Below are 143,252 nucleotides of genomic sequence, written 5' to 3'. Positions count from 1 at the left end.
GGTACACTCGTCCCAGCAAAGCACATTCTTGGCCGAGGCTTAGTACCAATCACGTGGCAGATCAGGGACTCTGCCAGGGTCCTCGGGACAGGCTGGAACTGAGCAGGTCACTTCTGCTGCAGAGAGAACTGTCAGTGTTTGGGGAGATTTCTCCTGAGCACTGAGCGCCTCTCTCTCCAACAATTCATCCCTTTCCAGGGTCCAGGGATTCCCATTAGCAAATGTGACCTGAATCATGCATTTGCAACCTTCATTCACTTCATTTATTTATTTACGTATTTAATCTTATTTTTTTAGAGGGAGTTTTCACCCTAGTTGCTCAGGCTGGAGTGCAATGCCGCAGTCTCGGCTCACTGCAACCTCTGCCCCCTTGGTTCAAGCTATTCTCCTGCCTGATCCTCCCAAGTAGCTGGGATTACAGGTATGAACTACCACACCCAGCTAATTTTTTGTATTTAATAGAGATGGGGTTCCACCGTGTTGGTCAGGCTGGTCTCGATCTCCTGACCTCAGGTGGTCAACCTGCCTCAGCCTCCCAAAGTATTGGGATTACACATGTGAGCCACCGTGCCCGGCCCAGTTCCTCTATTTTACAATAGCTGTCAATCACTTGGGTAGTTCAACTAAACAGGCATTTTCCCCCTTAAGTAGAGTGGCAAAGGAAATATTAATGTGAATAAAACTCTGTTTTCTCATTATGTTTTTCATCCCAGGTTACATGTTTCTATAATATTCTTAATGAGAAGATGAAATTTATAAATATTTGCAAAACAGACCAGGCATGGTGGCTCACGCCTGTAATCCCAATACTTTGGGAGGCTGAGGCAGGAGTGTCAGTTAAGCCCAGGAGTTTAAGACCAGCCTGGGCAACATAGTGAGATTTTGTCTCCACAAAACATCATAAAATTAGCCGGGTGTGATAGTGTGCACCTGTGCTCCTATCTGCTCGGGAGGCTGAGGTGGGAGAACTTTTTGAGCCTCAAAGGCGGAGGCTACCATGTGCCATTATTGTGCCACTTCACTCCAGCCTGAGCAACAGAGTGTGACCCTGTCTCAAATTTAAAAATTTCATAACAACAATAAAAATGCAGTGTTATCAGCATTGAGACATCTGAGAGGGACTTTTTCAAGCATATGAGTGTTGTTTGGAACCTGGAATTCATTTTCCCCCAGAGAAGCAAAATTATAAATGGTAGTTAGGTTCAAAGACACAGAAGTATTTTATCCATTATGCTTCTGAAGGACTATATTTGAATTACCTAAAATCAAAATAGCAAAACCAGCTCAAAATTCAATGTAACAAAATATGAGAATCTAAGTAAGTACCTGAACAAAAAGTACCCAAGTTTCCAAGATTGAAGTTTGTCATGGTTCATTCTAGTGCTTCAGTTTCAGTTTTAGAACAGCCACAAAAATGCCTTGCAACTCTCAGAACAGGAGCAAAATTCCAATTCTATACATGTGAGGCCCTATTTCACAAATGCTAAGTAAAATTCATTAGTGAGACAGTGTGAAAATTTAAAACTTTAAAAAGATTTGCATATGTTTTATGTACTATTTGGGAACAGTTTACTTTGTATGACCTTTTTTCTGATTATAAGAGCAAAACATACTCATTACTAAAACTTTTTGATATTTACATCCACCACAGGCATGTAACAATTTGAAACACATTTGTGGTTGAAAAACATCCCGGCTTTAGATACTAACAGTGAGTCTCTGCAGTGCTCTTGTCTGAAACTGCCCCCCCACCCCGTTCCCCCACCCTGCTGTGCTCTCACAGGGGTTCTACCAGGGCCAGCTGCGAGCACTGGCATTTTCACTGCCTTGATCAAGGGGGTTCACTGGATTTGAAGCCTTGGACAGCGCCTATGCACAGCAGTGTTTATTGATGGAAATGCTCCTGGCAGCCGGCCAGTGGAGTGGGACTGGAGCAAGCATCTGCTGCCTTGGGCTGCATGTGTGTGCAGGGCAGACCACGGAGAACCCAGCTATCCACACATCCCCCATTCCCGGCATGCTCAGAGGAGACAGGAAAGGGCCCAACAAAAAGCGAACATCAGAGCAGACTTGAAAATGGAAGAAACTTAAATGCAACGTTTGTGTTTCACAAGACATCATTACCTGCCACACACTGGAAGAAAATATTTGCAAATCATATCTATCGCAAAGGACTTACCGCCAGAATATATATTTTATTTTATATTATATTTATTGAGACAGAGTCTCACTCTGTCACCCAGGCTGGAGTGCAGTGGCACGATCTCAGCTCACCGCAACCTCTGTCTCCCGGGATCAAGTGATTCTCCTGCCTCAGCCTCCTGAGTAGCTGGGATTACAGGCACGCACCACCATGCCTGGCTGATTTTTATATTTTTAGTAGAGGCAGGGTTTCATTATGTTGGCCAGGCTGCTCTCAAACTCCTGACCTCATGATCCACCTGCCTCAGCCTCCCAAAGTGCTGGGATTACAGGCATGAGCCACTGCACCCGGGCTTATTTTATTTTTTCAACAAGTTTTATTTTAAATGCCACGGTCCATGTGTAGGATGTACAGATTTTTTACATAGGCAAAGGTGTGCCATGATGATTTGCTGCACGGATCAACCCATCACCTAGTTGTTAAGGCCAACATCCATTAGCTATTCTTTCTGGTGCTCTCCCTCCCACCAGCCCTCAGTGTGTGTTGCTTCCCACCACGTGTCCATGTGTTCTCATCATTCAGCTCCTCTTATAAGGGAGAACATGTGGTATTTGTTTTTCTGTTCCTGCATTGGTTTGCTGAGGGGGAAAGAACAGAATACATATTTTTAAAACCCATGAAACTCAACAATAAAAAGATTAAAAACTCATAGCCAGGGATGGTGGCACGTGCCTGTGCTCCCAACTACTGGGGAGGCTGAGGCGAAAAGATCGCCTGAGCACAGGAGTTTGAGACTGCAGTGAGATGTGATTGCGTCACTGTATTCCTTCCTGGGCAACTGAGCAAGACCCCACCTTTTGATAAATGAATAAATAACCAAAACCCAATTGAAAACATGGGCGAAAGATCTGAATAGACATTTCACCAAAGAAAATATATACATGGTTAATAAGCCCATGAAAGAATGCTCAACATGTCAGGCCAGGCACACAGGCACTTTAAGAAGCCAAGGTGGGAGGAGTGCTTCAGCCCAGGAATTCTGTTCCAGCCCCGGCAACATAGCAATACCCCATCTCTACAAAAAAAAAAAAAAAAAAAAATCCAAAACATTAGCCGGGCGTGGTGGTGTGCACCTGCAGACCCAGCTACTCAGAAAGCTGAGGTGGGAGGCTCACTTGAATTTGGGAGATCAAGGCTGCAGTGAGCCATGGAGCGCCACTGTCCTCCAGCCTGGGCGGCAAAGCAAGACTTTGGGGCGGGGGGAGGGGGAAGATACCCAACACCTTTAATCAATAAAGAATGCAAATTAAAATTAAAACACAATGAATAAAACAAAAAGAGGAAAAAATGGAATTAAAAAACATTTAAATTGAAAAAAAAAAAAAAACAGTGCCCATAGGGATGGCTTTAATTTAAAAAACAAAAAAAGATGAACAATACCGAGTATACTGAGGACGTGAAGAGGAAGCTGGAACCCTAATACACTGCTGCTGGGAGTGTAAAGCAGCACAGCCACTTCGAAAAATGGGCATTTCTTAAAACGTTAAACACAAGCTTGCCATATGACTCAGCAATTCCACTCCTAGAACTCTGCCTGTGAAAAACAACAACGCAAGTCCAAATAACAACCTGTATGTCAAAACCGGAAACAATCCAAATGTCTGTCAACCGGTGAATGGGTAAGATAAGTTATGGCCCACGGACGATTCAAGAACAAAAAGCAAAGGACAATTGATTCATGTTACAGCTTGGATAAAGCTCAGAAACACTGTGCTAGCTCAAAAAAGCCAGACACAGAGGCTACATGTTGAATTATTCCAATTTTATAAAAGTCAAAAAATTTACAGAGACAAAACACCAGCGGTTTCTTAAGGCGGGGGGAGGAGAGTGCGGGTGGTTAGCTGCAAATGGACGTGAAAGAATCTTTGGAGATTGTGGGACTATTCTCAAAACAAATTATGATAACAGTTGCACAAACCCGTAAATATAGTAGAAGTTGATATACTGTACACTAGCAATGAGGAAATTCTATGTAAATTATACCTCGATAAAACTTTTTATGGCTGAGTGTCGTGGCCCATGCCTGCAATCCCAGCACTTTGGATGCCAAGGTGGGAAGACCAGTTAAGGCCAGGAGTTTGAGACCAGCCTGAGCAACATAGTAAACTCCTGTATCTACCAAAAAAAATTAGCCAAGTATGGTGGCCTGCGCCTGTAGTTCCAGCTACTCGGGAGACTGAAGCAGGAGGATTCCTCAAACCAAGGAGGTCAAGCTGCAGTGAGCCGTGATTGTGCCACACTGCGCTCCAGCGTGAGTGACAGAGTGAGACCCTGTCTCAATTTTTTTTTTTTTCAGTGATGAAGTCTCACTCTGTCACCCAGGCTGTAGTGCAATGGTGCAATCTCGACTCACTGCAATCTCCACCTCCCGAGTTCAAGCGATTCTCCTGCCTCAGCCTCCTGAGTAGCTGGGACTAACAGGCGCATATCACCACATCCAGCTAATTTATTTGTATTTTTAGTAGAGACGGTTTCACCATGTTGGCCAGGCTAGTCAAACTCCTAGCCTTAAGTGATCCACCTGCCTTGACCTCCCAAAGTGCTGGGTCAATTTTTTTTTTTTTTTTTTAAGTAAAACAACAGAATAAAACAGTTAGTGGATCCCTTGCTTATCTTGCCCTGGGCCAATAGAGTATTTTCTGACCTTTATTCTTAAGTCATATTAAAAAGCATCAGACCTACTTGGTAAAACTCTGACTTAAATGACTCCTTCAGATTTCCATCCCATGAGCTTGAGAAGCAGATACCTAGTGAGTAAATCCTCCTGAACATGATAGTCCTCATGACAGAAACCCAGAGAGCCAAAAGTCTAAGGCAAGAATTATCACCAGCTGCCTCATGTCCCATTGCTCATTTGACAGTGTTACCACGCTGTTCCCTTACGTACCAAGACAGCGTGGAGCCTGTCCTCTGACAGATGGCAAGGCAGCAGGGAGGACAAGGTGCTCTAGGAGACCTGCAAAGGTCAGGAGATGGGGTCCCGGACTCTTTCGCTGCCTGTTGCCAGCTGGTCGGGGAGCCCTGAAGATGCTGTGCCCAAGTTCAGCATTCGTGACATTCTTTTTTCATAAAAGGCATAATGAAACTTACCTGGTCTTAAATCAAAGCTTTTGGCAAAATATTACGTTTCCTGTCCCTACCATTTACTTTTATGGTTACATGGCCAATTAAGAGATAGATAATTCTACCTGATGGATAAACCAGGAGGAGAAGTGTAAGTTTCTTGCCTGGAGCAAAATTTCACAAAGGAAGTTCACTTCAAGCCACAGCTTTCTAAAGCACAGCCTAGCCCGTTGCCCTCTTTCCCTTTCCTGAGCACCTAAGTCTCGTTCAGGCTTCATGCAGTTAGTCCTTTTCTTGGTGTTACAGATCGGCAAGTCTGAGTTCTGGGCACAGTTTTGCTAGCCCGGCAAAATCCAGTCCTCATTGCCCCAGGAGAGGCCATGACGACACCCTTGAGGACTTGGCCCTTTCTGCTTTTTGTGTTCCACACCTGCTTTCTCGTAAGCTGTCCAAACCTGTCCTCCTGAGGACGGAACGGACTTCCCTACAGGGTGAAAAACCATCTTCCCAATCTGCAAATGTGGCTGCACGTGGCAGTACCAATCACTTCTCACCCTCATTTGCTTTATGAGTGTTCATTTAGGAATCCATTATTTTTTGTCCAATACCATGCATTGTTAGATATATAGTGAACACCAAGTTTCTCTTCAAAGAATCAGTATGTCGGTATGTTTAGCTCTCTTATTCTTTCATTCTGTACTTTAAAGTTTAGCTTCCTTGTAGTGTCAGTAACCAACCTTTTCCACCAGTTCTAATCAGTAGTTCACATCTGTTCCCCTCATCCCCTGCCCCATCCTGAGTCATCCTGGTCACCTTCTCTGGTCACCTGCTCTGGTCACCTGCTTTGACCCCGGCTTACCTGCTCTAACCTGCCCATAACTGTCCTTCCCGCCAAACTACCCACCCTGCCTCTCCGGCTCATACCCCTACTCCCTTTGAAAAAGCCAGTCGGAATTAGACTAGACTGTGCGGTCTAACTCTAGCCAATAGGGGAACAACACAGCAGTAGGGGCCACCTCCATCAGGCATAAGGACCCCTTCCTTTCCTTGTCCAGCTGTGCACTCGCCATTGTTCCAACTGTGAGACACACCCTTCTACAGAAATAAATTGCCTTGCAGCAGAAGTTTATATTGGAGTGCTACTTCTTTTGTGGCATCGAAAACTCTACTTACAACAGCACCCATCAGTAATGAGTCCTCAGCAATGGCCTCCCAATCTCCTCTTTCCAAATCTGCCATCACAGTCTCTTCCCAGCACCACAGCCACTATCGTGGGACCGCCCAGACAGCCATCAGGCCAATCTTCTTAGACACTTGTTTTTCATATCTCTCTCTCTCTCTCTCTCTCTCTCTCGCTTATAAATCTTCTGTGATTCCCCATCACAAATAGAATAAAGCTAAAATATCTCTACTTGCCATTCCTGAGTTTAGCCAGCTCTATGTGTATAAAACTCTTTCTCCATTGCAATTCTCTTGTCTTAATAAATTGGTTCTATCTGGGCATCAGGCAAAATAATCCGCTGAGCAGTTACAAAAGAACAAGAATAACTTCAAAAGCACTTTGCTCTAGGGGAGGGACGGCGAGGGCTGGGGAGTTGGGGAGGGATAACGTGGGAAGAAATGCCAGATATAGGTGATGGGGAGGGAGGCAGCACACCACATTGCCATGTATGTACCTAGGCAACAATCCTGCATGTTCTTCACATGTACCCCAGAACCTAAAATGCAATTTATATATATATATTTTTTTTTTTTTAAAGCACTTTGCAATTACCCCATCCAACTTCCTCATTTTACTCACTTCAAGATTCAGACAAAGATCCAGACACATTCAAAGACCTGGTGGGGGTAAGGAGTGACGATAATTCTGCTGCATTCCGAAAACCACACCATTCAAACAGGTCAATTCCTGGCGTTCAGAGAACCATTTACGTTGCTGATGAATTCATTACTTGTGCCACAATACTTTCCTACCCATTGCTTGGCTGAAAAGAAAAAAAAAAAGTCTCAAAGCCCCCAAGTCCCCATTTTAACTTTTCCCCATATAGTAAAGCTGAAATGCAATAACAAACTCGCTTTCCATTTTTGTCGTTCACATAGCAACTTATTTCATTGCTCCAAAACTAAAGTTTTGAAAAAAATGTCACATCAACATCTAATTTTGTTACCTCTCTCTCCAGCCAGTCTGTAAGTCTTACAAGATGTTTGCTCACCCTTCCATCTCCAGCGGTTAGTGTAGTGTTTGCCTGGCACTGGCGCAAAGCACAGTCCTTGAGTGAATGAATGGATGGATCTTAGATACACAGTCTTCTCACAGCAGTATATGCTCATTCACTCTCAAAAGACTAACTTAGCGAATGGCACTGATTAAAGTGGAATGTAAAATCGATCCTAGTTATTCTGAGAAGCCGTACAGTGCCAGCCCCAGGAAAAACTGAAAAAAAAAATTTTTTTTTTTTTTTGAGGCAAGGTCTGGCTCTGTGGCCCGGGCTGGAGTGCAGTGGTATGTTCTTGGCTCACAGCAACCTGCATATCCTGGGCTCAAGCCATCCTCCCACCTCAGCCTTCCTAGTTGCTAGGACTACAGGTGCACACCACCATATTGGGCTCATTTTTGTATTCTTTTGTAGAGATGGGGTTTCGGCATGTCCCCTAGGCTGGTCTTAAACTTCTGAGCTCAAGCGATCCTCCTACCTCAGCCTCCCAAAGTGCTGGGATTATAGGCATGGGCCACCGCACCCAGCCAGAAACTGAATTTTTGAAGTGTCATTTCCTAGGCCTTTTCTTTCAATCCCATTTTCTCCCCATTTTCAATATTTCCTCTGTCCTGACCATATAATATTGTGGAACTATTTTCCCCTATAATTTTCATATTGGTATAAAAGTAGTGAGAAGAACAAAACACAGACTGAAAGATATTTTCATCTCATTTTATGGTAAGCTTAATAGACTTAAAACAGTTAGTTTTGAACTTCACTATGCGTCAGAATCACCCAGAACTCTCATTCAGATGCAGATTTTAGAGGCCCAGAGATTCTCATTCAATAGATCTGAGTACAGGACCACAAATCAACGTTTTAAATAAGCTCCCAGTGAACAGCACATCATGAATCACTACTTTAAGACATTTATAGACAATCAACCACATTTTGCCAGATTGTGTAATCATTTTCTGCTCAGTATTTTTCCAGTCTGCTTTAGGCTGGAGTAAATCTGTGAAAAATTCATACTCAATATACTGTTAGGAATTTAATGCCTTAACATTGGAGAACATTTGCATTTTAAAGAGAATGCCCAAAGACAGCAAACGTTTAACTCAAAGCAATGAAACTCCAAGAGTTGATTTTGAGTTTCAACCATCATCATTAAAAATTTGGGCAATGGGTTGAGGAGTGGGGGAGTACAAAGACACCCTCTTTAATACGCAAATGTACTCTTGTACGATTTAAATAAAGGAGGCTGTCTCATCGGAGGAGTTATCTGTTTTCTTAGGTTTGTTTACACCTTGCTGTTTCAAATGTAGGATATTAATCTATCATGGTTTAGACTACGAGTGAGAATAAATTATATTGTTAATTTCAATTCACTTTTATTAGCACCTCTGCTCCAAGATGTGTGACCCTGCACACGTTTTATCTCCCAGAGTCTCCTTTGTTAAAGGAGAATGACTACAGCTCCTTCCTTCGGTTGATGTGAGGATTAAGTGAGTTGCTTATGCACTATTCCTAGCAGCATACTTGCTATGTGGGAAGTACCCACTAATTGTGGCTAATTGACACTGTGATAGGGGCTGGGCACAGAAACTTGCAGAGACAAAATTCCTGCCTTTAGGGAGGTATGCACAGGGAGCCAGGGGAGGTAGGGGAGGGGCACATACCAGGATTGGAACAAAGGATGCCTCCTGGAAATGACATCTGAGGGGTTTTGATGGATGGATAGAAGCTTCAGGGAGGAGGATGCAGGGTCTGTGGAAGAAAATTCTGATAAAAGCAACAGCTTGTACAAAGTGATGAGTAAAAGCTTGGCTTGTTTAAGAGAACTGCAAAAGCAGTTTAGTATGGATGAAATATAATTAATGGGAAGCAGGCAGGGATGGCCTCAGGGGCCTGTGACCTGTGCAGACACACAGGGCCCCTTGTGTACAAAGACTCTGTGCTTTTTATTTTGTTTTTTGTTTGTTTGTTTTTATTTTTTAATTCTTTGTTTCTATTTTTTCGTCTCCCTCATTCCTTGGCTGTAGACCCTGTGCTTTTAAAATGTTCTGTTGTTACCATCTTGAAGTTACTCATTTTTGAGCAAGAGGCCTTGAATTTTCGTTGTGCCATGGGCCCTTCCAATTATGGAGCTGGTCCCGAGGGCAGATGTGATAATACCCTTCATAAGAAAATGTGTAAGCCTAGGATTACTGGCAAGTTACTCATAGACACGGAAATATGGGTATTTATAGGAGAGGAATTCATGTAAAAATTAATGTCAGTCAAAGAAAAAAAGCCTTGACGAGCTCCTTCTCCAGCTGAGGGACTGTATTACAGAAGCTTCTGTTCCTGGGTCCTCAAGGGGTGTAGTTTCAAAGGCAGGAGTTTCCTGGCTCCACACCTCCATCCAGGAACCAGAGAGGTTTCAAATGTAAAGTTCTCCCAGGCTTCCCACCAGATGAGGCTCCTTTGTCCCTCGAAACCCCCGAAAGCTCCGGGAGGAGGGGGCTCTGTAGCTCAGAGTTGTGGACCAAGCAGCTGATCCGGTATCAGAGTTAAAGATCATTCAGAGGACGCTTGAAAGAACTCCTCCCACAGGAGAACGATTTATAATCCTTTGGATGTATACCCAGTAATGGGATTGCTGGGTCAAATGGAATTTCTATTTTTAGGTCCTTGAGGAATCGCCACACTGTCTTCCGTAATGGTTGAACTAATTTACACTCCCACCAACAGTGTAGAAGTGTTCCTATTTCTCCACATCCTCTCCAGCATCTGTTGTCTCCGGATTTTTTAATGATCGCCATTCTAACTGGCATGAGATGGTATCTCAATGTAGTTTTGATTTGCATTTCTTTGTTTACCAGTGATGATGAGCATTTTTTCATATGTTTGTTGGCCTCCTGTATGTCTTCTTTTGTAAAGTGTCTGTTCATATCCTTTGCCCACTTTTGAATGGACTTGTTTGTTTTTTTCTTGTAAACCTGTTTTAGTTCTTTGTAAATTCTGGATATCAGCCCTTCGTCAGACGGGTAAACTGCAAAAATTTTTTCCCATTCTGTTGGTTGCCGATTCACTCTAATGACTGTTTCTTTTGCCGTGCAGAAGCTGTGGAGTTTGATTAGGTCCCGTTTGTCTATTTTGGCTTTTGTTGCCAATGCTTTTGGTGTTTTGGTCATGAAGTCCTTGCCTACGCCTATGTCCTGAATGGTTTTGCCTAGATTTTCTTCTAGGGTTTTTATGGTGTTAGGTCTTATGTTTAAGTCTTTAATCCATCTGGAGTTAATTTTAGTGTAAGGTGTCAGGAAGGGGTCCAGTTTCTGCTTTCTGCACATGGCTAGCCAGTTTTCCCAACACCACTTATTAAACGGTACTCCTTTCCCCATTGCTTGTTTTCGTCCGGTTTGTCAAAGATCAGATGGTTGTGGGTATGTTGTGTTGCCTCTGAGGCCTCTGTTCTGTTCCATTGGTCTGTATCTCTGTTTTGGTACCAGTACCATGCTGTTTTGATTACTGTAGCCTTGTAGTATAGTTTGAAGTCCGGTCGTGTGATGCCTCCTGCTTTGTTCTTTTTGCTTAGAATTGACTTGGCTATGCGGGCTCTCTTTTGGTTCCATATGAAGTGTAAGGTGTTTTTTTCCAGTTCTGTGAAGCTTGATGGGAATAGCATTGAATCTGTAAATTACTTTGGGCAGTATGGCCATTTTCATGATACTGATTCTTCCTAACCATGAACACGGAATGAAGTACATGTGCACATGAATGTTCATTGCAGCACTGTTTACAATAGCAAAGACCTGGAACCAACCCAAATGCCCATCAATGATAGACTGGACAGGGCAAATGTGGCACATATACACCATGGAATACTATGCAGCTATAAAAAACGATGAGTTTGTGTCCTTTGTAGGGACACGGATGAACCTGGAAACCATCATTCTCAGCAAACTGACCCAAGAGCAGAAAATCAAACACCGCATGTTCTTATTCATAGGCGGGTGTTGAACAATGAGAACACATGGACACAGGGAGGGGATCACTACACACTGGGGTCCGTTGGGGGGAAACAGGGGAGGGACAGTGGGGGATGGGGAGTTGGGGAGCGATAGCATGGGGAGAAATGCCAGATAGAGGTGATGGGGAAGAAGGCAGCAACACATACTGCCACGTGTGTACCTATGCAACAATCTTGCATGTTCTTCACATGTACCCCAAAACCTAAAATGCAATAAAATTTTAAAAAAAAGAAGAAGAAAACAAAACAAAACAAAACAAAACAAAACAAAACAAAACAAAACAAAACACAAAAGAAATAAAGAACTCCTCTCACTGGATGAGAACATGAATGGGGAGGGAATAACTCAAGGGCTAAAACTCCAGCTGCTCCTACCTACAGGGATTCCTTCTCTGCCTCCCCTCCAACCACAGCGTGGAAGCCGCCTTTCTTTCTCTTTCTATCTAACCCCTTTTCGGCAAAACTCTTTGGGCCCACAAATGGCAAACTCACCACACCCCTTTCCCATTCTTCAGGGTTAGCAAGGCCAAGAACCTCGGGTCTCTTGGAGTTGGATGTGCTCCCCTAGTTACACAACCTTTAGAATTCCAGAAGCAATAGTTTTTGCTTCACTTAGATTTTTAAAGTCATCCATATGAGCATACATGAACCATATCACACATCAGCTGTCAGTGAGGAATTTCTTTTATTGTAGCTAAGAAAGTGCGTGATGTTTTACTCTTCTGGTGATGATTCCCCTCTGAAAGTCACTTATGTATCCTCCCCTGCCAGAATTAATAATTGCTTCTAGAATGTTCTTAGGGTATCTTTATAAAGATATCTTTCATAATTTTCAGAAAAATTTCTATAAATGAAATTGCTAGAACAAACAGGAAATACGTTTTTCATTTCGATAGATATTTTTAAATTGTCCTTTGAAGAGTAATGGCAATTTACATTCTTCCTAACAAACGTATGAGATGTCAGACTTGAAATACTTTTGCCAATACAATGTAATACCTGAAATTTTTCTTTGGTAACTTGATAGATAGGTTTAGTATTGTATTATTTAATTGCATTTCTGTTATTTAAAAAGAGATCAAGTATCTTTTCATACACATATTTCGAAACCATCTGAATTATTATTATTATTTTTTTTTTTTTCTTTTTGAGACGGAGTTTCGCTCTTGCTACCCAGGCTGGAGTGCAGTGGCGCGATCTTGGCTCACCGCAACCTCCGACTCCTGGGTTCAGGCAATTCTCCTGCCTCAGCCTCCTGAGTAGCTGGGATTACAGGCACACGCCACCATGCCCAGCTAATTTTTTGTATTTTTAGTAGAGACGGGGTTTCACCATGTTGACCAGGCTGGTCTCGATCTCTTGACCTTGTGATCCACCCGCCTCGGCCTCCCAAAGTGCCGGGATTACAGGCGTGAGCCACCACGCCCGGCATTATTATTATTATTTTAAGGCAGAGTCTCCCTCTGTCGCCCGGGCTGGAGTGCAGTTGCCCAGTCTTGGCTCACTGCAACCTTCACTTCACTGGCTCAAGCAATCCTCCCTGGCCTCTGCCTCCCAAAGAGCTGGAACTACAGGTGCATGCCACCACGTCCAAATAACTTTTGTATTTTTTGTAGAGACAGGGTCTTGCCATGTTGCCCATGCTGGCCTCGAACTCTTGAGCTCAAGTGATCCTCCTACCTTGGCCTCCCAAAGTGCTGGCATTACAGGCATGAGCCATGGCACTCAGACGATTTGAATTATTTGTGTGAACTGCTTGTCCATGTTCTTTGTTGACCCTCCTGTTTGTAACTGGTCTTTTGAATTGATTTGTAAGAATACTTTATATATATTAAAGATGGTAGACCTTGTCCTTCGTATATTTACCAGCTTGTCATTTCCATTTTTCCAGGAAGAAAATCTTAATCTGTATGTAGACAAATTTACCAATCATTTCTTTGAAAGATTCTGAGATACTTCATTTTTAGAAAACCCTTTGTATTCTGAACATAGGCATTCTCCTGAATTTTCTTTTTGAATTTTTACAGTTTCAATTGAAAAATATATTTTTAACATCTTGAAACACTTGGAACTTGCTTTGGTGTGATGTGTGAGTTAAGGAAACAAGTTTTTTCCCAATCGTCTCAACACCCAATTATTCAAAAACAAATTTTCCCTGCTGATTCAAATTGCCACCTTTATTATAATTTAAATTCTCATCTATTTTGGGTCTCATTTTTGGTCCTCTGTTTTGTTTTGATTTGCCTACCCATGAGGCTGATGTGAAACCAGTTTAGTACTTATGGCTTTTACAATGTTTGTTTGTTTGTTTTATGACAGAATCTCACTCTGTCACCCAGGCCAGAGTGTAGTGGCATGATCATAGCTCACTGTGTCTTCAAACTCCTGGTCACAAGTGATCCTCCCACCTCAGCCTTTGGAGTAGCTGGGACTACAGGAGCATACCACCACACCCAGCTAATTTGTTTATTTTTTGTAGCGATGGAGTCTCACTATGTTACCCAGGCTGGTCTCAGACTCCTGGACCCAAGCCTTGGCCTCCCAAAGTGCTGGGATTACAGATGTGAGCCACCATGCTTGGCCTGTAATCTACTTTGATATCTGATGGGGCTGACCCTTTCTCATTACTCTTGTTTTTCAAAAACTTTCCGAGTGTTACCTGTTTACTTTTCCATTTGAACTTTATAATCATCTTGTTAGGTTTCTCCCAAAATCTGTTGGTGACATGATCAGATCTGAATTTCAAAAAGATCATTCTGGCTACAGTGTGAAGAAAAGAGTACACGTAGGAAGACCAGCAAGATATGCAGAGAGTCACCAGAGATGAGGGGACCGTGGGCCAGGATCATGGCAGTGGAGATGGAAAGAAAGCAAGATCAAGTGATACGGAGGAATACGAATTGGCAGGACTTGGTGATGAATGTGATTTAGCAGTTCAGGAAAATGTAGGTGTTTTTCTAGTCTTGCTTAGAGCCGTCCTAGACTTCAGTCCAGTGCCAGAAAAACCCCAGTCCACATCAATCCAAGGTTATAGGTTTAGTTTTACAGTTGCCCAGAAAAATAAGGGTTCTTTTGGGAAAGGACCCGGGGCTCTTCTGTAGAGAGATTTCACAGGTTCAGACAAGATACCCCAAACTGAATTGCCCTGTGTGAGAAATACCAGACCAGCTTCTAGAGCATTTGATAGGCTGAAGGGATGTCCTGACGACCCCAAGCCTCATTCTAAATGGCAATGGTGTATTCTGAGATATTCTGTCACATCACATTTGGGGCAGGGAGCTACAGTTTGGTGAAGAGAAAAGTAAAAAAGTCTGATACTGCAAAAGTTTTCCTTTCTTCAGTTCCTCAAAAAGTTAAGCAGAATTAGCATACGATCCAACAATTCCACTGCTAGGTATATACCCTAAAGAACTGAAAGCAGGGACTCAAACAGATCCTTACATCCTAATGTTCATGGAAGCATTATTCACAATATCCAAAAGGCAGAAACAGCCCAAGTGACCTTCAACAGATGACAGAGAAACAAGATTTGATACGTATATACGATGGATTCTTTAGCCTTAAAACCTAATGACACTCTGGTTGAGGCTACAGCATAAATCCTCCTAGAAAACATTATGCTGAGAGAAACAAGCCAGACACGAAAGGACAGATACTGTTTGACTTCACTTCTATGAGGCACCTAGTGTAGTCAAATTTACAGAGACAGAAAGTAGAACGGTGGTTCCCAGGGACTGCAGAGGGGAAGAGGGAGTTATGGTTTAATGGGAATGGATAGTGGTGATGGTTGTACAACCTTGTGAACTTAATGCCACTGAATTATACACTTGAAAATGGTTAAAATGGGCTGGGTGCAGTCGCTCACGCCTGGAATCCCAGCACTTTGGGAGGCCAAGGCGGGCAGATCACTTGAGGTCAGGAGTTTGACCTGACCTCTACTAAAAATACAAAATTAGTAGGGTGTGGTGCTGGGTACTTATAATCCTAGCTACTTGGGAGGTTGAGGCAGATGAATCGCTTGAACGTGGGAGGCAGAGGTTGCAGTGAGCCAAGATTGTGCCACAGTACTCTAGCCTAGGTGACAGAGCGAGACCCCCATCTCAAAAAAAAAAAAAAAAAGAAAAAGAAAGAAAATTGTTAAAACGGTAAATCTTATGTTACATATATTTTACTACAATAAAAAATTTAAGTTTCTTCTTTCCTAGGAAAGAACTGGTCTTGGGAGAAGCACCTCCTCTTATCACTGGGACAAATTATGATCATGTGACTGTTTATAAATCATTTGTCTGCAGCCTAGGTATCACAGAGTAGGCAATGTGCTCTCTCACACAAAATGATGCAAAATATTTTGGGAAACAAACTGTAAAGCCTGCATCTCCGGAAATCCCCTCCCAACGTGGCTAACCACAAAGGGAGGAAACGTAACAGGGCGAAACCAAAAGTTTGCAGTCAAAACTTAGAGTCCTTGTCATTTCATTCTGGACTAGACAGGTGCAGTGCAAATGTGCATTCAGGAATGATGGGATCAGAGCATTTCAGCTATCTTTGCTTTAGTCTTTGCTCCATATTCTAGGAATAGTCTTATCCCCCAAATGTCTTTTGAAGCAAATAAGTTTGAAGCATTTGGTTAAACAAAAACTATTTAATACAATTGTCAAACCACCTGAATATGAAATTAACAGAATTAGAATCCATTGAAAATATAGGAAGACAGCTAGGGACAAAATTGAGTTATTATCAGTCAATGTGGTGTTACAAATGAACACGGAGGCTGTCTAGCTGTCCATACTACTTCCATGACCCTACCCAAAAATTTTCCAGAGGACAGCTTTAGTGATCTGTCGAAAATATGGGAACATACACATGCATACATGCATGAACAATCTATAGAATGAATAGTAACATGGTATCCAAAAAAAGGAAAGCAAAATTGATTAATATCATGCTCATTGGTGGCTATCAATTACTTATAGTGATAAAGTTCTTTGGCCAAGTTCCACATAAAAAACAAATTTTTCTAAACACATAGTCAACATAGGATTAAAGAACATGCATCTACTCAGGTGTTGGCTTTATGGTACGAAATGAAGGGTAGGAATGAAGGGAAATGTGTCTCAAGGGAGGAAGGCAACAGTCCTTTCAAGAGTCATCGTTGGCCAGGCACAGGGGCTCATGCCTGTTATCCTAGTACTTTGGGAGGCAGAGGTGTACAGATCACCTGAAGTTAGGAGTTTGAGACTAACCTGGCCAACATGACCAAACTCCATCTTTACAAAAATACAAAAATTAGCCAGGCATGGTAGCACATGCCTGTAATCCCAGCTGTGAAGAAGGCTGAAGCAGGAGAATCAAACCTCCCAGGAGGTTTAGGAGGCTTGAGCCCAGGAGGCAGAGGTTGCAGTGAGCCAAGATTGTGCCACTGCACTCCAGTTTCTAAGGTCCTAATGATTATTTTTTCTAATTCTGTGAAAAATGGCATTCACAATTTTTTTTTTTTTTTTTTTTGACATGGAGTCTGGCTCTGTCACAAGGCTGGAGTGTAGTGGCTCCATCTCGGCTCACTGCAGTCTCCACCTACCGGGTTCAAGCTATTCTCCTGCCTCCACTTCCTGAATAGCTGGGATTACAGGTGTGCACCACCACACCCAGCTAATTTTTGTATTTTTAGTACAGACGGGGTTTCACCATGTTGGCCAAGATGGTCTCGATCTCTTGACCTCATGATCTGCCCACCTTGGCCTCTCAAAGTGCTGGGATTACAGGAGTGAGCCACACTGCACCCGGCCGGCATTGGTAATTTAATAGGGATTGTGTAATTTAATAGGGATCTATAGATTGACCTAGAAAGTACAGTCATTTTAATGATGTTCATTGTTCCAGTTCATAAGCATGAGATGCCATTTGTTTATGCCATCTATAATTTATTTCATCAATGTTTTGTAGTTCTCCTTATAGAGATCTTTCACCTCCCTGGTTAAATATGTTCCTAGGTAATTAAGAAAAATTGTAGCTATTGTAAATGGGATTGCCATCTTGATTTGGTCCTCAGCTAGATCATTATTGATGTATAGAAATGCTACAAATTTCTACATTAATTTTGTATCCTGAAACTTTCCTGAATTCATTTATCAAATCTAAGAGTTTTTTGGTGGAATCTTTGGGGTTTTCGAAATACAAGATCATATCAAGCAAACAGTGTAATTTAACTTCTTCTTTTCCAATTTTGATGCTTTTCATTTTTTTCTCTTGCCTGATTGCTCTGGTGAAAACGTTCCATACCATGTTGAATAAGAGTGGTAAAAGTGTTCTTCTTCTAGCTCTTAGAGGGAATGCCTTCAACTATGATGTTGGCTGTGGGTTTGTTGTATATGGCCCACATTCTGTTGAGGCACATTCTTTCTATGCCTAGTTTGTTGAGGATTTTTACCATGCATGAAGGGATGCCAGATGTTATCAAGTGTTTTTTCTGTGTCTATTGAGATGATCAGTTTTTGTACTTAATTCTGTTTATGTGATGTATCATGTTTATTGATTTGCATATGGTAACTATTCCTTGCATGCCTGGGATAAATCCCACCTGATTATGGTGCATTCTATTTTTGATGTGCTACTGGATTCAACAGCCTACATTTTGTTGAGGATTTTTGATGTCTATGTTCATCAAAGGTATTGATTTGTGGTTTTGGGTTGTTGTTGTGTCCTTGTCTGGATTAGGTATCAGGGTGATACTCCTCCTGGATTTTTTGGAATAGTTTCCAGAGGATCAGAATTAGTTCTTTGTATGTTTGATAGAATGTGGCCATAAATCCATCTGGTCCTAGACTTTTCTTTTCCTTGGAGAATTTTTTTTATTACTAATTCAATTTTGCTGCCCATTATTGGTCCATCCATGTATTAGTCCATTTTCATGCTGTTGATAAAGACTTTCCCAAGACTGGGCAATTTCCAAATGAAAGAGATTTAATGGACTCACAGTTCCATGTAGCTGGGGAGACCTCACAATCATGGTGGAAGGTGAAAGGCACGTCTCACATGGCAGCAGACAAGAGAAGAGAACCTATGCAGGGAAACTCCCCTTTATAAAACCATCAGATATCATGAGACTTGGTTCACTATCACAAGAACAGCATGGGGAAGACCTGCCCCCATGATTTGATTACCTCCCACTCGGTCCTTCCCACAACACACAGGAATTGTGGAAGCTACAATCCAAGATGAGTTTTGGGTGGAGACACAGCCAAACTATATCAATCCAGGTATTCTATTTCTTCCTGGTTCAATCTTGGCAGGTTATTTGTTTCCAGGAATTTATCCATTTTCTCTAGATTTTATAGTTGGTGAGTGTATAGCTGCTCAGAAGTCTCTAATGATCTTTTGTGTTTCTGTGGTTTCAGCTGTAATGTCTTCTTTTTAATTTCTGATTGTGTTTATTTGGATCTTCTCTCTTCTATGTTAGTCTAGCTGGTGGTTTATCATTTTTGTTTATCTTCTCAAGGAACCACTTTTCATTTCAACCATGCTTTGTATTTTTAAATCTCTATTTCACTTAGTTCTGCTCTGATCTTTGCTATTTCTTTTCTGCTAACTTTGGGGTTTGGTTTGTTCCTGTTTTTCTGGTCCTTTGAGGCATAACATTAGATTGTTAGTTTGTGATCTTTCTGCTTTTTTGGTGTTACTTCTCACCTAGCACTGCTTTTGCTGTATCCCACATGTTTTGGTATGATGTGTTTTCATTTTTATTCTTTTCAAATCGTTTTAACTTCTGTCTTCATTTATTCACTGACCCAGCAATTGTTCAGGAGCATGTTGTTTAATTTATATAGATTCCAAAGTTCCTCTTGATATTGATTTCTAGCTTTATTCTACTGTAGTCTGAGAAAATATTTGATATAATTTTGATTTTTAAAAATTTGTTAAGACTTGCTTTGTGGCCTAACATGTGGTTTATCTTGGAGAACATCCCATGCGCTGATGAAAAGAACGTACATTGTAGTTGTATGTGGTTTTTGGGCAGAACATTCCGTAAATGTCTATTAAGTCCATTTGGCCGAAAGTCCAATTTAAGTCCAATATTTCTTTGTTAATTTTCTGTCTCTCTATGAGTTGTCTAGTGCTGTCAGTGGGGTGTTGAAGTCTGCTGCTGTTATTGTATTGCTGTCTATATTTCTTTAGGTCTAGTAATATTTGTTTTGTGACTTTAGGTTCTCTGATGTTGGGTACATATATATTTTGAATTATTATATCCTCTTGCTGAATTGATCCCTTGATTATTATATAATGGCCTTCATTTTTTAAATTATATTACTGTTTTTGGTTTAAAATCTGTTTTATCTGATAAAAGCATAGCTATTCCTGCTCACTTTTGGTTTCCATTTGCTTGGAATCTCGTTTTCCACCTCTTTACTTTTAGTCTATGTGTTTTTATGGTTGAGGTGAGTTTTTTGGAGGCAGCATATAGTTGGATCACGATTTTTAAATCCATTCTGCCAAACTGTACCTTTTAAGTGGCACATTTATTCCCTTTACATTCAAGGTTAATATTAATATTTGAAGCTTTGTTCCTGTCATATTGCTGATTGTTTTCAAATTGTTTTTTTTTTATAAATTCTTTGTTTCTTTTCTTTTCTCTGTCTTTGTGGTTTGATGAAATTCTGTTGTGTTGCTATTTGATATCTTTCTTTCCTCCTTTGTGTGACTGTTTTATATGACCTGTGAATTTATATTTCTGTATGTTTTCATAATGGTGAATAGTAATCTTTCATTTCCATGTTTAAGACTCCTTTGAGCATTTCCTGTACAGCTGATCTAGTGGTGACAAATTCCCTCAGCATCTCCTTGTCTGGGAAGAAGTTTATTTCTCCTTGATTTATGAAGTAAGCTTCTGGCAGGACACAAAATTCTTGACTGACAGCCTCTGCTTACGTTTAATATTTTTCTGTGGTTGCTGATTGTTCAGATGTTTTCATTACAAAGTCATTTTAATGCCACTTTAATGGGTTGTTAATCCCTTTGGGGCCTTATACAAGCAAGAGCCAGCACAAAGGATTGATTTAGGTCTTGTCCTGGGAGTTACCTAGAGAAGCAACAAAACCTCAGTTGAGTAAGCCATAAATAATCTGAAGTTCTTAAGGGCTGAAGAAGAAGGAAATGGTCATCCAAAATAGAGCTGTATTTGCCCCAGCTAGGGAAATTAGGAATGAGAGATACCCAGTGATGAGGGTTGGGTCTTTGAAGAAGAGTCTATTAATATGGCCACCAGAGAGCTCTAAATATCTGCCAGGTTTCTAGAGCCCACTGTTAGCTCAACGTAACAGTACCAGTCAGGTAGGCATTCCTTGTACCCGACACCTCTTCTCCCTCCCTGCAGTTCATGTTTGCAGCATCAGAAACCACACTTGGCAAACTGCAGAAGAAAAGGTTAAAGCACTAGGTGGAATCATATGGAAATGATCTACCTCCTCCTTTCCTCAGTGTAGGCTTCTCATCTGAGCTTGGGAGAGGAGGAGAAGTCTCCTCGATTTGATTATGTGATGATTACCTAGGATTGAACATTTTAATTATAAGACTAATTACCTTTTTATTACATATGAATAAATGGAAAAGTCGTATTGCCCCAAATTTAATCAAAGGTGAGACAAAGACTAATTCGACAGAATACATTTAAAGCCATGGTGGGAATTAAAAGTAAAATTGCATTATAATTAGACCCTCCAAGTCCTGCCTGTTCAACTTAAGGTTCCTCACACTACTGAGGTGAGAGAGAAAAGTAGTTGGTGAATTTCAATTGGAAAAGTATAGCCATGGGAAGGAACCTAGGAGTCTCATCTCTCCTCTGCCCAATGTCTCAAAGACCTCAAGAATTATTTTCAGAGAAGTATTAGAATGCAAATAAAACCACCATTCTACTTTTGACTAGAAATCCTCTGGTGGTTGCCTGAGATGGGGAGGTATTGTTTAATGGGTATAGAGTTTCAGTTGGGGAAGGTGAAAAAGTTCTGAAGGTGAATGGTGGTGATGGTTTCACAACAATGTGAATTTACTTAACATCACTAAACTATACGTTAAAATATGGTTAAAATGGTAAATTTTATGTAATGTGTGTTTCATCACAATAAGAAATAGCATAGGATAATTGTATATCCACCGGGAAAATAAAATAATAATCCTTACTTCTAAAACTAAAACAAAACCCTGATGGATCCTTTGCCAGTTAAAGCATCTCCAGAAAGATGACAAGCAGTTAGACACTGTATCCAGAGGGACAATTTGGCTTAGGCAGAAAGGGGAGGCTTGTTGGCTCACCCAGCTGAACTGCAGGAAGGGCAGGTATGAGCTGGACCTCAGGAACGACCACACCTGGGACTGGAAAGCCACCCGCTCTTTCTCTGTCTCTTGTTCTGCCTCTCTCAGTGTACCAGCCACTCTTTGTCACCACAGACTGGCTTCCTCTGCACAGCCTCGGGGATATGGCCACCAAACTGCTCAGACTCATACCTCACAAGTTTGCCACCTGAGCAAAACCAAGATCTTCCATCTGGTTGAAGGTCAGATGTTTCAGGGCTGAACTTGAGGAACATACCTACCTTGAGTCAATTACTGAGTTAGGGAAGGAGATCAGTCAAAAACTAGAGGATCCCATTAAACCACATTGTGGGAAGCAGTATTTCTGAGAACAGAGTGCTACTCCACTCTAGGCAGACAAAACAGTAGCCAACATCCATCTGCACAGTCCTTCCCTTCTCTGGAACAGATCACAAACAGCGCTGGGAAGACCTCAGCAGCATTGTTGGACCATCTGCGTGCCCCCTTCTGCCCTCATTACTTGGACATCCTGGCTCCCTGGATTTCTCAGCTAATGCTGGGTTGGCAGAAATGAGGGGGAGGGGGACAGTAGAATCCTGCCCTAAATTGCAGCCAGTTATCTGAGGCCATTTTTTCCCTGTCAATGCTATGTGCCCAGAGGGTTGGACTCTTCCCTATTCTGTCATGTTTCATTCAGACAATTTCTAGAACAACATTGGCCAGTATAGATGATTCCCATCATCTTATCTCTACTACCTAGCTCCAAAGATTCCCCACCCCACCTCCCCCGACCTTGTACTTTTCTGTCTCAGTGATATTAGTCTTAAAAACCCAGGTCCGCCGGGCGCGGTGGCTCACGCCCGTAATCCCAGCACTTTGGGAGGCTGAGGCGGGTGGATCACGAGGTCAAGAGATTGAGACCATCCTGGTCAACATGGTGAAACCCCGTCTCTACTAAAAATACAAAAAATTAGCTGGGCATGGTGGCACATGCCTGTAATCCCAGCTACTCAGGAGGCTGAGGCAGGAGAATTGCCTGAACCCAGGAGGCGGAGGTTGCGGTGAGCTGAGATCGCGCCATTGCACTCCAGAATGGGTAACAAGAGCGAAACTCCATCTCAAAAATAAAACAAAAAACCCAGGTCCTAAACCAGACCATGCTGTGCTCCTCTTTGGAGTGGATCTTGGATTATCAAATAATCAAATGATGGCTCAGATCAGCCCTGTTTCCCCATGTCCCTGCTCAGTGCCAGCTCTGTCTTCATCCCCTCCCAGGCTTGGCTCCCCTTCTGCTGAGATGTACCCTGGCCTGTTGCTTATAAAGGAATGTAAGAAAGGGACCTACATTTGTGAAAATAGTGTGCTCCACTCTTCAAAGCTTTAGGAAGATAAATTTAGACATAAAACAGGAAGTATTCTCTGTGTTGCTAAGAGTGATCTAAGAGAAGTTATTGCCTCAAGATATTTTGAAGCTGTAGTATGAGGAAGCAGTTCTCCAACCACCCCCGCCCCCCGACCCCATGTGGATCAGGATCAGCCGGAGGGTGTTTTAAACCACATATTTTTGGGCCCACCTGGCAGTTTCTGATTCAGGGAATCAGGGAATCAGAGGTGGGGCCTAAGAATTTGCATTTTTTTAACTTTTTTTTTTTTTTTTTTTGAGACGGAGTCTTGCTCTGTTGCCTGGGCTGGAGTACAATGGCAAGATCTTGGCTCACTACAACCTCCGCCTCCCTGGTTCAAGCAATTCTCCTGCCTCAGCCTCCTGAGTAGCTGGAATTACAGGTGCATGCTGCCACACCCAGCTAAATTTTTATATTTTTGGTAGAGATGGGGTTTCAGCATGTTGGCCAGGCTGGTCTCCAACCCCCTGACCTCAAGTGATCCACCCACCTCAGCCTTCCAAAGTACTGGGATTACAGGTGTGAGCCACTGCACCCAGCCAGAATTTGCATTTTATAAAAGTCCCTGATGATGCTGATAGAGGACCACACTTTGAGAACCACTGTGGTGGAGGTTTAGGAAGAGACAGAGAAAAGTCTCAGACTTCAAGGCTGTCTGATGCTGATGGTCTTGGCCTAGCTCAGCTAAGGTGCTCTTCAGGGCTGACATTCTGTGATTGTTAAACAGGTGACTAAATATCTACCTGTGTCAGGCTACTCTTATTATCATTAAACAATTCTTGACTGTTTATTAAAATATCATAAGAGTTTCCAGGAGCTTCGGACTTCTGATCTATATACAGCAAAACTTCATTACACATAACTTACTAAGTCACTGAGTGAAAAGCTTGAATTACAGCATAGTTTAACTAAATGTCCTTTCAACTAGGCATTTGACAATAATTTCAACTAGCCTCCTACAAAAATGTTTCACAGCAAAGCTTTCGCTGATGTTGCTTTGCAAAATGAATTTAATGAATAATTATCATGTAAGGGTTATCATTTCGCTTACATGTAACTATCTTGGATATGATTTAAACTGTCGAGTCAACTGAACATGTACCTTCCTCTCCCCCTTCCTCCAACAAATAAATCTTACTTGTATTTTTATACTGTGTCCATTCTTCTGAAATAGCTATGTGTATTCTCAACATCTAATTTTAGACATACAAGTAATATGTTACAATTTTCAACTGCCAGTTATTTAAATGCTGCCCCTGTCCCTGACACAAATAAATCTTATTTACATATTATTTGCTTCGTAAGTATTTCACCATCCTGCAGTCACCGTGATCATCGTCCCCAGCTAATCTTTGATCTGTGATAATTGTCCACAGTTAGTCTTTGATCATATGTTCTTCTGTCTGGAGGAACGAATGCCCTTCCAACTCTGTCCAGCCTTCAGGGTACAATTGAGGCCCCTTCTTTTCTCTTAGGCGTTCTTCAGCCACTGTAACTTTCTTGACCTTCTCCCTTATCCAAAGTCCCTTACCGCTTAGAACCTCAGGAGTAAAGGGACCTCAGAGAACATCCAGGCCACCACAATGCCCTCTGATTAAATGTGTCTAGAGTGTGCCACACCAAGGAACTCCCACACTCTGAATGAACAGCCCAGCAATCAGGAGCTTTGAATCAATTCTTGGCACCTAACACTTTGCGAAGAGTCTGCTAAACTCCCTCTATCAGGAATTCCAGAAGACTGAGAACAGGTCATCCTTGGAGGCATGGAATATAGTATTTAACCACCTTTCTACCTGAGTGTGCGTACCTGCAAAGGGTAATGTCAACATTAACCAGGAATGATCATGGTTTTCACATTTAAAATAATAATAATAAAGTACACAATTTATTATGCAGGAAGATTCATGCCTTTATAATCAGCCTTCACAAAATTCCTTACTCTCTGCACCCACCATTCCTAGTCCTAGAAAATTATTTCTCTTTGCCCCTGGCTCATCCCTAGGCCCTTTGACAAAAGTCTCTGGAAAACTACTGAACTACATACATCAACAATACAGAAGTCCTAACATCCAAAACCTTGCTTGTTAGTTTTTTGTTTGTATAATTTATCTCCCTAACTAGATCATAGGCTTCTAGAAAACATGAGTTCTGTTTTACATTCTGCCCTTAGGCAGCTGTACCTGAACGGAGTTAGGATCCAGAAGCCCAAGTCTCCTTGTCAATGTCTGCTGGGTCCCCCAGAACACATGTAAATGGAAGAGGGACAGAGTACACAGAAGACACTGCTGGAAAGTGTGCTCTCTCTACGACTGGCTGAGTCATCCGCTGAAATATTTATAATGGACTTCTACTTCGATGAAATGGGTTGGACTAACGAGGAAGCACCCTTACCCCAAGGCTCAGAGCAGAGCTGGCCTCATCACCTGTCTCCACACATCCTGTCTTCTAGGTGCCACCCTGATCCCTCGCTGCCTTTCAGCTGCAGGTCTAAATCCCCACCCCACCCCTCGTCTAGTTGGCTTCAGTACCAAGGACCTAGGGCTGGAGTAGGATTTTCACAAATAAGGCGGCAAGAATGTAATGCAACCTAATAAGCAGACTGAGAAAGCATCTATACAGAAAAACAGACATATAAATACCAAGGCAGATAAGAGTGAGAAAAGACAAAAAAAAAAAAAAAATGCTGAAGTTGGTCAGAATTCATCGGGGAATGATGCATGTCTACCACCTCCATGGTCCTTTAAAGGTAAACAGGCTTATTTTTCATGCACCAGCCTATGGTCTCATCACTGGGACACTCTCAACAGCCCCATCTTTTTATAACTCTGGCTGGACAGGTCAGCCCTGAACTGCTCCTGGACAGGGAGAGGAACTCAAATGGGGGTTGGGGATGGAGTAGAGGAGCAGGGGAGCAGTGCCTATGTTAGAAACTGGTAGGAAGGCCGAGCGCAGTGGCTTACCCCTGTAATTCCAGCACTTTGGGAGACTGAGGTGGGTGGCTCAGCTAAGGTCACGAGTTCGAGACCAGCCTGATCCATATGGTGAAACCCCATCTGTACTAAAAATACAAAAATTAGCCAGGCAGGGTGGCATGTACCTATAGTCCCCAGCTACTCAGGAGGCTGAGGCAAGAGAATTGCTTGAACCTGGGAGACGGAGTTTGCAGTGAGTCAAGATCGTGCCACTGTGCTTCAGCCTGGGTGATAGAGCAAAACTCCCATTTCAGAAAAAAAAAAAAAAGAAGAAGAAGAAGCAGTAGCTGGTAGGAGCTGGGTGCCTGGAAGAATAAAGAGCCTTTCTCCCTTAGGAGTGAGCCTAACAGATCATCTTCACTCCCCTTCTCCTGGGCCCTCTACTGGTCTTTGCTTCTCTCATTTTTTGTATTCTGACTGTATATACATACATGACAATACATAGAGAATGTGGCCCCTTGACTCTCACCAGAAGCCCCTCCCCCACCATGCCTCTGATTTCTTCAATGATATATGTTAAGTACTTTTTCTCCAAAGGTGAAATGATCCTGGTCTTTCTCAAGAGCGATGATTTTGAGCCTTAACCACATTTTAGAATCAGCTGAGGAATCCAAAAAAAAAAAAAAAAAAAAAATCTCAGTGACCAGGCAGCACCTCCACACCAATTAAGTAAGAATCTTGGGTATAAGACCCAGACATGAGTGTAATTTTTTACTTGTTTATTTTTATGGGTACATAGCAAGTATCTATATTTACGGGACACACGAGCTATTTGGATATAGGCAGGCAATGTACAATCATCACACCAGAGGAAATGGGGTGTCCATCACATGCGTTTCTCATGTCTTTGTATTACAAATATTCCAAGTATGCTTTTAGTTATTTTTAAGTGTACAATGAATGCTTTTTTTACTTTAGCCACAGATCTGGGTATATTTTAAAACTCCCCAATTGATTCTAATGTGCAGTCAAGGCTGAGCCAGCTCCCCTGGAGACGGCCCATCCCTTCTCAAGCCTGGCCGTACATCAGATTCATCTGAGGAACTTTTAAAACCACTGTTGCCTGTGCCCCACCCAGACCAATTAAAATCACTGTCTCTGGGGACTGCAGCCACCTATCAGTCTGATTTCATGTGTGTGGTAAACTATACATAACATAAAATTTACCTTTGAACTATTTTTGAGTGTGCAAATCAGTGGCCTGAAGTCCATTCACAGTGTGTGCAGTCATGACCACCAGCCAGCCCCAGAACTTCATCATCTCAAACAGAAACTCTGTATCCATTAACTAATACCCCCCCATTCCCTTCTCCCACTAGCCCTGCCAATCACTATTCTACTTCCTGTCTCTATGAATTTGACCATGCGAAGTACCTCATGTAAGTGAAGTTGGACAATATTTGTCCTTTTGTGCCTTATTTCACTTAGCACAATATTTTCTAGGTTTATCCATGCTGAACATGTCTGAGAATATCATTCCTTTTTTATGGGCCAGACATAAATGCTCATGCCTGTAATCCCAGGTGTGGAAGGAATCATATGCTTTTGGGAGATCGAGGTGGGAGGATGGTTTGAGCACAGGAGGGATTCGAGACTAGCCTGGGCAACAAAGAGAGACCCCCATCTCCAAAAATAAAAAAGAGGCTGGGCTCATGCCTGTAATCCCAGCACTTTGGAAGGCTAAAGTGGGCAGATCACTTGAGGCCACGAGTTTGAGACCAGCCTGGCCAACACGGCAAAACCCCATCTCTACTAAAAAATGCAAAAATCATCTGAGTGTGGTGGTCCATTTACTCCAGTTACTCCAAAGGCTGAGGCATGAGAATTGCTTGAATCCAGGAGGCAGAGGTTGCAATCAGTCAAGGTGGCGCCACTGCACACCAGCCTGGGAGACAGAGTAAGACCCTGTCTCAAAACAAAAACAAAACAAAAAATAAAAACAACAAATAGACACTTTTTATTTAATTTTTATTTTTTATTTATTTATTTATTTTTGAGACGGAGTTTTGCTCCTCTTGCCCAGGCTTGAGTGTAATGGCACGATCTCAACTCACTGCAACCTCCGCCTCATGGGTTCAAGCAATTCTCCTGCCTCAGCCTCCTGAGTAGCTGGGACTACAGGCATCTGCCACCGCAACTGGCTAATTTTGTACTTTCAGTAGAGGTGGGGTTTTTCCTTGTTGCTCAAGCTGGTTTCAAACTCCTGACCTTCAGTGATCCACCCTCCTCTGTCTCTCAAAGTGCTGGGATTAAAGGCGTCAGCCACTATGCCCAGAGGAGACACTTATTTTTAAAAAAAGAAAAAAAAGAATGTCATTCCTTTTCATGGCTGAATATTATTCCATTGCAAGGATATACTACTTTTTAAAAAGAAGTTTCAACTCTTTGGGGTATGTACCTAGCAGGGGTATTGTTAGATCATATGGTAATTCTATGCTTAGCTTTTTGAGGAATTCTCTTTCCCTTGTGTAACTCTTAGGCGGGGCTGAGGGAGAGGAAGAAACACTGATACGACCAGCATTCCTCTTAAAACCTAAGAGTGTACTGATTGGTAGTTGGTAAACATGATTGAATGAATTTCTTCATAAATTACATGATAGCCCCAATGCATTTGTTATTGTCACACATTTAAAAACTATTGTGTGGATTAACGCAGTTTATAACCCTATTGAAAATCCCACTTTCCATTAGACATAACATCCCAATTTAAGTTTCTACCCGCAGTTGGAAGATGCCCTGTGATAGTTTAAGTATCAGAGTTTCTAAATGATTTGCTTTGTAGATAATAAATTGGGCCTGATTCAAGACTTGTTCTATCACAGTGCCATCTTTATAATAATGCCTGTTGTTATTCCTCTTGTAATACTAATGCTCAGCTACCTTCTCTTGAATAGGAAGGAGAAGCTGGCTGTATCTATAGGAGCAAGTACATATAAATGTCCTCCATCTCATAAAGCATGGCTAAACTATCCTTTTTTTATCAAGCCCCCAAATTTCTACCTGAAAATTAACTGCAAGCATGCTTTACTACATGATAATATACGCTTCCTATCCAAGCGGTGACTGCTTCAAGATGTCAACCACCTTTTTCAAGGCACTATCACCTTTTCTGCAAATTGGACAGTTTCTTCAGAATTTACAACTTCTGTTTCAATGTAGAAGCCAGGTGGGATGCTCCTTGTAGAAACAAGGATGGGTAGAGAGAGACAGAAATACAGGCAGTCCCCCTATAAAGGTTCTTCAATCCCATACCTCAGTGTATACAAATCTGTAAAAATGTACACATGCATAAACACGTATCAAATACAGAAATCCCACCATGAATTTTAGGAGGAAAAAAAGAAAGAAAAATTTGACAACCAGTCTGAGCAATAGTGAAAACCACTGTTCTCTCAAATAATTGATCAACCTCTGCCCTTTTTCTTGTTGCTGTACCAGTTTTTCAAAATGTGTCTGAAGTTTTACAACCATTTCTGGATGTGGAGAGAAATGATAGTGGTTTGCGGCATCAGCTGGGATAGGTCAGCGGGTAGGAAGAGCAGAGGAGAGTCAGTGCTGCCTGGACAGTTGACTGAACTGGAAGAGACGTGGCAGCACCTGTGAATTTGGAGATCTGCTAGGTACATTCTAAGACAGCACTTTCTAAAGGAAAATCCACAGGACACTAGTTCTGGGACACACTTAGCAAAAACAGGCCCAGTACGTAAGTTTGAAGACACTCTATATACCGGTGAAGCCACAACATTTTGCAGTTTATTAAAGGCTCTGGGACATACAGAATAGAAGCCTGAAAACGTTAACATAGGGTTTATTTTTTCTTCTTCTTCTTCTTCTTTTTTTTTATAAAGATGGTGTTTCACCATGTTGGTCAGGCTGGTCTTGAACTCCCGACCTCAGGTGATCCGCCCGCTTCGGCCTCCAAAGTGCTTGGATTACAGGCATGAGCCACCATGCCTGGCCTAACACAGAGTTTACCAAATTAGTTTTGCCATGGAGCTCTTTTTTAAAATAATGCATTAATAATGTGTTTCAAGGAACTGGTGTACCCCAGGACATAACTTGGGGAATTTTCCCCTGGAACAACTGGATACTCTTGCAACCATTGTTCATATATTCCTGGACCTTCAAACCCTATTATAATTATTATTACTATTTTGAACAGAGTTTGGCTCTTGTTGTCCAGGATGGAGTGTAATGGCGCCATCTCATCTCAGGTCACTGTAACCTCTGCCTCCCAGGTTCAAGCGATTCTCCTGCCTCAGCCTCCCCTGGGGTTACAAGCACTATACTTGGCTAATTTTTTGGCATTTTTAGTAGAGACAGAGTTTTATCATGTTGGCCAGGCTGGACTGAACTCCTGGCCTCAAGTGATCCATCCGCCTCGGCCTTCCAAAGTGCTAGGATTACAGACATGAGCCACAGTGCCCAGCCCTTCAAACTCTGTCCTAGTGTCCCAAGCCCTCATTCAACCACAGATTCTCACAACTCTCATTTCCTTTTATTAGCCACTTTTCTTTCCAAAACAATGTGTATCCCATCCCTTAAATGCCACCTGTTAAAATCCACCTCCCGCACCTTTGACCCTTCAAATTTCCTCCACTTGGAACATATCCATCACTTCCTTCAAGATCCAGCCCTAAACTCTGACTATAGGAAGGCTTTTCTGAAGAAGTCCACTTACATGGAATGTTCAGCTATTTAAATTCTGCTTTGTTTAATCCTGGTTTATCACAGAGAAGCTGCTGATGATTGACACAGTTACGTGAATTTTCTCTTGGGAATAATTTGTCATCTCTGCTTTTCACTCTTACTCATTTAACAACAAGGCTAAATCTTTCAATACCATTACCCTCTCTACTGCACGTTTACTATATGCCATACACCAGAAATGTTTGTTTCATTTCCTCCTGACTAAAGCAAGTAGAATGTAGAATAACACATTTGTAAATTGGTCAAGGCGGGTGGATCACTGAGGTGAGGAGTTCAAGACCAGCCTGACCAACATGGTGAAACCCTGTTTCTACTAAAAATACAAAAAATAGCCAGGCATGGTAGCTGTAGTCCCAGCTACTCAGAAGCCTGAGGCAGGAGAATCACTTAAACTTAGGATGCGGAGATTGCAGTGAGCCAAGATTGCACCATTGCACTCCAGCCTGGGCAAGAAGAGCAAAACTTCATTTCAAAAAAAAAAAAGTTTAAACATTTTTTCAAGCATTGTGATTCATACAACTGGGTACGACCACAGACTAGTGAAAAATAATCCCAAGTATTTGTTCAGTGTGTCCCTCCTCTCCATGCCCAGTGTTGTGGCTCTTGGCAGAGGCCCTTTTTCCCATCTACATTATTAGAATACTTCTTGGACTTCCATCTTTCCCCTCCCTACATTGCTGCCTGAGAGATGTTTCAAAAACCCAAAAGTAAAGTCACTGTCCTACTTAAAATACTTCAATTACTCTCCATCACTTAAAGCAGAGTTTCTCAAACTGTAAACATTCAACAGCTTTAAGGGTTTTGACATATCCACATACCACCTGTACTTTTGAGTATTTAATACAATTTTTTTTTTTTTTTGAGATGGAGTTTCGCTCTTTGTTACCCAGGCTGAGTGCAATGGCATGATCTCGGCTCACCGCAACCTCCGCCTCCTGGGTTCAGGCAATTCTCCTGCCTCAGCCTCCTGAGTAGCTGGGATTACAGGCACGCGCCACCATGCCCAGCTAATTTTTTTTTATTTTTAGTAGAGACGGGGTTTCACCATGTTGACCAGGATGGTCTCGATCTCTTGACCTCGTGATCCACCCGCCTCGGCCTCCCAAAGTGCTGGGATTACAGGCTTGAGCCACCGCGCCCGGCCCTACACTTTCTTAAAATCAAATTTTAACAAGTAAATTTAACATAGTCCTAATCAATACTATTGATTGAAATGGCAGTTTTGACTGGCAGCTATTTTTCTTTTCTGAATTAACGTATAACCACTAAGATAAAAATGTTCATTCATGTATGACTTAAGAGCATCTTGTATAACACCAGTGGGGCATAGATGGCTCTGTGGTAGACATGTATCTACAGAATAAAATCTCAGAATTTTGGCATGACATTATCTGGTCTTCACTGCCTTTCACAACTTGGTCTCTGTCCCCTTCCCATCAGTATCCACAGCAATCCTGAAGCAACTGCAGTTCTCCAACCTTGCTGTGATGTTTCTGGCTCTGTGCTTTTACAGGATGGTATTCTTTCTACCCTGTTTCCCAAGCCATCTCCTCTCATCTTTTCACATGGACCGAAGGACTCTCCCCTGGATCTGTATACTTCTTGCTATCCACAGAGCACTCACTACTTCCATCCTTGTCGTAAGCAGACATTGGGTTTGGTCAACATTATATTCTGCAAACTCTAAGGGAAAACTGCTCAAGACTGAACTGTGGTGTGGGAGTCCTGACTAGCTCACCTGCCTGGGTTGTCTTCGTCTTTGTCTCATGACTATGCTATTTTACAACTCTGAGATAGGAGTGAACTTGTGGAAAACTGATAGTGATGCAAGCGAATCTTGTTTATAATTAAATAAATTCTGTCAGGTATAGATTCAATTGAATTCCCTCTGCCACTGTGGAGGAAGCCAGTTTTGCCTCTAGGAAGCAACTTCATTTCTTTTTTTTTTTTTCTTTCTTTCTTTTTAAGACGGAGTTTTGCTCTTATCGCCCAGGCTGGAGTACAATGCCAATCTTGGCTCACTGCAACCTCCGCCTCCTGGGTTCAAGCAATTCTCCTGCCTCAGCCTCCTGAGTAGCTGGGACTACAGGCACACGCTGCCAAGTCTAGCTAATTTTTTGTATTTTTAGTAGAGACAAGGTTTCACCATGTCGGCCAGGCTGGTCTTGAACTCCTGACCTCAGGTATCCACCCACCTCAACCTCCCAAAGTGCTGGGATTACAGGTATGAGCCACTGCGCCTGGCCCAGCAACTTCATTTCAATGGGCTGACATATTAATCTGGTCTTGGATTCTCCTCTGAATTAATTGTAACACCTTTCTGATTCCCTCGTTAGTTAATGAGTTAAAATCTCTGATACGTGTTCATTGTATATTTGTTGCATCATGATTTAAACTTTCTTTTAGAAACTATTCTTTTTTTTTTTTTTTTTTGAGACGGAGTTTCGCTCTTGTTACCCAGGCTGGAGTGCAATGGCACGATCTCGGCTCACCGCAACCTCCGCCTCCTGGGTTCCGGCAATTCTCCTGCCTCAGCCTCCTGAGTAGCTGGGATTACAGGCATGTGCCACCATGCCCAGCTAATTTTTTTTGTATTCTAGTAGAGACGGGGTTTCACCATGTTGACCAGGATGGTCTCGATCTCTTGACCTCGTGATCCACCCGCCTCGGCCTCCCAAAGTGCTGGGATTACAGGCTTGAGCCACCGCACCCGGCCTAGAAACTATTCTTAAGGCTGGGTGTGGTGGCTCATGCCTGTAATCCCAGCACTTTGGGATGCCGAGGTGGGTGAATCACCTGAGGTCAAGAGTTCAAGACCAGCCTGGGCAACATGGTGAAACCCCATCTGTACTAAAAATACAAAAAGCTAGCTGGGCGTGGTGGTGCACACCTGTAATCCCAGGTACTCAGGAGGCTGAGGCAGGAGAATCACTTGAACCCAGGAGGCGGAGTTTGCTGTGAGCTGAGATCCACACCATTGCACTCCAGCCAGGGCAAAAAGGATGAAACTCTGTCTCAAAATAAATAAATTAATCAAATAAAAACTATTCTTTTTTTTTTTTTTTTTGAGACGGAGTTTTCGCTCTTGTTACCCAGGCTGGAGTGCAATGGCGTGATCTCGGCTCACCGCAACCTCCGCCTCCTGGGTTCAGGCAATTCTCCTGCCTCAGCCTCCTGAGTAGCTGGGATTACAGGCACGTGCCACCATGCCCAGCTAATTTTTTTTATTTTTAGTAGAGACGGGGTTTCACCATGTTGACCAGGATGGTCTCGATCTCTCGACCTCGTGATCCACCCACCTCGGCCTCCCAAAGTGCTGGGATTACAGGCTTGAGCCACCGCGCCCGGCCTAATAAAAACTATTCTTTAACAGTATGTATTTGATACAGAGCCTGGTGCCCCATGAATAGGTGTTAATGACAGAATGAATGATTGAGTGAATGAATAAATTTAGATAAGTAGGTGTAGTCTTTCCACGGTCAGCATCAAGTATTTAGGTCTAGATGATTCATCATGAAGGAAGGGTGTGGAATACTAGTATGACGCTTAGCTACTATTGCAAAGTTGATATCAAAATGAGAGAACTTCCCTAATCCTTTGGAAGACGGTGGCAAGAATCGGCTGCAGGGGATGTGCTGAGCCTGTGTCTGTGGGTCACCTGAGTGGCCCTACAGAGGCTGAGTCAGAAAGGTCACAAAGCGGGCTGAGCATGGAATGAGGGATGGGAGACAATGAATGTCGTTGAAGCCACATAACTCCTCCTTCCTTTCCTCCATGGTACACAGATCCAGGGACCAACAGATTTTCTCCTGCACTGGGTCTTTCAAACCCTGTCCAACTGTGAAATAATGTATCATTCTGACATTTTCTTTTTTTAGTTGGGGTATCATCTTCAGTTAAATTGTATCAAGGAAAAAATCCTATGAGTCAGTTTCCAGATCTATGAGTATTTTGAAGATTACATCAGTGGAGTTCCATATATTGAAACCACAAGCTTGTCTGGATTTACAAACATCTATCTCACTTCGGACTAATGAAGAGCTCTCAAGGCCATTATCTATAGACGTGCATGAACTTTTAAGGAACATTTAAAAGCCAGACCTTTACCCCCAAGTTTTATCCTATCTTTCAAACTTAATAGTTGATATAGAAAAGGAAGCTGAATTACTATTTATGTTGTTCCCAAAATTGATGTAGCAATTTGAAGACTACTAATATGCAATGCACATACTTTTTCCTGACACTATATAGTACTATTAGGTACTATATTATTTTCCACTTTTTACAGGTGTGGAAACTGAAGCTCAGAGAGGTTAAGTAACTCCCTAAGGCTCACAACTAGTAAGGGGCAGCAAGTTTCCAATTCAGAACTAACTTTATTTTATTTATTTATTTATTTATTTATTTTGAGACGGAGTTTCGCTCTTGTTACCCAGGCTGGAGTGCAATGGCGCGATCTCGGCTCACCGCAACCTCCGCCTCCTGGGTTCAGGCAATTCTCCTGCCTCAGCCTCCTGAGTAGCTGGGATTACAGGCACGCGCCACCATGCCCAGCTAATTTTTTTTTTATTTTTAGTAGAGACGGGGTTTCACCATGTTGACCAGGATGGTCTCGATCTCTTGACCTCGTGATCCACCCGCCTCGGCCTCCCAAAGTGCTGGGATTACAGGCTTGAGCCACCGCGCCCGGCCAGAACTAACTTTAAAGGTCACATTCTACTATACCATTATGCCCGTAAGAGAACCAGAGGAGTGAAATGATGTAATGGAACTATTGACATTTGGTTGAGGGGAGAAAAAGACCAGTCAAAAAATGCAATGTCAGTTTGGGTAGAGGATGGAGGGTGGTGGGTAGAGTGATTGGATACATTATAAAATTGCTAGGTGGAAAAAAAGGTAGGGTAAAATGAGGGAGCTGGTCACTTGGGAAGTGGCAGGGCAGGGCAGGAGGCGGGTGTTTACAACTGGAGGTCAAAACAGTGCCCAGCTGAGCTATACTGGCTAAGAGTAAATAACACTGGCACCCATTTAATTCATAGCCACACATGAGAAGGCGCATAAGCAACAATTTACGTGTTTGTGCTTTTCTAAGAAGTCTAAATTTAGAAGACATCTGTTGAATTGAAATTAAAAGGTAGGATTCCAGTAAAGACTAGAAGATTTGATTTCCATAACTGGCACATGCAGGTAATAGAGCCTCAGAAAATATTCGATCAATGATTGAGGACAAAACAGGAAGGCGCCTGAAGTGACTGGGAAAGGCTTACCAAGTCAAACCGAGTATGAGACGGCACTTGTACGTGTAAGGGTAACAGTATTTATTGAGTATCTACCAGGTACCAGTGACCAACTTAAGTGCTTCACATACATCAACTCCTTTAATTCTAGTAACAACTCTATATAAACTGTAATTTCAGTCCCACGTTAACAGATGAAGCGGAGAAATTATTCAAGCTCATAACACTTGAATCCAGCAGATTTTTCCGGGTCCAAAGGTCATGCTCGTAGCCACTGCACTGCAGTCTGAATTCGGAATTTATGCGAGAGTGAAGTTTAATGACTGCTTGTGCTGGAATGTGGTGAAGACTGAAAGACGCAAATAACTCACCAACATGTATAAGAATTTAGGTACCCAGGCCGGGGGCAGTGGCTCACACCTGTAATCTCAGCACTTTGGGAGGCCGAGGCAGGTGGATCACGAGGTCAGGAGTTCAAGACCAACCTGGCCAAGATGGGGAAACCCCCTCTTTACTAAAAATATAAAAATTAGGTGTGGTGGTGGGTACCTGTAATCCCAGCTACTCAGGAGGCTGAGGCAGAAAACTGCTTGAACCCGGGAGGCGGAGGTTGCAGTGAGCCGAGATGGTGCCATTGCACTCCAGCCTGGGCAACAGAGCGAGACCCGGTCTCACAACAACAACAACAACAACAACAACAACAACAGAATTTAGGTATCTAAATTATTGCCCAGAAAATCCTGCTGCCTTGGGTGATGAAAAGCTAATGGCAACAGAAATTGGGCCAGGAAGCCTTGAATAGGGGGCTACCTGGCTGGTCACATTTCATAAGTTCCTTCCTTTTTGTCCCAAACTAACCTACAGTTTTCAAAGGCGTAACAGCCTTGGAGGTTGCTAAGATTGGCAGAGAGAGCTCAGGTGTCGTCCATTCCGGATCATTCCTGGGAAGGGCATCCTCAACAGGGTTGCCTGCTTTGATGACGAAGATTGCGGGCAGCAGTCTAACTCGGTGTAAACCAGGTGATTCCTGACGAAAACAATGATTTCCAAGATCTGATTAGCCTTAAATACATCACAGCTCAGTTTGCAAAGTGGTAATTTTTTTAAAGTCTAGGCAAAGATTTTGGCCAAGTCCAACTCAAGTATCAGGATCTCCAGCACTACTTCCCTCTAGCAATGCCAGACACATCCAACCCTGAAACGAGGAAGCGTCGGCCTGAGGTTGCCCACTGCAGGATGCTGGTGAGTCGCGGGACAGGGAAGTCCCGGAGTCAGGGGAGAGCGGCCGCCGGAGCCTGTGGGCGGGGCCCGCGACGTACAACCGCTCGCCCCGCTCGCTGGCAAGAGCACGCGGGCCGCCTCCCACGGTCTCGGGAAGCCCAGACGCCACAGGCTTCCTCGCCGTAGAGGAGCTGCCGGGGCGTAGTTCCTCCACCGCTTCCTCCTCCAGCTGCACCCACCCGTCCCTTCCTGTTCGCCAGGACCGCCCCACCTCCCGGGTTCGAAGCGCGCGCCACGGCCAGCCCGGGGCCGCGGGGGAAGGCGAGAGAGGCTCGCGGCCGCACGCACGCGCGCAGTGGGCGGCTCGCCCCGCCCCTCTGGGCCAGGCCCCGCCCCCCGGTGCCCGCCCCCTCTGCGCGGCTGGCGCGGCAGGCCGGCCCGGCTACCCCAGGCAAACCTGTCTCGTTGGGGCGGGGAGCGGAGCTTCCTCCTCGAGGGCCGTGCTGCGCCGCCAGATTTGTTCTTCCGCCCCAGCCTCCGCGATTCGGAGGCGAGCGGAAGGTGCCCCAGGGTCGAGGCCCGTGACGGGGCGGGCGGGAGCCGCGGCAGTCCGGGGTGGCCGGCGTGGGCCATGTCGCTGCCGGGAGACCCGCTGCAGGCCCCGCCGCCCCCGGCCACCCCCGCGGGGCCGCCGCTCCCACCTCCGGCCGGCGCGACCCTCAACCGCCTCCGGGAGCCGCTGCTGCGGAGGCTCAGCGAGCGCCTGGACCGGGCGCCCGAGGGCCGGGGCTGGAGGCGGCTGGCGGAGCTGGCGGGGAGTCGCGGGCGCCTTCGCCTCAGGTGAGCTTCGGGCCGCGGCTGGCCGGGCGCGCGGGCGGAGCGAGAGGGGCTCGGGCGGGGTGGCGGGGGCGCCGTCGGCGGGGCTGAGCGCGGCGCGGGCCGGCGGCGGGAGTGAGCGGAGGTGTTGGGGGGCTTGGGTCACTGAGATGGAGCGGAACCCAGCAGCGCCCCGGAACGCCTGGGGTTCGAGAGCGGGGCCCGGGGCTCCGGAGGGCGGAGGCAGAAGTGGCCCAGCGCCTGCCTCGCTCCCTGTTCCCACCCCCGCCCCGGGTGAAAGGGAGAAGTCGAAGTCGACCCGGGAGGCCAGTGAGAGAAGGAAAGCCGTCAGGAGACCCTTGGGACGGGGCAGTCCTCCAGAGGACTTAGAATGCAGTAGAAAGGGATGTGGACTCAGCCCTGGGAGACCTGAGGAAGGAGGTTGGGAAGAAGCGCAGGCGAGGAGGTGATGAGAGCGGAGGGTGGGGTGCAGGAATTCGTGACCATTTTGCAAGGTATCGGGAAAGACCAGCGCCGAACTCATCATCTCCCTCCATCAAACCAGGTTACCACGTTCTCTTCCTGACTTCACCATGAACATGAAACTCGAAGTAAAACTATTTTCCTTGTCAGGTGTGGAATGGCAGTTAGGGTTCCTGAAGTTTTTGGTCTCGAGACTCCTTTACCCTCTGAAGAATTATTGAGGACCCCCAGAGAGCTCTTATGTGGGTTAGAGATATTACATACATGTAAAATATACGGATATTTACCATCTTTGAAATTAAAGCTAAGACATTTTAAAAATATCAATTTATTTGAAAAGAGTAACCCATTACAGGATAACAGAAATAATACTTTTGTGGAAAAACAAATTTTCCGAAACCAAAAAATTAATTAGAAAAGTGGCATTGTTTTTCATTTGAAAGATCTCTTTAATGTCTTGACTTAATCACAGAGCTGGATTCTTTTATGTACTTCTGCATTCGGCCTGGTGCACTATTACAGGTCCCAGGACACTGGAAACTCCAGTGTTCACTCCTGAAAGAATGAATGAAAAAGCTAAAACAGTCTTACTATGATTATGAAAAATTGTTTTGACCCTGTGGACCCCCGCCAAAAGGTCTCAGGAACTGCATTAGGGATTCCCATTACTATCTACCATTGTTTTAATTTTGGCCTGCCTTTGAACCCCTTAGCAGCTTTTAAACTTCTCAAACGACTAAGATTTGTCTTATAATTATTTGTACACATCTTTATAAATGCCTTAAGAGCAGAAACGGTCTGTTAATATTCTGTGATGCCCAGAAGTTAGTAAATATTTGATGAGAGGGAAGTCATTCATTCAAAATTGTATTAAGTGCCTGTTATTTGCTAAAATCTAGATTTTAGCTCATGGATAAGACCAAGAGGATGAGAAGGAAACTTTTTTTAGTTTAAATGCGTATTCTGTTTAAGAAAATCTAGATTGCTAGATTTTAGCAAATAATAAGCACTTAATACAATTTTGAATGAATGACTTCCCTCTCATCAAATAATTTTAGAAGATAAACTAACAAATATTCAGTTCCTGTTCCTAAGGGTTTATCTAGCAATGGACTATTATTTGGGGACATTTACAGTAACACATTAAATGCTATGTTGGGTATGAATGATAATGGATTTTTATCATTTATTGAGAACATAGTATGTACCATAAAATGTACTAAACGTTTATATGCCTCTTCTTTATTCCTCTTATTTTTGTATTATCTTCTGCTAACTGCCCAGCCCCCAACCCCACAGAGTCTTGCTCTGTTGCCCAGGCTGAAGTGCAGTGGCTTGATCTTGGTTCACTGCAACCTCCGCCTCCCAGGTTCAAGCAATTCTCCTGCCTCAGCCTCCTGAGTAGCTGGGATTACAGGTGTGTGCCACCACTCCCTGCTAATCTTTTTGTATATTTAGTAGAGGCGGGGTTTCGCCATGTTAGCCAGGGTGGTCTTAAACTCCTGACCTCAGGTGATCCACCTGCCTAAGCCTCCAAAAGTGCTGGGATTACAGGTGTGAGCCATGGTGCCCAGCCACATTCTTTTCTTTCTTTCTCTCTCTCTTTTTTTTTTTTTTAAATAGAGACGGGGTTTCGCCATGTTGGCCAGACTGGTCTCAAACTCCTGACCTTAGGTGATCTGTCCGCCTTGGCCTCCCAAAGTGCTGGGATTACAGGCGTGAGCCACTGCACCTGGGCAACACATTATTTTCTTAGACCCTCCCGACAACTCTGAGTTTCAGAGTTTGGGATTGAGGTAAAGGGTAATAGTGACTTGGGATTATTGCTCATGTGAGGAGTAATGATGTAACATTTAGCAGAGAGGTGGCCTAATTTTTTTCTCTTCTATCTAGGAAAAACATGTTGGGCTTTTGGCTATGGGAAAAAAAAAATCCAAAATACTGTTATGCTAGGCCCATAAATTTCTGAATTTCTGGACCTACCACAATGTAAAAAGTTGTCTTTGGGGGCAGTTCTCCAGAGTATTATTACGGTGTTAATACTCTAGTATTACTAAGTACTCTAGTTAGGGAAGGTTCTGGGCTTTTTGAAGAAAGCCGAGTATCCTACATGACGATGCAGGAGAGAGAAGAAAGTCAGTGAGACCCTGCCAGGGAGGAAGCATGGCTGCTGGAATCGAAAAGCAGTGGATACCTGATGTTGGGTATTGTGTTTTCCTCACCTGACTTCAGTCTGTTTTTTGTTAAAGGCTGTAGAATGGTCTTAGCTTTGTTTCGGGAACTAAAGGAAAGATTTGAGGCCACTTTTCTGTGGAGTCACACAGAGACAAGGACAGTTGCCGAGCCAGAGCTGGCAAGCACCTAGGCATGCAGTTGTGGAATCTGAGAATCTGGAGTGGGAAGTCTGATGAGAGGCAGATGAGTTTCACCCATCTTTCAGTATGGTAAAGGTTTTTTGAGGAGGTTGGTTGGGGTGAGAAGGGTTGGAGAATTTGAGAACATTAAGCTCATCCCTATTGAGCTCATAAGAATTAAACTGACTTTTTTTAATTAGCAGCACTGGGAACTTGGAGGCTGGACAGTGAAGCAGGTCAGCTGGGATGCTTACTCTATTTAAGACCAAAAAAATAGTTATTTTAAAGTGATTTCATACTGGTGGGAGAAGATCTGTGATACTAAAAGTCCTGAAGGTATTTTTTTCTCTAGTGCCAAAGAAGGGAATTGTGTGAGTGTCTAGTCCACGTGGCTGAGAGGTGCTTTTTTCAGTCACTGGATCTGCAGCCTAAAATCTCAAAAAAAGGTTGCCCATTCTGTTTCTTTTTCTTCTCTTCACTTTTTTTATTTTTCCTGACACATTACATCTTCCCTCAAACTAGGTGAAAATTTAATACAAGCAAGTAAACCACAAGCAAAAGAGTATTGAAACTGTCTACAAGGAATTGGGAATAATTGTAAATGTTTTCATTGCTGATGACTCAGAGTAAATCCTTGTTTATAGTTCAGTTTCCCGCAACCATGTACATTTGGGAACACACTATAGTCAAACCCAGCCCTAATTCCATCAAGACTGACCTGGACACCCTTTGCTGTTAACGTAGATAGGCACAGACTCTGAGGGTCTTGCCCAAGCTATGTAAATTCTTTGGTGGCATGGAACATCTGAGCCCTAAGGATGACACACCTTACAAGAGGCTCTAAATGCTGCCTAAAATTCTGTTAAGTATGGAGCTTAGAAATGGGGCTGGACTGAGGAAAAACAGTCATTGCATACCTGCTGAGTAGAAGGTGTACTTTTAGTTGCAGAAATCCTGCTCTTATGCAGTTTTTTATAGGAATGAGAATGTGTAAGAGGCTCTAACAAAAGGTTTCCTTCCAGCCTGGGAAACATACTGAGACCCTGTTTGTACAAAAAATAAAAAAATTAGTCAGGCATAGTGGCACACGCTTTTAGTCCCAGCTACTCTGTAGAATGAGGCAGGAGGATTGCTTGAGCTCAGGAGTTTGAGACTGCAGTGAGCTGCAAGCGTGCCACTGTGCTCCAGCCTGGTCGACAGAGTGAGACCTTGTCTCTGAAACAAACTAAAAAGGTTTCCTTCTCACCCTCTTAGTCTTATCCTTCAGTCCCATGGCTTTACATTTATTTAGGTTGATTACTCCCAATTTCTATCTCTAGCCCATTTCTCTGCTTTGAACTCCCAGATTCATGTATGTAACCACCTGTTTGCCATCTTCTCTTGAATGACTTGAGACATCTTAAATATAGTATGTCCAAAATTTAACACGTCTTCCCTTATAAACCTCTTTCTTTCACAGTTTTACTGCACCCTCTGGTTGTTCAGGCCAAAAACTTCTAAGTCATCAGGCATGGTGGCTCATGCCTGTAATCCCAGCACTCTGGGAGGCCAAGGCGGGCGGATCACCTGAGGTCAGGAGTTCGAGACCAGCCTGACCAATCTGGTCAGGAGAAACCTTGTCTCTACTTAAAAAATACAAAAAATTAGCTGGGCGTAGTGGTGCATGCCTGTAATCCCAGCTACTCCGGAGGCCAAGGAAGGAGAATCGTTTGAACCCAGAAGGTGAAGGTTGCGGTGAGCTGGGATCATGCCATTGTACTCCAGCCTGGGCAACAAGAGCGAAACTTCATCTCAAAAACAAAAACAAAAACAAAAACTTCGAAGTCATTCCTGACTCCACTTTTACACACACATCATTTTTGTCAGCACCTCCTGCCTGCTGTACCTTCACTATATATATAGGTAGAACCAGCCTTCACTGCTGGCACACTGGGCCAAGCCACGTTGTCTCTCAGCTGGATTATTCCAGCTGAGAAGTTAAGTAGCCACTTAACTTCTCCCTCCTTCACTTTGCTCCCATCCCATATATTGTCTGTTTTCAATATAGCAATAAGAATTATTCTTTTAAAGCATCACATCAGGTCTTATTCCTCCTCTGCTCAAAACTCTCCTATTGTGGCCAGGCGTGTGGCCTCATACCTGTAATCCCGGCACTTTGGGAGGCTAGTGTGGGAGAATTACTTAAGCCTAGGACTTCAAAGCCAACCTGGGCAACTTAGTGAGACTCCCTTAAAAAAAAAAAAAAAATACCACCTCTCCTATTGCTTTTCCATCTCAGAGTAAAAACACCATTAGCTACCAGTTCACTCTTCATCCTGATACCTTCTTACCTCCAAAGCAAGAAAGCCACATGTGCTCTCTTGCTTTTCTTTGGACACAGTAGTCCTTGTACTTGCTGCCTACTCAGGCTGAGATGGTCTCCACAGGTAACCATGTGACTTACTCCTTTACTTTGTCAAGTGTTTGCTTGAAAGTCACCTCACTGAGCTCTTCTTTGATCATAATATTTAAAATTACCCCCTATATCTGCTCAATGTTAACCTGTCCACCTGCATTACCTTAGTTTTCTCCAAAACACTTATGACTATTGGCTGGATGGATACACACACACATAACTCAGTGTATATTTAAATTTATCTCTATATGTCTCTAGAGTGAAAGATCCAGGAAGAGACAGAATTTTGTTTGGTTTGCTGCTGTATCTTCAACACCTAGAAAAAAACAGTGGCCTATTTTAGGTGATTGATAAACAGATCAAATTAATGAATAAAGATTCCAGATAGCAAATGTACCAGGAGGAGAAGCAGAAGAACCTAAAAGCAGCATTATGGTTTGTCCCCTAAAGTGTGGATATGTTCTATTTGATTATATATTTTTTAAAGTGAAGATAAAAGTAGAAATTTTTTTTAAAGCAAAGTACATTTGTTTCAGTAGTAAAGCAGTTTTTAAATTAAATCAAAAATTCTAAATTAGGACTTGCAGAAACCACTTCAAAGCACACTCTTACAGGAATGTAACTTAAAAAGGAAAGAAAGAAAAGTTAGGTACGTATAAGTATCATCTCAGCTGAAAGCCAGTACCCTTGCGGAAAATCAGTAAAACAAAAGGAGATACAGCTTTTTCTTTTTCTCCTATGCCTCTTGTAATGGAAGAGAAGTCATCTGTAGTTTAATTTGATCTTTGCTCTTTTAGGGGAAAGGAAAGCCAAGTGTTTTTAATTTTCTCTTTATCAATATAAACATTAATTAAAGTACCACTTGGTTCCATTTGATGCGATGGCCTCTTAATTTCATGTATCGGATCCTGGTAAACTTCTGAATCATAAAATGTTATTTAGCATACAGCATTTTTATTTTTACAAATCTCATTATTTACAAAACTAGTAATCCTTATATATTGTTGAATACAAGTTCCTTCACTTGGGTATTTCGGAAGCTAGTAAAATTTTACAAAATGAGAGCACTGATAGGCAACTTTTTATGTTTTCTGTCATCATAGTCACTATTGTTTCTGAAAAGAAAGGACACATGAACACTTAAAAATAGAAAAGATAATTTTAGAATAAAAGATAGTTTTATTGTCCTTATTTTTATCATTTTACCCTGGACCTCAGCTTGTGCTGCCGCACTGGTCTACGGTCCAGAATTTGGGACTGGTTGAGCTATGATATGATTCATATTTAATAAGGATAGCATATTGAATATAATAAAACTGAACTAGGATGCTTAGAAAAGAATACCCACTAAATACAGTGATCACAGGAGGCTTTAGAGGACATTTTCAGGTTACCAAAGTAATAGTTACTCAAAAAAATGTTTAAGGAAAAGCTAAAATTGTTCCAGAAGTAAGCATAGTTAAGAAATTAACTTTAATATTCTTTTCATATTTCCCACATTCTTACTGCATAGTAAGAGCTAACCTTTATTGAATATCTGTTACCTGCCCAGCACCGTGTTAAGTACTTCTTACATGGACTGGCTATTTAATTCTAACAACCCTACGAGGTAGATAACATTACTAATGAAGTTAATTTGATTGGATACATATTTTTCCATATGAAATAATCCGCATTATCACTGAATTACAAATCTTGGATGACAGTATAAATGTTATGATAGCATCTTAAGACTGCTTAAAATGAATGAGGATTAGTATTTCAAGCAATAAAATAGCTTGCTAACGTGGATTCTGCCGCACCCCTGGCACTGTTATGTTTGACCCCTTGCACCTGTTCAGGCTTTCGGCCTTGACAGTGATGATTGAAATTCATTCAGTAATCATTTATGAATAATTAATATGGACAAGACAGAATTTTAGATACTGAGGGATTTTATGTAATATTTTATTTAATATGATAGGGTTTCTGTTTTCAAGGAGTTTACTATAATCTAGTTGGATAAAGAAGCTTTTCTTCGTGCCCATAAAGAAAAGCTGACAGTTTTAAGGTGAGATTATGTCAGATAAAACATGAAACAGGTCTGCACATGACTGCTTAAGTCCCAAATCCAGGCTGCTACCTGTTTTATATAGCCCATGATCTAGACTGATTTTTGTATCCTACAAGTTGTGAAACAAAAGCAACAAAGAAGAATGTGTGATAGAAACTTTGTGGCCCAGAATATCTAAAATATATACTTGCTGGCCATTTAGAAAAACAGTTTGCCAACCTTTGGTCTATAAAATAAGTCTAGTTAGGAGACTGTGTCTATAAAGTATGTTTGGTGGACTGGTGTGGTCTAGGACCTTATAGAGAAGCTAGAGTTTGTATGGGACTGTAATTCTAATTGGCAGGAAAAGGAGCAGGATCTGCAAAGATAGGTGAGGTGTGAATTCTGCAGTATATCATGCAGATTATCTAAACACTTTGGTTGGCTGTTGTTGGTTATGTTTCTTTGGGAAAGTTTTTGCGCCGTTGATTGCTTGGTTTTACTTTATTCTTTTGTCTCCTCTTAAATGTTTCATACTTGTATTTTCCCCTTCTATAAAGTGATTACAATTCATATGATTGTTCCATTCTTCATGGCCTTCTGTGATCTGATCCTAACCTTCCTTTCTAATCTTGTATACCACTACTGCACACAATAACATGGAAAAGGAAATTGTATATGTATGTTAAATACTGGTATTTTAAAAAGAATAGTTTCAACAAAAGGACAATAAGACATTCTTTAAAGCAGGGGTTAGCAAACTATTTTCATAAAGGGCCAAATGGTGAATATTTTTGGCTCTGCAGCCAGCTGTTCAGCTCTGCTCTTGTATCAGGAGAACAGCCGTAGACGTTTGTAAATATGTAAATGAATGAGTGTAGCTGTGCTCCAATAAAACTTTATAAAAATCAGGTAGCTGAAAACATTTGGCCCACAGGCCATGGTCCCTGCAATAGGACATTTCTAGGTGCTTAGAAGTACTTTGTTTTTTTTCTTCTTTTTTTTTTTTTTAAGACAGAGTCTCACTCTGTTGCCCAGCCTGGGGTGCAGTGGTATGATCTCGGCTGACTGCAGCCTCCACTTCCTGGGTTCAAGTGATTCTCGTGCCTCCTGAGTAGCTGGGATTATAGGCGTGCACCAGCACACACAGCTAACTTTTGTGTTTTTAGTAGAGAAGGGGTTTCACCATGTTTGCCAGGCTGGTCTCAAACTCCTGGCCTCAAGAGATCCTCTCACCTCAGCCTCCCAAAGTGCTGGGATTACAGATGTGAGCCACCGTGCCCATCCTAATTAGTTTGAATATTAATATTACTAGTTTTCTTTATAAATATACTTTTTAAAAATCATTGAAAGAGCCAGGAGTGGTGGCCTCAGCACTTTGGGAGGCAGAGGCGGGAGTATCGCTTGAGCCCAGGCGTTTGAGACCAGCCTGGCCAACATGGAAACACCCCATCTCTATTTTTTAAAAAAATTATCGAAAAATAAATGCACATAAAAAAATCAACAGTACAAAAGGGTTTATAGTGTAAAGTACAGCCATGAGCTGTACTCCCTTAGTTACCCTCTGTAAGGCAATGACAGTTGCCAGTTTCTTAGATATCTTTTTCAAAATTTAGTCTGCATATATGAGAACACACACAGATGATCTTGGTAATAACAAACACTTTTCTGTATCTTCCTTTTTTATATGAATACACACATAGACATACTACCTTGTTAATACAAATAGTAGTGTATTATATACAGTTTTTTATGTTAATTCCTTCATTTTTCAGTATGTCTTGAGGACCTATGCCTTTACCTCAGCCTCAGTTTTTTAATTAATTAACCATTTCATTTGATGTACATACCGTAATTTATTTAAATGGATATTTTAAGTATTTTTCAATTGCTAACCTCGTAACATTGATTGTTCTATGTAGTGTCATCTTCTAGACATTAGCCTCTCTTCCTTTCAATTCAGAGTACTACTAACACATTTTATGAGCATGCATGTGCTATGATTTAAGATATTTTGGCTCCCTAATGGAATGAATGCATATTCCTTTCACTCAGGAGGCAACAGAGTCTACCCTACTACGGCTTCATTTGGGGTCATTTTGTATTTCAGCGCTTTTGAAGAATGAGTAAGGACATTTTTCTGGCCTTCCTATTCCCCATTCCCAATTAAAGGCCAAAAACCTTCATCAGTATCAAGGCTCAGTTTCTCTCACATCCTGTTTCTGCGTTTCTCATTCTCCTGATTTAATAATCATGGGAGCTGAGTGGGAGAAGAGAATAAAGAATTCCCCATGATGAAGGAAGAAGAAAGGACACTCGGATTCATTCTGTGAATAATTTCTCACCACCCACCCACTCACTTGTGATTTATTCCGTGCAGCACCACCGTGGTCCAGATATATAGCAGGTGTATCATGTGGAAGAAAGCTGTTGACGTGAGTTCTTTCTGTTGCTTTCAGTTGCCTAGACCTGGAGCAGTGTTCTCTTAAGGTACTGGAGCCTGAAGGAAGCCCCAGCCTGTGTCTGCTGAAGTTAATGGGTGAAAAAGGTTGCACAGTCACAGAACTGAGTGAATTCCTGCAGGCTATGGCACACACTGATGTTCTTCAGCTGCTCAGCCCCCCAGGTAGGTTTTGTTCTTAGGAATATTCTCCTGGAGTTCATGGAGTCAGACTTAGAAGAAAATACCTCTTTTGAACAGGTGAATTGTGTTAAGTATTTTTGGAAAATGTAAAGATGTAGTGCCTTGTTTGCTTTCCCAGGTTGAGACTAAAGAACACATAAAAAGCAAATGCAATGCATGAATATTGATTGGATTGTGGTTGAAGAAACCGGCCACATGAGACATTTTTGAGATAGTTGCAAAAATTTGCATGTAATTACATATTTGATATATTAAGTAATTATCATATGATAATGATATTGTAGTTCTCTAGGAGAATGTCCCTTTTTAAAAAAGAAGATGTGTTTTAAAGTGTTTAGGGAGAAGATTCCTATAACATACTTCGGAATAGTGCAGCCAAAAAAATGAACATTTATTTATTCCTATGTACGTATATAGATGAGATAAAGCAAGTATGACAGATATTTATTGTTTAAGTTTTTTTTGTTGCTATGAGGCTTTTGAATGTTGATTAACTCAACCTTATGAGTTTTTCCTGAATTACCAATATTGGGTGAGGCTTTGCACTTCCCACAGCAGGTGAAAGTTAGGAAACAGCCCCTCTCTTCCACTCAGTTCCTCTCCTCTCAGCTGCAGATAGAGTTGGGCTACAGCAGTGATGGGAGGCAGGAGGGACATGCCATCGAAGTTGCCTCATTGTGGCAGCACTGCAGGCCTCCTTCCTTACCCGGGAGTCTAGTACTGCAGACCTCCTTCCTTACCTTGGAGTCTAGTACTGCAGGCCTCCTTCCTTACCCGGGGGTCTAGTACTGCAGGCCTCCTTCCTTACCCAGGGTTCTAGTACTGCAGGCCTCCTTCCTTACCCAGGGGGGTCTAGTGCTGCAGGCCTCCTTCCTTACCCGGGGGTCTAGTACTGCAGGCCTCCTTCCTTACCCGGGGGTCTAGTACTGCAGACCTCCTTCCTTACCCAGGGTTCTAGTACTGCAGGCCTCCTTCCTTACCTGGGGGGGTCTAGTGCTGCAGGCCTCCTTCCTTACCCGGGGGGGGTCTAGTACTGCAGGCCTCCTTCCTTACCTGGGGGGGTCTAGTGCTGCAGGCCTCCTTCCTTACCCGGGGGTCTAGTACTGCAGGCCTCCTTCCTTACCCAGGGGTCTAGTACTGCAGGCCTCCTTCCTTACCTGGGAGTCTAGTACTGCAGGCCTCCGTCCTTACCCAGGGGTCTAGTACTGCAGGCCTCCTTCCTTACCCAGGGGGGTCTAGTACTGCAGGCCTCCTTCCTTACCCAGGGGGGTCTAGTGCTGCAGGCCTCCTTCCTTACCTGGGGGTGGTCTAGTGCTGCAGGCCTCCTTCCTTACCCGGGGGGGTCTAGTGCTACAGGCCTCCTTCCTTACCCGGGGGGGGGTCTAGTGCTGCAGGCCTCCTTCCTTACCTGGGGGGGTCTAGTACTGCAGGCCTCCTTCCTTACCCGGGGGTCTAGTACTGCAGGCCTCCTTCCTTACCCGGGGGTCTAGTACTGCAGGCCTCCTTCCTTACCCAGGGGTCCAGCACTGAGGGCCTCCTTCCTTACCTGGGGATCCAGCACTGCAGGCCTCCTTCCTTACACGGGGGTCCAGTGGGCCATTATATGTTCCACTGGAAGCAAAGAAGCTGGTCAAGCTTAGAAGGGCAGTGGACAAAGGGCCTGATGTGCTCTATTTTACCTGGTTTTGATTTATACCATTTCATTATATAACCAGCTTGCTTATGATACATTTTTAAGTTAACCGAGGAACTTAAAACTATATGAGATCTTATTTTTTACTGTTAGTTCTGGGATAGGGAATTAGGAACAGATGGTATAGTGGTGTGCTGTCAGTTACATGTACCAGAAACTCCAATTCAGATAGGCATGATGAAGAGAATATATTTCTTCTAACTGAAAAGCTTAGAGCAGGTTTGGCTTCAAGAAAAACAAGGAACAACCTGTTCCCAAGGAGTTGGTTGGTTTTTGTCTTTGCTCTTCCTTTCTTGGCACTGGTGTCCTTCCACGACTGACTCTCCACATGGCTCAAGATGCCTTCTTGCTGTTTCTGGGCTCCTTCATCCTTGTCCCAGCAGAACCCAGAGGGTTCACTGTAGTTAACTAGCTTCAGTCACATGCCTGTCTCTAAACTTGTCACTGTGCTAAGAAGAGGGAATGTACCAACTTGCCTGGCTTAAAGCCAGGAGTGGAGTTGGGTTGAGTTAGCTTTCCTGGAACCACATTGCTCACCAAACAAAATTGGAACTATTAGAAGGAAGAAGGAAGCAGCAAATACTGGAGAAGTAACCAGAAAGTTTACTACAAATGGAAAGGGCCCTGGATTACAAATGAGGAGACTTAGGCTCCCAATCATCCCCTGCTTTGCAAGGCCCGCTGTAGATGGTGAAATAGGCCTCTGATAAATGCCCTGTGGATCTGATACACACTGTATTGGATGCTTGCCTTCTGTTCCCCAGTGCCTCTTTGAACCAGCAGGGCTTGGGTGGGAATAACTAGCTGCTCATGCCACCCTCCCAAATGCAACTGTTGACTGGCACCAAACAGTAAACTTTCTTTTTTAAACCTGGCCCATTACCAGTAGAAACAGTAGACTTCTAAAGTGGTATTTATTAATTTTTATAGTGCTGGTGCCTGAAGTAGCACCCAGGAGTTGTGACAGTTGAAATTTGCTAGTCTAGGTTCCATACTGGTAAAGTCTATGTTCTCATACTTAATAAAGTCGTATACTTAGTAAAGTCTACTTTGCTTACTTTACTAAGTTCTCATACTTTATGGAATACCAGGGACTCTGAAAGCTTAGGAAACCTTTCTGGGACGTAAATATAACATGTGTTTCATTCTCTTTTTCAATAATTATGCTTAATTACTCTCACTGTTAGTTGCCAAGTCTATAAAATGAATATAAGTATTCTGTACCTCAAAGAGGTATAGGAGCTACATGAAATAATGCGGTGTTGAATTTCATCTATACAAAGACAGGGGCCTCATATCTCTTTATGATTTGTGATGTGATCACTAGCCTGAGATGTAGGGTTTCAGATTTTTAAGTTTCCTGTATGTGAAACCGGGCTTGATTGAAATTGAGTCATATATTTATTTAGATGTTAACAATTTGCCTGAATTTTTAAAAAAACACAGTATTTTTATTTTTGATAAGCCAGCAGCTAATAAACTGCCACCCTAATAAACATCAGTAATCTTCCTTTGGAAAATTTATTTTTGTTCGTGTTTTCCTCCAAATAGGATTAGCGCTTTTCTATCAATGTTTCCCAGGGCAGATTATCCTGATATTTGGCTTACAGGCTTTTTCAAGATTATTTTACAGGACTTTTTTGCATTTGAGGACAGAATAAGAAAAGGAAAGCAGTTTGTTTTTTTCTTTTTGTTTTTAATTTTCTCTTCAGTCCATTTGTGAGCTGTAGAGAAATACTTGTTTGATTTTACTTTTTAAATTTTTTGTGAGAAAGGGTCTTGCTCTGTCTCCCAGGCTGGAGTGCAGTGATGCGATCTTAGCCCACTGCAACCTCTGCCTCCCAAGGCTCAAGCGATCCTCCTGCCTCAGCCTCCGAGTAGCTGGGACTACAAGCACGCACCACTATACCCAGCTAATCTTTGTATTTTTGGTAGATGTGGGGTTTTGCTATGTTGCCCAGGCTGGTCTCAAACTCCTGGGCTCAAGTGATTCAACCGCCCTGGCCTCCCAAAGTGCTGGGATTACAGGTGTGAGCTACCAGCCTGTTTCTGTGTTACTATTTGTGCACTGTTTCTGTGAAGTTTTATGTCGTGTTAGCCATATAATGTTCTTAGGAATCATTTGTTGCTTGAATGTTACTTATTGATTTAAGAGGAAATATTCTGGGATCTAGTAAAGCTCAGTAATTTTAGGAAGAAGTAATTTGTTAGCTTACTATGTGCATCTAATACAAATAATCTAAGCTTACTCTGTAGATAGTAGAATAAATATAAGAATTATAAAGAAGAATTTAAATATTTTAATAGATATTGAGAATAAAAACTATTGTAATTATTCTAATGTTTTCTCTTTTTTTGCATTAATACTATTTTGTAGGAGCACATTACTTCTTATTCCACAGAAAGTCTAATGATTTTTCTCTGTTCTTACAGAGAAGTCTGGTTTGGGTTATGCCGTGAGCCTCTGAACTGGCCTTTTGGGTCTAAGTGCAGGGAGAAGGTGATACTTTAGATTTGTTTTGATTAAAGGAGTAACTGTAGTCCTACGTTGCCGTATTCTGTTCCAGGTGATGGTGGAACAACAATCAGAGGTAGATCTAAGAGGTAACTGTCATGTGATGTGGAGTTTCTCTGTCTTTTGAGAAACTGACCAAGTTTCTTTTCTGGATTTGTTTTGGTGCCCAGAAATAGCTAGGGCAGTGTCCATCCATCTCTAACTAGAACGGTTTCCATGATGAGGATACAGCTTCAACAGTCACTCAGCATGAAGTCTGAGTGTAAACTCACTCTGGAATTATAATTTAATATGTATTTTCTGAAGGAGCCTCAGAGGATCAAGGTTTACTCTCTGTTGCTGTCTTGTTGAGCATTTCCACAGCACGTGGATTGGCCAACTTGCCCCTCAGTCCAGTCTTACTTGAATTATATGATAGAGAAGTCATTTCTAGTTTTTGTGTGTGGATGGTGTTCATCCAATTTTCCAGCACTAATAAATTGTTTTCCTACTTTTACTCCTTTATTAATCTTAGTGGGAATTGGAGAAGGGGTTTAAATGAATATGTTGAAATGGTTTTGAACCAAAGGCCTGTAATGATTGTTTTTTAGATCTTTATTTATTTTTAAGTTTCAAAGACTCTAATTCCAAAGCAACCAATATTGACATCCGTATTATGGGCAAATGTAGATAGATATGTAAATCAAGGACGCTTTTGTCTCTTTTGGTGTTGTGTGTTTGCTTTTTGAATCTCACTCTGTCACCCAGGCTTTAGTGCAGTGGCGCGATCTCGGCTCACTGCACCCTCCTGGGTTCAAGAGATTCTCCTGCCTCAGCCTCCTGAGTAGCTGGGATTACAGGAACCACTACCACACCCAGCTGATTTTTGTATTTTCAGTAGAGACGAGGTTTCTCCATGTTGGCCAGGCTGGTCTTGAACACCTGACCCCAGGTAATCTGCCCACCTCAACCTCCCAAAGTGCTGGGATTGTAGGCATGAGCCATAGCACCCAGCCTATTTATTTCTTTTGTTTTAAATGAAAACATTGTGAATGTAGAATTACAGGGTTCGTCAGTCCTAGTTACATATGTCATGAAATGGTTGCCTGGGGAATTGATGCCCTTAACCTGAGGGCAGAGACTGAACAATAGGAGCTGTTTAGAGAGAACTAGCATTCTTTATGTGGGTTTCATGAGGATGAATCCCAGGTTTCTTTCCAGCTGCAGTGTTGCAATGTTGCTGTTTCAGTCTGTATGAAAGGTGCCTCACTGAGGGTACCTATGAGATGTCTGTGGCAGGGTCATGTGCTGTCTCTTCAGTAGCATCTTTTCCATTTGCCTCTACTCCTTTTTTATTTCATATCATTTTTTCTCAGATCCGTTATAACATACACATTGTTATGTTTCGGCTATTAATTTTTATCACTTTTTTTAATCTCTAAAGTAAGTGCAAAGATTGTTGAATATTCTTTAGTTTCTAAAATACCTTTACTTCACATTTTGTCTTCATAATTCTGTGAAGCGACAGAACAGTACTATTGTGAACATGTAGATTTTAATCAGCAAACATTTACATGGAAAATGAGATTTCCAGAAGTTATCAATTGGCCAAAGTTACAGTTATTGACAAAGGAAGGATTAAAAACCAGGTCTGCCAATCCTGACTTGAACTCAATGCCATTTCCATAATGCTAGGAAATTTCTGAATTAAGAAACTTAGTTCTGGATTATTATTACCTCCGTTGCCTCTTTGACCCAGGGACTTACATTTTTTTCTTTTTGCCAACTTAGAAAGTACTCAAAGACTGTATCTTATTTATAAGGGACTTTTCTTATTTCATGAACATCAGGAAGTCGGCAATTATTACTAAAAGAAAAATATCAAGAAGTGAAAAGAGAAAAAGATATGGATGGGCATGAGGATAAGGAAGGAGTAGAGGGAGAGAACGGGCAGAAGGAATGTCTTTCTGGGTGTGGAGTGTTGAGGGGAATCTCAGGCAATGTGACAGAATAAGGGATGTGATGTGGGAAACTAGATTTAGCTACAGTCGACACAAATGTCAGTTGACACGTGAGAGAAACATGTGGACATACTTTGTATAATGCTGTAGGAGGGACACACACGGACCTACTTTGGTTATATATTCGGGGAGATCGTTAGAGGAAGAAGAATGATATTTATTCAGGCACACTGTATGGTGTGTAGGTACTTTGCTGTGATGGCATAGAAGATTGCAGAGTAAATTCAAGGACAAGTTTTAGATGGAAGTTGATGAAAATCGTTTTTTGTTTCATGGCCTCTGAAAGTAGATGCACTTCACTGTAGGGAGTAGATCTGTTTCTGGAAAAAGTATTTATTGATAAATGACATCAACGTTTGAATGCATTGTGAGAGAGAATAACTTCAAGGGGAGCTATGATGTGTCCTTTCGTCAAAAATCATCCTAATTTATCTTTCTTGTAATTCCAGCAAGGTTTTAAATTTTTGTTTTATTGCTTAATGGCATGTACTTGTTTATCTGCATGTGTGTATGTGTTGAAAGCATGATCCTTAGTTCCATTGTACCTAGTCACATTCTCCCAGGCTTACAGGAAATCAAGTAACCTCTCTGACTTCTTTGTAGATGTTATCTGAAAAATATGCTTGTTTGCCAGGAAGCTGTGTTCGCTGTTTAAAATAGAACTTTCATTTGTATGCCTTCGTACATCCTACATAGCACTATACCATATTCTTTTTTTTACCTTTGTTCAGCACCTTCTCACTATGGGTGCTGCATTGGGGTGGCTAAGGCTTGACCATGGATCCCTGTCACACAAGGCTTTGTGGGAGGAAGGAAATTTGTGTGGTTAAAACATGGGAGGTATTGCAACTCATTTTCTTTACTACTCACCAGGGGTGGTTTCCAAATCACATTTTGCCTTTCAATTCTCAGTCTTTGAAGCAATAAATTGTATGTATATTTTATACACACATACACTCACACAGACACACACACTTGCTTATTGAGGACTAGACTTCTAAAGTTGTTGGTGCAGGACAGGCTTATAAACTGTGAATTTAAATGTACATTAAAAGTCACTTTGTCTTGGCTGGGCACGGTGGCTCACACCTGTAATCCCAACACTTTGGGAGGTTGAGGCAGGAGGATTCCTTAAGGCCAGGAGTTCTGGGCAACATATGAGGTCAACCTGGGCAACATAGTGAGACCTGTCTCTACAAAATATAAAAATAATACTAATTTTAAAAATCACTTAGTCTTATTTCCCACACAAAGGAAGGACAACTTTTAGAACCTGGCCATTTGACCCCTTTCCAGTAGTCACCTACTTCTTTGTAAGATACTCTAGAGGAAAAACTCTTTCCATCATTCTTGTCTTTTATATCCTTGTATAATGGCAGAGAATACTTGTTATGGCATATTTATGAGTAGTGTTCTGGTGAGGGATTGCTCTTTGTGTGATACGCTTTCTCAGTGAGATAGGCTCACAGTGGCAGAGGGCAGGATTACCACAGGAGACGGGTTGAGAATCACCGAGAGGCTGGGTGTGGTGGCTCACTCCTATAATCCCAGTGCTTTGGGAGGCTGAGGTGGGATGGATTGCTTGAACCCAGGAGTTCAAGACCAGCCTGGACAACGTGGCGAAACCCAGTCTCTGCAAAAAATGCAAAAATTAGCTGGGTATGGTGGTGTGTGCTTATAGTCCCAGCTGCTGGGGGGTTGAGGTGAGGATGGCTTGAGCCCAGGAGATTGAAGCTGCAGTGAGCCCTGATCATGCCACTGCACTCCAGCCTGGGTGACAGAGCAAGACCCCATCTCAAAAAAAAAACAAAGAATCACTGAGAAAGCAAAACATAAGGGTGTTAAAGCCAAGAAAATAAAATATTAGTCTCGGAGAGTTTCATTTACCCCAGGTAATTTGGGATACCTTCTACAAATTATGTACCTTTTCTTCGTTGTAAAATAGATCTAATTAATACCTACCTTGGGTGGTTATTTCAGAGGTTAGTGATAAAAATGCCTGGTGCATTTAAAGCAGTCAGTAACTTGCTGCTGTAATAATTTCTATTATTATTATATATATTCATTCAACAAACACATGTTGAACACCCACTAACGCCCACTGCACTGCCATATGCTGGAGACAATTCTAAGTGCCGAATGAACTGGTGACTGAGACCATCAGGGTCCTTGTTCTCATGGAGTTTCTATTTTAGTGCCTAAGATAGACAGTAAGAAACAGGGATTTCAGAGAATGAAGGACACTGAACTAGATGAATATAATAGGTAACTAGGGGGTGGGAGGAGACCAGTTTGGAGACATTTCCCAGAGAAGCTAGCGATATTTTAGTAAGAAACCTGGATGATGAGAAAAGAAAGAATCTGCCATGAAACAGTAGAACAGTGGAAGCCAGTGGGGTGGCAGTGGGGGGTGGTGGCAGAGTGGAGCCTGAGGGGAGAACCCAGCAGAGGACTGGTGAGTGGAAGGGCAGAAAAGAGCTTGACTCATGAAAGGAAGGAGGCCCAGTACAGCTGGAGCTTGGTGAGCTGGAGAGCGGGAGGGATGGAAGGAAGGGAGCAGTTCATGGAGGGCTCTGTAGCCATGGTAAGGAGTTTGGATTTTTATTCTAAGTACGGGCACACTTTGTTTTATTATGCTTCACTGTGCTGCCCTTTGCGGATACTTCATTTTTTACAGATCAAAAGCTTGTAGCAACCCCATGTCTAGCAAGTCTGTCGGTGCCATTTTTCCAACAGCATGTGCTTACTTCATATCTCTGTGTCATGCTTTGGTAATTCTTACAATCAAACTTTTTCATATATTTGTCATGTGATCTGTCATCGGTGATCTTTGATGTTACTCTTGTGATTGTTGGTATGTGGTAGTTGGCGGCATCCAGGTGGTGGTCTTAAGAAGACCAAATCTGTATGGTGTTGGCACTGAGGCCCATTAGGCAAGTGCTGCCTGGCTCCATACAGCTCAGCCTTTGGGGCCTTGGGGCTTTGGGCCCCAAGATATGGAGCCTGTGAGTGGGACATGCGCTCTATATGGAAGCCAGAGCCTGCTCCCCTGGATAGAGTGTATGAGATCCCTGGACTGGAGCCTGTTACCTCTGTGGGAAAGATATACTTCATGCCTGGGATACCACCGCCGATCTTCCTGCCCTGAGACCATGGCTAGAAACCCCCAAAGTTCTGCTCACCCCCTTTTCATGGCCCCAGCACCCTGGCTAGAAGCACCCAAAGTTCTAAGGCTCAGGCCCCATTCATGAGCAGCCACTGTAGAGATCAGGCCTGCTACGTCTCTCACCAGTGTTGCCACCTTCTCAGGGGTGTAAAGCAGGCCAAGTTAATAGAATGCCTTCCTGAAAAAGTACTTAGCCTTGTTCTGATACAAGGAACCACACAGAGAACCAAGATGAGCGTCTTCTGAATTTGATCTCTCATGCCTGTCTCTGGCATTGTACTGAGGACATCCCCAGGAGAGAGGCCTGATGTCCAGTCATTGTGGACAGTCTGATACAGTTGTGTGAGTCTCAGATTCTCAGGCATCCTTCTCTGGCCAGGCAGATTTGTGCCCAAAATTCCACATTATCCACCACCTGGAACTGAGTCTCTTCGAAGCAGGGTCATGGTTCTAGTGGAGCCCATCCTGAGTGCAAGCAATTCTCTTCCCCCCACCCCATCTCCTCCAGAGAGGAGGTTGAAGCTACTAAAAATCATGTTCTTGAGACCTTCTATCCCATATCCCCCACTGCTGACCTTCAGGAATGTAATGTTTATGAGGTCAAAGATGACACAGATTTCTGGGAGGGCTATCCTTACCCCATCTCCATATCCTGCACTTCCTGGAAAGAGACAATTTACAACCACACAGCCTTCAACAGATGAGCTGTGGGCAAAGATGATCCTGTTTGCTTTTGGCATTGCCCTGGCTCAGGCCCAGCTCCTCTATGGGAGCAACACCAAGATCTCAGAGCAGCCCATGGTTGTGTGGACTATAGGCACAGACAGACATGTGTTCCATTTCCTGTTGTTACAGCAGAACACCACAGACCTGGCCTCTAACAAGTGTGGCAAGAGTTTGGTCTGGGTGGAATCTTACCAGCTCCTCTCTCTGCATTTTTGGTGTCTCCAAGTCATCAAAAAGAAGGTAGGGCTGGGTACGGTGACTCATGCCTGTAATCCCAGCACTTTGGGAGGCCAAGGTGGGTGGATCACGAGGTCAGGAGAAACTTGGCTAACACAGTGAAACCCTGTCTCTACTGAAAAAATAAAAAAAATTAGCCAGGTATGGTGGCACGTGCCTATAATCCCAGCTACTCAGGAGGCTGAGGCAGGAGAATCACTTGAACCCAGGAGACAGAGGTTTCAGTGAGCCGAGATCATGCCACTGCACTCCAGCCTGGGCGACAGAGCAAGACTGTCTCAAAAAAGAAAAACCAGGATGGCTGTTTAATGTGTTGGGCTGACTGGTTTTCAGTGGAGACATCTAGGAAGTTTTTAGCTCTGTATTTGCATGGTGCCATGTGAGCTGAGGACCAGTCTGAGGCCTGAAACCCCACTTTCCCTTCTCCCACTGAAGAGGGCCTGGGGTTCCCCTGGAGGCTCAGTGCTCATCTGGCCTGGTGGTCTCACTCACAATAAAGAGCCCTTGCATTGCAAAGGAAAAAAAACCTATTATAATTGTTTTGGAGTGCCACAAATTATGCCCATATAAGAAGGCAAGCTTAATTGATAAATGTCATGTGTACTCCGACTGCTCCACTGATTAGCCATTCCTCCCTCCCCGCCCCCGTCTCTGTCTCTGTCTCTGTCTTCCCCCACCTCTCCCTCCCTTTTTCCCTTCCTCTGCCCCCTTTTCCCTCCCTCTTTGCACCTCCCTATTCCCTGAGACACAACAGTTTTGAAATTAGGCTGATTAATAACCCTACATTGGTCTCTGACTGTTTAAGTGAAAGAACAGTGAGACACAACAGTGTTGAAATTCGGCTGATTAATAACCCTACAATGGTCTCTGAGTGTTCAAGTGAAAGGAAGAGTCACGTGTCTCTCACTTTAAATCAAAAGCTAGAATTGATTATACTTAATGAGGAAGGCATATCAAAAGCTGAGACAGGCTGAAAGCTAGGCCTCTTGTGCCAGTTAACCAAGTTGCAAATGCAAAAGAAAAGTTCTTGAAGATAATTAAAAATGCTACTTCAGTGAACACACGAATGATAAGAAGGCAAAAACAGCCAGATTACTGAAATGCAGAAAGTTGTAGTCATCTGGATAGATCAAACCAGCCACAGCATGCCCCTAAGGCAAAGCCTAATCCAGGGTGCGGCCCTAACTCTCCTTATTTCTATAAAGGCTGAGAGAGGTAAGGAAACTGCAAAAAGTTGGTTCATGAAGTTAAGGAAACCATAACATAAAAGTGCAAAGTGAAGCAGCAAGTACTGGTGGAGAAGCTGCCGCAAGTCTGCCCGAAGATCTAGCCAATGCCAGGCATGGTGGCTCACGTCCATAATCCCTGCACTCTGGGAGACCAAGGCAGGAGAATTGCTTGAGCTCAGGAGTTTGATACCAGCCTGGGAAACATGGTGAAACCCCGTCTTTACAAAAAATTAGCCAGGCATGGTGGCACCTGCCTGTGGTCCCAGCCACTCGGGAGGCTGAAGTGAGAAAATCGCCTAAGTCTGAGAAGCAGGGGTTGCAGTAAGCCGAGATCATGCCACTGCACTCCAGCCTGGGTGACAGAGTGAGACTTTGTTTCCAAACAAAAAACAAAAAAAGATATAGCTATGATCATGAAAGAAAATGGCTATAATAAACAGATTTTTCAATGTAGATGAAACAGCCTTCTACTGGAAGAAGGTGCCCTCTAGATTTTTGATAGCTAGAGAGAAGTCAGTGCCTGGCTGACTCCCTTGTTAGGGGCTAATGCAGCTGACAACTTTAGGTTGAAGCCAGTGCTCATTTACCATTCTGAAAATCCTAGGGCCTTATGAATGATGCTAAAAACTGCAAAGTTTTTGTCCTGAGTAGCCGGATGGATGGTGGTAAGCTGTAAGCCTGGTTTACCATCTTTAACATGGGCAAACTGTAGGGGACTGGCAGAGAAATAGATTTTGCATCAGAAGGGATTTGGGCCATACAAAGTTTGTGGTGGCTGTAGGACATCCTAATTTAAAGCCAGGGTAGCCAAAAGTATATTTTTAAGATTTATTACTTGTTCCCTTTTGTCATTGTTAACAATTTTTTTTTTTCCTATTACATCAAAAGCTGGGAAATCAGGATCTTTCTATTTTGAAGTTGTGATGTAAAACTGTCCTGGCAGATAAATGGTAAATGTGGGGATGTTAAAATTCCGTGTTATGAATTTGCCGGCTTCAACAAGAGTGCTTATCCCATTTTCCAACTTTCCTACCAACATGTGTCACAGATTTCAGAAAAATTCTGAACTTCATCCATCCTGTACTAAGTTGGCCTTGACATAAAGGATTAGTAAATATGAATGTTCTCCTTTGGCAAGAGTTTAAAATTCTCAGAGGCTCTACTATATTTACTAAAGATTTTCTAGGATTTCTTGAGATCCTCAAATGTGCTAGGTATATAATAAATATGTACTCATTTTTGATTTTGGTTTTATTTCGTATCTTTCTGCTGTGTCTTTCATGAACATTATTTTTTTCCTAGAAAGTTTAGTACCTTTGATCTATTAAGATTACTGTTATTTACTCTGCTTCCTTTTTACTTGTAATCTTGTTTTGTTTCTTTGCGTTGGTGGGTGGTAGAAGAAAAAGATACTGTTATGAGGTGACATTCAGTATAAACAAGGAAAGGAAAAGTAGGTGCAGGAAATTAAGCTTTTTAAGTTTTAATTATCTTTTCTTTTCCTAAAAGCCAGCTAACCTAGTTTTATGTATTACAACTTTTGCAAATGTAAGCTTTTCTATCTTTGGTTTCTTTTATGTCAGTTATCTATTGCTGCATAGGTAAATTACATCCAAGTCAGAAGTGAAAACAACTATTTATTATCTCACACAGTTTCTGAGGATAGCAGTCCAGGAGTGGCCTAGCTGGGAAGTCCTGGCTGAGGGTCTCTCATGAGGCAGCAGTCAGACTGTCAGCCAGGTCTGCAGTAATCTGAAGGTTTGCCCAGGGTTGGAGGATCCTCTTCTCAGATGGCTTGCTCACATGTGTTGTCAAGAGACCTCATTTCCTCACTGGCTGTGGTGGGAGGTCTGTTTCTTTCCATAGTGATATGATTTGGCTGTGTCCCCACCCAAATCTCATCTTGAATTCTGATGTGTTATGGGAGGACCCAGTGAGAGGTAATTGAATCATGGGGGCAGGTGTTTCCCCTGTTGTTCTTGTAATAGGGAATAAGTCTCATGAGATCTGATGGTTTTATAACGGGAAATTTCCTTGCACAAGCTCTCTTCTCCTGTCTGCTGCCATGTGAAACATGCCTTTCACCTTCCACCATGATTGTGAGTCCTCCCTAGTCGCGTGGAACTGTAAGTCTACTAAACCTCTTTCTTTTGTAAACTGCCCAGTCATGGGTATGTCTTTATCAGCAGCATGAAAATAAACTAATACACTTACCACTTGGACCTCTCTGCAGGGCTACCTGAATGGCCTCCTGGGGTGAGTGAGTGAGAGGAGAGGCAAGAGAAGGAGTGGGGGTGTTCCGTTATTGACTCTAGGATTTTCTTCCAAATTCCTGTCAAAAGTCTTGCAAGCTTTGGTGTTGGCAGTTTTTCCTCAAAGGAGAGATGTTTGTGTCACAGGTATATCAAATATGTATCCCAGTGCTCTGTGTCCTTCTCTTCCAAAATCATTTTCACTTCAGTGCTAAATAAGAATGCAGTCATTTGAAGACATTTTCAATGGTGTTGTCTTTGTCCATTGTATGCTGGTGTGATAGAGTACCACAGATTGGGAAATTTTTTAAAAACACACATCTGTTTCTCACAGTTCTGGAGCCTGGGAAGTCCATTATCAAAGAACCAGCTTCTGATGAAGGCTTTCTTCTTTCAGTGTCCTCACATGGTAGAAAAGAGAGAGAACCCACTCCTGCAAACCCTCTTTCTACAACAGCATTAATTCATTCACGAGAGTAGAGCCTCCCTCTAGGCCCTACCTCCCAACATTGTTACATTGGGCATTCAGTTTCCAGCACATGAATTTGGGGGCACACATTCAGACCACAGCAGGCATTGCAACCTAACACTTGTAATACTAACAGTGCATGTAACTTGATTGATGTGGCAGCCATATGAGCATTTATGACCAGGTATTTCCATGAGCTGACACTGAGAACTACCCTTCGACTGTTGCCTGACAGGCATCTGTTATAAGGTGCATCCTGATTTCAGAAGTGTTAGAATGCAGGAAAAATGCTTCTAAACACTGAAGAAATGTGGTAAATAATTTTCTCCCCCACCCAATCATGGGGGAAGTACAATAGATCAAAGTCTTCTGCAAGTAAGTTTCTTGCCTCTGATTTTACAAAGCCTGCAACTCACAAACTATAAATCTGATTGAAAAGGAGATGTGCCTGAGTGATTTGTGACAAAGATAAAAATGCAGGTTATTTGTAAAATGTTTCAGTTTTCGGTTTCAGATGTATAAACAAGGAAAATCCCTCTTTTGTGACTTCAATTTTTTTTCTTTTTTTCTTTTTTTTTTAGGAATAAAGATTACTGTAAACCCAGAGTCAAAGGCAGTCTTGGCTGGACAGTTTGTGAAACTGTGTTGCCGGGCAACTGGACATCCTTTTGTACAATATCAGTGGTTCAAAATGAATAAAGAGGTAATTTTTAAAAATATGTCTTTTAATTCTTCTGTTATAAGGAGGGAGAATGACAGAGAATTAATTAACATTGTTGTCCTAAATGTAGTTTTAACAGTTTGGTAAAAGAGTCTGATAGACATTGCTAGGTTATTACTGAAATATTCAGTAATCATTAGTTTGGTAAAACAGTTCCAGAATTGTCTCATTAAAACATTGTAAACAATAATGAAATCAGTTCTTCACTCTAAAAGTTGTGGAAAATAGAGATTACTTAGGTCAACAGTGTTAGCAAGTGTGAAACATCACCAGTACTTTCTTGTATATACAAAACTCTTTACAACAGATTATGTTCCATCCAAAAACCTTTAAAAGATTTTCAAGGTTATATGGAAAATTAATGTGCTTTTTTTTTTTTTTTTAAATTCCACATCACTGTTTTATTGATATCAGAAGATTTAGGACCTTGTGGTAGATCCTGAAGTAAAATTCGGGTTGGCAGAATGGGCCGTTTATTCCTTTTGTGGAGTGTCTGGATCCCTGCAGCACCCGACAAATAATTTAAAATAATATCTTAGAATTCTCTTTTCTTCAGAGTTCCTTGAGCCATCCTGCACTGGGGATTTCTCAGTGGGCAGGATGCCCACATTGTGTCCCACTTCTGTGGGCTTTTCTCTTCCATTCCCTCATCCCTCTCTGCCCTCCTCCCATCTCCACACTACCTTCAAAGTCCATACTCTTTCACTCTGGTAGTCACAGTAATTCAGCTTTCTTCCATACTTGATGCCATATCTCCCTTTGCAAATCTGAAACTAAATAAAAACTGTTCTGAGAATGACTTTTCCTTTCATTGCATTGCCTCATACTGTAGGAGAATTCTGTGGTCTTATAGTCATCTGTTACACAGATGTAAGACTGAGCAACTGTGGAATATAGTAAAAAGATTGCTTGTAGCTTTGGTGCTAGATAGGTCTGTGTTGGAACCCTGACAACCATTATTAGCCATGTGAATTCCTGTCATCAGAGCCTGTGAGAATAAGGGAGAGACGATGTTTTACATGCTTATGCTCTTGAAAGATGGTAACTAAAGGTATTTTTTTGCTCATATTTTCTCAATTGCAAAAGTTACTTTCATTTTAATAAATGCCGTTTGAGGAGAAATAATGGGAAAAACCTGCTACATTAAGTATATCATTTGTAAAATATGTCCTGATTGGAGAAAGGTAGAAATGTAGGGGATGGAAAATGCATCTTAGATTTGAAGAGCTGTGATGGATCTTAAAACTCTTAGCCGGTGCCTCAAGCCTGTAATCCCAGCACTTTGGGAGGCCGAGGCGGGTGGATCACGAGGTCGAAAGATCGAGACCATCCTGGTCAACATGGTGAAACCCCGTCTCTACTAAAAATACAAAAAAAAAACTAGCTGGGCGTGGTGGTGCATGCCTGTAATCCCAGCTACTTAGGAGGCTGAGGCAGGAGAATTGCCTGAGCCCAGGAGGCGGAGGTTGCGGTGAGCCGAGATCGCGCCATTGCACTCCAGCCTGGGTAACAAGAGTGAAACTCCGTCTCAAAAAAAAAAAAAAAAAAAAAAAAAACTCTTAGCAAGTCAAGTTTTGTCAAACCACTCTTATGATCCTATGTGTATTGTAGATGTTACTTAACAAGTGCTTGTTGAGCATCTGTTTTGTGCCAGGCCATGTTCTAGGCATGATGATACAGCAGCGACCATAAGGTCTCTGCCCTCAAAGAGCTTTCATGCCAGTGGGGACAGAGCAAGTACTGTCAATTCCTGTGAGTTAAGAGCTATGAGGAAATTCAACAGGGCAGCCACATAGTATGAGAAGCTACTAAAGGTTTTAAGCAAGGGAAGTAACATGTTTTTAAAACATGAACTTGCTGCTTGAAGAAAGCAGAGAACAGCAAGATGACCAGTTGTCTAATGCCTGTGCTTGACTGGAAGTAGCAGTAGTGTGGACTAGGACAGAGCAGAGGAGGTGGATCACAGTGTGTAATTCAGTGTGCGTTTTAGAGATAGTCAACCATGCTAACAGATTAGATGTAGAGCATGGAGAGAAGAAAGAGAAATCAAGGATGACCCCTACGCTTTCCACATGAGCCATCTGAGAGACGTTATATACTGAGGGGTTGAAGATTGAAGAGGAATAGATTTAGGGGGAAAAATCAAAAGTGTGGCTTTAGGCGCGTTACATTTCAGATGCCTAGTACACATCCAAATGAATCAGCTAGGCCATTTGAATATCTGGGGAGACAACATTGAGATTTATGTAGTGGAGGAGGTACCAGTGAAGAGACTAAGAAGAGTCTGCGAGAGAGATGGGAAGCTAGCCAAGAGAGGATGGTATAAAAGTCTAACAAAGTATTGCAAGTAAAAATGGATGGCCAGCTTCTTCAGTCCTGCTGAGAAGAGTATAGGATCAAGAGAGGTTTCTTAGGCTTTTTGGTTTATTTAAGATAGAAAGTACTAGAGCATGCTTTTTAGTTTGATACAGTAAAACACACAGTAAAAGGGAGAAATAGATGCTAAAGCAAAGAGAGAGAAAATTTCAGAAGCGAGGCCAGAGAGGGTGGGATTGTTGCGAAGGGAATAACTTTTCCTCTACTTTCTTAGGTTCAGTGCCTGGGGCATGCAGATTAACTGACAGAAGACAGATTAACAGAGAAAAAGTTTATTTGTGTGCATGCAAGAGCCTACAGAAGGAGTAGCTTGCTAACTGGTTAAGTTATATGCCTAATTTAGTGGGGAAAGGCAGGGACCCTATGAGAAGAATGAATGGGTTTCTTCAAGAAAGACAAAGGTGAGAAGAACAAGGGGAGATAGCAAAGTTTGTGGTAATGTTTGTTCATGCAGGCACCAGTGGTGTCTCCTCTTCATCATGATCATAAAGTCCCCCAAGAGGGAATTTATGGCAGCCTCATTTCCCAGAGCTTTCTTTCTTGGGTCAGGTAAAGGAAGCCTGAGGAGACTTCTTTCTGCATCTGTTGAATCCCAGATGTCTTCAGTTTAATATACTCTTCATACCAACTCTGGAATTCTGCTTGGGTCCCCACACATCTTTAGCCCAAGTAGCCTTTGTTAAGAAGATGCATCTTCATTTTAACAGGAGGGAACAGAGCAATTATAAATAGGTACAGACATGGATAGGTTTGTGATTTGTTGGCAGGAAAAGGAGATAACTTCTATCTGAAGTCAGTGCCTGAGAGACGTAGGATTACAGGAGGTTTGAGGAGAGAGTGTACATCAGTAGTCTAGAAGGAAAGCACACTTAGGACAATACAGTAGGATTGTCAGGCAGTCCTAAGAGCAGCCTATAGTCCCAGTTGTCACATCTTCAGCAAGTACTCTTGCTTTGGTGTAGGTACTGAGAGGGGAGAGAGTAGAGTTCAGTTACTTGGGGTTTGGAGAGGGAGGGGTGAGCAAAGTACAGATCGAATATCCCTTATCTGAAAAGCTTGGGACCGGAAGTGTTTCAGATTTTGGATTTTTTTGGGTGCTGAAATATTTGCACTGTATACTTAAAAGTTCAGCATCCCAATCTGACATGTTCCAGTGAGCATGATGGAGGTTCTCAAAGAGTTTTGAATTTGGGAGTTATTTCAGATTTTAAATCCTCAGATTGATCTGTTCTTTGCAAGGAAGTTGTTGTAATGAGGCACTTGAATAAGCCCTTGGCAATGTGCTGAAGTTGGATGTAGCTGATAAACTGCTGCGAGCAATAAAGGCAGTAATAAAAAGAAACCTTAGTATTGGAGGTGGGGCCTGTGGATGGTAGTCCTCTCTTTTACTGTCTCATTGATATGCTTTCCATAGTCCTTCTCTGTCTAGACCTTGAAAGAGATTGGATGTTTTTTGGTTGAGGAGTCATCCTCTTACAGAATTTGGCAGATCAGAAGATGGGTTCTCAAGGTAAAATAACTTACCCGTGTCCTCCCAGCTAATGTGGTCAGAGCTGAAAGCAATAGCCAGGCCTAATTCTCTGTGTTTTCTATAAGCCCCTGTGGTGTTTATATGTTTTACAAACATACAAACTGCTAAACTCATTAATGTTACAGTTTTAGATTCTTTCAGTACTGCTAAACTCATAAGTGTTGCAGTTTTATATTCTTTCAGTACTTAATGATACTTTCAGTACTCAAATGATGACTTAAATGACAGATCAGGTAGTTTTCTGTTAGTGAGCCTTTGGAATATGTTTGGGGGCCAGCTTAACTCTCTAGTTAATGGATTTGTAGAAGACTGGATTTATAATACTTCAGTCCTAAGTAACTCAAAGTGTTACTCTTTTTAACTCAGAAGTATTTTAGAACTTGGGGGGAAGAGTTACACTTGCAAAGCTCCACACTGAGTTCACAGATTCTGTACAGTGTATTTTACAAAGAGTGTTTTTGATGAATCATCCACTGCTATTGTCTTATTGATTCTTTCACAGATTCCGGATGGAAATACATCAGAACTTATTTTTAATGCAGTGCATGTAAAAGATGCGGGCTTTTATGTCTGTCGAGTTAATAACAATTTCACCTTTGAATTCAGCCAGTGGTCACAGTTGGATGTTTGTGATGTCCCAGAAAGCTTCCAGAGTAAGTAATGAAAGAAGCTGAATGTTGGGATGGGGATTACCCTTATTTATTTTTATTTTATTTATTTTATTTTAAATGTTTATCTTTAAATAATTTCAAAGTATCAAAAATAGTAGCAAAATTTCACATATGTACTTCATCCAGTATAATGTAAACCATTGTTAAGATTTGATCCATGTGCGTTTCTTTCTTTGTTTTTTTTTTTTTTAAATTTAATTTTTGGGTTTTTGAGACAGAGTCTCACTTTGTTGCCCAGGCTGGAGTGCAGTGGTGCCATCTGATCTCAGCTCACTGCAGCCTTCACCTCATGGGTTCAAGCAATTCTTCTGCCTCAGCCTCCTGAGTAGCTGAGATTACAGGCACATGCTATCACATCGGCTAATTTTTGTGTTTTTGGTAGAGGCAGGGTTTCACCATGTTGGCCAGGCTGGTCTCGAACTCCTGACCTCAGGTGATCCGCCTGCCTTGGCCTCTCAAATTGCTGGGATTACAGGTGTAAGCCAACATACCCAGCCTGCTTTAATTATCTTTATCTGTGTGTGTGCACGCATGCACGCGTGCGCACACACACACATACATATACATGTATACGTGTGTGCGCAGATCCCTTACGATGGCAGACAGACCTTAAATCTGGTTCCTACCACTGACTTCTTCAAGTTTGCCTTTCTTCATGGTCCATTACTCTGCCCTCACACGCAGCACCTGTACTCAACTTAGTTTCTTCCTGCTGCTTCCATTGTCTCGAAAATGCCTTTCATATTTACACTCCACATCTTTGCATCAGTTCTTCCTTCCATCTTGAATACCTATTCTGCCTGGCATATTCTTATGATTCTTTCAAGCCTCAGCTCCCTCTGCTCTCTTGGCATTCTGATTTTACCTCTATTACAGAACTCGTTACATTGCTTTTAAAATTATTTCTTTGCCTAGCTGTCTGAGCAGTACAGGGGTAAGGAATTCCCTTTTCTCTTTCTAGTTCTAAGAACAAAGCCTGGCAGGTAGTAGTCCCTCATCAGTTATGCAATTCAGTGCCACCATCACGAGGCACAGCCTCGGGCTTAGGTGTTACAACTATTTTAAACTAAGCATAAAAGAGGGCCCTTGACCCCAGATTATTTACGCAACTATCAGGAAAGATTATCTGCTGCAATAAGACTTCCTTGCTACCACCTCTTTTCCCTAAAAGTTAATCTTTTGAATATAATTCCATATTATAGTTGGTTATGTTATCAGGCTTGTCTCCCTATTTGACTAAACTCCTGAAGGGAAAGTCTGGGTCTTACTAATCTTTCATAAAACCAAACACTTAATAACCAATAGCACTCAGTTGATGTTTGTTGACAAAATGAAGAACCAGGGTGAATTCTGTTTAACAAAGCAGAGATGGAAATATTTCCATTAAAAACTTTTAATATTTTTACATTTAAGGCACAAATTCAAAGCTATCTAAAAATCTTTGAAGGATTATTGATATCTAAAAATTTTCCTTATTTAAGAAACAGAGTGTGGGTCTGCATGGTAGCTCACACCTGTAATCCCAGTACTTTGGGAGGCTGGGACCCTAGTGAATCACTTGAGGCCAGGGGTTCAAGACCACCGTGGGCAACATGGCAAAACCTCAGTTCTACAAAAAAATGCAAAAAAATTAGTTGGGCCTGATGGTGCACACATGTAGTCCCAGCTACTCAGGAGGCCGAGGTGCGAGGATCACTCAAGCCCGGGAGGCAGAGGTTGCAGTGAGCTGAGATCACACCAGTACACTCCAGCCTGGGTGACATAGCAAGACCCTGTCTTCAAAAAAAAAAAAAGAAAAGAAAAAGAAACCGATTGTTAAACTAACATCATGGAAAAGTGCTGTTTTCTGAAGTTACTCTTACTCATGAATACTAAATATGATCATTATAAAAAGTAGATCAGTAGATAAACACCTAAATTTGAGACCTGATAGTTTTGAATTCTGTATTTAGGATGTGAATCAAGAAGAGGTCAGTTGTTATGGATTTGAATGTTGTGGTCTTCAGTTTTGTAGAAGAAAAAACTCATGTAGTAGTCTTGCTGCTCACTTTTCAATTCTTTTCCATAATGTATATTTTTCTCCCAAACTATGGTATTGCTCCTTAAAAAATTATGTTGTAGGAAAAAAAAAAAAAAAACCTCTAGAGTTAATGTCAGCACTAAAGGCCATGTAGTGTGTCATTTACTGCAAAGAAACTTGCACGTCTACTTTGCGACACACTGTGCTCCATCTTTTTAGTTCAATGGCTAGTATTAAGACAAAAAACCAGTCTACTCTAAAGAGTAGTTGTCAGATATTATTTTGTTTATGCAGTGCACAATCAAGAACCATGTTCTTTGTTTTTATTTGCAGACAAAAAGAATAGGGAGGGAAACAGACTTTTTGTTAAAAGAGTTAAAATGCTGTTACCATTCTTCTCTCTTTAACCTCTCCTTAACTCAACGTTATGGTTGTTGAGAAATAAAAATATCACCATTTTCAAGAAAGAATACCTCATGCACCTCTGTATTAGCCCATTCTCACACTGCCGTAAAGATACTACCTGAGACTGGGTAATTTATAAACATAAGAGGCTTAATTGACTCACATTTCAGCATGGCTGGGGAGGCCTCAAGAAACTTACAGTCACCGTGGACGGTGAAAGGGAAGCAAGGCACATCCTACATGGTGGCAGGAGGGAGAGAGAGCAAGCAGGGGAAATGCCAGACACTTAAATTAACCAGATCTCTTGAGAACTCACTATCAGAACAGCACAGGGGAAACTGTCCCCATGATCCAGTCACTTCCCACCAGGTCCCTCCCCCAATATGTGGGTATTACAGTTCAAGATGAAATTTGGGTGGGGACTCAGCCAACCCGTATCAACCTCTCTCAATTTTATTTAATTTTTTATCCCATTTTTATTGAGTATGTACAGTACAATGTACAGGTCCTAAGTGTACAGTTCAGTGAGTTTTAACATATATATAAAACATGGGTATATGTATCCATTTAACATATATATAGTTACTGACCAGTCTAGATATTTTATATCCAGCTTCTTCCATTCAGCATAACCTTTTTAAGATTTACTCATGTTCAGTGTATCATTAGACAGTCCTGTCTTTTTGCTGAGTAATGTTCCATTGTATGAATTGACTAGTTTGTTTATTCATTCTGTTTACTCATGTCGTTCAGTGTATCATTAGGCAGTCCTGTGTTTTTGCTGAATGATATTCCATTGTATGAATTGACTAGTTTGTTTATTCATTCTGCTATTGATAGACATTTAGTTTGTGTCCAGTTTTGGAATATTATGAAAAAAGCTGCAGTGAACATTCTCATACAAGGTCTTTTCTGGACATATGTTTTATTTCTTTTGGATAGTTACATGGAAGTGGAATTGTTGCGTCATAGAGTAGATATGTGTTGTTGTTTTTTTTTAACTGCCAAAATTTCCAAAGTAGTTTACCATTTTGCATTACCACCAACAGGGTATGAGAATTCAGGTTACTCGCTGCTTATCTTGGCTGACCTCAGTTGTTAGATCTTATTGATGAATTGACCTTTTGATCATTATGAAATAAATGCTTCTTTATCTCTGGTAATCCTCTTTGTTTTGGGGTTTACTTTGTATGATACTAATATAGCCATGGAAAGTTCTTTTTTGTTTTGTTTTGAGAGGGGGATCTTACTCTGTCACCCAGGTTGGAGTGCAGTGGCACAGTCATGGCTCACTGCAACCTCTGCCTCTTAGGCCCAAGTAATCCTCCTACCTTAGCGTTCCAAGTAACTGGGACCACACACATGCACACCACACCTGGCTAGTTTTTTGTATTTTTGGTAGAAACTGGGTTTCTTCATGTTGCCCAGGCTGGTCTCGACCTTCTGAGTTCAAGCACTCTGCCCGCCTCGGCCTCCCGAAGTGCTGGGACTACTGACATGAGCTACCGTGCATGGCCAGCACCGTGGTAGCTTTTTTGAGCTTTTTTGTATAGTATATGTTTTTCATTCTTTTAATTTGGAATGTCTTTGTTTAAAGTTTTATTTCAGATAACAGAATATAGATAAGTGTTGCTTTTTGCTCTAGTCTAGAAAAAAGTCTCTTTTAAGGTGTTTAGACCATTTGCATGTAATATGATTATGTTTCAGTCTGACATCTTGGTGTTTATTTTTGGTCAGTCTCATTTGTTCCCTTTTGATCCTCCTTTCCTGCCCTCTTTTGGATGAAAGAGTATTTTAAAATATTTTTTAAATATTGTATTTTTTAATATTTTTAAAATATTTTAAAATTTTTAATATTTTATCTTTTATTGACTTTATTGTCTTAATGTGATTTTTTGTGGCTGCTTTAGAGATTACAGTATACCTCTTTAACTTATAGTAAACCTTCAAAACATATTCTACCTTAAAATATAAAAACCTGTATAGTGTGCTTTCATTGTGCCCTCCCATTGTATATTTGTCATATTTTACTTCTACATTTACTTTTAAGCAATCTTATAAGGATACATATGTGTGTGTAATTTTTAAAGGTTTTGTCTAAAATATTCACTGACATAGTTACCTGCTGTGGTGCTCTTCAGTCTTTCCTTCTGACATAGGTTGCTGTCAAGTAAAATTTCCCTTCTGGCTGAAGAATTCCTTTTAACACTTTTTATAGTTCAGATCTACTGTTTGTAATAATTTATAAAAATTATTTGTGAAATAATTCGTAGACATATTATCTCAGCATTTGAATTCTTTATCTCTCATTGTCTTCATTTTTGAAGGATATCGTTGCTTATAGGATTTTAGAGCTGTGTTGGTTGGTTTGTTTTCACCACTTTAAAGATGCCATTTCATTGTCTTTTGGCCTCCATTGTTTATCATGGAAATTTGTTTATCCCTTTTGTGATTGTTCCCTTGAATTCTTCCTGCTTGGAGTTTTCTGATTCTTAGACCTGTAAGTTGATATCTTTCATCAATTTTGAATCAATTTTAGCCATAATCTTCAAATATTTTTCTTCTACTTTACTTTCTTTTTGGGTCTTTATGTATATGTTAGACTATTTGATATAGTCCCACAGATCTTGTAAGCTCTGTCCCTTTTTTTTCTTTCCTTTATCTCTTTATTTCCAGTTGGATTTCTTTTAACCTGTTTTTAAGGTTACTGATTCTTTTCTCTGGTGTGACCTGTCTGCTGGAGAGTTTATCAAATGCACTGAAGAGTAAAAATCTTGATATTTTTAATCTCTGTTATTTCCATTTGGCTTTTTTTTTTTTTTTTCCTTGCTGCTGAAATTAAAGTTGATCGCCATCTTCTGTGCAAGTTGATTAACTGCTTTTCTCACCAGGTCCTTTTAGATGTTTATCTTCGAGTTAATATGAGTCTCTCTGATTATTCCAGAATGTAGGCCAGCTCTTTTCTTTTTTTCTTTTTTTTTTTTTTTTACAAGTAAACATGCTTTATTTTAGAAATGTGAGACTGTTTAAACATTAGAAATTTTTTTAAATTATATTTTAAGTTCTGGGGTACATGTGCAGAATGTGCAGTTTGTTACATAGGTATACATGTGGCATAGTGGTTTGCTGCACCCACCAACCCACCATCTACATTAGATACTTCTTCTAATGCTATCCCTTCCCTAGCCCCCCACTCCCAGCCACCCACCAATGGGGTTACATTTTCTTTCTTCTTCATAAGTCTCATAATTATTTATTCAATGCTGAACATTGAGTATAAAAGAAAAATAGGATTAACATACTATATGTTAACATATAACATAGAGATTGAAATTAATATTTTTATGGCCAGGAACTAGACATACCCCTTGTGATGGCTACTACAGCGGGCATATTAGTCCATCCAATTTGTAGTTGTTAGATCTGGGCATTAGATATATTCAGTTTACTGCTGATGGAATTGAGGGTAGAATGAGGATTTCCCTTTGGCAGGACTGAGATTGGCATATCAAGAAGACTTTAGAAACCCCTATTTTACAACTCTAGTGCCAAACTATAAGAGATCTCACTCTACATCCAGACTCTCAGCTTATAGGACCACTGAGGCATTTTTGTTTTCTAACACCACCTGTCTTTCTTTTGTGTCTCGGGTTGGGGTGGGCGGGGCAAGGGGGTGTCTGAGACCCCCTGCCTAGCTGCCCTGCCCCTAGCCAACCTTGAAAAGCAATGGCACTGCATTCACTGAGGGCCTCCTGGGCCTCCAAGAGTTTCCCTCAGGCCTCTGTTGTGCCCTCAGCCTTAAACAGGCCCTGTGGCCCTCATTTCACAAGTGATCTTTTAGCTCTCCTCTCCTCCTTAGCCTTCTGCAAGAGCATTAGAGAAAGACCCAAGAGAGGGAGTTGGTGAGTGAGGCAGAACCTCTTTGCAGCTGGGGTTCCTTGAGGATCTAATTGATCATGCCTGCTAGGGTGACTGCCCATCTGGTTTGCCCAGGACTTTCTAGTCTTAGCACTTTTAAGTGCTGCATTCTGGGAAACCTTTCTATCCTAGGCAAACTGAGACCACTGGTTACCCTAATGCCCCCTCACACTCTGCCTTTAAAAATTTGTAAAACATTCAGCTGGTTTACCCTTCCTTGTCAACTCAGTTCTAAAGACATTAGGTGGGGCCAAACATGGTAGACATTTGAATGGGGTGGGAAGGACTGGAATGACCCAGGGCAGGATATTAAAGCCCTGGTAAGATGTCCGTGTGGGAGTAGAGCAGTGTGCAGAAATAATCCTGATGATTAAGAGAGCAGTGTATATCTTTCTAGACTGTTTCTGTGCATGTAATAATATATTTATAAATGGAATCATATTCAACGAATATTACTGATCACCTGTAATGTGTTAAACACTGAGTTTCATAATGGAGACTTGTTATTGCATAAAATTGACAAGCTTTTTGCCTTCAAGGATTTTAAAGAGTAATAAATGAGTGTTAAGTAAATGATTTCTAATATCTGCCTGGGGTAAAAATGTTAGTAATAACCCACCCATATTTATTCAGTGTGGGTAACAAAACTTAATTCAGTATGCCAAGGAACAGAACATAGAGCTTTCCATGTTGAATGCCAGTATCACTCAAGATGTTAATAAGTTGTTTGCCTCCATCGAAAAGATTCTGCAGCCAAACACATTTGGAAGACACTTGAACTATATTCCTCTCCTTGAGTCACAATGCATACTAACACTTTGAAAGCCTTGGGAAGTCCTGCAATCAAGAAATGTGTTTAACCTGGTTTAACTCAGAATTTTCTCAATTTATTTGTCCACAGCATTCTTTTGTCCACAAAATATCTCTTAATATTTCTATGAGCGCTGTAGTTTTTTGAAACATAGTTTGGGAAATGTTATTAAAGATTGTAACAAATGAAAGGGGAACTTGACACATCTATTTTTTTAATTACAGGAAATTTTTTTATTTTTATTTTTAACCTAGAGATTTTATTTTTTCTTTTAATTTAAGGAAGTGTTGATGGCGTCTCTGAATCCAAGTTGCAAATCTGTGTTGAACCAACTTCCCAAAAGCTGATGCCAGGCAGCACATTGGTTTTACAGTGTGTCGCTGTTGGAAGCCCTATTCCTCACTACCAGTGGTTCAAAAATGAATTACCACTAACACATGAGACCAAAAAGCTATACATGGTAGGAAGCTGATTTGGGGGGCATTTGGGGGAGTTAACATGTATAACAAATGGTACAATTGAAATATATGGTGAACATTAAAACTCATATCCTTTCAAATGTTTTAATGTTTTCAATATTTTTATTTAAAGTCCCTTATGATTTCATATTAATTAGCTCATATCTGCTGAAGTGCTAGACTTTGACTCGGGCTTATATGTAAAACGTCAAATAGTATTGCATGGAACTCAGCACTGTTGAAATCATTGCATCATTTACTTGCTGGTATTTAACCTGGTGAATGGAGCTAACGTAACAATGTCTGAAGTCTTCTGAGATGTTATGTTTTGAAGGGTATTTTTAAAACACAAAATGACTTTCTCCAAGCTATTAAAACTGAAGAGGAAGTATTTACATGTTCTAATATTGATACAGGTGCCTTATGTGGATTTGGAACACCAAGGAACCTACTGGTGTCATGTATATAATGATCGAGAGAGTCAAGATAGCAAGAAGGTAGACATCATCATAGGTAAGAAGTATTCCTTGATGTTCTGACAAGTGGACTATAAGTTATATAAACTGCAACATTTAAGCAAAGAAAATTCTACTTTTTACCCCGTACTATTTATTGATGTGTTAAGTATTAGAAGTTATGTTGCTTATATTGAAATTTGAAAGAATACATACTAAAATCATAATCTAGGTTTACAGAAAGCAAAAAGAACCAGGAAAAGAAAAGCTATTTTATTTAGATCATTTTAGTTAAAGTTTACTTTAAACATTATGATAGGCCGGGCGCGGTGGCTCAAGCCTGTAATCCCAGCACTTTGGGAGGCCGAGGCGGGTGGATCCCGAGGTCGAGAGATAGAGACCATCCTGGTCAACATGGTGAAACCCCGTCTCTACTAAAAATACAAAAAAAATTAGCTGGGCGTGGTGGCGCTTGCCTGTAATCCCAGCTACTCAGGAGGCTGAGGCAGGAGAATTGCTTGAACCCAGGAGGTGGAGGTTGCGGTGAGCCGAGATCGCGCCATTGCACTCCAGCCTGGGTAACAAGAGCAAAACTCCGTCTCAAAAAAAAAAAAAAAAAATTCTAAACATTATGATAAATATGTATTCTTTAAAGCTTTAGCTACAAAAAACTTGATTCAGTGGAAAAAGATGTTTGGCCAGTGGCTCACACCTTTAATCCAATTACTTTTGGAGGCCAAAGGTGGGTGGTTCAGTTGAGCCCAGGAGTTTGAGATGAGCCTGGGCAACATAGTGAGACCCCATCTCTAATATAAATAAATTAGCTAGGCATAATGGCATACACCTGGTCTTAGCTACTTGGGAGGCTAAGGTGGGCAGATTGCTTCAGGCTAGGAAGTAGAATTAGAAATAATAATAAAATAAAAATATTTTTAATAAAACATTTTTAAAAACAAACATTACACAGCTATAAAGGAAAGAAAGATGATTAATCAGCAGTCCCCATTATTAACGGCATAATTTGGGAATTTGTTCCATTTCAGCTTAATATATTTGTAGTTATTGTTCACAGTAGGAGGTATTGATGCATGTGTTGGTTTGCCAACATAGCTCTATGATATTAATCTCTATTTGCTTGATGACTGCCCTTCTTAAGATCATGAATTACAATATATTCAAATTTGTTTTTTCTGAAACAAGGAAGAACAAATGAGGCAGTGGAGTGCACTGAAGGTAGTGTAATTCTTTGGTTTGAAACCAGATCTCCTGCATGCTAGTTACTCTTGGGATTGGTGGAGTGCTCTTAGCTTACTGAGTGCAGTGATGGAAAAAATACAAGCTGTAAGAATGATTTTGATTGAAGAATATTGTATTTTAATCTTCGAAGTTTTATAAATGGACAGACATGATTAAATGACACACTGTTACAATAACTAATCTTCAGTTGACTTTCTATTAATATTACATATAAGAACAAAGTTCCTGCATTGTGTCTTTTGCACTAGTGAACATTAGCAATTAATTGTTAATGTTAATTTTTACCTACATAAAATTTTTAAAAAGATAGGTGGCTATATGATCATGGATATGTTTTAGATTATTTTTTCTGTCCTTTAGCCATGATTAGATGCTCTCAAATGAAATTTAGTTTTTATAAAAGTTTGAAGAGAGATTCATTGTTTAACATATGTTTTAGCAAATATTAAATATTCTATTTCAATATAAAATTAATCAGGATTTTTTTGAAGCTACAAGACTGTAGATTAACCTACCATGTCACCTTTACCAAAATATGTAAAGAGAACTAAAAATCTATTTGAACATAAACTTTTCATTTGTTTTAATTAGCCAAAGCATTGTACTTCAATTGTAATGAGTAAATATTAAAACTTGGATCATCTTTCCTTAGTGTGATGTCAACATTGTTTTGCAAAATTAGGTTTGTGGATGGCAAAGTATTTTTTTCAATTTCTGCCTCTTTGTTTTGTAACTTTAGGCTCCACTTGGGTAAAGTAAGGAAATAATGTTAAATTTTATGTTTTCTGATTTTCCTGTCCTTCGTGTGTCTATGGTATCACTTTGGAATACTATAATTACTGTTTTCATTCTAATAAATAGTTGCGAACAAGAATTCTCTCTTGTAAGGGAGTTCTAATCCCATGATCTGTTAACCCGGTTTGAGGGAAAGAAGCCATGTGAAGAAATCCTAATTAAACTCCTCTCTTCCTCTCTTAATCCTTTTTGCCTAATTGCATGGTTTTTAAAACTTCCTAACATTGGAAACCTTTAAGAATAAATATAAGCTAGCACTGCTGTTTGGCTCCAGGGTGATGCATGTGAATTATCACCTTGCTGTGCTGCTTCTATACCTGCAGTATTCTCTATAATTTTTGCAGTAGCAAGCATACTATTAAATAATAATTTTCAAATAACTATTTAGAACACGTAGAGATGAAAATCAAGTTATGACATTTCTCCAAAAGTCTCAGATGAAAAAATTAGATGCAGATTTTCTATCAAAGTCCACAAAGTTGAGAATTGCATATGAACCATATCCTTTATTTTATATATATGTACATATATATATATATTTATTTATTTATTCTACCTATAGAGCATTAGAGCATAGGTGTCCTCTATTTGAGTTTATGTATTTTGTTAAAGATACTTGATCAGTCATAAAAAAGGAATGAAATTAGTCATTTGCAGCAACATGGATGGAACAGTCATTGTGTTAGGTGAAATAAACCAGACACAGAAAGACAAATATATGTTCTCACTTATATATAAGAGCTTAAAAAGTTGATCTCATGGAGGTAGAGAATAGATTGAGTCTGGTAAGGGGCTTGGGGGCAGATGAAGAGAGTTTGGTTAATAGGTACAGACCTGTAGTTAGAAGGAATAAGTTCTAGTGTTTGATAGCACAGTAAGGTGACTATAGTTAACAATTTACCATGTCTTTCACAATAGCTAGAAGTGAAATGTTCCCCACACAAAGAAGTAAGTGTCTTGAGAGGATGGATATCCTAAATACCCTGATTTGATCATTATACATTTTATGCATGTGTCAAAATATCATATGTATCCCATAAATATGTACAATTATGTATGAAAGAAAAAGATACTTAGGATGAGGGTTGGGGATTGAATAGGTGGATTTTTTGAGGTGGGGACACTGGAACTATTCTGTATGATTAGTGATTAATACATATATACAAATTTTAAACAATCATTTAGGAGGTCAGAGGAGGGAGGACTCAAGATGGAATACAGACTGTGAGAAAAGAACCTGACTGAATTGCAAATGTATGATGCAACCTCACTGAAGAGGGGTGAAAGTACGGTGCTGCTGACCTAAGTAACTAACTGGGAATAAGTTGAGTCTAATACTGAAAGCAAAAGAAATTACACATAATCCATCTGCTGATTCAGACCTTCAATTGATTTTATGTCACATACAAGAATAAAGTTTATACATAAAAAAAATGTATGAATAGTATAACATTTCTAATTTATTGTTAATGTTAATTTTTTTTATCTTCATAAAACTTGAAAGAAATAGATGGCTGTGTCATTGCTTATTTTACCTATCTGTTGGCCATGATAAGATGTCCCATGGGAGTACAGGTTAATTCTGAAACCACTGTTTCTCCCAAAAACACCTTATACCTTGAGAAACTGTGAGTCTAACCATGAGAAAAACATCAGATAAATCTGTCGAGTGACATTCTGCAAAATACCTAACAATTACTCCTCAAAACTGTCAATGTCATCACAGACAAGGAACACCTGAGGAAGTGTCACAACCAAGAAGATGCAAGCCTCAGGAGACACAAGCAAATGTAATGTGATACCCCGAATGGAGTCTTTGAGCAAAAAAAGACCATTCATAATGGTTCACTGGTTTTGACAAATACGCTATTCTAGCATAAGAAGTGACAAATACACCATGCTAACATAAGATGTTAATAGAGAAACCAGATGTGGGGTATATAGGAACTCTCTCTACACTACCTCCACAGTAGTTCTGTAAACCTTAAAATGTTCTAAAATTAAAAGTTTACTTAAAAAAAGATCATTTGAGATTACTATTTTTATTTGCCTGGAATATCTAAAACTATGAATAAATTATGAAAGAGCCTAGTTTTTGTCACTTCATGAAAATAATGATAGCTTAGGAGTTCTAAATGATAAGCACAGCAATAATTAATATTATTTGCTATTCAGTATTTGCATGGCTTCTTCATTTAATTTGAAAAGTTGTAAATTGATAAAACATTATAACATGATTCACTGGCTCAAAACTACTTTGATTAGTCTTAGGCAGGCATCCCCAAACTACAGCTCGAGGGCCACATGCGGCCCCCTGAGGCCATTTATCCAGCCCCCCACCGCTGCACTTCAGGAAGGGGCACCTCTTTCATTGGTGGTCAGTGAGAGGAGCACAGTATGTGGCAGCCCTCCAATGGTCTGAGGGACAGTGAACTGGCCCCCTGTGTAAAAAGTTTGGGGACGCCTGGTCTTAGGCATTTAGATTACTTAATCTATTTTCTCTTATTTTGTTTTAGATGAATTAAATAATCTTGGTCATCCTGGTGAGTAATACAAACATAAAACTTAAATAGTTTTAGATTTTTAAGTTGTTGAATATGGTAAAGATACCATAGGTAGTCTTTTGCTATAGTAATACTACTAACTTTTTTCTCTTTGTTGAAATGATAGAATTTAAGGTTGGAATTAACTACTTACATGAAGTACAATTTCATACAGGTGATAACATTAAAAATACTTTATAAAAACTAAGAGTAGAAAAGAAGTCTTTGAAGTAACATAAAACCTCAAGGTATTTTTCGTCATTTTGTATTTCTGCTTGTATCGTAACAAGGAAGTTAATGGGGGAAGTACATGATCTTTAATCTGAAAGCAGGAAGCAGTGTTTGACAAAGTGATGGGGTAACATTTCTGAACTGATCAGACCCCTGGGACCTTTTTCTCAGTTCCTCAGTCACAGAGCGTATCTGAGCTAGTTGGGTGGGTGCCAATATCTGAAGTAAGAAGTATGTTTGTGGGGATCGTTGACAAGTACAGGTGGGTTGATCAGTAACCATTTCTTAATGAGTGACAATTGGCAAGAGTATGCATAACTCTGTAAGCTAATGTTAATCAGAACACATTTCTGAACACGTTAAGCCTTCAACTGAGATAAAAGGCCTATCAACAGTGAGAACTACATGAAGACACGGGATATCAACATAGTGTAGGCTTTCTGAAAGACAGTGATGAAACCTGCGGATAGATCGAAAATAAAACCTTTCAGGAGTAGACTAAGAAGGTGGTTATGTCATTTAATATTTGTAGAAAGTCCTATTACTTCTCTACTTAGTTCTCATTATTTGAGCATCATTACTAGTTTACTTAGTGTCGTACTCATACTGCATTAGCAAACATCTATTATTGTGAATGCCATTGGGCTGTACTGACTGTATGTAAGCAAATTAGACACAGCAGAAAGTCCCCATTACCTGTGTGTCGTTCTCCTTGTGGTATCCTCAAATTCAAACAAAGCGTCACTGAGACCTGCTTCAAGTAGGTCTTGAACTGTCAAAAAGCATCCTAGTAGTTGTTTCTCTTGGTCTGGATAGAATCCCCTTTCCTAAGTTAGTCTATTAATTCTTGCTGTTCTTTAATGAACATTATGAAAAGTTATTTCAGAAAAACTTTTGTAAATAGCCACCACTAAGATTCTAAAATTTGCATGGCCCTTTCTTTGATTTTCTCCTTATTTCCCACAATTCAAGAAGGATCAAAAATTTAGGTTTAAAAGAAGAATGTTGTAGAGGGAAAGCTTTTAACAGGCTTCAGTGGCATTTATTTTACCGAAAGTACAAAGTTATCTCTCAACAGTAGTGGACACACAACTGATGATACATCTTTCCCTACATGGTGCTCTAGGTTGGGGGAGGGATCTTATTTTATGTATAGTAGATGGTGAAAGCGTAGAATTCAGAATAAGACTTCCTAAGTTAGTATCCAGGTTTGCTACTTACTAGCTTAATAACTTTGGCCAAGTGACTTTATTATCTCTCTGCCTTAATTTCCCTATATATGTGTAATGGGGTTAATAATAGTATGCACCTCATAGGGTAGAATGAGGTTACATTAGATCTGTTACATATAAAGCATGTATAACAGTGCCAGCTAAGGCATCAGGAAATGGTAACTACTGCTACATCTTATTGTGAACACCACCATCAATTTTTTCCATTCAAGAGTGTTTTTATTAAAAATTTGAAGGTTAGAAACTACATTCTGTAAATGCGGCTACTGATGTTATATACTTTTCACATATCTTTAACTCTGGAAATATTTATGCCATGGACAATAGCATCTTACATGTTTTGCTTTTTTATTTTTGCATAGATAATAAAGAGCAAACAACTGACCAGCCTTTGGGTGAGTAGAGCTTTAAAATGCATGATCATAGTATAATTATTATGTTTAACTCCAGAAGGAGGAATTTAAGACATTTTCATTTGACTTTTTAAACAAATATTCAAATAACATTGGGACCAAATGTTTTATTTTTTGTATCTGTAAAAGGTTTAGAAGAGAAGGCTTTAAAATGATTACAAATTCAGTTTCTAGGGTCAAGTCAACTTCTACGGAGTGGTTTGTGTGTTTCTCACAACATGCAAACATGCGTACAAAAAGAAACCTGTACATGCCACGTGGTTAGCATAGAGGAAGAAGTGGTTGGTGCTATTTCTTGATGAGAGAGAGAAATCACAAGTGCTGCAGTAGCTTTAGAATTTGCTTCCCTATCTTCTCCAAAGGGAAGAGAAAAGAATTTAGAATAAAATGTAAATGAACAGTTGCATTTAAGGAATGCCTGAGACAAGAAAATGTAAGGGAGAAAACTTTAGCGATGAAAGTTTAACAGATTAACGTTTAAAGATGATAAAAATAGCTAACATCTTGATGCTGGCAGAAGCCAGATAAAATATGTCTAATGTTTGTCCATTGGATTCAGCTACTGAAGAAGTGATTGTTGGCTTTGAGTGAAGTGTTGAAAGTGCCGAATATGTGTCAGTACGGAGTTATGCTGGGAATTTAAACATGGATACAATGTATAAAATCCTGGAAAAAGAATGATTTAGAATTGAGTAAATGAAGACAGTACATGTTAATTTGTTGGAAAGAAAAGGTGATTTGAAATTAATTAGATAGGGCATATATTCAAAGTGTTTTAGTAGGAGGGGAAAACGTGAGGATATTTACGTCTGAAAAAGAAGTGTCTGTTGAGACTGTAGGTTAGAGTGATCCATCAAAAGAGGACAATTTATAGAGCAAGTTCCTGGAAGAGATGGTAGGGATTTGGGCCAAGGTTGTCCAAAACAACTTCCAAAAACAAGAGAAGTTGTCTTTAATCAGAATGTTGAAACCTCTTTTGAGATTAGAAAGAGATTGGTGAACAAGTAGATTTATTGGAAAGTTGAAGACATTTTTAGTCTGGCTTTTGTTTCTAGGTAATTAGGCATAGTAATATGCTTTAAAGAGTGAGGAAAGAGTAAAGTAAGGCTTAATATAGAACTTATGCCAGGGAAGAGGCTTAGAAGCTGAAGAAAATGGAAGCAAGTTGACCAGTCAACCTTGATCTACAAGTGAATGTGTATTGAGAGAGTCCAACTGAGACTTTTAAAAATTAAGAATTTATAGGCCGGGCGTGGTGGCTCAAGCCTGTAATCCCAGCACTTTGGGAGGCCGAGGCAGGTGGATCACGAGGTCGAGAGATCGAGACCATCCTGGTCAACATGGTGAAACCCCGTCTCTACTAAAAGTGCAAAAAATTAGCTGGGCATGGTGGCACATGCCTGTAATCCCAGCTACTCAGGAGGCTGAGGCAGGAGAATTGCCTGAACCCAGGAGGTGGAGGTTGCGGTGAGCCGAGATCGCGCCATTGCACTCCAGCCTGGGTAACAAGAGCGAAACTCCGTCTCAAAAAAAAAAAAAAAGAATTTATAATGATTTAGATAAGTTTGTGTGTTTTTTGTTTTGTTTTGTTTTTAGCAGAATTCAGCTTTAAAATAGAGAAGATGGGCTGGGCGTACTGGTACACGCCTGTAATCCCAGCTACTTGGGAGGCTGAGACATGAGAATCACTTGAACCCAGGAGGCAAAGGTTGCAGTGAGCCAAGATCATGCCACTGCACTCCAGCCTATGTGACAGAGTGAGACTTTGTCTCAAAAAAAAAAAAAAAAAAAAAAAAAGGCCTTGAAAAAGTTAATAAGCTGGGAGAAAATGAAGGAGTCAGGAGATTTGTAAAGTTCACCAAGTTAGAAGAGTAGTAGAATGAGTAGTAGAGGGCAAATCTGTTAAAAGCATAGGAAATTGCTAGGATTACAGAAAGGAAATATATTATTTTAGTTTTCAGAGGTGGAGCAGCTTAGGTTGATGTAAAGTCCAAGCCATGCTCATGGAATCAGGAGGCAGTGAAGGTGAAGGTGCTTGATGTTGATGAGGACAAGGGACTGTGAATTACCACCTTAAAAAAACCTGCTATGAGGTCCAGGTGCAGTGGCTCACACCTGCAATCCCAATGCTTTGGGAGGCCGAGGTGGGTGGATCACCTGAGGTGAGGAGTTTGAGACAAGCCTGGCCAATATGGTGAAACCCCAACTCTACTAAAAATAGGAAAAAAAAAATTAGCCAGGTGTGGTGGCACACACCTGTAGTCCCAGATACTCCTGAGGCTAAGGCAGAGGAATTGCTTAAACCCGGGAGGCAGCAGTTCTAGTGAGCAGAGATCACACCACTGCACTCCAGCTTGGGCAACAGAGCAAGACTCTGTCTCCAAAAAAAAAAAAACTTTTAAGTTTTATTCATAGTGGTAAGTTTTCATGTATTCCAGTGTCATGATCTTTTCTTTACATCTCCAGACCTCACTAAGAAATACCTACTAAAATAGTGTTCTGAACAAAGGCATAGCCATCATATTCTGTAGTGAGGAGCATACATATGTCTTAGGTACACAAAATGACAAGATTCAAATGTGACTGGATTAGTTGTTGAAGATGGTTTAATCACAAGTATGCATTTAGTAGTAATACTAATAAACTAAGTGTTTTCACCTAGAGAAATGTATAATTTAACCCTGGGATGTAGATATCTTTCCTCATTTTTAGTAGATGAAAATTTAAAACTCTGTTTAATAAAATTTGCTCAGGATCTTATAATTTAGTAGTTGAGACAGGATTGAAACCCAGCTGTCTCTCACTCCATAGCCTTTGTTAGCTCCATTATGCCAGGTATTCTTTCTCAAACACGTCCCAATTGAAATAACAAGATAAATGGAATATCAGGTCAACTTCTGTCATTGAAGTCCACCAAACATTTATCTAATGTTTCATCTGTGCTTTATGACAGGCATTTCCCACCCCCAGCTGTGGACCACTACGGGGCCATGGCCTGTTAGGACTAAGACACACAGCAGGAGGCGAGTGAGCAAGCATTACCACCTGAGCTCTGCCTCCTGTCAGATCAGCAGCTGATTCTCACAGGAGCGTGAACCCTGTTGTGCACTCTTCAGGAGAATCTAACTAATGCCTGATGATCTGAGATGGAACAATTTCATCTCAAAAGCACCCCTCCCCTGACACCGTTCATGGAAAAATTGTCTTCCACAGAACTGGTCCCTGGTGTGCCAGAAAGGTTGCGGACCGCTGCTTACTGACGTAAGAGAACCAGCCTTGGTTTGTGAATTCAAGGCCTTGGGATACTAATAGGAGATGGACATTAAATGAATAATATAGTACATGATATATGCCTGGTAGAAATATGTAAAGAATCTATAAATTGTTCATAGAAGATGGTGATGAGATTAGTCTAGCAGAGTCAGTTTACCTAAGAGGCAGAGCGAAGGTGAGGATTTTCAGGGATGAGTTGGGAGATCTCAAGGGGATAAAATGAAAATGTGTGTTTAAGGCAGTTAAGATGAGTGTTCATTCAGAAATGAAGGAGGTGGGAAAAAGGGAGAAGACGTGGTGAGGATGGAGGCATGAAATAGATGGTGCGGGTGAGGAGCAAATAGTTCAGAATTGCTGGAAGGTAGAAAATAGGGAAGGAGCGGCTGGAGGCTATACTGTTAATGTAGTTATCTATTGCTGAATAACATTGCAAAATTTACTAGCTTAAGAACAGCATCGGTTTTATTATCTCTCTTGGTTCTGTGGGTTGGACTGGGTTTAGCAGATGGTGGTTCTGCCGGTCTTTCTTGAGGTCTCTTACACAGTTGCAGTCAGATGTGGCTGAGACTGCAGCATTCAAGATGGCTTCGCTAACGTCCCTGGCGCCTTAGTGGGGATTGGTGAAAGACTGTGAAGACTATGAAAAATTGCTCTCGCGCGCGCGCTCTCTCTCTCTCTCATTCTCTCTCCCCATCTCTCTCTCTCTCTCTCTCTCTCTCTCTCTCTCTCTCTGTCCCTCTCCTTGTCTTTCTCTCTGTCCTCCCCTCCCCTCCCACCCCACAAACTTCTTTCTCTTCCTTTCTCTCTCCCTCTTTCCCTAGGTTCCTTCTCCCTTCCTGAGTGGTCTCTCCATGTAGCTGCTTTCTCTATGCCGTGGCTGGATCTCCAGAGTGGAAACTGTCAGAGATTCTTAAGGTTTAGACCCTGAACTGGCAGAGTGTCACACATCGTATGTTGCTCAAAGAAAGTCACAATACAGCCCACATTCACAGGTGGGGGTGACTGTACTACACAAGGGCAAGGATACTGTGGTTTGTTGGGGGCCACCTGTAACCACAGCTGGAAAGGTCGGCATGGAGTAGGATGTGAATGGCCTTGGATGCCCAGCTACACCAGCATTCTAACCCCCAGCCACTGCTTCCCTGGTCCTCTACCTTCCAGCAATACCCAGTTGCCTGTTCCTCACCCACACCAGCAGACTGGGACTTGATTTTGTAGGACATGGAGAGTCACTAAGAGATTCAATACATGTGATTTTTAAACACATACTTAATAGCCTTTACCACATGACAGGTCCTTTTCTAGGTGCTTCTAAATATTAACTCATTTTAGATAAGTAGCATAATAATTAGAATTACTAGACACGGGATTAATGATATAACACTGTTTTTGAAGAATATATTAATCTTTGGAAGATGTTGAGGATCATGAGTTAAAATGTCTTTCTGAAGTGGCTTCATTACTCTTTTGCTTAATCCACTGGCATTTTTCTTTCATTTTTTCAACAAATGATTTTGTTCAAGAAGTTGTAGGTGGTTCTTACAGTAAATGTTTTTCTACAAAAAATCTTTCATTTATGTTATCACTTGATAACCATTACAAATTGCTTTATATTTGCTGTCTTGAAGCTTTTATTTCTCACTTTTACCTCCTCAAATTTAAGTGTTATTGTTTGTTTCTGTGTCGTGTCTTTGAAGTCTGATTTTTCCTCTGCCTTTCTACTGCTTCTCGATCTTACATCTACCCCAGTTCACCCATCACCCAGGAACTGTTTATCAAGTAGATTGGACAGGTAAGACTGACTTAATCACCATCTTTTTCACTGTTAAAGTCAAGGAAATGCTCTAAGACATCTTAGGAACTAGCTATTAAAAATTATCATTGGAGAAAAATTTTAGAAGTGTTATAGACAGTTATGTATACATGTATTTTAAGACCTGTAGTTCACAAACTCTTGAACCCTTCCATTCTGTAAACTATACCAAGTGTTCTTTCCCATATAGATAACAAAACCAGTGAATAAAGATTTTTTTTTTAATTTTTAATTTTTTTTTTTTGAGACAGAGTTTCACTCTTGTTACCCAGGCTGGAGTGCAATGGCGTGATGTCGGCTCACCGCAGCCTCCGCCTCCTGGGTTCAGGCAATTCTCCTGCCTCAGCCTCCTGAGTAGCTGGGATTACAGGCACGCGCCACCATGCCCAGCTAATTTTTTGTATTTTTAGTAGAGATGGGGTTTCACCATGCGGACCAGGATGGTCTCGATCTCTTGACCTCGTGATCCACCCACCTCGGCCTCCCAAAGTACTGGGATTATAGGCTTGAGCCACCGCGCCCAGCTGAATAAAGATTTGATAGCAGCAAAAACATCCCCTGATGCTTAGTTTGGCAGTTAATTTTATTTTCCTAAAGACCCAGTGATTTCTTCTTATTATATACTTATAGTTGTTTTCTACCAATAAGAATCTATGATGTGTATAATTAATGGAAAAATGGAATGATTTACAAGCATTTTACCATCTCAGTAACTTTGGTAACCTCTTGCTGTAAACCTGTGATTTGAGCTATAATGATGTAAACCAGAGACAATGCGTTTTCTCATTTCCCCTTCAGAAGATTGATCTGAGTCTGTCACTCTGTTGAGGTTGTGTCTGGATTCTAATAGCGCTGATGGACCCACGAAAAATGTGCTATGAACAGTCTTGCTATAGTGGGTACTTCAGTGTAAGAATACGATTTTATTTTTATTTTTATTTATTTATTTTTTTTTTTTTGAGATGGAGTTTCGCTCTTGTTACCCAGGCTGGAGTGCAATGGCGCGATCTCGGCTCACCACAACCTCCACCTCCTGGGTTCAGGCAATTCTCCTACCTCAGCCTCCTGAGTAGCTGGGATTACAGGCACGCACCACCATTCCCAGCTAATTTTTTGTATTTTTAGTAGAGACGGGGTTTCACCATGTTGACCAGGATGGTCTCGATCTCTTGACCTCGTGATCCACCCGCCTTGGCCTCCCAAAGTGCTGGGATTACAGGCTTGTACCACCGCGCCCGGCCCACGATTTTATTTTAAAAGAAACTTTAGAAAAGAAATACAAGTGATGTTAAGTTTTACGCTGCCTCCTGTTGAAATCCATGCTGAGTATTCTCAGCTTTTCCATTGAATTAAAAATGTGGCTTAAGTATCATTTCACTTTTATGTATAGTCATAAGACTGGGCAGTTTGCTAGAAATTTCTGAATATGTACATATAGAATAAAGATGACATGATGTAAAATTATTGAGGCTTTTAACAAAGTAGAGTTTTTTGTCCTTTCAGAGAGTCACGTTCTTCAAAGTTGATGCTGGTTTTTAACACTAGATTTAAGTGTTCTATAGAAAGAAAAGAAATTACAACAGAGAGATATTTGGTGAAGTAATCATCTCAATGATAGGAAACATCTGAAATTATATATTGTATATATCAAGTCAGCAATGTGATTATTCATGCCAGTTTCAAATTCATAAGAGTAGTGTTCATAATAACTTACAATAAAACTACTTAGCAGCACTTTGTGGCAGGGGTTGGCCTGCATCACAGCGGGTGGCAGGCAGCTCTTCAGTCAGTTGGCTGGTGCTGCAGGTACTCTCGTCACCCTGTCTCTCTGCTCCCCGGCATTCCCATCACTGCTGCCTACCACGACAGGTGCTACACATGCCTCACTGTCAGCCCTCCAGAAAAAAAGCCATCCTGGGCTCTTACTGTCATTGATGGTCTTGAGGTTTGGGGGGGTGTGTGTTTTTTAATATTTTAATTGTTTTTCCTCTCTTTCATACCAGTGGATTTTGAGTTTTTAACCATTGACCCCATTCTAGACTATCAAAGAAAGGTAAAGTGTTGAAGACCTCATAAGCACTAAGCTATGTCCAGCCTTCCACACTGTTTTAGATGGGCTACATACCTGGTTAAGCTAGCTGCTCCTTTTTAAGGCATAAGTGTAGATCTTTATTTCCTCTTACGAACAGAAACATTGTTTCTATCAGAATACATTATCTTTGAGCAAAGTCTCAGTGCATTAAGTTCAAAAAAATGAACTTTTAAGGTACTTACACACAAAATCTTCACATACCCCTGAAATAGCCTCATCTGAGTCAAATGGGGAGTATTTTTAAAAGGAGACAGTAATATATCCACATGGCGACTGCAGAAACCAAGAATACAGTACATGCCAAGTCCTCTCTCTCTTTGGTTATTTCCCCTCATTCACTCTGATGTGAATTCTTCCTGTCCCTTTTCTAGTTATTTATCTGGTTTTTAGCCTCTTTCATTCTCAGTAAAACAGAACCTAATTTGATGGAAACCCAATTTCAAATACTCCTTAAGTTTTCTCAAAAATTTCAGTTTGATGTTTTTAGCCTCTTTGTTCCTCAGAGAATATTGGTCTGCTATGTAAGTAGTTCTAAAATGAAATTGAATAATTAAATCTTATTTGAAATGAAATAATGCAATCTTAAAGTATATTTTTCTGGTATAATACCATTTCCATAGGTTGTGTTTTAATCTTTGTATCTTCTTTAAACATCCTCTTTTTTTTTTTTTTCCCCCACAGCGAAGGACAAGGTTGCCCTTTTGATAGGAAATATGAATTACTGGGAGCACCCCAAGCTCAAAGCTCCTTTGGTGGATGTGTACGAATTGACTAACTTACTGAGACAGCTGGACTTCAAAGTCGTTTCACTGTTAGATCTCACTGAATATGAGATGCGTAATGCTGTGGATGAGTTTTTACTCCTTTTAGACAAAGGAGTATATGGTAAGATATTTATAATGTTTGCTTTTACAATTATCCATTATTATTTTCACTATGCAAGTTAGGTTAACAGTTGAAAATCAGATAAATGTAAACACACTGTTGAATCGAAGAGTTTTATTTTTCTTATTAAAATGATACATTTGATTTTCATTCCATCTGAATAACTAATTAGCTTCATGTCTTTACTTTTATGTTTCTTGTTTTGTTAAAAAATATTGTTCTTAATAGAATTCTTACCTGTCTTTTGTGATTTTTTTTGATAGAGCCACAGTATAGTAAAGCTTGATGACTACACAGCAAAATTTACATTCATATGTGTAAAATACTTTAGTATGTGGAGTTTTCTTTGGGGGGTTAGCATAAAAGGTTCTAGTAGAATGTATATTTTGTGTTTCCTTTTCCTATTTTTTTTTTTTTTTTTTTTTTTTTTTTAGACAGAGTTTCACTCTCGTTACCCAGGCTGGAGTGCAATGGCGTGATCTCGGCTCACTGCAACCTCCGCCTCCTGGGTTCAAGCAGTTCTTCTGCCTCAGCTTCCTGGGTAGCTGGGTCTACAGGCACGTGCCACCATGCCCAGCTAATTTTTGTATTTTTAGTAGAGACGGGGTTTCACCATGTTGACCAGGATGGTCTCGATCTCTTGATCTCGTGATCCACCCGCCTCAGCCTCCCAAGGTGCTGGGTTTATAGGCGTGAGCTACCGCGCCCAGCCTCCTTTTCCTAACTCTTGCATGGCATTTTCTAGTCTTTTAGTGGGAACTAGAATTTAACAAGGAAATGGTGGACAGGGCATCTAAAAACAATTGATAAATGAAAGTTCTATAGAGATATGCTTAGAAATGTACCTCTACAAAAATTCCAACAATAAATATTTAATGGTTATTTTCCCATTCTTTCACTCAAATATGTTAAGAACACTACATATGTGGTAAAGAATTTCAAAAGAGACAGTGTGCTGTCAGTAGCAAATCATTTCTTGGGTGATTTATGGATTTTCATATGGGAAGGCCAGCTGTCAAGCTCCTCTGAACCATGTTTTACAAGATTGTGCTTCCGTGACATTGTGCAGTAACATCGGACTGCCAGGGAAGTGAAATTTCCAGGCGAGTTGTTGGGCATGCAAGTGATAAACACAGGGTGCCGATTTGGCTTCTGTATCTTTCCAGTTTTTTTTTTTTAATAATTTCTGAATTTATTATTATTTATAAGATTGATATGTTAAGGCAAGTTTGGTTAGAATTTTTAATGGTTTTCAAAGTAGAATTTCTCATGGAACAAAAGCTCTTTTTTGTTTGTTTTTTTTGTAAGATTTATCACACTGTATAAGGGATGGGGAAAAGTCTTAAAATCTTACTAATGAGTTTCCTTCTCTAAATAGTGAAGATTTAGAGAAAGGCAAATGAAGTTAACAAGGTAACACCTCAAATGTGAGATTTCGGCCATTAGGCTGGTGTTCATATAACTTTGCTTATAAGTCTATGGAATGATGACTATTGGTTGAATTCATCCATTTTTCTTACGAAAATATGAAAGAACATGCTATCCAAATATGCTACTTTGGTAACTGGCTTATACAGGTTGAGATTTCTAATCGGAATATCCAAGGTCTAAAACTTTTTGAGTGCCAACATGATGCCACAAGTGGAAAATTTTACACCTTATGTCATAAGGAGTTGCAGTTAAAACTTTGTATCATGCACAAAATTATTTAAAATATTGTATAAAATTACCTTCAGTCTGTGTGTATAAGGTGTATATGGAACATAAATGAACCCAGGCATGGTGGCTCATGCCTGTAATCTCAGCCCTTTGGGAGGCCAAGGTGGGTGGATCACTTGAGCCCAGGAGTTCAAGAACAGCCTGGGCAACATGGTGAAACCCCATCTCTACTAAAAGCACAAAAATTGGGCTGGAAGCAGTGGCTTACACCTGTAATCCCAGCACTTTGGGAGGCCAAGGTGGGCAAATCACCTGAGGTCAGGAGTTCGAGACCAGCCTGTCCAACATGGTAAAAACCCCATCTCTACTAAAAATGTATGGTGGCAGGTACCTGTAATACCAGATACTTGGGAGGATGAGGCAGGAGAATGGCTTGCAGTAAGCTGAGATCACACCACTGCACTTCAGTCTGAGTGACAGAGTGAGACTCTATCTCAAAAAAACAAAACAAAACAAAACTTAGCTGGGCGTGGGGGTGTGTGCCTGTAATCCCAGCTACTCAGGAGGCTGAGACACGAGAATTGCTTGAACCCAGGAGGCAGAGACTGCAGTGAACCGAGATTGTGTTTCTGCACTCCAGCCCAGGTGACGGAATGAGACTTGGTCTTTCAGTCTCACAAAAAAAAAAAAAAAGAAAGAAAAAAGAAACATAAGGCTGGGCGCGGTGGCTCATGCCTAATAATCCCAGCACTTTGGGAGTCTGAGGTGGGCAGATCACAAGGTCAGGAGATTGAGACCATCCTAGCCAACGTAGTGAAACCCCGTCTCTACTAAAAATACGAAAATTAACTGGGCATGGTGGCACGTGAATGTAAGCCCAGCTACTTGAGAGGCTGAGGCAGGAGAATCACTTGAACCAGGGAGTCGGAGAGTGCAGTGAGCTGAGATCGCGCCACTGCACTCCAGCCTGGAGACAGAGCAAGACGCTGTCTCAAAAAAAAAAAAAAAGGAAAAAAAAGCATAAATGAATTTTGTTTTTAGACTTGGGTGGCATCCCCAAGATACCTCATTATGTATATGTAAATATTCCAAAATTTGAAGAAGAAAAAAATCTGAAACACTTCTGGTCCCAGGTCTTTCAGATAAAGGATACTCAATCTGTATTTTCAAGCTGGCATCAGGTGTGTTGTTTGTTTTTGTATTATACAGTTGATCTCAGCTTTTAAGGTGCCTACATGGCGTAAATTAGCAAAAGGCTTCCAAAACTTCACTAGAAGTGTGAGGTGAAGAAAAAAATACCAGTTTAGGTTTCTGTATTGGTGAAGTATTTAAAGATTGACAGCATTATATGAAGAATTATTACCTTGGTTGTTTATTCTTGTTTCTTACTGATATTTTCACCTTGGCTTTTAAACCCTTTGTTTGGCTTTTTAAACCAAATCCTGTGGCCAGGGCATGGTGGTTCACGCCTGTAATCCCAGTAATTTGGGGGGTTGAGGCAGACAGATGACCTGAGGTCAGGAGTTTGAGACCAGCCTGGCCAACATGATAATAAAACCCCAACTCTACTAAAAATACAGAAATTAGCCCAGAGTGGTGGTGGGTGCCTGTAATCCTAGCTACTCAGGAGGCTGAAGCAGAAGAATCACTCAAACCTGGGAGGGTAAGGTTACGGTGAGCCGAGATCACACCACTGCATTCCAGCCTGGGCAACAGAGTGAGACTGTGTCTCAAAAATACAAAAACAAATTCTTTAGTTGCCCCTGTGAAGTAGAGAACCAGAAATATTAAAACTTGTGACAAGATTACAGTTTGGGATGAAGCTTTGCCCCAATATAAAAACATCATCTTGGAGTACAAAATAAAGAAGCATGTTAAAGCAAAATATCAGCTTAAGAAAGCTAGAAAACTTTTAAATCCTACTGATTCATGTCTTAACAGGGTGGCTGCATTATATTTTGAAGTATTGAGAATTTTCCAAACATCAGACACATCTACACTAAATGTAAGTGTGGTAGAGACTTGAGGGTTTAGGGCTCATCATTAAGAAACCTTTAGTTATTCTTTTGGACTATGCCTTTACCTCTAGTTGATATTTCCAGGAGGTGCAGTACTTGAGGGCTGTGAGGGAAAATGGAAGGCAGAGTAACAGGAGTTTCAGCACGAACAGCTTTAGATACGGAGAACAGAGGAACTCGAGTTCATGCCCTTTTATATTGCCATGCAGGTTTGTAGAAGAAATAAAAATTGCAACAGAACAGAAAATAATTCCATTTTAAACATATGTAAACATTAAAAACAGAAACCAAAACCAGAAATAACTGACTGACACTAAATGTCCTTAAAGATACATAAAGAACATTTATATAGATGGCTAGGATAAAGAGTAACCCTTTGGCCTGGTATCTATCCCCCAGTGCCTTTCTGTTTTCATCGCTTGCTGCAGCTTAGCTGTGCTTTTGTGCAGAAGAACATTAAAGGAGTCTAGTCAGAATATGGCAGAAGCGTTATTCAGCCTGCAGTGGAGCCATTGTTCAGTTCACAAAGCTCAGTGGTTAAGCAGTGGGCCTCAGAGTAGCTAGCTTTGGTTTGAAGCTTTGGCTTTCTGCTGATTAGTTGTTGACTGTGGTTCTTTAACTTTTATAAGCCAAAAGGAATCTACAAAAAGGATAGAACTAAATTAATGAGATTTTACAGGATAAGATAAAATAATTATCCATGTGCCTGGCACATTAAAAATGCTCAAAATATTGTACCTGTTATTATTGTCATTTCCTGTCAGTTTATTAAAGAAATTCAAGCACCTTTCCATCTTTAGGTTGCAGATTTCAACTAGGTAGCATTATACTTGAGGCCTCAATTAGAGAAACCCAGCTTTAATCAGTTTCTGTGTATTAAGGGTCTACCTAAGGTTTTTTTGTTTTTGGAGGAAAAATAGGAGGCAGTTTAAAACTATAGTGTGGCAGAACAATGAAAACCCAGTACACTGACATTTTACGTTGTCTGAGAGTAAAGTTACCTAAAAAGCCAGCAGTAGATTTTAGGGACAGTATTATCTAGCACAGTGGTGAGGCTGGCCTGCCTCCATATTTTGGTTCTGTCACTTACTAGGCATTTCAGTTGGGTGAGGTTTTAAACCTCTTCATGTCTCACTTTTCCCATCTGTAAAAGAGGAAAGTTAATATTACCTACCTTGTCATGAGGATTGTGTGGGGCAGTCTAACCAGTGAGCTTTCTCGGAATCGTGCCTGGTGCATAGGCAGTGCCGTGTAAGCCTGCTGGGGTGCCTCATCAGCCACTCACTGTGGAGCGCGTATTCACTTGAGTGGAAAAGTTTTTTCATTTAAATGATTATTTTCTCTGTAGACAAAAGTAAATATCTGTGACTGTATTCTTGAATCATGCTCCCAAGAAATAAAACTCCCTAAAGATCCAACTTGCTAAATTATATTTCTAACAATATTTCTTTTTTTTTTTTTTTTTTTTTTTTTTTTTGAGACGGAGTTTCACTCTTGTTACCCAGGCTGGAGTGCAATGGCGCGATCTTGGCTCACCGCAACCTCTGCCTCCTGGGTTCAGGCAATTCTCCTGCCTCAGCCTCCTGAGTAGCTGGGATTACAGGCACACGCCACCATGCCCAGCTGATTTTTTGTATTTTTAGTAGAGACGGGGTTTCACCATGTTGACCAGGATGGTCTCGAACTCTCGACCTCGTGATCCACCCGCCTCGGCCTCCCAAAGTGCTGGGATTACAGGCTTGAGCCACCGCGCCCGGCTCTAACAATATTTCTACAATAAGTTACTGACATTTGTTAAAAAAAAACAAAAAAAAAAAAAACAAAAAAACACCTATTTTCTTCTCTATTCTTGATTAATGGGATAGTTAATTAAATAAGCTGTACTAGCTAGGATGGAGTTTTTTTTTAAAAAATGATTTGCCGGGCGCGGTGGCTCAAGCCTGTAATCCCAGCACTTTGGGAGGCCGAGGCGGGTGGATCACGAGGTCAAGAGATCGAGACCATCCTGGTCAACATGGTGAAACCCCGTCTCTACTAAAAATACAAAAAACTAGCTGGGCATCGTGGTGCGTGCCTGTAATCCCAGCTACTCAGGAGGCTGAGGCAGGAGAATTGCCTGAACCCAGGAGGCGGAGGTTGCGGTGAGCCGAGATCGCGCCATTGCACTCCAGCCTGGGTAACAAGAGCGAAACTCCGTCTCAAAAAAAAAAAAAAAAAATGATTTGAGCCAGGCACAGTGGCTCACACCTATAACTCTAACACTCTGGGAAACTAAGGTGGGAGGGTTGATTGAGCCCAGGAGTTTGAGACCAGCCTAGACAATACAGTGAGACTTCACCTCTACAAAAAATTTAAAAATTAGCCACACACGGTGGCACATGCCTGTGGTCCCAGCCACTTGGGAGGCTAAGGTGGGAGGATAGCTTGAGCCTGGGAGGTCGAAGCTGCAGTGAGCCATGATCGCACTGCTGCATCCAGTCTGGGTAACAGAGCAAGACCCTGTCTCAAATAATAAATTTTTTTTAATGATTTGGACTAGTTTATTTTACACAGAAGTACTTAATTCCCCTGAATATAATTTGGTTGCAGACTTCAATACAAAATAGTTACACTTTTTATAAGACATTTTAGGAAAGAGAAAAAAATATTTTGGTGTTAAATGCCTTAATCTCATTCAGCAGTGGCAGGGCTGGGCACATGGCATTAATGTAAGGGAACAACATTCAGCTTTTCCCTGGATGAATGGAAACTAAGCCTTCTCTCACATTTATATCACCCCCCAATCAAGTCTTGGTGAAGCCAGATATGTTACCTGACATGAGGAAGGCAGCACCCAGGCTTGCTGGTCAGCTGTTTCGAAGTAATACCAGTTGTTGAAATGACACCATTTCTACTGAAAGTTAGACTCCTGAAAAGAGAACTCCAGATCTGACACTGTCTTGATTGGTTTGCATTAATTTAATGCAATTCAGTAAATATTTACTGAGTTCTTCCTGCTACCTCCATAGTCCAGATAAGGAGAATGCATGCCGTGTACTAAGGGAAGTAATAGTGCATAAAGATCATGATCTGTCCCCCTAAGAAAATTATACTCCCTTACTACAATGAGAAAAAACACTATATATGGAGTTGAAACATACATCAACTGTGTGATTTTAAGCAAATCATTTAATCTATGTAATTTAATTTTCTCTACAAAATAAGAGTGGAAAGTATTTAAAGCTGTTATATAGATTAAAATTAGATTGTATGTATGAAAGTCCTTTGAAAACCAAGAAAATGTTATACGGGTTATCTCTAATCTGAAAATCCAAAATACTTCTGGTCCCAAACATTTCTGATAAGAGATATTCAGACTGTACAAATGTAAAAGATTAGTGTCATTATGATGATTTCTTATCAGAAAAACTAAGTAGGCATAGGACTCTACGATATCAGGAAAAGCCAGTATGTGATTGTCAGAAAGTGCTGCTACAGCATTTCAAGGTAGGGATTGAAGTGTGTTAGAAAGCCACAAACCAAGTAGAAAGTTGCCAAGGATTCTGAACTTTGGAAATAACCCCTGAGGACTGATTATGGTTTGGGTAGATAGAAAATAGGTGAGTGACTTGAGCACAGTTATGGAGGTTAAAAATAAGTTTATCTCGCTCTTGAAGCAGTAAAGAGACTGATGGAAAATAGAGTTATATTTTGAGTACTTGAGTATAAATTGTACTCTTTTTAAAGTTTGTAATGTAATGATTTCAGTGTATTCACAAAGTTGGATATCAGTCACCACTACCTAACTTCAGAAGATTTCCATCACCCCAAAAAGAAACCCATATCCATTAGCAGTCACTCCCATTCCTCCTCACTGCAGCCCCTGGCAACCATAAATCAATTTTGTTTCTATGGATTTGCCTATTGTGGACATTCATACAAATGGAATCACCCAATATGTGGCCTTTTATGTCTGGCTTCTTTCACTTTGCATAGTGTTTTCAAAGTTCATTTATATTGTAGCATGTACTAGAACAGGCGTCCCCAAACTGCGGCCCCCTGAGGCCATTTATCCGGCCCCCCGCCGCACTTCAGGAAGGGGCACCTCTTTCATTGGTGGTCAGTGAGAGGAGCACAGTATGTGGCGGCCCTCCAACGGTCTGAGGGACAGTGAACTGGCCCCCTGTGTAAAAAGTTTGGGGACGCCTGTACTAGAACTTCATTTTAGGGCTAGATAATATTCCATTATATGATTCCACTATATTTTATCCATTTATCATCTCATAGATATTTTTGGACATTATGAATAATACTGCTATGAACATTTGTATACACATTCTTGTGTGGACATAGTTTCCAGTTTTCTTCACTGTGTACCTGGGAGTGAAACTGCTGGGTCATATGGCAGTTCTATATTTAACTTTTTGAGGAACTGCGAGACTCTTTCCAAAGTTCCTACACCATTTTACATTTGTGCCACCAGAAATGAATGAGGGTTCCAATTTCTCTACATCCTTGCCAACACTTGTTCTTGTCTGTCTTTTTTATTGTAGCCATCCTGGTGAGTGTGAACTGGCTTGGATTTGCATCTCACTAGTGGCTAATGATGTTCAGCGTCTTTTCATGTACATATTTGCCATTTGTATATCCTCTTTGGAGAAGCATCAGATCTTTTCACTAGTTTTAAATCTAGTCATTAGTCTTTTTATTGATGAGTGGAAGAGTTCTTTATTCTGGATACAAGCTTTTCTTATCAGATAAATGATTTGCAAGTATTTTCTCCTGTTGTGTGGGTTGTCTTTTCACTTACCTGATCTTTGTGGTTTATTAAAATAAATCTATTCCTTTGGTCATTATTTTTAAAACCCTATCTGTGCACTCCTTTTTAAAATTTCCTAGTGTGCACTCTTATTTTCATTCATAGCAGTAATTTAGCTTCTTGCTAGGCTAGTCTCTCTTCTGTTAGCTTTCATTCCAGGTCCATTCCATGTTTATTTCTATTCTCCTGCCCATAATCTACCTTGCTCGCTCGCTCTCTGCCTTTCCAAATTCTAGCCACTCTCTCCCTTCAGACCATCCCCTGTTGTTTCACTTCATACTAATACTCCTCTCTGTACCTTACTCATTTCATGCATACATCATTGTCCTACAACATGATTTATGGCATTTAATTATATGATGACTTTCATTGTTGCTTGATAACAGGAGCGTGCGTGAATCTCCATGCATGAATCTTTGTCTTTGTCTTTGTTTCCCTCAGTGCCTACATGATAACTTCCAGTGTGCACATGAGCAATAGTATAAATTCATACGTGGTAAATAGGTATATCCATTTTCTCATTTTAGCTGACATGGTGTATTTCAAAGAACCATTTTTCCTATTTTAATATAAATTCAAAAAAAAGTAGGCCTGGATTTTGTCTTCTAGGACCACATGAAGCAAATTGTGTTTAGTTCTCAAAGTCACATTCTCTGCTCGCAGTTGGGGCTGTAATTACAATGGATTAACTATTTTTGGTTCCCTATCTAAATGCCTTTTACAATTTGCTTTAAAATACTGTGTAAAGAAATCATCATATCCAGAATATTGAGAGTAAAATTAATGGGCTCTAGAGATTGCAAGCAGAGAGGAGTCTATCTTCAAAGGTATTTCTGTCCAGTATTTTTATAAAGAAGTTCAGACTGATATTTTTTTTGTTTGTTACAGCCAAAACAAATTTCTTTTCAAGAAAACATTGAGTTGTTTGTGTTTTTATAGTATCAATTCTCAGGAAATCTGATTCATCTATTGAGTCGAGTCCTTAAACTGTCCCAAAATTTAGATTAATTCAAAAGACTCTAGATGGAAGATTAATGATATTTATATCTCATAACAAAAAGAAAAAATAGTAACGTGTGAAATCAGATTTCCCATCTCTAGTTATAAATCTACATTTATATTTTTATAATGCTTAACTAACGTTGATGGTAATACCTGCAGAGTTTCTTGACTTTATATTGCAGTTACTATTTATCTGAATTGTGTGTGTGTTCCTCCATTTAATGCTTACTAAGCTCCTGCTCTGTGCCAGGAATTCACAAATAAACCTAAGACTGTCTCTGCCCTAGATTCATGGCGTCAGGACGGAAATCCTAGCTGCATTCTTTTTTATATATCATGAAATAAAATTGTATTTCATATTATACTATTGGTTACAAATATATTTTATAAATTAGGATATACTTCAGACAGCATTCTAATATTGTCTTAAAACACAAAGTTTAAGTACAGACTATTGGTGATAATTTTTTATGGTTTTTTTTTGTTTGTTTGTTTTTGAGACAGAGTCTTGCCCTGTCACCCAGGCTGGAGTGCAGCGGCATGATCTTGGCTCATAGCAACCTCCATCTACCAGGTTCAAGTAATTCTCCTGCCTCAGCCTCCCTAGTAGCTGGGATTACAGGTGCCCGCCACCACGCCTAGCCAATTTTTGTATTTTTAGGAGAGATGGGGTTTTACCACGTTGGCCAGGCTGATCTCGAACCCTTGACCTCAGGTTATCTGCCGGCCTGGGCCTCCCAAAGTGCTGGGATTATAGGTGTGAGCCATTGCACCTGGCTTGTTGCCAATAATTTTAAATGCAAATTAAACATTGTCTATTTATAATTGGATATTTCTTACATATGCTCACATCAACTTAAAAATGGGGTTTTTGTTGTTTGTTTTCAAAAAGTTATGTAGTCTATATGTTCAGAGTACATTTAGAATTGACATCTACCTCTCTTTCATTTTTCCTCTTTTTAGGGTTATTGTATTATGCAGGACATGGTTATGAAAATTTTGGGAACAGTTTCATGGTCCCTGTTGATGCTCCAAATCCATATAGGTCTGAAAATTGTCTGTGTGTGCAAAATATACTAAAATTGATGCAAGAAAAAGAAACTGGACTTAATGTATTCTTGTTGGATATGTGTAGGAAAAGGTAAATTTTCTAATCTTTATTAACAATTGTTGGAGTTAAATATCAACCTTGACAAACTAGAGAAACCTGTGAAATGCTGACAGCCATTTGCCTTTATGAATTTTATACATTGAAACTGGAAGAACAAAACTAAAGGAAAACGTTTATCTACTCCATGTAGATCTAATTTTTTAAATTCTTCCTATTGCTATAAAACACAAATGAACTAACTGGCATGGGCATTTACTCATACTACAGGGGATTCAATGCTCCAGAATGTCTTCAGATGTCTTTAATAATCACTATAGTTATTCCCTCAGGAATTAACGAAACCAACACCCATGGAGTTAGGACTTCTGGTCTTGCAAACACAGAATGAGTAACTGAAGCAGATGTTTGGAGGTTTGGATTCCATTTGTCTGCCATTGCCTTACTAAGGAATAGAACCAATGACTGTTCTTCTAGATTTACTATTTTTTGCTTGCTCAGCATTTACCAATCAAAATCCAGTGCCAGGGTTCAAATGCAACTCCAGTTTTAAAGCTAACAAGACAAAATATGACTGTCTGCTGTCTTAATAGTTTAGGAGTCCTGGGTTTTTTTTGGTAGATACATGGCTACCTAGATGAAAAATTTTAGATCTATAATTTTAAATTGTGTATTCTAAAATAGTGTTGTGTTTTCTCATTATTTATACTTTTAAGAACACTCTTTAACTTTTCATATTTCTATCTGTTCTTCTCTGCCTCCCTTAAACAGAAATGACTACGATGATACTATTCCAATCTTGGATGCACTAAAAGTCACTGCCAATATTGTGTTTGGATATGCCACGTAAGAAACTTTTATGTTTATGTTAAAGATTCCTTTACTCTTTGATGTCTTTTTGTTTGTTGTTGCTTTTTAGGAGCAGGGATCTTACCCTGTTACCCAGGCTAGAGTGCAGAGGCACAATCATAGCTCACTGCTCCTGGGCTCAAGTGGTCCTCCTGTCTCAGCCTTCTGAGTTGCAGGGACTACAGGCATTTGCCACTGTGCCTGGTTCCTGAGGTCTTTCTGATTATAGATTAGAGGCCTAGAAAATAGCTATCAGCATGTAGGCATAAATTTACCTTCTTGATATTCTTTGTAGAAAATTTTAAATCATTGACTTTAGCATTCCATATCTTGGTATCTTTCTATTAAGCCAAAAGCATATAGTTCCTGCTTAAAGCTTAATTATTTAATTATTGATGTCATGTGAGAGGCAGAAGAGAAAATGAGGCTCATCAGTGTATACAGAAGTCCCATGTTGCAAGTGTTTTCTAATGTTTTTTTTAAAAAATGATTTTTATTTGATATTGACAAGTTATAATTGTATATGTTTATGGGATACAAAGATATGCTGTGATGTACATATTCAATGTGGAATGATTGAATCAAGTTAATTAACATATCACCTCGAATACTTATCATTTTTTCCTCCTGAGAAACATTGTGCCCTGTGACTAACATTCCCTCCACTGTTCCCACGCCCTAGCGTCTGGTAACCACAATTCTGCTGGCTGCTCCTCCAAGTTCATTTTTATTAGCATCCACATATAATCAAGAACATAACAGCATTTGCCTTTCTGTGCCTGGTTTAATGTCTTTCTTTTTCTGTTTTTAAGGTGTCAAGGAGCAGAAGCTTTTGAAATCCAGCATTCTGGATTGGCAAATGGAATCTTTATGAAATTTTTAAAAGATAGATTATTAGAAGAGAAGAAAATTACTGTGTTACTGGATGAAGTTGCAGAAGGTAAAATAAAAAATAAGAGAAAACTACTCAGAAAAAGGAGGAGATATACCTATTCAGGGTTCTCTCTCTGGTGATTGTTTTATTCTTACTGTTGTTGTGTGGATTTAGAATTAGTATCTACTTTATACAACGGTTTTTATGTTAATAATAAGTTCCACAACACTCTTGCTATTTGATGTCTTCTTTCCTTCCGTGTTGACATAGCTCTCCACCATCTGTGCAGCATTATGTAGACTACAAGGCTAAGCCCAAGCACAGTCACAAAATGAAGTTGGATCCTTAGAGCAGGCGCTCCCAGACTTTTTACACAGGGGGCCAGTTCACTGTCCCTCAGACTGTTGGAGGGCCGCCACATACTGTGCTCCTCTCACTGACCACCAATGAAAGAGGTGCCCCTTCCTGAAGTGCGGCGGGGGGCCGGATAAATGGCCTCAGGGGGCCGCATGCGGCCCGCGGGCTGTAGTTTGGGGACGCCTGCCTTAGAGCTCTACTTTGTTTCTATGCCCGGTACCTTGGTGCTAGCAAATCTTTTTATTTTGGGTAGCGGGTGTGGAGGGGTGGTGAAGAGTTGTCCAGTGATCAGTCTCTCCCAGGATGAGAGAGAGAAAACTTTGCAGAAATGTTTACACACTGCTGGGAAAAACAGTTCATTTTTATCCTTTATGAACTTAGTAGTTTTAAAATCATGATTTAAGGATGTGATCCTAGAGGGGTCTAATGCCACATCTTCTATCTGTTCTTTCTCTGCTTGCTGGTATAATGCTATGAACATGTCAGATGCTGAATAAGTACCTATTATATCAACAGATTGCACTGTGTTTTTAGAAAAAAGCATTTTATAAGCCATAGCAAAAAGAAGGTAACTTGGCCAGGCATGGTGCTCAAGCTGTAATTTCAGCACTTTGGGAAGCCAAGGCAGGAAGATCACTTAAGACCAGGAGTTCAAGACCAGCCATCTGGGCAACATAGCAAGACTCTGTCTCCAAAATAAAATAAAAAAACAGGCCGGGCGCGGTGGCTCAGGCCTGTAATCCTAGCACTTTTGGAGGCCGAGGTGGGTGGATCACCTGAGGTCAGGAGTTCAAGACCAACCTGGCCATCATGGTGAAACCCCATCTTTTTTTTTTTTTTTTTTCTTTTGAGACAGAGTTTCGCTCTTGTTACCCAGGCTGGAGTGCAATGGCACGATCTCGGCTCACCGCAACCTCCGCCTCCTGAGTTCAGGCAAATCTCCTGCCTCAGCCTCCTGAGTAGCTGGGATTACAGGCACGAGCCACCATGCCCAGCTAATTTTTTTATATTTTTAGTAGAGACGGGGTTTCACCATGTTGACCAGGATGGTCTCGATCTCTCGACCTCGTGATCCACCCGCCTCGGCCTCCCAAAGTGCTGGGATTACAGGCTTGAGCCACCGCGCCCGGCCCATCATTAAAAAATAAATAAATAAATAAAATAAAAAAACATTAAGAAGGTAATTCTTTTACAAACTAGCACCACTAGAAAATGGAGTTTCATGGATGTTCCCAGTGATGGCAGTTTGGGTATAAGTTGTTTGACCATGTCATATTTATTTTCAGTTTTTTATCTGTATAGCTATTTTAGTTATATCACTTGACTTAGCTGCTTTTCCATTTAACATAACCAGCCAGGGCTTTGGACTTCCTGCCAACCTCCTACTTCAACCGGAGAAGTTCTACTTTTATTTGTTTATACATTGGGCTTCTTCTTAAGTTCACATTTTAAAGGAAAGGTTCTGCTGCTTAAAAAAAAAAAAAGAAAACTTTTGGATTATGTCAGTTATATTCAAACTGAGATCCAGTAAGGTGCTCCAGAAACTCTAAAGTGTTTTATTTGAATTTCATTTTTAAGTACAATTTTAACTGTAAGCACCATGCTCACCCATATATGATATTTACCAAATTGTCATAGCAATAAATGGCATCTTGATATATGCTGTGAGGATATTTGAACTTCTTATAGTCTTAGGAAAACTTTGCTTTTTGCTGATCTTTTTCAGTTCCACCATGTCTGCTTAACCACAGTTGCCCAGGCAAGAAGACACTGCAGTGTATACGGAGCACACTCAGTTCAGTGCTGTCCACGCTGTGCCCTTCATGGGGAACGGCCAGCTCATTGTACAAAATAAGTAAAGGCCTAATAGTATCATGATTTACTTACTTATTTTGTGCAATGATATATTATGATAAATAATATGGTTAAATCCAGCCCTTAAGTTTTGGGTGCTTTATGTCTGACCCCTGTCTTCGTAGTAAAAAGCAAAAAGTAGTTGTACAAAATTTTTCACAAGCCATTCAACTTTGAAACAAAACTTTGCTGCTTCTCCCTTTGGATCTTCTGGATTATTTAGTTAAAAATTATTCTGTGGCTGGACATGTGGCTCACACCTGTAATCCCAGCACTTCGGGAGACCGAGGTAGGAGGATTACTTGAGCCCAGGAGTTCAAGACCAGCCTGGGCAACACAGCAAGACGCCATCTCAATTAAAAACATATATACTCGGGGCCAGGTACAGTGGCTCATGCCTGTAATTCCAGCAGTTGGGGAGGCTGAGGCAGGAGAATCACTTGAGCACAGAAGTTTGAGACCAGCCTAAGCAACATTGTGAGACTCCCATCTCTATAAAAATTTTAAAAATTAGCCAGGCTTAGGTGGGAGGATTGCTTGAGCCTGGGAGTTTGAGACAGTAGTAAGTATGATCATGCCACTGCTCTCCAGCATGTGTGACAGAGCAAGCCCTTGTCTTAAAAAAAGAGGAGGGAAAAAATGTATTCAGAGATTATAAGCCAAGCAGTTGAAGGGAAAAATAAACATGTTATCTATTTCTTTTTAGTTTTTTTTGACAGTCTCACTCTGTCAGCCAGGCTAGATGCAGTGGCACAACCTTGGCTTACTGCAGCCTCCGCCTCCCAGGTTCAAAGGATTCTTTGGCTTCAACCTCCCAAGTCCAGTAACTGGGACTTTAGGCACGCACCACCATGCATAGCCAATTTTTGTATTTTTGTTAGAGACAGGGTTTCGCCATGTTGGCCAGGCTTGTCTTGAACTCCTGGCCTCAACTGATCTACCCAACTCAGCCTCCCAAAATGCTGGGATTAGAGGTGTGACCCACCATTGCCCAGCCCTTTTACCAGTTTCAACTATGTGCTAGGAAAACAAAATATGAGATAAATTGTTATAAAGCTGCAGCCATCAGTCTGTAACCCCCGATTTTTATTTTGGACTATACAGGACAGCATTATTAGAAGTATTGAATATACTTCTGAAGGTTTTTATTGTGTGTGGATATTCAATATGAATATAGGACCTTGACAGTAACCTACATTTAATTATAGAAACCCTCTTTTCCCTTCTCCCACTCCATAACCACCATTCTAAACTCATTCCTTTTTCTTCTTACATAGTTTGAGTTTATATATATCCCCAAAAAATTTGCTTTTAACTTTATAAAACAGTATTATGCTGTATGTAGTCTTTGGGGACTAGAATTTTTCTAGTTATTATTTTGCTAAGATTGATCCATATTGTTGCATGACTGTAGTTTTTTCATTTTATCTTCTATGTAATGTTCTACTATGCAAACATACTACAGTTTTTTTCAACTACTCTCCTGTTGGTGAGCATTCGAGTTAGTTGCGGGTTTTTGCTGTTGCGAACTGTGCTATTCTAACAGTCTTGTATATGTCTCCTGGAATATGTATGCAAGAATTTCTTTGCGGTGTAATTCTAGGACTTGGAATTGCTGGGTCATAGGGTGTGACAGTATTCAATTTTAAGAGGGAATGCCAGACAGTTTTGTAAAGTGGTTGCTGAGTTCACATTTACCCCACTCCCCTCAGCCAGCAAAAGATAACGTGAATCTGTACTCGATCTATCACTTGATAGTCAGACTTTTATATTTTTGCCAGTCACGTGTTAAATAGTATCTCATGTGGTCTTGATTTGGTTTTCCCTAACCACTAGTGATACTGAACATTGTTCATATTTTTAATAGCTATATGTATATCTTATGTGAAACACCTGTTCATGTCGTTTGTCCATTTTTCCACTGTGTGGGATTTTTTTTTTTTTTTTTGGCCTATTGATATAGAGGAATGTTATATAGGTTCTTAATATGATACCAGCTAGGACCTCTAAGACACTATGGAAATAGAAGTGGTAGTTGTGGGCATCCTTGTCTCGTTTTTGACTTTAAAGGGAATACTGCTAATATTTTCACATTTGGAATAATATTGTAAGTTTTTTATTAATACTGTTTATTGGGTTTAGGAAGTTCTCTTCACCTAATTTTTTTGAAAATTTTTATTATGAATAAATGTTGAACAAGATTAAATAGTTTTTCTGCAGCTATGAAGAAGATAATAGGATGTTTTTCAGTTTCTTAATGTAGAGGGTTAAATTAATGGATAGTCTAACATTAATCCAACTTGAGATAAATCATTTTCATTGGGATATATTTTTAATACACTACTAGATTTAATCTGCTATCATTTTGTTTACAATTTTCATATGGAAAATGGGCCTGTAATTTTACTTTCTTACAGTATTTGATTTAATTTTATGAGAAAATAAAGTTAGTATTTAGTGATATCAGTGTTAGCAGTATCAGTGGCATACGGAGTATCATTGTTATGCTGACCTTGTAGAATGAGATGGAAGTCGTGATGGTTGATTTTATGTCAACTTTCACCAGGCCTCAGTGCCAAGGTATTTAGTTTATTTAGTTATTTAAATTATTTAGTTATTTAGATATTTAGTTTATTTAACTATTTAGATTATTCAAGATGTGATGGATCCAGTGTTATTCTGGATGAGATTAAAGTGTAAATTGATGGACTTTGAGTAAAGCAGATTGCCCTCCATAATGTGGATGGGCATCATCCAGTTAGCTGAAGGCCTTACTGGAGCAAACACTGACCTCCCACAAGCAAGGAGACTGCCAGCAGCCTGCCTTTAGGGCTCAGACTACAACTCTTCTCTGCTCCCCACCCTGCCTGCCTGTCCTGCAGATTTCAGACTTGCACCGCCACAATTTCATGAACCAATACCTTAAGTTAATCTCCTCACTCTCCCTCTACGTGCACACACACACACATGTGCATGCATGTACGCACACGTGCATCCTGTTGGTACTGCTTCTCTGGAGAACTCTAATACAGAAGTATACCCTGTTGTTTACTGGGAAATTTTGTATAAATTATGATCTGTTTCCTAACGTTTATGGGAGAACTTGCCTATAAACCAATCTAGGATTTTTGTTTTGTTTTGTGTTTGGTAGAAGATTTTTAACTACTGCTTCAATATCTTGAATATTTCTTTTACCATTTAGGCTTTTCATTTGTTTTTTGAGTCAGTTTTGATAACTTATATTTTCCTAGGAATCTGGACAGTTTTCAGATTTGTTGTCATTTAGTTGCCCGTATTTCTAATAGTGTTCTTTAATGTCCGCTTTCTCTGTGGTTATGCTCCCCTTTTCATCAGTGTCACTTGTACCTGCTTTCCTTTTTTCTTTATTGCCAGCTTTGACCCATTGTGCTATTTTGTATTGAAGAACCAATCTTTGGCTCTGTTGATTTCTTCTACTTTTTTCTTGTTTTCTATATCATTAACTTCTGTTTATTTATGTCTTGCCTTGCATTTAATTTATTTTTCTAACATCATAAATAGTTCATTCACTTTTAGCCCGTTTTCTTCAATTTAAGTTTCTAAGTCTCTCTTAAAATATCATTTTCGGCCGGGCGCGGTGGCTAACGCCTGTGATCCCAGTACTTTGGGAGGCCGAGGCAGGTGGATCACGAGGTCAAGAGATCGAGACCATCCTAGTCAACATGGTGAAACCCCGTCTCTACTAAAAATACAAAACATTTAGCTGGGCATGGTGGTGCGTGCCTGTAATCCCAGCTACTCAGGAGGCTGAGGCAGGAGAATTGCCTGAACCCAGGAGGCGGAGGTTGCGGTGAGCCGAGATCGCGCCATTGCACTCCAGCCTGGGTAACAAGAGCAAAACTCCCATCTCAAAAAAAAAAAAAAAAACATTTTCATCACATCCTACAAGTTTAGATTTTTTTAATTTCTACTTTTTCTTTGACCTTTAAATTATATAATATTGTCTTTAATTTTCAAACATGGCAGGAATTTTTAGCTTTTTGGTTTTTATTTCTACCTTAATTCCTTAGTGATCAAATAGTCTGTCTAGTTGCCATGCTTTGTAATTTGTGAGTTTTCATTATGGCCAAGTAAAAGATGAAATTTTGTCAATTTTGCATGTGTACCTGGAAAAATTGGTATTTTTATAGTAACTGGTTGTAGAGTTCTATGTATGCCCATTACGTTTGGTATGTTGTTTTGTTCAGTTCTGTATTTCTGCTGATTGTCTTTTTGATCAATAACTGAGAGAGATGTTGAAATCTCTCAATTTACTGAATTTTTCTTGTAATTATAGCAATTTTCACTTCACACATATGACTATCTTATTGTGCTTTAAATGCATATATTTTCTTACTGAATTGAACATTTCATTATTATGCAGTGATGCCTCCATTCCAAATAATGCTTTTTGTCTTTTTGTGTCATAATACAGCCATACCAGCTTCCTTTTGGCTGACCTAATATGTTATTTTTTACACTTTTACTTGCAAACGTTTCATGTCATTCTGCTTTACTGTAGCTTTTGGAGGCATCATATAGCAAATTGTTTAAAATCCAATCTGAGAAAATTAAGTTCATTTGCATTTGTTATTTTTTGTATTTGTTTTTACCATCTAATTTTTTGATTTGGCTCATATTCATTTTTATGTCTTTTCTTCTCCAACAAATACTAATTTTAATGTACTTTTACAATACTTGGTGTCTCCTTTTAACCCCTAACAGGTTAATTTAACTTAGACTTTGTTCTGGATCACTGTATATTTTTGCCTCTCTTTTTTTAAAAGAACCTTACTATTGTTAATTTATAACATAGTAGACAGAAGTAGGATAAACTATAACAAAGAATATGATAGTTCTAAATTTAAACTGATGTGTAGCCATATACATTAGTCTGTATCTAAAACATGTTGAGGGAAAATGGCACATTACAAAGACATACATGTAACATTTTTGTTGAATTCAAAAACGTAAAACATTGGCATATACTATTTGAGAATACCTACACGAGTAAAAATTAAAACATGCCTGCTATGTCTAGCACATAGTAGGTGCTCAGGAAATATTTGTTGAGTGAATAAATGATATTGAGAATGTAACCTGATAACGGATATTGCTTAGCCTAAATATTTAAAACATAAGAATTGGCGGTCTTAAAAATAGTATTGGCCAAACATGGTGGCTCATGCCTATAATTCAACACTTTGGGAGGCAGAGGCAGGTGGATCATGAAGTCAGGAGTTTAAGACTAAAAATACAAAAAATTAACTAGGCATGGTGGCAGGCACCTGTAATCCCAGCTATTTGGGAGGCTGAGGCAGAGAATTGCTTGAACCCAGGAGGCAGAGGTTGCAGTGAGCTGAGATCACACCACTGCACTCCAGATTGAGTTGGATGACACAGCGAGATTCCATCTCAAAAAAAATAATATTTCTTTTCATATCTTTTAGATATGGGTAAGTGTCACCTTACCAAAGGCAAACAGGCTCTAGAGATTCGAAGTAGTTTATCTGAGAAGAGAGCACTTACTGATCCAATACAGGGAACAGAATATTCTGCAGAATCTCTGGTGCGGAATCTACAGTGGGCCAAGGCTCATGGTATGGTAAAGTCTGTTTTTTGTTTCATCTATAATATACTTATGTTAAATCATATAGTTTTTTTTCTTCTGAATAACTAACTTTCCTCCCAGTTTTACAGTGAAAATATTTTGGCCTACTAGGCAAATCTCAAACCAAACAAATGTTTCAATTATGGATATTACACTGGTTTATTTGATGTTGGAAATATCAGATTCTTTAGGCCATTATTTTCATTATTGGTAAAATTAAAATGACCATTTAAAAATTTCTCTATTTTAAAATAGGTTAATTTTCCATTTGTCTAATACACAATCCCTTAGATTCTCCTGTATTGTGACCTGTTAAAGTGTGCAGCTGTCAAAAATCATGGATTTGGGTTCTGAGCCAGTCCCTACCACTCTGAATCAACGTGTTATCTATAACATGTGAATAAGAAATAGTATCTGCTTCAGGCTGGGTGTGGTGACTCACACCTGTAATCCTAGCACTTTGGGAGGCTGAGGCAGGTGGATCACCTCAGGTCAGGAGTTCAAGACCAGCCTGGGCAACATGGCAAAACCTTGTCTCTACTAAAAACACAAAAAGTTAGCAGGGCTTGGTGGCTTGTTCCTATAATCCCAGCTACTCGGCACTGATGCAAGAGAATCACTTGAACCTTGGAGGTAGAGGTTGCAGTGCAGTGAGCAGAGACTGTGCCACTGCACTCCAGTCTGGGTAACAGAACATGACTCCATCTCAAAAAGAAAATAAATAATACCTGCTTCAGAGGTTATTGGGACTGAATGAGTGCACAGGTAGAAATGAGCATGGCACTCAGCAAGTCCTCTGTGCTTGTGATTATTAATATAACTCAGCATCCTCTCTTGGACACTTGATCAGTAAGTTGATCAACAGAGAAAATGACGTGAAAATCAATCTGTAGCTTAATTACCTCTGGGTAACTGTATATGGTTTACTGAAAAAATGTTTAAATTACTGATTGAAATATTTTGGATTTTCTGAGTCCAAGTATCTATTCTGTGATTCTCTTATATTTCTTGAAGTTCCATAAAATATCTTTATTTTTACAATAATTTTTGTTCTTGGCCAGGCTTGGTGGCTCACGCCTGTAATCCCAGCACTTTGGGAGGCCGAGATGGGTGGGTGCATCACCTGAGGTCAGGGGTTCGAGACCAGCCTGGCCAACATGGTGAAACTCTTTCTCTACTAAAAACAGAAAAATTAGTTGAGCACCTGTAATCACAGTTACTCTAGATACTGAGCCAGGAGAATCGCTTGAACACAGGAGTTGGAGGTTGCAGTAAGCCAAGCTCACACCATTGCACTCCAGCCTGGGCAGCAAGAGCAAAACTGTCTGAAAAAAAAAAAAAAAGAAAGAAAAGAAAAGAAATTGTTCTCCAATATGTATTTTTGGTAAATTAACATATTAAAGCACATTAAAATGTAAAATGCCATAAATATCTCACCATTTCAGATAACTGGAGAATTAATTGAAATTGTCTTTTTTTCTATAAAAGATCTAAACAACAAACAATAACAAAATTATAACACTAAAGATCAACAGTAAACAAAACCTCATAAAACTAAAAGGTCATAGAGAAAGTATTTGTAACAGGTCAGGCATGGTGTAATCCCAGCACTTTGTGGGGCTGAGGTGGGAGGATCATGAGGTCAGAAGATCAAGACCATCCTGGCCAACATGGTAAAACACTATCTCTACTAAAAATACAAAAAAATTAACTGGTTGTGGTGACATGTACCTGTAGTTCCAGCTACTAAGGCAGCTGAGGCAGGAGAATCACTTGAACCCAAGAGACGGAGGTTGCAGTGAGCTGAGCTCACACCACCACACTCCAGCTTGGTGACAGAGTGAGACTCCCATCTCAAAAAAAAAAAAAAAAAAATAATTAAGTAGGTAGTTTTTAAATATTTAGTAATAAAGAGCTCATACAAAAAGGTAAGAGGAAGAAACATTAGGACTCTCCTCAGTAAACAAGCAAATGATGCAAATTCAATAATCCACACTTCTAGAAGTATATTAATTGGGAAAGAAATCTTAAAAATGGCTACTTTAAGTAATTAAGGAATAATTAAAACCATGATATCTACTTTCTAATCCCATCAAGTAGACAAACGTTTTAAAAGTTATTAATACTGTTTTGGATGTGTTATGGTAAAACTTTATATTCCCTGTAAATTGAAAATAATTTGTCCCATATGTAAAAGAAAAAATCGCATAGCTGTATCTAACAATCTTAAAGCATTACATATATACAAATATTAACTATGATAGAAAAACAATAAAACCTGGAAGTATTATAATTCAGGAGTTAACAGAATCGTTAAACTACAGTGTGGCCATTCAGTGACATTGTGCTTTATTAAAAATTCTGGTCATGGGCCAGGCGTGGTGACTCACACCTGTAATCCCAGCACTTTGGGAGGCCAGTGCAGGCAGATCACAAGGTCAGGAGTTTGAGACCATCCTGGCCAACATGGTAAAACTCCATCTCTACTAAAAACACAAAAATCAGCTGGGCCTGGTGCCGTGTGCCTGTAATCCCAGCTATTAGGGAGGCGGAGGCAGGAGAATCGCTTGAACCAGGGAGTCAGAGGTTGCCACGAGCCAAGATCGCACCACTGCACTTCAGCCTGGCAACAGAGCGAGACTCCGTCTCAAAAATATATATATTCTGGTCATACAAATTGAGGCAACAGTGAAAATATGTCTACAATTGTATGCATATTTTTGATTGCCACAATAAAAATTATATATACAGATGGATAAGTACTATGAGCAAAGGGTAAATGAAAGATTTTGTTTGGCTAGCAGAATATTGAGCTTTATTTTTTAACATATGTGTTTAAAAATGTGTGTTTAAACAATATGATTCATGTTTTTAAGCAAAAGAAAGGCTAACTATATTCTCCTTCATAAATATGTGCCTCTTATCAGGAAATCTACCAAAGTTGTTCTTATTTGTTCTCTTTCAGAACTTCCAGAAAGTATGTGTCTTAGGTTTGACTGTGGTGTTCAGATTCAATTAGGATTTGCAGCTGAGTTTTCCAATGTCATGATAATCTACACAAGTATAGTTTACAGACCACCGGAGATAATAATGTGTGATGCCTACGTTACTGATTTCCCACTTGTGAGTCTCTCCTTTTTTCTCTTATTTAAAATACAGTGATAAATTCACTTATTAAACATATAGGAAATATGCATATTTATATATAAGTGTGTATATTTCTTCATAGTTTAGTAACACTGGTCATAATATTTACTAATGGCCAAAAAGCTTATCAGATTTAGAGATGTCTAAAGTTTACTCAAGAAAGATGCCTTTAATTTCTCATATCTTAAACAGGATAGCAAATGTGAAGGAATAAAATATGCTATAAATATGTCAAGAATAACTTCCTTTTAACAGTTATAACATATTGGAAACAATAGTTTTTAAGTCTTGTCAAGTTATGGTCACTGGAATAATAGAAATCTAGTTCTGTTCTTTTCATTTAGGTATGATATCTATTTTACATTAGTCTAAAGAAGCCAGTAAATAGTACCCCTCTTTACTACATGAGTGCGACAAACTGAGATACAAGCAAGGAGTAAGACATGCAGAAACCCAGAATATCACTTTTATTACTGACAGAGGCTTTGTGGAGAGTATTGCTTCATGTGAGAGTAAATGGTCTAGCACCAAACCCCAGAATTCAGTGGCCACCCCATACCTCTAGTCTCAGCAGCACAGAGGATAGGATTCCTGGGGTACTGAGCAAGGGGGAGCCTTGTGGGCTTCTCACTAGAGGAGCAGAACCCTCTTGGCCTTTGGGTTGGCTCTAAAGAAAAAGGAAAAGGCTGCTTATTTATCTTTCTTAAATATTCTAATTATATAAATTTCCCTGCACCTTCCCAAAAGTGATGATTAAGAGAAGAGAATCCAAGAGTCAAACATTAATGGGACGCTCTCTGCTTAAGAGGAAACTTGAGTAGCTCAAGAAGCATTCCTAGGAATCATTTGAAACTCTTTCAGAGCTCACTTTACTTTTTAAATGGCTTAGTACAGAATTGAGAATTCCTACTATAACCATAGATTGTTGTTTTCATTTAGTCTTGGGTAAGTAATTTGGGCTTACCAAAATTCACAAGAGGCCAAAATTCATGAGAGAACAGTATCAGCTAAGACGTCTTATGTGCTAGATTATATTGTGGCTTTCGTTGATTTTATTATTAACTGTTACTGATTTTCCTTTTACAGGACCTAGATATCGATCCAAAAGATGCAAATAAAGGCACTCCTGAAGAAACTGGAAGCTACTTGGTATCAAAGGATCTCCCCAAGCATTGCCTCTATACCAGACTCAGTTCACTGCAAAAATTAAAGGTTACTACCTTTTCTATTTATAGCTTCTACTGGAGAACTTTACAAAACTGGAAATTTATTTTGGCATAGACCATAGATATGCTGCCTTGTTGAGTATTAAACTAGAGATAACCAATCTACAGCAGGTCCTATCAGTGACCCTTTTAATAGTCTGTTTCTGACGGTGGGCAGAGGACTTTATTCGTGCTTACCCTCCATATTGCTGAAAAATTAGGAATATAGAGCATATACTTTTTCTTTTTTTTTAAGACAGAGTCTCGCTCTGTTGCCCAGGGTGGAGCGCAGTGGCGCGATCTCAGCCCACTGAAACCTCCGCCTCCTGGGTTCAAGTGATTCTTCTGCCTCAGCCTCCCAAGTAGCTGGGATTATAGGCACGCACCACAAGCCCCGGCTAATTTTTGTATTTTTAGTAGAGACGGGGTTTCACCATATTGGTCAGGCTGCTCTCGAACTCCTGACCTGGTGGTCTGCCTGCCTCAACCTCCCAAAGTGCTGGGATTGCAGGCATAAGCCACTGCGCCCAGCCTAGAGCATATTCTTCTTTTTTTCTTTTCTTTTTTTAGGGACAGGGTCTTACTCTGTCACCCAGGCTGGAGTGCAGTGGCATGAAGATAGCTTACTGTAACCTCAGACTCCTGGTCTCAGGCAATCCTGCCACCTTAGGTTTTCAAGCAGCTGAGTCTGCAGGCATGAGCCACCACGCTAATTTTTTTAAATTTTTTGTAGAGGAAAAAAAAATTTGTAGAGAAGGGATCTCACTGTGTTGCCCAAGCCAAACTTAAACTGGCCTCAGGAATCCTCCTTTCTTGGACTCCCAAAGCACTCGGGTTACAGATGTGAGCCACCACACCCGGCTCCATATTCTACTTTTAAATATGTTGAGATTTTCAAGTAATCATTTCCTAGTTCTATAAACATATAGCAAATTAGAATTGGAATGTCAGTTTTTTTATTTCTAGTTGACTTACAAATGAGAAGCTAGTTCTGCATGTTGAGTGTTGTAATGAAAGCTTTTCTTTGCAAAAATTGAGATTTTAATTTGTTCACAACTGTATCAGCCAAAACTCAGGGAATGGAATGGGCACGATTAAGAATTACACACATAAACCTGTTGTAATCCTGTTTAGAGCTCATCTACTTAAAATCCTTTCTTCTCTTAAAAAGTTAGCCCGTTATCTGATTCAGTTATATTTTTCCACCTATGATTATGGAGTATAATATTTTTAAAACAGCTTGAACTTTTTTGTAAAACTGGTATAAAACCAGTTGTTTTGGGGCTAGGCACAGTGGCTCATGCCTGTAATCCCAGTACTCTGGGAGGCTGAGGCAGGTGAATCATGAGGTCAAGAGATCAAGACCATCACGGTCTACATGGTGAAACCCCATCTCTACTAAAAATACAAAAATTAGCCTGCCATGTTGGCGGAAGCCCGTAGTCCCAGCTACTCGGGAGGTTGAGGCAGGAGAATCGCTTGAACCCGGGAGACAGAGGTTGCAGTGAGCTGAGATTGCACCACTGCACTCCAGCCTGGTGACAGAGTGAGACTCTGTCTCAAAAAATAAAAACAGTTGTTTTTAGATGGTGTCTCACTCTGTCGCTAGGCTTGAGTGCAATGGTGGCAGTCTTGGTTCACTGCAGCCTCCACCTCAGCCTCCTAAGTAGCTGGGACTACAGGTACACACTACCATACCCAGTTAATTTTTTGTACTTTTAGTAGTGATGGGGTTTCACCACATTGGCCAGCCTGGTCTTGAACTCCTAACTTCAAATGATCCACCTGCCTCATCCTCCCAAGGTGGTGGGATTATAGGTGTGAGCCACCACCCCCAGCCCAGTTCATTTTTTAATTAAAGGATAATTCCCCATCTTTAATAATAGAGAGGCATAAGTTTCCTAAGCTGCACTGCTTGGAAAATATGTTTTCACTGTTCATCTGGAATATCAGGTCTCTTTCATTTTGACTACTAACAATAGTAAGAATGAGAAATTCTACTTAATTTGTTGTAAGTATTGCATGAAGGAAAAGGAAGATGATGAGAGCTGGTTTTTCTCAGTTAAAGGATGCCTTGAGGATTGGAACCTGGGAAAGGAGAGCAAGTGGACGTGTGGTGGGGGTATGAATAATATTTTTTTGGATTACTATATACTCCCTGTTAATGCCAATAATAAACCAGATTTTTTTTTCCTTTGTAGGAACATCTAGTCTTCACAGTATGTTTATCGTATCAGTACTCGGGATTGGAAGATACTGTAGAGGACAAGCAGGAGGTGAATGTTGGGAAACCTCTCATTGCTAAATTAGACATGCATCGAGGTTTGGGAAGGAAGACTTGCTTTCAAACTTGTCTTATGTCTAATGGTCCTTACCAGAGTTCTGCCGCCACCTCAGGAGGAGCAGGGCATTACCACTCATTGCAAGACCCATTCCATGGTGTTTACCATTCACATCCTGGTAATCCAAGTAATGTTACACCAGCAGATAGCTGTCATTGCAGCCGGACTCCAGATGCATTTATTTCAAGTTTTGCTCACCATTCTTCATGTCATTTTAGTAGAAGTAACGTGCCAGTAGAGACAACTGATGAAATACCATTTAGTTTCTCTGACAGGCTCAGAATTTCTGAAAAATGACCTCATACTTGAAAGTTTACATAATTATAGATGCCTCATGTGAAATAGTACTGTACTTACATAAAGTAAGTGAAAAGGCACATTGTGAAAAGGCAAATCTGTATATGTAGAGAAAGAATAGTAGAAACTGTTTCATAGCAAACTTCAGGACTTTGAGATGTTGGAATTATATTATTTAATCACAGACTTCCTCTTCTAAGATTTTGTGAATGGGTTGATTAGTTCTGTACAATTGAAGTATGGGGCTATGTTTATATGTATATACAAAATATTTTCATTGTGACCACTATGAAGTAAGAGCAATGGGAATAGCATTATTGTAGAATAAGTCATTGTATTTTTAATACCAGAAAGAACCTTGCTGATCACCAGGCATAACCTAATTTCTTCAATGGGAGAAACACGTAAAGACATCTATCTAAGTTAGAGCTGGCACCAGAATTCTATTCCACTATTTTTTCCACTACACACTGCCTTCCTGACAGCTTCTGAGATACGTGTTATTTTTGTAGATAGAGTGAAATATATTTATATATATATAAATACAGAGAGATACATATCTATGTATTATCTCAAGGAATGTACAAACTTTAGTTTTTGATTATAGGAGTTTGCTGCAAGTTTTACTTAAGAGGTTTGTATATAAATCTGATATAGAACAGGCTGAAATTTCTTGCTCATAAGATTATGAAACCACATGAGAAGTAACAAAATTTTTGTTAAAGCTAGATCTAGCAGAGGTTAAGAATCAAGATATAATGATTAATTTTCATAGCAGCCTAGCTGAATTTTCCAGATATTTAGCATCTTCCTTGATAATATGTGTTTTCTTCTTGAATTTTACTGGCCTAATGAGATAATATTCTTGTTTCTGGTTCTCCCTAAAAGTTGGTTAAAAATGCAATTGGCACTAACAAGGAAAAATATTTAATTTGTAATGTTAGAAGTCTCACAAAGAAAATCCCAGGCCTAGATGGCTTTCCTGCTGAATTCTACCAAATATTACAATTAGTACTAATTTTTTTTTTTACAAACTCTTTCTAAAGTAGAATAGAACACTTCCCAACTTATTCTATGAGATCAGTATTACCCTGATACCAGACTAGACATCACCAGAAAACTATAAGCCAATATTCCTTATTAATACAAACATAAAAAGCATTAACAAAATACTAGCAAACTGAATCTAGCGACATATAAAAAGGATTATACATCATGACCAAGTGGAATTTATCCCAGGAATTCAAGGTTGGTTCAACATGTAAAAAAAAATAATAAGCTAATATACAGTCAGTTCTTATTCACAGTAATTATGTTCTACAAAATATTCTCCCACGAACACTGAATTAAATATGGAACGACTGCTTTTAGGAGAATGTGTGTTTATATGTGTATACATATGCTTATGTAATGCACATTATGAACTTGAATTCTTAAAACGGTTCATTCTAGCAGATTCTGTTTTACAGAAGTCAAAGTGAGGTATCAGAAGTGTTAAGTGACATACCTGACACATCCCACTAAAACGTGCCAGAACTGAAATTCAAACCCTGTCCAGCTGACCCTGGAGCCAGAGCTGCTTATGCTACACTGATTGCCCCTGCCATTTCCATCCTCCAGTTATTTTTTTTTATTTTTTTTTTTTTTTTGAGACGGAGTTTCGCTCTTGTTACCCAGGCTGGAGTGCAATGGCGCGATCTCGGCTCACCGCAACCTCCGCCTCCTGGGTTCAGACAATTCTCCTGCCTCAGCCTCCTGAGTAGCTGGGATTACAGGCACGCGCCACCATGCCCAGCTAACTTTTTGTATTTTTAGTAGAAACGGGGTTTCACCATGTTGACCAGGATGGTCTCGATCTCTTGACCTCGTGATCCACCCGCCTCGGCCTCCCAAAGTGCTGGGATTACAGGCTTGAGCCACCATGCCCGGCCTCCTCCAGTTATTTTTCTATGAGACTGAAGCAGGAAGGCAGAGCATCGTCTTGTTCATCCTCAGCTGGGAACGTGTGAATTGAGTGACTCAATTTTTTCACCTAATTACACATATCCACAAATGACCACAAAAGTGTCACAGATAGCAATTTGAGGGTTATAAATAAATTTAAACAAGTTGGTAAATTGACGAATACATAACCGTGAATAATGAGGATCAACTGTACCAAATTTAATCAAGCACAAACTCCACATAGATTGTCTTAAGAGAGACAGAAACAGCACTGGATAAAATCCAAAACCCTTTCAAGATAAAAACACTCAACAAACTAGGAATAAAAGAAATCTTCCTAGATATGATAAATATAACATCTGTGAAAAGCCCACAGCTAGGGCCGGGCGCAGTGGCTCAAGCCTATAATCCCAGCACTTTGGGAGGCCGAGGCAGGTGGATCACGAGGTCAAGAGATCGAGACCATCCTGGTCAACATGGTGAAACCCCGTCTCTACTAAAAATACAAAAAATTAGCTGGGCATGGTGGTGCGTGCCTGTAATCCCAGCTACTCAGGAGGCTGAGGCAGGAGAATTGCCTGACCCAGGAGGTGGAGGTTGCGGTGAGCCGAGATCACGCCATTGCACTCCAGCCTGGGTAACAAGAGTGAAACTCTGTCTCAAAAAAAAAAAGAAAAAAGAAAAGCCCACAGCTGACCTCATACTTCATGGTGATAGACTAAAGGCTGCATGTTTTCCCCTTAAGATTGGGAATAAGGACAAGGATGCTCACTCACCCTACTATTCAGTATTGTATTTGAGGTTCTAGCCAGAGCAATTAGGCAAGAAAAAGAAAAGCTGTCCAAACTGCAAAATAGGTGAAACTATATGTATTCACAATTCATAAATACTTGTACATAGAAAATGCTAAGGAACCCATAAAGTAATGAATGAGTTCAACAGGTTGCAGGATACAAGATCAAATATGCAAAAATCAGTTTTATATCTATACTAACAACAAACATTCTGAAAATGAGAATAAGGACATCCTGTATACAGTAGCATCAAGAAGAATCAAATTTCAAAATGCTGTTTAGACAAATTAAGATCCATAAATCGAAAGACATCCATGTTCATGGATTGGAAGAGTTAATATTGGTAAGATGGCAGTGCTGCCCAAATTAGGCTACAAATTCAACACAGTTCCTATCAAAATCCTAACTGTATTTTTTGCAGAAATTGACAAACCGATAAAGTTGATATGGAAATGCAGGGGATCCAGAATAGCAAAAAAATCTTGGAAAAGAACAAAGTTGGAAGACTTGCCAATTTCAAAATGTGCTACAAAACTACAGTAAGACAATGTAGGCATATGGATAGACATATTGATCAAAGGAGTGGAACTGAACATCCAGAAATAAACCCATATATTTCTGATCAACTTCTTTTCAACAAGCAGTGCTGGGACAACTGGTAGCTACATGCACAGCAAAAGGATCCCTACCTCCTACCTCATCACAAATTCTAATTCAAAATGGATCATAGACCTGAGTATAAGAGCAAAAACAGAAGTAGATCTTTGTGGTGTTGGGCTTAGGAATGGTTTCTTAGATACAGCACCAAAAGCACAAGCAACAAAGGAAAACAATAGATAAATGGGACTTCATCAAAACTAACTTGAGCACCTTAAAGGACACCATTAAGAAGGTGAAGATAACCCTCAGAATGGGAGAAAAAATTTTGAAAAATCATGTATCTGATAAGGAGTTTGCATCTAGAATAGAGAGATCTCATCATAATAAACATGCAGGTGCTCAGCTGTGGTTACTACAGAGCAGCGCTATCCAGTGAACTTCCTGTGATGGGATGCTTGGTATCTACACTCGGTGTGATAGCCTTTAGCCTCATGGGGATGTTGAGCAATTGAAATAATAGCTACTGTGAGGAACTGATTTTAAAATTTCAGTTTTACGCTGGGTGTGGTGGCTCAAGTCTGTAATGCAGTTTGGGAGGCCAAGGCGGGTGGATCATTTGAGCCCTGAAGTTTGAGACCACCCTGGCCAAGATAGCAAAACCCTGTCTCTACTAAAAATACAAAAAAAAATTAGATGGGTGTGGTGGCACACACCTGTAATCTCAGCTATTAGGGAGGCTGAGACAGGGGAATTGTTTGAACCTAGGAGATGGAGGGTGTAGTGAGCTGAGATTATCCCACTGCACTCCAGCCTGGGCAACAGAGTGAGATGTCATCTCAAAAAAAAATTTTTTTTGTTTGTTTGAATAGTCACATGTAGCTATTGGCTTCCATATTGGACTATGCAGCCACAGAGAATCAGACTAGAGGTCGAGAGAGTAGAGGACATTTTTACCTTCCCCTGTATATTCTTCTGTATATTAGAATTTTATTTTTTTTAGACAGAGTCTTGAGTGCAGTGGCACAATCTTGGCTCACTGCAGCCTCTGCAGAGGCTGAGACAGGAGAATCACATGAGTTTTTTTTTTATCTAAACTTTATAATTTTAAAACTGGCGTTAAGAATAACACAGTTGTGGTCTTTTTTATCAACCATGTTTTTATTTTACTTGAATCTGTCATGCCAATTGCTTTTTAATAGTAGGGTTGGATTTACACGAGTGGAATTTAGAAAAGGTAATCTATTAGAAAAAAGAAAAGGTAATTACCAATTAAAATGTAATAAATTAGGATAGTGGAAGTTTGAGCAGTTAAAGGGTCACCTAAATCTAAAGCCAATACTTCATGCTGAGAGGGAATATTTTCTGAAGGTAATTTTTAAAAATTAAAGTTACAATTATAAATTATAGTTTCAGGCCGGGAGCAGTGGCTCATACCTGAAATACTAGCACTTTGGGAGTCTGAGGAGGGCGAATCACCTGAGGTCAAGAGTTCGAGACCAGCCTGACCAACATGGAGTAACCCCATCTCTACTAACAATACAAAATTAGCTGGGCATGGTGGCACATAATCCCAGCTACTCAGGAGGCTGAGGCAGGAGAATCATTTGAACCCAGGAGGCAGAGGTTGCAGTGAGCTGAGATCACACCACTGCACTCCAGCCTGGGCAACAAAAGTGAAATTCCATCTCAAATAATTAATTAATGATACATTTTCTAATAAATGAAATCTCAAACTCATGGGATAATTGGAATATGAAATACTGGATTGTTCCTCATTCGGTGATGATGAAGTCAAAACACATTTCAGGAAAAAGTCTTTCAAAAAGAATACTGGCACAGAAGAGGTGTATTTAGACACTGCCCTCTTCCCCCATCTCTAATGCCTCTTACTTTTCAAATCTCTGACTTGCACATGAAGTAACAGTTAGGTGGCCTCTAAAGTAATCGCAATTTTTGACTTGTCAAATTCAAGAAATTCAGTTGTGTAGCCAGAACTTAGATCATTGACATGTATATTGGCATAAGCTTTTTTTTTTCCTTCCTGTGTTTTTAATTTTATTAGAAGTGAGGTCTCATTTTGTTGCCCATGCTGGTTTCAAATACCCATCTTCAAGTGATCCTCCTGCCTCCTCCTAGTTTCAAGCAATTCTCGTGCCTCAGATACGGCGTAGCTGGGATTACAGGTGCACACCGCCACACCCAGCTGATTTTTTATTTTTAGTAGATACAGGGTTTCACCATGTTGGCCAGGCTGGTCTCAAACTCCTGACCTTGGAGTAAACCTCCTGCCTCTGCCTCCCAAAGTGCTGGGATTACAGGTGTGAGCCACCGCACCCGCCTGCATTGTATCTCTTCTAAAGTAAGTTGCAGCTGAGTTTTATTCACTCCAGAATCAGTTTTCAAAAAGCATGCAGATTTAATGCCACCAATTGTTTGTGTTATGTATCTACCCCGCAAAACAGCTCTAAAGGTGAGTTACTAAAAGACTAACAGCATTCTTCTCTGGCGGAATAATTTTTCTTTGCTTGCTTACCTATATTTTGCAAATTTTACACAGTGAACGATGATTGTATAAAGTACAGATATGCATGATTGTATAACGTTAATATGCTCAGCTTCAATAAATTTGTTTTAAGAACACATTTTTAACTTTTCTTAAGGAGTCTTCAGTTTAAAAGTACAATGTCATATTACAGAGTGTTTATTATTCTGTTACAAAATTAGTAAAGCTGATTCTATCTCAGTCTGAAGTAATTCCCACTTTTCATCATGCTAGGAATTTATTTAGTTGATAAATAGCATTTTAGGTACTAAAAATGATTGGATGAGTATTTCTGCACTAATAAGCACCAAGGTAGCAGATGGAATCCGTTTCTGAGTGCTAGGTTTAAACATTTCACACGTGGTCTTATTTAACCCTCAACAGCCTTGCAGTTTATAGATGAACTGATTCTTAGGCTAACCTGAGATATTTGCCCTTCAGGATAACCCAGCTAGTAAGGGCAGAGCCAGGATGATTCAGACTCAGACCAGACCCAGGTATTTTGTCCACAGTACTGCAGCTACTAATACCATAATGGGAACAGGACACAATCAGTGTCTTAATATTTCATTCTTACATGAAAAACACAATTAAGCCGGGCGCAGTGGCTCAAGCCTGTAATCCCAGCACTTTGGGAGGCCGAGGCGGGTGGATCATGAGGTCAAGAGATCAAGACTGTCCTGGTCAATATGGTGAAACCCCGTCTCTACTAAAAATACAAAAAAAAGTAGCTGGGCATGGTGGCACATGCCTGTAATCCGAGCTACTCAGGAGGCTGAGGCAGGAGAATTGCCTGAACCCAGGAGGCGGAGGTTGCAGTGAGCCGAGACCGCGCCATTGCACTCCAACCTGGGTAACGAGAGCGAAACTCCGTCTCAGAAAAAAAAAAAAGAAAGAAAAACACGATTAAAATACTGAAACATTGGCTGGGCACGGTGCCTCATGCCTGTAATCCCAGCACTTTGGAAGGCTGAGGCGGGCAGATCACAAGGTCAGGAATTCAAGACCAGCCTGACCAACATGGTGAAACCCCATCTCTACTACAAATAGAAAAAAAAAAAAAAATTAGCTGGTGCGTGTCTGTAGTCCCAGCTACTCATGAGGCTGAGGCAGGAAAATCGCTTGAACCCAGGAGGCGGAGGTTGCAGTGAGCTGAGATTGTGCCACTGCACTCCAGCCTGGGCAACAGAGTGAGACTGTCTCAAAGGAAAAAAAAAAAATTATCAGAACAAAAGTACATCTCTAAATGTGAAATTGAAAAAACTTCCAAAGGATTTGACCTAAAATTAATGTTGCTATATTATGCTCGATACAGTAGGCTGTTCTGCTAGGGACTCTTTACAAAAAAAAAAAAAAAAAAAAAAAAAAGAGTCTCACTCTGTCACCCAGGCTGAAGTGCGGTGGTGAAATCTTGGCTCACTGCAGTCTTCTCCCAGGTTCAAGCAATTCTTATCCCTGTGCCTCAGCTTCCTGAGTAGCTGGGATTACAGACACCCGCCACCACGCCTGGCTAATTTTTGTATTTCTAGTAGAGACAGGATTTCACCATGTTGGCCAGGCTGGTCTTGAATTTCTGACCTCATGATTCACCCCCCTTGGCCTCCCCAAGTGCTGGAATTACAGGCATAATCCCACCACACCCAGCTGGGACATTTTTAATATTTTAAAAATATTTTCTTAAGCTTTAGTTTTACCACTTCCAAGTCTGTACAGACTGGTTATTTCTACATTACAGACACTTAGTGTCTCCCTCCAAGGCGGAAAGTTCTTCTAGTCTGCCTTTGTAACATACATATCTGTTCCCCTTGCCAGATGGGGATTCCTACATTGCCATCTGACCTCGGTGTCCTTTATTTAGCTCCAACTTGGGTAAGCGGCTTTGTTTCCTTCCCAATCTCCTGGTCAGAGAGTTGACCTCATATCTACGTCTAGTGGTTTTCAAACAGAGTAACCCCTCGGACGGGTAGGGTTGGGGCTCCCCACTTTTACCTGTTTTCCACACTGCCTTTCCAGGTAAGCTTTGATGTGTGCTAAACCCCACCATTTGCTTTGGGATTCTCCCCCATCACAGCCACACCCCACACCAGCTGGGTGCCTTTCGGAGACCACAGTCCTTTAAAAAGGGGAAGAAAAGTGAGGGCTGGAGGCGTCTGTCCTGAAAGGAGTCCTGTCAGCCAGTATGAGCTGCTGGTAACGGGGCAAAACTGTGTGGGCAGGTCCTGACCTGCAGTGCAGGCCCCTGGAGCAAACAGCACCAAGGTTAGCCCCCTAATTAGCTTTGTCATTCAAGACGTGGCTTGCTAGCAGGTGTTACTAACACGGCGAAGCACCATCTGGTACCTCCCCATTGGAAGCACTTATTGCTAACTAGGTATTAAGTGTCTGAAAACCTGATTTGACAGTTTGGTGTCCCCTGGCCTCGTTACTTTGGGAGGGACACAGTTTTGAGGTATGCAGTGGCACTCCCACCCACAAGGCAGAATGTGCTTGTTGGAAGGCGAGATACAGGGCACATAGGGGTTGCCATGCTGAGACATGCTCTTCCTGGAAGTACATGTGCAGAAAGCCACCTCACAGCCCAAGGCTTTATGAGCATGAAAGGAACGGGCGGCAGGGAGTAATCTAGATGAACCTGATGGTTAATGACAGCAGACTATCACGAGCCAGATGTCCCTCTCATTGGCCAGCCTTGCCAGTGAGTCTAAATGCTTTCAAGCCAAAAGTCTCTCCGTCCAGGACAGCACCTACAGGACCCTGCCAATGTCTGTTGCCCAGGGTGCTTCCTGATCAGTTCGCTTTAGCTACGGTAATTCATTTGTTCAGCTCGCAGGTCTGCCTTGGAGCCACTCTACCCTTGTAAGCTGACTTCCCATCTCAGGCCTGACCCACGGTGTGACTCGCAAAATTACCTTTTCCTACATTTTCGTGTCTTGGCCCCTTGTTGGCAGCATGTGACCCACACTGGCCACCAAGGTCCACGCTGGGCTGCCCAACACAGCTGAAGGCTGAGGGCTGTGGAAGCCACAGTCATTATTAGATAGGACTGATTCTGCCTTAGACTGAAAAGAATGTCACCAAATAACGTAGAGAAGAAAGATAAGGAAGACCATACCAGGATGCCCTGCTCAGCTGCTGGAGGCTCCTGCTGAAGGGATGTCTTCAGGTGGGCCAATGGGAGCAGCTGGCTTTCAAAATGCCAGTTTAAAAGGAGGCTGGCTATTGGCCTGCACTGCACAGGAGCTTCCTGGCCAAATGCCACAGGACCTGGGGTCACCAGCAAGCCTAGAGCTGAGGCTTCCTGAACCCATCCCCAAATACACAATCCAAGGGGGGCTGTGAGAGGCCAGAAGGGCAGTGCGGGACCTGCTCCTGGAGGACTCACCTGGTCCCTGAAGGTCATGCAATCCATACCCCAGGCCAGTGCTGCTGGCTGAGTGTGAGAAACCTTGGACTCCATTCATCAGAAGCCCAGGCACTTCAGCAAGAAGGCTGGGGACCTCTGGGGCCAGCCTTGGGGGCAGCGCAATAGACGAGACTAGTGGGCAGAGGGTGCATAGGCGCTAAGCCTGGGGAGATGGGTGGGGGAGCTGCCACACAGCTGGGGCCAACCCAAAGGCCTTAGGGAGCAAATCTGCCGCCCCAGCCAGCACTGAGTTTCTCTAAGTCCCTCTCCTTTCGGGGCTGTGTTATTTACCAATTCCTAAAGGGGACCTCAGAGACTAACTCCCAAGCCATCTCTCTTAACTGTATCCTCCCTGATCCCCTCAGCAGGAAGCCATATGGGGACACAGCAGGGCTTTCTGTGTACCTTTCACCCAGAAAACGCACACACCTTGGCATGAGTGACTCCTGACAGTGACCCCGGATTGTACCAGCCAGGCTGGGCTCATCACATTCCTGAGATAGGAAGGCCCACCTGTGACCTGGCTCTTCTAGGACATCCCAGGCCAATCCACACAGCTGCTGGCATCCTTTGTTCTGGTTCCCATCCACCTCATTCCACTGGGAGATCAGGTTCATTAATTCACAAGGACAACTCAGAACTCAGAGAAGCCATAACTCACGGTCATGTTTTATCACAGTGAAAGGATATAGACTCCAATCAGCAAGGGAAGAGCCATGTGGACAGAGGCAGGAGAGCCCAGGCACCCGCTCCATCATCCTCTCCTGGTGGAGTTGCACGGTCGGCACTTACCCCTCCCAACAATTATGTGTGGCAAAACACACCACGTGCTGCCAACTAGAGCTACTCACCTGAGCCTTGGTGTCCCTGGTTTCTACTGGGGGCTGGTCACCCAGACATGGCTGGTCGCCCACTTGGTTAACCCTGGTTTCCAGCCCCTGCAGAGGACAAGTTGATACCAATTGGCCCAAGGGGCCCCCCATAGGTCACATTGTTAGCAGAGACTATCTGGTGGGGCCCAAGGCCCTCAGGTAAATAAAGGCACTCTTAACAGGGAGGCGATTCCAAGGGCTTGGACATTTCCTCCCAGGAGCCGGAGATAAGGACCAAAACTTTCCTTGGTCAAGATTAATCACGACTGCACTCCAGGACATGCAAGGCTCTCTGACTCAGGAGTTTTGTGCCTGCTGTTGACTGCCTAGAATGCCTTCCTCACTGTTAGGGGCATTTGAACCAGAGTGATGCCATCTTGAATAGGGGCTGCATTCCCAGGAGGTTAGGCATTCTGAGTCACAGGATGAGACAGGAGGTCAGCAGGGCTGGTATCACAAGATACAGGTCACAAAGACTGTGCACATAGAACAGGATATAGTAAAGAAGCCAGGAAAACCCACCAAGACCAAGATGGCGACGAAGGTGACCTCTGTTCATCCTCACTGCTAATTATTTGCTAATTACAACGCATTACCAAGCTAAAAGGCACTGCCACCAGCACCATGACAGTTTACAAATGCTATTCAATGTCCAGAAGTTACCCTATGCAGTCTAAAAAGGGGAGGGACCCTCAGTTCCAGGAAATCAGCACTTTCCCAGAAAACTCATGAATAACCCATCCCATGTTTTGCATATGATCAGTAAGTAACCAGAAGTACACTCAGTCCAGCCGCCCATGCTGCCCCTCTGCCTATGGAGTAGCTACTCTCATTCCTTTATGTTTTTTGTTTTTGATTTTGTTTTTTTGTTTGTTTGTTTGTTTTGTTTTGTTTTTGTTTTTGTTTTTTTGGAGAAGGAGTTTCGCTCTTGTTACCCAGGCTGGAGTGCAATGGCGCGATCTCGGCTCACCGCAACCTCCGCCTCCTGGGTTCAGGCAATTCTCCTGCCTCAGCCTCCTGAGTAGCTGGGATTACAGGCACGCACCACCATGCCCAGCTAATTTTTTGTATTTTTAGTAGAGACGGGGTTTCACCATGTTGACCAGGATGGTCTCGATCTCTTGACCTCATGATCCACCCGCCTCGGCCTCCCAAAGTGCTGGGATTACAGGCTTGAGCCACCGCACCCGGCCATTGTTGGTTTTTTTTGAGATGGAGTCTCACTTTTGTTGACCAGGCTGGAGTGTAATGACACGATCCTGGCTCACTGCAACCTCCAACTCCCAGGTTCAAGTGATTCTCCTGCCTCAGCCTCCCAAGCAGCTAGGATTACAGGTGCCCACCACCATGCCCAGCTAATTTTTGTATTTTTAGTGAAGACAGCATTTCGCCATGTTGGCCAGGCTGGTCTTGAATTCCTGACCTTGTGATCCGCTCGCCTCAGCTTCCCAAAGTGCTGGGATTACAGGTAGGAGCCACTGCACCCCGCCTCATTCCTTTACTTTCTTAATAAACTTGTTTAACAAACTTTACGGACTCACCCTGAATTATTTCTTGGGCAAGATCCAAGAATACTCTCTTGGGGTCTGAGTCAGGACCTCTTTCCAGCAACAACTTTGCCAGGCTCACCCCTCTTCTTTTTTCAAATCATACCTTAAGTGACACATCCTTCAGAAAACCTTGCTGCTCAGCCTCCAAGTTGGATAAAATTCCCTTTTGCACATTCCCAGGGAGCCCCATCAAAGCCCCTGTCCCTTGGCACAGCACCACCTCTCCTCGTCCCCCTTTCCAGCATGGGGCAGGCTCTGTGGGACACGCCCAGGGGCTGGAGCTCAAACTCTCTCCTTGGAGTCCCAGTCACTTTCCCACCATGCTCATCTCAGCAGGCGACCACTCAACCCACCCCAGAGGGACACGGAGGCCACGGGAGCCCAGCCTGCTCCCGTCCCCGGCCTCCATGCTCTTCCGTGCCTTCCCCCGCTGCGCCCCCACCAAGGTCAGAGTTCTAGATACTTCTCTAGGGCTGAGCTTCACATGAGATCTCAGCCTCTGGGCCCTCACCCATCTGTCACCAAATTCACCCAGGGTGCTGACTTCATAGACACACTCCCTCAGGACCTGCACCTGTTCTCCCATCCATGGGGCTCCCGTTGTCCTTCCTTTCTCATATGTGCAGCCTTTCCCTCCACGCTGGCTTCTTGACCAGATGCTGCAATATCACTCCACAAGGTACCTCTCAATCCCAGGCACCCTCTTCAACTCTCCCTCATTCCCTCCCACACTTGTCAATAACACTGTCCACAGCTGCACCTCCAGGTCTTCATATCCTGTTCATGCCTCCATCTCGAAACTCGACCTCAATTATAAAATTATAAGTATGAATGCTTTTCTTTCTTTTTTTTTTTTTTGAGAAGAAGTCTAGCTCCATCACCCAGGCTGGAGTGCAGTGGCATGATCTCTGCTGCTCACTGCAACCTCCATCTTCTGGGTTTCAAGCAATTCTCCTGCCTCAGCCTCCTGAGCAGCTGAGATTATAGATGCGCGCTACCATGCCGTTCATTTTTGTATTTTTAGTAGAGATGGGATCTCACCATGTTGGTCAGGCTGATCTCAAACTCCTGGGTTTAGATGATCCACCTGCCTCGGTCTCCCAAAGTGCTGGGATTACAGGCATGAGCCACCGTGCCTGGCTGAAGAATCCTTTTTTGTTTGTTCAGCTTATGGAGGCTACAGTCCACTTTGAGATACTTCAGACCTTTTCAAAGAATGGATTCCTAGCTGGATGTGGTTCCTCATCCCTGTAATCCCAGCACTTTGGGAGGCCAAGGCAGGTGATTCACCTGAGGTCAGGAGTTCCAGACCAGCCTGGCCAACATGGTGAAACACTATCTCTACTAAAAAATACAAAAATTAGCCGGGTGTGGTGGTGGGCGCCTATCATCCCAGCTACTCGGGAGTAGCTGAGGCAGGAGAATCACTTGAACTCAGGAGGCAGAGGTTGCAGTGAGCCAAGATTGTACCATTGCACTCCAGCCTGGGTGACAGAAAACACTTTCTCCACTAATAATACAACAATTAGCCAGGCATGGTGGGGCATGCCTATAATCCCAGCTGCTTGGGAGGCTGAGGCAGGAGAATTGCTTGAACCCGGGAGGCAGAGGTTGCAGTGAGCTCGAGATTGTGCCACTGTACTCCAGCCTGGACAACAGAGCAGGCTCCATCTCAAAAAAAAAAAAAAAAATGAATGAATGAATTCCTGATGGAACTAGCGAGGGAGGCATGCATGCCTCCTAACCTCAGCAGGCAATCCAGGGAGAGGGCTCTGGTCTCGCTTCAGCCAGCCTTCCAAAAAGCCAACCTGAGATTCCCCATTTCTGGGAAAATTCTTCCTTTAAGAGCTCCCAGATCATCTTTACAGGGCTGTGCCGTCAATTAGTATTTCTGAATGTTCTCATTTGCTTTCAGAATTCTTTCTGGGCATTATCTGATGGATGCCCTCAGATCTCACAGATGCACATGCCCAAAAAACCCTGCTGCCATTTATTACTTCCTGAGGTGGAGTCTTCCATTCAGTGGAAACAGCCCCCAGTCGGTGCCACCTCCTCTGCTGGGACACCCCGGGGCTCCATGTCAACACTGCGAATCCTTAAACCTTACTGCAATTCTTTTTGCTGTGGGGAAGAGGGGGTGAGTGGAAGCACAGAAAGACGTCCCTGCCGTTATGTCACCTGCAATTTCCAGTCACTGCCTTCGTCTCCAAAATGATCCCTGCACTCATCTTCTCCAGTCCCAGTTCCTCCGCTTTCAGGCAGAGAGCCCATTACGACACCACTCTGAGTTGTGACTGATCAGCCTCCAGGAGCATTGGAAAATTTTGAGGGAGAGAAAGAAAAAAGGAAGAGAAGGAGACTGAGAAATCTCTCCTAGAAACAGCCACATGTGGCCAGGCACAGCGGCTCATGCCTGTAATCCGAACACTTTAGGAGGCAGAGGCAGGCGGATCACGAGATCAGGAGTTTGAGACCCATCTGGCCATCATCGTGAAACTCCGTCTCTATTAAAAGTACAAAATATTACCCAGGTGTGGTGCTATAATCCCAGCTACTCAGGAGGCTGAGGCAGGAGAATCACATGAACCTGGGAGGTGGAGGTTGCAGTGAGCCAAGATCAAGCCACTGCACTCCAGCCCGAGAGACACTGCAAGACTCTTAAAAAAAAAAAATTTAAAAAAAATTAAGTGCAATAAAATACATGTATTTAAAAATAAAATAAAAAAAGAAACAGCCACACATGGACCAGAAAGCTGAGCCTCTGGTGACTTAACTACCCGCACCGTGGCAGGTAGGTGGCCCAGGGAGTAACGGGAGTGAAAGGAGAACGCAGCACATGGACCAGCTCCTGCTCAGCCTCTCAGCTAAAGCCAGCCCTGTCCAGCAGAGCATTTTCCAACTGTTGCAAAAATTGCCCTATGAGCACCTCTCTCTCCAGCACTCAAACCCACACCTTTGATGATACCGCTTCCTGCTCACATTGCCTATTCCCACGTCAGATGAGCCATTTCCGTGGAAAATGGAATGGGAAGTTACATGGGAGAGTGACTAGGGGTTTAAGCCTTCTCTAAATTACCGTGGCTGCCAGACAATTTTATTAAGGAGAAACAGAGATGGACAAGGTCACAAGCATCCTTCAGCCGTCAGAAGAAATCACTTGCATGAAAAGTAACTTTTGGGTCATAAACACTCACACCAAGGCCCAGGCCAAGCGGTGCGGCACGGGCAGAGAGCGCTGGTTGAGGTCCAAGGCACCCTGTGACCCAGTCTCAAACACCCTGGCAAGACTCGACAAGAATGTTTTTCCATTTCTTTTCTGTAAATAAAGATGTTTAGGCGAGGTGGTGACTCATGCCTGTAATCCCAGCACTTCGGGAGGCCAAGGTGGGAGGATCACCCGAGGTCATGAGTTCCAGACCAGCCTGGCTAACATGGCAGAACCTCGTCTCTACTAAAAATACAAATATTAGCCAGGTGTGGTGGCACACACCTGTAAACCCAGCTACTGGGGATCCCAAAGTGGGAGAATCACTTGAACCTGGTAGGTAGAGGTTGCGGAGAGTCGAGATCACACCCCTGCACTCCAGCCTGGGCGACAGAGAGAGACTCTGTCTCAGAAAAATAAATAAATAAGTAAATAAATAAATAAGATGTTTAAAAGTTCCCCTCCCCCCATATCTCCCTCTTTCAAGAGATGTTACCTGTTTAGTATACATTCCTTCCGGTTGTATTATGTATATAAATCCCCAGACCACATGCACACACAGGTATGAGTATTATACACATACATGTGTACAGACATGTTTCTACATGTATACACACAGGTGTCCACATATGTACGTATGTGAGATCATGCTGAGTGCCCGCTTTCTAGTTTCTCATTTCACTTCACAAGCGCTCTTGGCCGTCTCCCACCACAGTGTATTTAGAGTGACTCTATAAATAGAACAATTTCTAACCCACCTTGCAGATTTCAACCCTTTAAATAAATGCAACAAGGGCATGTCTCTTGGTCCAAGTTCACGACTGCTAAGCCCCAGAAAACCTAACAAAGTTGCCGGCTTCAGCCGTGCTGACCTGCTGGAAGGTGGGCACAGGCCCCTAAGGGGATGCTGCCATCTCACGCCCCCCAGCTAAGCGCCCCACCCTCATACACACTCACCCTCCAGGAGCCTTTTCCTTCCTGCCCCAGTATTGTGACTCAGTGGGTCACAGGTAATGGAGATGCACCCGTGTCTTCAGAACACAGGCCAGTGAAGGACAGCAGGCCCGGGGCAGGCAGGGGCCTGAGTGTGCCCTCCCTCTCCACGCTGACCAGGCTCGCTTGCAGCGGGGCAGAGGCAGTGAATTATCCAGCAAATGCCGCCATCCCCCCTACCCAAGCCATCGCAGTGGGAGCTGAGTGCAGGGACGCTAGGACACAGAGTGAACAAAGCCATCTTGAAAACGGAGGTGATGTTTCCTGTCTCTGCAGACTGACACGGTCCTCCATGGACCCCATGTTCTTTCTGCAAAGAGTTCAAGTTGCTCAAAGATATAAGGAGAGGCCACTTGTGAGCAGTGGTTCTCCAGGTGAAACCCAGAGGGCATCGGTATACCAACAGGCTCCTCAGGAACCTCATGCAGGGGAGACGTGGGGGTGCCAGGGACACACCTCCATCCCACCACGGCTGCCGACAGCAGGGTCCAGGGCAAAGGCACCAAGAGGCCCCTGGGCCAGTGGGAGCAGATGCCCAACCACGTCCTCCAGGCCCCACTGCCCCCTCGGGCCACCGCAAATACTTCCAACTTCTCCATCCTCTGTGTCGCCCTCTCTCCCACCTCGCTGTCTTCCACCAACACCACCAGCACCCAGCTGGAAGAGGGCAGGTTTGCCTGTTAATACCTGCAGCAACTCATCCTCCAAGCCCCTAACTTTGGGACGATCCCACTTTCCTCCTGTATTCCCTGAGCTTGACACGGCTGAATATGAAGACCCCCGGGCAACAAGAGTCTTGGGAAGGGATGTCACACTAGAGCCAAGGGGAAAGGGGCATGCAGGCATGGGTACTCAGCATAGAGTGCAGATGCTGGCCAGCCAGTCCCACACTTACTGCAGAGGCGTGATCACACTTCTGCTCCAAGGCTGGGAGAGACTCCGAGGTCTCCATGAAGAGGAGGTGACTGAGCCGGGAACAGCTCATGCATGGCTCTTACGCCTTCACTTCTCTCTCCCTGCAGTGCTGAGCGTTCATGTTTTCTTTCCCCTAAGACTGTTCTCTCAGCTGCTGGTGGCAAAGGCAAGGGCTTCAGTGGGAAAGAGAAAGGCGAGACCTCAGGGGATCTCCTATTCCCTAAGCTCTCAAATCTAAACTCCTTAAAAAGGCTTCAGACATCTACAGCTTTGCTGTTCTAACTGCTCATTGTGAAAAGAATGAGGCTTATACTTGAATACAACTCTAAAGTCAAAAGAATGACATCCAACCTGCTGTTCACCATAATTTGTTTTTTTGACACAGAGTCTCGCTCTGTCATTTAGGCTGGAGTACAGTGGCGTGCTCTTGGCTCACTGCGACTTCTGTCTCTGGGTTCAATTGATTCTCCTGCCTCAACCTCCTGAGTAGCTGGGATTACAGGCACGCACCACCATGCCCGACTGATTTTTGCATTTTTAGTAGCAACGGCGTTTCACCATGTTGGCCAGGCTGGTCTCAAACTCCTAACTACACATGATCCGCCCACCTTGGCCTCCTAAAGTGCTGAGATTACAAGTGTGAGCCACCATGCCCCCGCCCATAAATAATTTACAACATTATGCTTCTACTGTCTGACTCCACTTCTGTGAGGACTCCAGGAAAGGCAAATCTCTGATGATAGGGTAGGCTAGTGGGAACTGGGGGTGGGGCATTTGGGAGAAACAGGAAGAGGAAGTGACCGCTGATGGGTGTGAAGACTTTTTTTTTTTTTTTTTTTGAGACAGAGTTTCGCTCGTTACCCAGGCTGGAGTGCAATGGCACAATCTCCACTCACCACAACCTCCGCCTCCTGGGTTCAGGCAATTCTCCTGCCTCAGCCTCCTGAGTAGCTGGGATTACAGATACGTGCCACCATGCCCAGCTAATTTTTTGTATTTTTAGTAGAGACGGGGTTTCACCATGTTGACCAGGATGGTCTCGATCTCTTGACCTCGTGATCCACCCGCCTCGGCCTCCCAAAGTGCTGGGATTACAGGCGTGAGCCACCGCGCCTAGCCCATGAAGACTCTTTTGGGGTGGTAAAAATGTTCTAAAACTGACTGTGATGATCGACGATCTAGAAACATACTAAATGGGTGAATGTCTGGCATGTGGATTATTTCTCAAAGCTGGTTTTTTTTTTTTTTTTTTTTTTTAGAGAAAGTAGTTCAAAATTTCTGAGGCTGTTTGCTTGTTTTTTTAAAAAGCAAATCATTAGCTGGGCACGGTCGCTCACGCCTATAACCCCAGCACTTTGGGAGGCCAAGAGGAAGGGGATCACCTAAGGTTGGGAGTTCGAAACAAGCCTGACCAACATGGAGAAACCCCGTCACTCCTAAAAATACAAAATTAGCTGGGCGTGGTGGCCCATGCCTGCAATTCCGGCTACTTGGGAGGCTGAGGCAGGAGAATCACTTGAACCTGGGACGCAGAGGATGCAGTGAGCGGAGATCACATCATTGCACTCTAGCCTGGGCAACAAGAACGAATCTTCCTCTCAAAAAAAAAAAAAATCATTAACCAAATGTACTTCTCTCCTTCTCTCTCCTTCTCACTGCACAGAAAGTGCAGGAAAACATACATGAAGATGCACATGTGAGGGAAGACGAGGACAGCATTGAAGGGAGCTTGTCTATGACCCACGGCTGCCACTTCTTGGAGGAAGAGATGCCTTCTCCATAAACTGAGAGTCAAGGGCCGAGACGGAAAAGAGAGGGGGTCCTCATAGGTCCCTGTGGGGCTGGTGGTTAGGACCTGTGAGAGGCCCAGGGGTATAGGCATTGGCCCCAGGAGGGATCTTTTGCTGCCAGCAACAGAACCCTGCTCAAATGAGTTTCATCCAAACTGCGCTGTAATTAGGACCGGGCAGGATTGTGCCCCAGAGCCCAAGGATGGAGGATGCAGCCAAGCTCTGGAAGGACCGGACAGCCCCCGCAGCCAGGCGGTGCTCGCCACTTCTTCAGGGGCGGGTCAGGAAACGGCTGCCTCTGGCCCTGGCATTTCGTCTTGGTTCCAGAATGCACCTATAGTGTCCTGAGCCTCCATTTTAAAGTCCTGACTGGCTTAGTCCAGCCAGACTCGGGCTTTAATTTAAAATGATTATAGTTAGCAGCATTACCTACCTGTTCTACTAGAAAACAAAAAAAGAAAGTGATTACGGGTAAGTCTATGGTTGTTATTTCTTTCCTATCACATGTATGCAATAATCCTAAAACCTCACCTGTTTAAAAGAAAAGACCATGAAAATCGACAGGACAACCCCTTGCAACAGGCAAAGGCTGTGCAATCTGTCCATTTCCACCAAGAGGAGGTAGCACCAGCCTGCAATTCAGAGCACAGTGCCTCTGGGTTTGAAGCCCAGCTCTGCACTACCCACCTCTCACACCTCAGTTTTCCCATATGTAAACAGGAAATATATAAATACCTGCCTTGGGGTAATCGTGAGCATTAAATAAGGTAAGGCCAAGAGCTTCCTAAAGAGTCCAGCATAAACAGGGTATAGTAAAAAGCCAGTAACCTACTAATATTGCCATCAAAATAACATTTGGGCCACCCCCTGGCTTATTACACTAGGGAAAAAAGGAAGATGTAGTGGGTTGAACGTCCTGACCCCAGAACCAGTGAGTGTTTCCTTATTTGGAAACAGGCTTGTTGCGGATGTTATTCAGTGAAGAATCTGGACACGAGAGCAACCTGGATTCATGTGGGCCCTAAATCCAATGGCACGTGTCCTTATAAGAGACACAGGAGGCCAGGTGTGGTGGCTTACACCTGTAATCCCAGCACTTTGGAAGGCCAAGGTGGGCAGATCACTTAAGGTCAGGAGTTCAAGGCCAGCCTGGCCAACATAGTGAAACCCCATCTCTACTAAAAATACAAAGATTAGCCAGGTGCGGCTGCACGCGCCTGTAATCCCAGCTACCTGGGAGGCTGAGGCAGGAGACTTGCTTGAACCCGGGAGGCAGAGGTTGCCTTAAGCCAAGGTTGCACCACCGCACTCCAGCCATGAGAGGATAAATGTCCTCTGTTGAAAGGCACCAGGCTAGTGGTGATTAATTAGAACAGCCCTAGGAAACTAATGCAGAAAGGAGGAAGGGACTGACCACAAGCTCCTTTGTGAGCCGCCCCTTTGTTTTCTGAAAGGCTTCATGTGGATTCAGAACCTTCTGCTGCAGTCTCTTGCTCCCCCTCCTGGCTCAAATGAAGAACTGTGTCTCCTTCAGTCCCACAAACATTTGATCTTGGATGAAATAGGAGAAGAGGGAGGTTCGCAAAACTTAGAAACGTGGTTGTAAGAAAAAAATTTTTTTTGAGGCAGGTGTCTGTCACCCAGGCTGGATTGCAGTGACCTGATCACGGCTCACCGCAGCCTTGACCTCCGGGGCTCAAGTCATCCTCTGCCACACCCCGCTAATTTTGTTTATTTTTTGTAGAGATGGGTCTTGCTGTACTGCCCAAGCTGCTCAAACTCCTGGACTCAAGCCATTCTCCCACCTTGGCCTCCCAAAGTGCTGGGATTATAGGTGTAAGCCACCATGCCCGGCAGAAAAATAATTTTAATGGTGTATCATTTCCCCATCTTGAGAGAAGAGTGAAGACCTTAGCTCTTGTCCTGAAGCCTCAGCTCCATCCTCTGCCCTCGTCATTCTTGGTAATTTCAACTCCATGTTCATGACCACGCAATTCTCTCAGCTCCTCGGCTTCCTCATCAGCAGAGACTTCTCATAAGCTAAACATACAACTCCCAAGAGATACCCCGGACCTCATCGCCACAAAACTCACACTCTTCCAAAATCGTGGATTTCAATGTTGTCCCCTCTGATCACAAAGCCCTATCTTTCAGCCTACTTTCTCAAGTGCCCCTTCGATATCACAAGTCACTGGAATCAAGATGCTAATCCCTGATCCCTCTAATTTCACTCAAATCTCGAATTGTCTATCCAGATTCTTTGTTTCACGTCGACATTCACTCTCTCACAAACACCAACTCCCCTGATTCACTCTTCTACTTTCAACTGGCAAAACTCCAACCCCCACCATCTTACACACGCTTCCCTCTGCATCAGCTCCTCACTTCCCGTTTCTCCTCCACCCTCCCACTCCGGAGAGCCATGCTTGGCCGTCACTGGAAAACTGGGAGCCACCACAGCCGTATGACTCACCCTCTTGTAGCCAGTTTGCTTTCTTCCTGTTACAGTGGAGGACTTATCACTCCCGTCTGACCCCTCCACGGAGGGGTCACATCCCCTTTTATTTTATTTGAGAGACAGATTCTCTCTCTAGCCCAGGCTGGAGTGCAGTGGTATAATCATAGCTCACTGCAGCCTCAACCTCCTGGCCTCAAGCAATCCTCCCACCTCAGCCTCCCAAGTAGCTGGACTACAAGCACATGTCACCAGGCCCAGCTATTTTTATTTTTGTAGACAGGGTCTCGCTATGTCACCCAGGCTGGTCGCAACCTCCTGGGCTTAAGTGATCCCCTCAACGACCTCAACCTCCCAAAGAGCTGGGACTACAGGCCTGAGCCGCCGCGCCCAGCCTCTCTATCTCTGTCTTTTGTCTTTCCCACATTTCATTTCTCTGGTTATTTTCCCTCTAATATAATCAATACACCTCTTTTTGACAAATTATTCTCACTGGTACACAGGCATGCCGTCAGAGCCAGCCTGGCGGGCATGAGATCTTTGCAGACACATGGGGCCCTGTGCCTGTTTTCACACTCTGTCATCACGGTTTTTAAATTCTTAGCTTTTTGTTTTGTTTTTTTTGAGACAGAGTCTCATTCTGTTGCCAGGGATGGAGTGCAATCTCGGTCAGGTGCCAGTGGCACGTGCCTGCAATCTGAGCAACCTCCGCCCCCCAAGCTCAAGTGATTCTCCTGCCTCAGCCTCCCAAGTAGCTGGGATTACAGGCGCCCACCACGACACCCAGCTAATTTTTTGTATTTTCAGTAAGGACAGGGTATCACCATGTTGGCCAGGCTGGTCTCAAACTCCTGACCTCGTGATTCGTCTGCCTCAGCCTCCCAAAGTGCTGGGATTACACGTGTGAGCCACTGGTCCTAAATTCTTAATTTAACAAGGAGCCAGTCCTGCCTGCTCTGGTATCTGTCATCTTCTCTGCTCCCCTGTCTGAATTGCCTGTGTCAACCATCTCTACATCTACCTGGCCCTCTACTTTGTCACTTTTACTAATTCTGTTTTATTTTAGAAAGGGTCTCACTCTGTCACCCGGCTGAAGCGCTGAAGTGTGATCACACAGAGCTCAAGTGATCCTCACACCTCAGTCTCCCAAGTAGCTGGGACCACAAGCATGTGCTGCTATGCCTGGCTCATTTTTAAATTTTGTAGACATGGGGTCTCACTATGCTGCCCAGGCTGGTCTTCAAGTCCTAGAATAAAGGGATCCACCCACCTTGGCCTCCCAAAGTGCTGGGATTATAGACATGAGCTACTGCACCCGGTCCACTTTTACTACCTCTGGAACTGTTTCAATCCCAACTCTTTTCTCCCGAAAACAAAAACCATCTTTGTCCAAGTTTCCATGTGGCCTCAGTTTGGTGACATTCAAAGAATCTTTTCTGAAGCACCCCTGCAGACCCCTCTTCCAGTTCCCACCTCACTCTCCATCCTGGCAGCCTGTCGCTTTCTTCCCCAGCATTTTTCTCGATTTATCATTGCAGAATTTTAAATGTGCTTTTGCCGCCTTCCACTCTAAGCTCTGTGGGCAGAGATCATGTGCCCTCGTCCCTGACACAGTCCCTGCACTCAGTGGATGTTGACAGAGAATAAATGAGGGGGTTCTTTGAGGAAGACACGGTCATAGCTGTTGCAGATTCTTGGTCCACACGCTCCTGGCTCCTGACTCACCACTGTGCGCTCTCGCCAGGGAACAAGTTGTTCAGGAAGCCCACAGCCGCCATGGCTTTTAAGGATACCGGAAAAACACCTGTGGAGCCAGCGGTGGCAATTCACTGAATTCCAATCACTCTAACAAGCCGCAACATAAAATCCCTGGAGAAGGTGTGTGATCAGAGGAGCAAAGGAAAAGAATCTCAAAGTGAAAGGACCGGTTGGAATGCCAAGGCTTTGAGAATCACTGCAAGAAAAACTCCTTGTGGTGAAGGTTCTAAGACATGGTATTGTTTCCAGATGAGAATCCACAAGTGATTCACTGATTTGCACAATCCTTCTGAGATTGTTAAGCAGGTGACTTCCATCAATATTGGGCCAGAAATTGAGGTGGAAGTCACCACTGCAGATGCTTCAGTCAGCTATTTTGGCTGGGCGCGGTGGCTCACGCCTGTAATCTCAACAGTTTGGGAGGCCAAGGCAGGTGGATCAGAAGGTCAAGAGTTCGAGACCAGCCTGACCAACATGGTGAAACCTTGTCTTTACTGAAAATACAAAAATTAGCTGGGCGTGGTGGTACACGCCTGTAATCCCAGCTACTCAGGAGGCTGAGGCAGGAGAATTGCCTGAACCTAGGAGGCGGAGGTTGTAGTGAGCCAAGATCATGTCACTGCACTCCAGCCTGGGTGACAGAGTGAGACTGTCTCAAAAACAAAAACAAAAAAAGGCAGCTATTTTAAACTGATTACCAGTTTTTGTTTTTAAGATGGGGTTTCACCATGATGGCCAGGCTGGTCTTGAACTCCTGACCTCAGATGATCCACCCACCTCGGCCTCCCAAAGTGCTAGGATTACAGGTGTGAGCCACCACGCCCGGCCGATTACCAGTTGTTTAAATAAAAATAAAAAAAAAAATTTTTTAAAAAGAGAATAAATGAGGAAAAGGATGTACAAGAGAATTAAAGAAGTTGATAAGAGTTCAAATGATCAGTAATGTATAAACTCAGTAGAAAAATTTTTTAAAGCTAGAAAGATCTGATAGTAAGAGAAAAGAAGAGGCCAAAAGACTGGATAACCTGGAAATAAAATAAAACATCGTTTACGGCTGGGCACGGTGGCTCATGCCTGTAATCCCAGCACTTTGGGAGGCTGAGGTGGGCAGATCACCTGAGGTCAGGAGTTCGAGACCAGCCTGGCCAACATGGTGAAACTCCGTCACTACTAAAAATACAAAAATTAGCCAGGCATGGTGGCAGGCACCTGTAATCTCAGCTATTCAGGAGGCTGAGGCAGGAGAATCGCTTGAACCTGGGAGGCAGAGGTTGCAGTGAACTGAGATTGCACCACTGCACTCCAGCCTGAGGAACAAAAGCAAGACTCCATCTCAATAAATAAATAAATAAATAAATAAAAATTGTTTACATTAAGAGAGCTGGATGCCGGGCGCGGTGGCTCACACCTGTAATCCCAGCACTTTGGGAGGCTGAGGCGGGTGGATCACGAGGTCAAGTGATCGAGCCCATCCTGGTCAACCTGGTGAAACCCCGTCTCTACTAAAAATACAAAACATTAGCTGGGCATGGTGGCACGTGCCTGTAATCCCAGCTACTCAGGAGACTGAGGCAGGAGAATTGCCTGAACCGAGGAGGCGGAGGTTGCAGTGAGCCTAGATCGTGCCATTGCACTCCAGCCTGGGTAACAAGAGTGAAACTCCCAAAAAAAAAAAAAAAAAGAGAGAGCGCTGGAAGGATAGGTGGGTGCTTCCAGAAGGTAGAATACTGATGTGTAAGATTTTGAAACAGTTGTAGTGTAAGTGCTAGCCAGTTCTGGGGTGGTCATGAGTGGGGTAGATTGGGTAAATTGGAAGGTCACTGGGGTTACGTACGATCAAGGAACTGATCGGAGGTTGCTGGATAGGTTGCTCGAATGGCTATTCAAGCCATCAGATTAACAGAAGTTGAAGTCAAAGGGAAGACATTGCAGCAAGTACAGCGGCACGTGCCTATAGTCCCGGCTACTAGGGAGGCGAGGCAGGAGGATCCCTTGAAGCCAGGAGTTTGAGGCTGCAGTAAGCCATGACCACTCCTGTGAACAGCCACTGCACTCCAGCCTGGGCAATAAAGTGAGATCCCCCACATTTTCAATGAATAATGTTGACTAACACATAAAATGCCTACTATGTGCCAGATACAGTTCTAGGTGCTTTGCATATATTATTTGTATATATCCTACATACAAATAATATTAACAACAACCCTATGAAGCATATTACTGTTATCCCCAGTTTATAGATTAAAAAATTGAGGCAAGAGAAGAAACTCAAGAGGCTGGGCAAGGTGGCTCACGCCTGTAATTCCAGCACTTTGAGAGGCCAAGGCAGAAAAGGATTACCTGATCAAGAGTTCAAGACCAAAAAACAACAAAAGACAAAAAAAAAAAAAAAAAAGAAAGAAAGAAAGAAAAAGAAAAAAAGAGTTCGAGACCAGCCTGGCCAACATGAGAAATCCCATCTCTACTAAAAATATGAAAAAATTAGCCGGGCGTGGTGATACACATCCATAATCCCAGCTACTTAGGAGGCTCAGGCAGGAGAATTGCTGGAACCTGGGAGGTGGAGGTTGCAATGAGCCAAGATCACACCATTGCACTCCATCCTGGACTACAGAGCAAGACGAGAGCGCGGAGAGCGCGGAGAGCAAGAATGAATTCGGCCAAAGTCAAACAGTGGAGCTGGGAGAGGACTCGGTTGTGTGGCTCCAGAGGCCTCGCCTCTTGTCGGGACAGGAAGATGAGGGACGAAGAGACCATAAGGCTGGGGTTGAAGGTGGAAGGGAAGCAGGAACCAGATCTGAAGGCCTTTGTATTTCATACTGAGTTTTGTAATGACCCTCTTGGCAACTGACAGACTTTGAAGGAGGTCAGGCCAGGGCATGACACAATCAGATTAATGTTCTGGAAAGATCTGTCGGGCTGCAAAGTCAGACGGGAATGAATGTTCTGGAGGCAGGAGGGTCCTTCGGAACCTCTTGCGACAAAGGGGGACTGATAGTGGGCGTGCGCTGAGACTTGTGCCTTAGAAAGGAAATGGGGCAGGTGGCAATGTCGGCAAAG

At 41.7% G+C, this 143,252-nt stretch overlaps 1 protein-coding gene across 5 annotated transcripts; it reads left to right on the top strand.

The window, feature by feature from the left end:
• The first annotated feature begins 37,770 nt into the window (after nucleotides 1-37,770).
• Nucleotides 37,771-123,351, top strand: MALT1 (MALT1 paracaspase). 5 transcript variants are annotated; one of them, XM_074383341.1, is made up of 19 exons: nucleotides 37,771-38,161; nucleotides 47,861-48,027; nucleotides 62,914-63,035; nucleotides 67,463-67,613; nucleotides 75,067-75,245; nucleotides 75,660-75,756; nucleotides 76,899-76,931; nucleotides 80,267-80,293; nucleotides 82,119-82,151; nucleotides 86,264-86,357; nucleotides 87,140-87,234; nucleotides 90,029-90,232; nucleotides 100,673-100,850; nucleotides 101,589-101,663; nucleotides 102,479-102,606; nucleotides 110,220-110,369; nucleotides 113,346-113,503; nucleotides 114,614-114,739; nucleotides 116,934-123,351. In XM_074383341.1, exons 1-19 carry the CDS (start codon nucleotides 37,953-37,955, stop codon nucleotides 117,369-117,371), a joined length of 2,664 nt encoding a protein of 887 aa, XP_074239442.1. In that variant the 5' UTR covers nucleotides 37,771-37,952; the 3' UTR covers nucleotides 117,372-123,351. The 5 variants fall into 5 exon arrangements, with proteins under 5 accessions (XP_074239442.1, XP_074239444.1, XP_039319787.1 ...); XM_074383343.1 differs by lacking the exon at nucleotides 76,899-76,931; XM_039463853.2 differs by lacking the exons at nucleotides 86,264-86,357; nucleotides 87,140-87,234 and having other exon boundaries at nucleotides 37,772-38,161.
• Nucleotides 123,352-143,252: the final 19,901 nt, after the last annotated feature.

Source organism: Saimiri boliviensis, chromosome 13 (genome assembly GCF_048565385.1).
Source record: "Saimiri boliviensis isolate mSaiBol1 chromosome 13, mSaiBol1.pri, whole genome shotgun sequence".
NCBI classification, from domain to species: domain Eukaryota; kingdom Metazoa; phylum Chordata; class Mammalia; order Primates; family Cebidae; genus Saimiri; species Saimiri boliviensis.
Note: the sequence above shows the minus strand (reverse complement) of the source record. Positions and strands in the feature narration are given on the sequence as shown.

Bases quoted from the DNA above. Each gene is read 5' to 3' on its own strand.
- MALT1 (XM_074383341.1), top strand. From the start codon at position 37,953: ATGTCGCTGCCGGGAGACCCGCTGCAGGCCCCGCCGCCCCCGGCCACC. The intron at 75,246-75,659 runs GTAGGAAGCTGA...ATATTGATACAG, and splicing joins AGACCAAAAAGCTATACATG to GTGCCTTATGTGGATTTGGA. The intron at 87,235-90,028 runs GTAAGACTGACT...TTTCCCCCACAG, and splicing joins TTATCAAGTAGATTGGACAG to CGAAGGACAAGGTTGCCCTT.